Source organism: Salvelinus alpinus, chromosome 23 (genome assembly GCF_045679555.1).
Source record: "Salvelinus alpinus chromosome 23, SLU_Salpinus.1, whole genome shotgun sequence".
Lineage (NCBI taxonomy): Eukaryota > Metazoa > Chordata > Actinopteri > Salmoniformes > Salmonidae > Salvelinus > Salvelinus alpinus.
This window is the reverse complement of record NC_092108.1, coordinates 38,700,827-38,845,005: the sequence shown is the minus strand read 5'-3', so window position 1 is coordinate 38,845,005 and position 144,179 is coordinate 38,700,827. Positions and strand designations below refer to the sequence as shown.

The following is a 144,179-nucleotide window of genomic DNA, read 5'->3' as shown; positions in this document are numbered from 1 at the left end:
ATACAGGCTGGTAAAAACAGCTGAACACTAAAACAGACTACAGGAAGAGAAGGCGACACATAGGCGCCTAGGACAACTGGACACACTAATGATAGAAGAGACACATAGTCTGCTGCTTCTAATAAAGGCAAACATAACAAAGAGTACATTAACACACTAATGATAGAGGGACACATAGTCTGCTGACATTAACACACTAATGATAGAGGGGCACATAGTCTGCTGCTTCTAATAAAGGCAAACATGCCAAAGACGTAGACCTATAGGATAGACAGACATATATTATTTTTAGGACAAGAAAGGGTCCTGCCACCATTATAACCTAACTGAAACCAGACATGGGCGTTATTGGGCGTAAACAAGCAGGAAGCCTAAATTAAAAGATAATGGTGGGAAGTATCTTCGTTTGCATATGTGAGGGACTCATATGCTGTATGTGTATAAATACAAGAGCCAGGGCTCTGGGAAACGGTGTGTGATCCGCGGACCACCCCGGCTTGTGATATTTTATATTAAAGCCTATATTGAATCCACAAGTTCTTGCACGTGTTATGTTTTGAACCGATTTTCCACGACAATGACACCTCACTTTTTTAGAAAAATGTGTCACAAGCTAGATTAGCATTGGATATCGTGAAGCAGTTCTCCAAAATCTCAGGTTTGGCATTAAATCTTTCCAAATGTGAGATGTTTGTTTTGAAAGGAGCTGTCAATCCAGCAGATTGTAACATCTCTGAAAAAGATACTGTAACCTACCTCAGTGTAAAAATCACCAAAAATCTTAAGGCGGTGAATGATCTTAATTTGAACCCTGTAACTGAATCTGTCAAAAACAATTATCCTCATGGTTAGGGAGGGATTTAAGTCTTCAAGGAAGGGTGCTTTTATCCAAAGCTGAGGGGCTATCTCGTGCATCCTATCTTTTTTAATCTATTGACATTCCCAAATCCACTTAGACCTTAGATACCTTAGATAGGCTTTTGTACAACTTCATATGGAAAAACAAGCCACATAAGATAAAAAGAGATGTTATCACCAACAGGGTTTGTGATGGCGGTCTAAATGTCTTAGACTTCACTCTCTTCAATCAGATATCAACGGTCAACTGGATTAAAAGGTACATAAAAAATCCTCATAGTTTCTGGAATATTATACCTCATTTTGTTTTTCAGAAATTCGGAGGTGTCACGTTCCTGACCTGTTTTCTGTTTAGTTTTGTGTGTTAGTTGGTCAGGACGTGAGTTTGGGTGGGCATTCTATGTTATCTGTTTCTATGTTGGTTTAGGGTTGCCTGGTATGGCTCTCAATTGGAGGCAGGTGTTTGGCGTTCCTCTAATTGAGAGTCATATTTAGGTAGGCTGTTCACAGTGTTTGTTTGTGGGTGGTTGTCTCCTGTGTCAGTGTTTGTCGCACCATACGGGACTGTTACGGTTTGTTCATTTCATGTAGGCTATTTTTTCCCTGTTCGTGCGTTCTCGTGTTTATGTATGTTCGTCGTTCAGGTCTGTCTACTTTCGTTTTGTTATTTTGTATCATTATCAAGTATAGTTCGTTTTCGAGTTTGTTTCGTTTTGTCATCGTGTTAAATAAAAGATGGCTTATTTCCCGAATGCTGCGTATTGGTCCACTGATCTTTCTCTCCTCTCCTCATCTGAGGATGAGGAGAACGACAGCCCTTACAGAACCACCCACCAATCCAGAGCCAAGCAGCGTAATTTGGAGCAACGGGCAAGTATACAGGACTTGTGGAGTTGGGAGCAAATATTTAACGGAGAAGGACCATGGGCTAAAGTAAATCACCGTCCATGGGAACGGCTGGAGGCAGCTCGGAGAGCGGAGGAAAATAGAGAGAGGAACCGGCGTTATGAAGGGACGCGTCTTGCACGGAAGCCCGAAAAGCCCGTGAGTAACTCCCAAAAATTTCTTGGGGGGGGGCTAAGGGGTAGTGGGCCTAGGGCAGGTAGGAGACCTGCGCCCACTTCCCAGGCTAACCGTGGAGAGCGGGAGTACGGGCAGACACCGTGTTACGCAGTAGAGCGCACGGTGTCTCCTGTACGTGTGCATAGCCCGGTGCGGGTTATTCCACCTCCCCGCACTGGTAGGGCTAGATTGGGCATTGAGCCAGGTGTCATGAGGCCGGCTCAACGCGTCTGGTCTCCAGTGCGTCTCCTCGGGCCGGCATACATGGCACCTGCCTTACGCATGGTTTCCCCGGTTCGCCTACACAGCCCGGTGCGGGTTATTCCACCTCCCCGCACTGGGCGGGCGACCGGGAGCATTCAACCAGGTAAGGTTGGGCAGGCTCAATGCTCAAGAGAGCCAGTACGCCTGCACGGTCCGGTATTTCCGGCGCCACCTCCCCGCCCCAGCCTAGTACCTACAGTGCCTACACTACGCACTAGGCTACCAGTGCGTTTCCAGAGCCCTGTTCCTCCTCCACGCACTCTCCCTATAGTGCGTGTATCCAGTTCGGTGCCTCCAGTTCCGGCCCCACGCACTAAGCCACCTGTGCGTCTCCTAAGTCCTGTACACACTGTCACTTCTCCCCGTACTAGTCCTGAGGTGCGTGCCCTCAGCCCGGTGCCACCAGTGCCGGTACCACGCACCAGGTATAGAGTACGCTTTGAGAGTTCAGTGTGCCCTGTCCCTGCTCCCCGCACTAGTATGAAGGTGCGTGTCCTTAGCCCGGTGCCTCCAGTTCCGGCACCACGCACCAGGTCTACAGTGCGCCTTATCCGGCCAGAGCCATCCGTCTCCCCAGCGCTATCTGAGCCATCCGTCTCCCGAGCGCCATCTGAGCCATCCGTCTCCCGAGCGCCGTCTGAGCCATCCGTCTACCCAGCGCCATCTGAGCCATCCGTCTCCCCAGCGCCATCTGAGCCATCCGTCTCCCCAGCGCCGTCTGAGCCATCCGTCTGCAATGAGCCTGCAAAGCCGCCCGTCTGCCATGAGCCTGCAAAGCCGCCCGTCTGCCATGAGCCTACAGAGCCGTCCGCCAGACAGGAGCCGCTAGAGCCGTCCGCCAGACAGGAGCCGCTAGAGCCGCCCGTCAGACAGGATCTGCCAGAGCCGCCAACCAGACAGGATCTGCCAGAGCCGCCAACCAGACAGGATCTGCCAGAGCCGCCAATCAGACAGGATCTGCCAGAGCCGCCAACCAGACAGGATCTGCCAGAGCCGCCAACCAGACAGGATCTGCCAGAGCCGCCAGCCAGACAGGATCTGCCAGAGCCGTCAGCGAGCCATGAGCAGCCAGAGCCGTCAGAGAGCCATGAGCAGCCAGAGCCGTCAGAGAGCCATGAGCAGCCAGAGCCGTCAGAGAGCCATGAGCAGCCAGAGCCGTCAGAGAGCCATGAGCAGCCAGAGCCGTCAGAGAGCCATGAGCAGCCAGAGCCGTCAGAGAGCCATGAGCAGCCAGAGCCGTCAGAGAGCCATGAGCGTCCAGAGCCGTCAGAGAGCCATGAGCGTCCAGAGCCGTCAGCCTGCCATGAGCGTCCAGAGCCGTCAGCCTGCCATGAGCGTCCAGAGCCGTCAGCCTGCCATGAGCGTCCAGAGCCGTCAGCCTGCCATGAGCGTCCAGAGCCGTCAGCCTGCCATGAGCGTCCAGAGCCGTCAGTCAGCCATGAGCTGTCCCTCAGCCAGAAGCGGCTAGTAATCCTGAACTGCCCCTCAGTCCAGAGCTGTCTCTCTGTCCGGAGCTGCCCTTCAGTCCGGAGTTGCCCCTCTATCCTGAGCTACCTCTCTCTCCTGAGCTACCTCTCTCTCCTAAGTTCTCCCTCTGTCCTGAGCTATCCCTATGTCCTGAGCTACCTTGTCCCAGAGCTGTCCTTGATTCTGGTGTTGCCCCTAAATTTAGGTGGGGTTATTTGGAGGGTGGTCATTGTGGGGAGGCTAAGGAAGCGGGGATTGATTATGGTGGGGTGGGAACCACGCCCGGAGCCTAAGCCACCACCGTGGTCAGATGCCCACCCAGACCCTCCCCTGGACTTTTTGGTGATGCGTTCGGAGTACGCATCTTGAGGGGGGGGTTATGTCACGTTCCTGACCTGTTTTCTGTTTAGTTTTGTGTGTTAGTTGGTCAGGACGTGAGTTTGGGTGGGCATTCTATGTTATCTGTTTCTATGTTGGTTTAGGGTTGCCTGGTATGGCTCTCAATTGGAGGCAGGTGTTTGGCGTTCCTCTAATTGAGAGTCATATTTAGGTAGGCTGTTCACAGTGTTTGTTTGTGGGTGGTTGTCTCCTGTGTCAGTGTTTGTCGCACCATACGGGACTGTTACGGTTTGTTCATTTCATGTAGGCTATTTTTTTCCTTGTTCGTGCGTTCTCGTGTTTATGTATGTTCGTCGTTCAGGTCTGTCTACTTTCGTTTTGTTATTTTGTATCATTATCAAGTATAGTTCGTTTTTGTCTTGTCTTTAATAAATATTATGTGTTCACAACCCGCTGCGCCTTGGTTCCCTCACTACTCCTCCTTTTCGGTAGAAGAGGAGGAGGACCGACGTTACAGGAGGGCTTAATTTTTTACTACAATGTCCATATATTGTGGGTAAACTTCCTGTGAAACTGGTGGCTTTAATGTGCTGGGCTTTGTTGTATAAACACAACTTTTCACCTCATAAATGTTTTATATGGAACAATGGGTCGATATTACATAGAAACAAGATGTTATTTAACCATAAATGGTTCTCGATAAACATTGTCCTTGTCAGCCAATTAGTTAATATTAGTGGGAATCTATTTACACGGACAGAATTTATGGAAAGATACAACTTTGAGGTTTCAAGCAAGGAATATGACACTGTTATTAAAGCTCTACCTAGTGGGATAAAAACTTTACTTCAGAATAATGCATATTTTGGAATATCTCCGATTGTAAGCGATATCCAGGTGAATGGCATTGGTCTACTAGATACGAAATTCAACAATCGTTTATGAAGGGATATTTTCTACAGGAAGTCTATTCCCTCTGCGATATTTTATTGGGCTTCATCGTTTGATGTAAACTGGCGCCATGCTTGGCTCACTCCACACAAATTTATGGTGAACAATAAAGTAAAGGAGATCTCCTTTAAGATTATCCATAGATTCTATCCGTGTAATAGCTTGATTTCTAATTATATACCTGATGTTACCAGTGAATGCAGTTTTTGTGAACTAGAAACTGAATCTATTGAACACTTATTCTGTCTTAATTTATATAGTGAAGTGTTCTGGACTGATGTAAATCTAAATCTTGGCCTCAAATTGCATACCATTGAAATTTCTAAGTTTGACATATTATTGTACTACACTGATTCCACAATTGAGTCTTTAAAACATATATTTAAAAAAATGTCAATTTTTTTAATTCGCTATATGTCTGTATTTGAATTGATATAATGTGGATTCGTTTTTTTTCTTCTTTTTTTTCTCATTTCTTTGTGGAATCCCTCTGGCTGTTATGTTTATGTTTTGCATGTTACTGTTAATTAAAAAATGTAAATGTAAAAATCTGACCACTTCCGTATTGAGCGAGTCACTGGTACTTCCTGCTTTAGTTTTTGCTTGTAAGCAGGAATCAGGAGGATATAATTATGGTCAGATTTGCCAAATGGAGGGCAGGGGAGAGTTTTATATGCATCTCTGTGTGTGGAGTAAAGGTGGTCTAGAGTTTTTTTTTCCTCTGGTTGCACATGTGACATGCTGGTAAAAATTTGGTAAAACTGATTTAAGTTTGCCTGCATTAAAGTCCCCGGCCACTAGGAGCACCGCTTCTGGATGAGCATTTTCTTGTTTGCTTATGGCCTCATAGAGTTGGTTGAGTACGGTCTTACGAATAATATAGATAGTGTGGTCTACAGCTTATCATAAGGTACTCTACCTCAGGCGAGCAATACCTCGAGACTTCTTTAATATTAGACATCGCGCACCAGCTGTTATTGACAAAAAGACACACACCCCCACCCCTTGTCTTACCAGGCGTAGCATCTCTGTTCTGCCGGTGCATGGAAAATCCAGCCAGCATTAGATATTGTAGTTATTTTCTTTACCCCTTTTTTCTCCCCAATTTCGTGGTATCCAATTGGTAGTAGTTACAGTTTTGTCTCATCGCTGCAACTCCCGTACGGACTCTGGAGAGGTGAAGGTCAAGAGCCATGCGTCCTCCGAAACACAACCCAACCTAGCCGCACTGCTTCTTGACACAATGCACATCCAACCCGGAAGCCAGCCACACCAATGTGTGGGAGGAAACACCGTACACCTGGCGACCTGGTCAGCGTGCACTGCGCCCAGCCCGACACAGGAGTCGCTAGTGCGCGATGAGACAAGGATATCCCTGCCGGCCAAACCCTCCCTAACCCGGACGAATTGTGCGCTGCCCCATGGGCCTTCCGGTTGCGGCCGGCTGCGACAGAGCCTGGGCTCAAACCCAGAATCTCTGGTGGCACACTGCGTTGCAGTGCCTTAGACCACTGTGCTACCCGGGAGGCTAATATTATAGTTCTTACTGTCCTATTGGTAGGATGCGGTGCGACTCGAGTTTCACCATTAGGTGGAAGACGGTGTCCCCTCTCTGGTCAGTCTCACCGGAGAAAAGAAAAGAGAGAGCAGGGATCGTGAGAGGCGAAGATTAATACCACGTTCAAAACACCTGGGAATTCGGAACTGGGAATTCGGAAATCTCCGGCCTCCGACTTCAGGGTGTTCAAAACAACTGGGAACTCTGGGGGGGAAAAAAGATCTGTGACTGGGAAAAATCGATTTCAACAGTCATCCAACTTGGAATTCCAACTCGGGCCTCTTTCTACTGACCTACAATAGTGTAGCCTAGTATGCAGTATAAACTACACATCCTCTCTGCCTAGACCAAAATAGTTGTACCATCACCAGAGGGGCGATAATCACCAAGTGGTCCTCAGATCCTCAAAAGGTTTTACAGCTGCACCATCGAGAGCATCCTGACGGGTTGCATCACTGCCTGGTATGTCAACTGCTCGGCCTCCGACCGCAAGGCACTACAGAGGGTAGTGCATACGGCCCAGTACATCACCGTGGCCAAGCTTCCTGCCATCCAGGATCTCTATACCAGGCGGTGTCAGAGCAAGGCCCTAAAAATTGTCAAAGACTCCAGCACCCTAGTCATAGACTGTTCTCTCTGCTACCGCATGGCAAGTGGTACCGGAGTGCCAAGTCTAGGTCCAAGAGACTCCTAAATAGCTTCTACCCCCAAACCATAAGACTCCTGAACAGCTAATCAAAAGTCTACCCAGACTATTTGCATTGTCCCCCCCTCATCTCTGGAACGCTGCTGCTACTCTCTGTTATTATCTATGCATAGTCACTTTAATAACTCTACCTACATTTACATTTTACCTCAATTACCTTGACACCGGTGCCCCTGCACATTGACATTGACACCGGTACACCCTGTAAATGGCCCCGCTATTGTTATTTACTGCTGCTCTTTAACTATTTGTTATTCTTATCTCTTACTTTTTTAAAGGTATTTTCTTAAAACTGCATTGTTGATTAAGGGCTTGTAAGTAAGCATTTCACTGTAAGGTCTACACTTGTTGTATTCGGTGAATGTGACAAATAAAATTTGATTTGAATAATGGGACCTCTGACAATTTTTATCAAAAGTTAAATCATCATAATCTACTTTTTCCTTTTACAGTCCCTACTACAATTTCGACATTTACATAGGCAGCTCAATTTGGATCTTTTGCCCAATTATTGGCAAAATATCTATTCTGGTTGGCTAAAATGCAAATTAGTGGCAAACGATCAGAATTGGGCTGCCTGTGTGAACGTACCCTATTGATCTAATAACATAGCATTATAAAGTATGGTACTCAGGTTCAAATGGGCAGAGACCGCCAAGTTGGATTGTGTGCAGGGTGGGACTCACCGGTTGCATTTACACAGGCAGACCAATTCTGATATTCTTTCCACCAGTTGGTCTTTTGACCAATCGCATCAGATTTTTTCACATCAGATCTTTTTCAAAGCTGATCTGATTGGTCAAATGACCAATTAGTGAAAAAATATATTTCAGAATTGGGCTGCCTGTGGAAACACATGGCCTTTGTCCTCTACATTGTGTGTTTGTTTGACCATGATTCTTTTGAACTACCATGACTATAATGTTTTTCAACTGTCAATTGTCATTCAAAAAATGTGTTTTGTGATAAATCAATTACTGGTAGTTTACTAATGAATCTGAATATTAACCCCACATCTTATACTTCCAAGTTATTCCATAAAATAAAACTAGGCTACTTTCTAACCTACTCTCAAAATTATAGCCATTATAGTCTGTTCAGTGCGACGTGTTAATTCCCTCCTCATGGATACTAGGCCAGTAATGAATGTATAATTATGCCATTACCCTACCTCGTCACAGAGATAGTGGTTAATCAGGCTTTAATTGATTATTTGCGCTTAATTACCGCAGCCCCTTAATTACTCGGGAAATATGTTTTGCGTCTGATTCACATTGAAATAAGTAAAAAGCAAAGGCCAGATCTTTAATTTTGCATTTATAGGCCGATTCATTTGAAGTGGTAAAATATCTTGCCTATGCTTCCACACGTTGTTCCTCGTTCCACCACCAGATGGCAGTGCTATCCAAGACCTAGGCGCGTTCATTAGGACGCAACGTTTTGGAATGTTCAGAACTTCAGATAGAAATATTCCTCTGACACATACAATAAGGAATCACATCGTCTCTATTGGTGGAATTTCCTGTCTGCAACGTTCGACAACGTGGCCTTGAAATCCTCAACCGGATACATTTGGGTCATTTTAGTCCATTCTTTGGTGCACGTGCTTCACTGTGGCGCAAAGGATATTTGCAGTCCAACAATTCAGGCAGGCCTACAGCTTATGTAATAGCCTAACATTGATAGCCTAACATTGATTATAGGTAAGTATTCATGGTTATTGTGTGATTTTTTTATTACTATTTTTAGGGTTAACTTTGGGCAAGTTCGTATAGAATAATGTAATTGTTGCATACCCCTTAGATCTACAGCACTTGTAATGGACTAATATCCATTGGTCAATTTAGTATTTTATGGGCTCTAGATATAAATCAGAATTATGTCCAGACCCCATCAGATACAACACTGCAATACATGATAACAGAACTGTAATATTAAATATTCTAGGCGGCCTCAACTGAGTGGTTTTCTATGGCCTGTCAGCACGATCCATAATGGTGCTTAGTATCACATGACCTGGGGACAAAACCTGTTGTCGGCGCCAGAAGAGTACCCAGTGATGAAAACCCTGGCTGTGGCCAGGGATAATTGTCTTAACCATTGGGAAGTGTGCAGGTGCTTTTTATAAAATGGCAGTCTAGTCTGGAGCAGGAGGATGAGATGACATGTAACCATACCTTACAGTAGGCCTACTGTAAATGTATCATCTCATGATATCATCTCATGATAAACTAACTATCATCTCATGATAAACTGTTTATCTGATGTAGATAAACAGCTTTGCTCAAGTCCCCATAATTGCACATATAGATCACCCTGGGCAACACACATGAACTATGCAACACTTTAGGGGAAAGCCAGGGAGTTTGGATCATGTAGTCTACTCTTTCCTCACCATCAGATATCCCACCCCCTTATCCTTTGTGCATGATTACTGACCACGACACATCTGGATGAAGGAGACGATCAGGTCAAACCCTCCCCCTAGACACCATTTCTGAAAGGATTGAATGGTTGGAAACAATATGGTGGAAAAACAGTTCACTAAGCCTACAAGAAGGCTATTTGGAGATATAACCACGTTTCTTACACCCATCGGATCCTTTCAGATCCATGTGTCCAGGGGAAGGGCTAAGAGGTTGATTTGGGAGTGATAAGGTACCCCCCTCACAATCACAAATAAAAAAGTAGAGTCCTTTGGAGTAGAGAAAATAGATCCACGTATCTTTTAAATTAAAAGAGAGACGGAAAGGAACTGCCCTAAAAGATTAGTGGAAAATACTCTCTGGAGAATTAAGAGAGAAACAAGTCTTTATGAGGAAAGGAGAGGACGGAAACAAGTATTTGATGCAACGACAGAGGGAAAGACAGACCATTTTTTATGGAGATGAAAAGAGGGCAGTAGGCCTATAGCACGAGAGGGGAGGAGGAGAAAATGAGAAGAAAAAGAAGACACTTTTCCAGCAGAGGAGAGCAACGTCTTCAAAGCGGACCGCATAGATGGGATCGTAACAGTCTGTCCAGTTGCATTCTGTCCCTGTGATATCCCGTCTCCACCCCTTCATTACTCACTGGCTCACTAGCGGGGGGAAGAGGTGGGGGTTGAGAGGGGGGGAAGGGTTGTTGTGTGGGAGGGAGGATCGGGCAGGGGGGCTCTTTTGTGTTATGCAGCGGTGCAGTTAATCTAAAGGCCTGTGATGGACGTCTTTCCTCCATCCCTCCTCCCTTGGAGTCCTGGGTGGTTGGGGGAGGGGATGGATGGCGTGAGGAGGGGGTAGGGTAGGAGAGAGAGTAAGAGGGGGAGGGGGATAGGTTATTAGTCAGCATGGCGAAAAGGAGAGCAGCAGGAGATATTCTACTTGTTTTCCTACTTCTCTCTCTCAATTCAATCCAACTAGCTTTATTGTCATGCGAAACAAGTGGAATAGGTAACAAACAAAAGTGAAATAAACAATCAAAAATTAACAGTAAACATTACACTCACAAAAGTTTCAAAAGAATAGAGACATTTCAAATGTTATATTATGGCTATGTACAGTGTTATAACAATGTGCAAATAGTTTGTATTTCCAATGGTGTTTGTGCTTCGCTGGTTGCCCTTTTCTTGTGGCAACAGGTCACAAATCTTGCTACTGTGACAGCACACTGGTATTTCAACTAAAGGATATGTGAGTTTATCAAAATTGGATTTGTTTTCGAATTCTCTCTCTCGCTCTCTCTCTCACACACAGACAGGTTACTTCTATCCTCGTAGGACCTAAAATTCATTTCCATTCAAAATCCTATTTTCCCTCACCCTTACCATAACCATAACCCTAACCTTACCCCGTAACCCTAACCTAACTCCTAATCCTAACCACTGACCCCTTACCCCAACCCTAATCCTAAACCTAACCCCTAAACTTAAAATAGTCTTTGTCCTCATGGGGACGTGGGAATAGACCCCACAAGGGAGAATTTTTCTTGTTTTACTATCCTTCTGGGGATTTTAGGTCCCCACAAGGATAGAAGAACCAACCCCGCCCCTACACACACAGACACGCACACACACATACTTGTGTGTGCTCTCCAGCCCACTCAACTTTGCTGGCACTCACACATTCACCCTCTCCCCTTTCCTCCTCCTAATGACAGTGTGAGTGTGAGAGGAGTCTCAGTGTGAGGGCCCTAGCTGCTCTCTCCCTCAGGCCCTGGCTCTTTGTAGTATAATGTAGTGGCAGTTCTAAGCAGGGGGCTGGGCTTGTAAATATGTATGCTAAACAATCAGTAGCACCATCTCCTTAGCAACAATCTAAGATGGGGACTGGGAGGGTGGGGGTTGGAGTGATAAACACACATCAATGCCCCAGTGTGTATGTGTTGTGTGTGTGTGTGGGCTATGTGTGTCACTACCAGAATATGTTTGTGCATGTCTGTGCAGGCTTGCATGTTCTGCACATCAGCGTTGTTGATGATATGATGGATGTAATAATTTTTTCCCTTACAGGAATACTGTGCAACAGCACTAGTGGAAAGTTTTTCAGTGCACTACTTTTGTCTGGGTGAACATTTGACGGCAACGGGATAAAAATGTAAGCCAGTCATGTGGATTAATTCCTAGAAATCATCAAATTAGTACTGCATTATGAGTAAGGCACATACTGGATCCATTAGGTCAAACACAGTCCAACTTAACATAATAAAATGCACTAAAACACACTTATCCCATAATACAAGCATGAACTCAAACAGAAAGTACCCAATACGGAAGTGGTCAGATGAAGCGGATGCTAAACTACAGCACTGTTTAGCTAGCACAGACTGGATTATTTTCCTGGATTCATCCGATGGCATTGAGGAGTTTACCAATTCAGTCACCAGCTTCAATTATAAGTGCATCAACGACGTCATCCCACAGTGACCATACGTACATATCCCAACCAGAAGCCATGGAATACAGGCAACATCCGCATTGAGCTAAAGGCTAGAGCTGCTGCTTTCAAAGTGCGGGACACTAATCCGGACGTTTATAAGAAATCCCGCTATGCCCTCCAATGAACCATCAAACAGGCAAAAGCATCAATACAGGACCAAGATCAAGTCCTACTACACCGGCTCTGACGCTCGTCGGATGTGGCAGGGCTTGCAAACTATCGCGGATTACAAAGGGAAACCCAGCCGCGAGCTGTCCAGTGATGCGAGCCTACCAGATGAGCTAAATAACTTCTATGCTCGTTTCGAGGCAAGCAACACTGAACCATGCATGAGAGCACCAGCTGTTCCGGACGACTGTGTGATCACGCTCTCCGTACCCAATGTGAGTAAGACCTTTAAATAGGTTAACATTCACAAGGCCACAGGGCGTCCGCTGATCAGCTGGCAAGTGTCTTCACTGACATTTTCAACCTCTCCCTGACCCAGTCTGTAATACCTACATGTTTCAAGCAAAATCAAATCAAATCAAATCAAATTTTATTAGTCACATACACATGGTTAGCAGATGTTAATGCGAGTGTAGCGAAATGCTTGTGCTTCTAGTTCCGACAATGCAGTAATAACCAACAGTAATCTAACCTAACAATTCCACACTACTACCTTACACACACACACAAGTGTAAAGGGATAAAGAATATGTACATAAAGATATATGGATGAGTGGTGGTACAGAACGGCATGGCAGATGCAGTAGATGGTATAGAGTACGGTATATACATATGAGATGAGTACTGTAGGGTATGTAAACATAAAGTGGCATAGTTTAAAGTGGCTAGTGGTACATGTATTGCATAAAGATGGCAAGATGCAGTAGATGATATAGAGTACAGTATATATACATATGAGATGGGTAATGTAGGGTATGTAAACATTGTATTAAGTGGCATTGCTTAAAGTGGCTAGTGGTACATTTTTACATAATTTCCATCAATTCCCATTTTTAAAGTGGCTGGAGTTGAGTCAGTATGTTGGCAGCGGCCGCTAAATGTTAGTGGTGGCTGTTTAACAGTCTGATGGCCTTGAGATAGAAGCTGTTTTTCAGTCTCTCGGTCCCTGCTTTGATGCACCTGTACTGACCTCGCCTTCTGGATGATAGCGGGGTGAACAGGCAGTGGCTTGGGTGGTTGTTGTCCTTGATGATCTTTATGGCCTTCCTGTGACATCGGGTGGTGTAGGTGTCCTGGAGGGCAGGTAGTTTGCCCCTGGTGATGCGTTCTGCAGACCTCACTACCCTCTGGAGAGCCTTACGGTTGTGGGCGGAGCAGTTGCCGTACCAGGCGGTGATACAGCCCGACAGGATGCTCTCGATTGTGCATCTGTAGAAGTTTGTGAGTGCTTTTGGTGACAAGCCGAATTTCTTCAGCCTCCTGAGGTTGAAGAGGCGCTGCTGCGCCTTCTTCACAACGCTGTCTGTGTGGGTGGACCAGTTCAGTTTGTCCGTGATGTGTACACCGAGGAACTTAAAACTTTCCACCTTCTCCACTACTGACCCGTCGATGTGGATAGGGGGGTGCTCCCTCTGCTGTTTCCTGAAGTCCACAATCATCTCCTTTGTTTTGTTGACGTTGAGTATGAGGTTATTTTCCTGACACCACATTCCGAGGGCCCTCACCTCCTCCCTGTAGGCCGTCTCGTCGTTGTTGGTGATCAAGCCTACCACTGTAGTGTCATCCGCAAACTTGATGATTGAGTTGGAGGCGTGCATGGCCACGCAGTCGTGGCCGCACGCAGACCACCAACGTCTGTGTGCCCAAGAACGCCAAGATATCCTGTCTAAATGACTATCACCCCGTAGCACTCACATCTGTAGCCATGAAATGCTTTGAAAGACTGGTCATGAATCACATCAACACCATCATCCCAGACACCCTGGACCCACTCCAATTCTCATACCACCGCAACAGATCCACAGATGACGCAATCTCTATTGCACTCCACACTGCCCTTTCCCACCTCATCACGAAGCTAAGGACCCTGTGGTTAAACACCTGCCTCTGCAACCGGATTCTTGACTTCCTGACAGGCTGCTCCCAGGTGGTGAGAGTAGGCAACAACACATTGCCACAGTGACCCTCAATACGGGGGGCCCTCAGGGGTGTGTGCTTAGTCCCCTCCTGTACTCCCTGTTCACCCATGACTGCGTGGCTGTGCACGACTCCAACGCCATCAGTAAGTTTGCAGATGACACAACAGTGGTAGACCTGATCAGCGATGACGATGAGCGGTTTAGAGACCTGGCAGTGTTGTGCCAGGACAACAACCTGTCCCTCAACGTCAGCAAGATAAAGAAGCTGATCGTGGAATACAGAAAACGGAAGGCAGAGCACGTGCCCATCCACATCGATGGGGCTGTTTTGGAGCAGGTCGAGAGCTTCAAGTTCTCTGTGTCCACATCACTAAGCAATTATCATAGTCCACTCACACCAACACAGTTGTGAAGAAGGCACGACAACGCCTCTTCTGAAAAGATTCGGCATGGGCCTCAGATCCTCAAAAAGTTCTACAGCTGGACCATTGAAAGCATCTTGACTGGCTGCATCACCGCTTGGTATGGCAACTGCTTGGCATAACTACCCGGACTATCTGCATTGACCCTTTTTGCACTAACTCTTTTGACTAATCACATACGCTGCTGTTACTGTTTATTATTGTCTATCCTGTTGCCTAGTCACTTTATCCCTACCTATATGTACATATCTACCTCAATTACCTCGTAACCCTACACATCAACTCGGCACTGGTACCCGGTGTATATACAGTGCATTCGGAAAGTATTCAGACCCCTTGACTTTAATTTTTTTTTGTAACGTTTCAGCCTTATTCTAAAATGTATTAAATCGTTTTTTCCTTCATCAATCTACACACCATACCCCATAATGACAAAGCAAAAACTGTTTTTTAGGAATTTTTGCACACAACAGAAATATCACATTTACATAGGTATTCAGACTCTTTACTCATCTTTGAATCATCTTTGTCAGTAAGAACAGCCGCGAGTCTTCTTGGGTATGATGCTACAAGCTTAGCACACCTGTATTTGGGGGGTTTCTCCCATTCCTCTCTCCAGATCCTCTCAAGCGCTGTCAGGTTGGATGATGAGTGTTGCTGCACATTTATTTTCAGGTCTCTTCAGAGATGTTCGATCGGATTCAAGTCCGGGCTCTGGCTTGGCCACTCAAGGACATTCAGAGACTTGTCCTGAAGCCACTCCTGCGTTGTCTTGGCTTTGTGCTTAGGGTCACTTCATTGTCCTGTTGGAAGGTGAACCTTCACCCGAGTTGGAGGTCTTGAGCACCCTGGAGCAGATTTTTATCAAGGACCTCTCTGTACTTTGCTCCGTTCATCTTTCCCTCGATCTTGACTAGTCTCCCAGTCCCTGCCGCTGAAAAACAAGTGGAGGAACTCTGGAGCTCTGTCAGAGTGACCATCGGGTTCTTGGTCACCTCCCTGACCAAGGCCCTTCTCCCCCGATTGCTCAGTTTGGTCGGGCGGCCAGCTCTAAGAAGAGTCTTGGTGGCTCCAAACTTCTTCCATTTAAGAATGATGGAGGCCACTGTGTTCTTGGGGACCTTCAATGCTGCATATTTTGTTTTGTACCCTTCCCCAGATCTGTGCCTCGACGAAATCCTGTCTCGGAGCTCTACGGACAATTTCTTCGACCTCATGGCTTGGTTTTTGCTCTGACATGCACTGTGAACTGTGGGACCTTATATAGACAGGTGTATGCCTTTCCAAATCATGTCCAATCAATTTAATTTACCACAGGTGGAGTCCAATCAAGTTGTAGAAACATCTCAAGGATGATCAATGGAAACAGGATGCACCTGAGCTCAATTTCGAGTCTCACAGCAAAGGGTCTGAATACTTATGTAAATAGGGTATTTCTGTTTTTATTTTTAATACATTTGCCAATTATTCTAAAAACCTGTTTTCGCTTTGTCATTATGGGGTATTGTGATGAGGGAAAACATTATTTAATCCTTTTTGGAATAAGGCTGTGACGTAACATAATGTGGAAAAAGTCAAGGGGTCTGAATACTTTCCGAATGCACTGTAGCCAAGTTATAGTTACTCATTGTGTATTTATCTTGTTTTTTTTTTCTTGTTTTTTCTCTGATTGTTGGGAAGGGCCTGTAAGTAAGCATTTCATTGTTAGTCTACACCCGTTGTTTACGAAGCATGTGACAAATACAATTTGTTTTGATTTATTCTATTCCTATTTAACAACACGTTCTTTAGACACGCACATACGCAATCATATATGCATAAACACACACACAAACACAGAGAGAGAGAGAGAGGGAGGAAGGAAGGAAGGAAGGAAGAGGACTCAATTAAGCCACAAAACAGGCAGGGGAGTGGGAACATCGGTCAACTCACAGCGGAGATCCATCTATCCCCATCTCTTCCCAATCGATACTCAGTGTCATGATGAGATAATTTATGGGGCCACAATCATTATAAAATATTATGGGTCAGAGAGGGATGTGATAAAACACTGTAGCAGCTGCCTGAAGACGGATGCCTCTAAAAACCTCCGCTCGTATTTCACCGCTGCCGCTCCTTTAATTTAACACCCGGGTCCCTAAATCCGAGCAATAGATATCGCCAAGGTAAAGTATGTGTAATGAGTGCTTGATTTTACTGTGAAATACAGCATGTCGTCCAGATTAGGCCTTCACAGTGAATTACTGCATATCCCAGTGGACTCTCACAGATGTGGGATGTTGGAATGTTTGAATTTATTGTGTATTAGTAATTTTTGAGAGATTGGAGTGATGCATATTATTCTTGATTTTGTGGGGTGTTTACATTGACTTGAGCCGATTGTGAAATACAACGATTATCTTCAAATCAAATTTTATTTGTCACATGCGCCGAATACAACAGTGAAATGCTTACTAACAAGCCCCGAACCAACAATGCAGTTTTAAGAAAATACAACAACAACAACAAAAAAGTAAGAGATAAGAATAACAAATAATTAAAGAGCAGCAGTAAATAACAATAGTGAGGCTATATACAGGAGGTACCGGTACAGAGTCAATGTGCGGGGGCACCGGTGTCGAGGTAATTGAGGTAATATGTACATGTAGGTAGAGTTATTAAAGTGACTATGCATAGATAATAACAGAGAGTAGCAGTAGCGTAGAAGGGGGGGGGGGGGGCAATGCAAATAGTCTGGGTAGCCACTTGATTAGCTGTTGAGGAGTCTTATGGCTTGGGGGTAGAAGCTGTTTAGAAGCCTCTTAGACCTAGACTTGGCGCTCCGGTACCGCTTGCCGTGTGGTAGCAGAGAGAACAGTCTATGACTAGGGTGCTGGAGTCTTTGACAATTTTTAGGGCCTTCCTCTGACACCGCCTGGTATAGAGATCCTGGATGGCAGGAAGCTTTGCCCCGGTGATGTACTGGGCCGTTCGCACTACCCTCTGTAGTGCCTTGCGGTCGGTGGCCGAGCAGTTGCCATACCAGGCAGTGATGCAACCCGTCAGGATGCTCTCGATGGTGCAGCTATAAAACCTTTTTGAGGATCTGAGGACCCGTGCCAAATCTTTTCAGTCTCCTGAGGGGGAATAGGTTATGTCGTGCCCTCTTCACGACTGTCTTGGTGTGCTTGACCATGTTAGTTTGTTGGTGATGTGTATGCCTTGGAACTTGAAGCTCTCAACCTGCTCCACTACAGCCCCGTAGATGAGATTGGGGGCGTGCTCGGTCCTCCTTTTCCTGTAGTACACAATCATCTCCTTTTTCTTGGTCACGTTGAGGGAGAAGTTATTGTCCTTGCACCACACGGTCAGGTCTCTGACCTCCTCCCTATAGGCTGTCTCATTGTTGTCGGTGATCAGGCCTACCACTGTTGTGTCATCAGCAAACTTGATGATGGTGTTGGAGTCGTGCCTGGCCGTGCAGTCATGAGTGAACAAGGAGTACAGGAGGGGACTGAGCACGCACCCCTGAGGGGCCCACGTGATGAGGATCAGCGTGGCGGATGTGTTGTTGCCTACACTTACCACCTGGGGGCGGCCCGTCAGGAAGTCCAGGATCCAGTTGCAGAGGGAGGTGTTTAGTCCCAGGGTCCTTAGCTTAGTGATAAGCTTTGAGGGCACTATGGTGTTGAACGCTGAGCTGTAGTCAAAGAATAGCATTCTCACATACAGTTGAAGTCGGAAGTTTACATACACTTAGGTTGGAGTCATTAAAACTCATTTTCAACCACTCCACAAATTTCTTGTTAACAAAGTATAGTTTTGGCAAGTCGGCTAGGACATCTACTTTATGCATGACACAAGTCATTTTTCCAACAGATTATTTCACTTATAATTCACTGTATCACAATTCCAGTGGGTCAGAGGTTTACATACACTAAATTGACTGTGCCTTTAAACAGCTTGGAAAATTCCAGAAAATTATGTCATGGCTTTAGAATCGTCTGATAGGCTAATTGACATCATTTGAGTCAATTGGAGGTGTACCTGTGGATGTATTTCAAGGCCTACCTTCAAATAGTGCCTCGTTGCTTGACATAATGGGAAAATCAAAAGAAATCAGCCAAGACCTCAGAAAAAGAATTGTAGACCTCCGCAAGTCTGGTTCATCCTTGGGAGCAATTTCCAAACGCCTGAAGGTACCACGTTCATCTGTACAAACAATAGTACACAAGTATAAACACCATGGGACCACGCAGCCGTCATACCACTCAGGAAGGAGACGCATTCTATCTCCTAGAGATGAACGTACTTTGGTGTGTAAAATGCAAATCAATCCCAGAATAACAGCAAAGGACCTTGTGAAGATGCTGCAGGAAACAGGTACAAAGTATCTATATCCACTGTAAAACAAGTCCTATATCGACATAACCTGAAAGGCCGCTCAGCAAGGAAGAAGCCACTGCTCCAAAACCGCCATAAAAAAGCCAGACTACGGTTTGAAACTGCACATGGGGACAAAGATTGTACTTTTTGGAGAAATGTCCTCTGGTCTGATGAAACAAAAATAGAACTGTTTGGCCATAATGACCATCGTTATGATTGGAGGAAAAAGGGGAGGCTTGCAAGCCGAAGAACACCATCCCAACAGTGAAGCACGGGGGTGGCAGCATCATGTTGTGGGGGTGCTTTGCTGCAGGAGGGACTAGTGCACTTCACAAAATAGATGGCCTCATGAGGTAGGAAAATGATGTGGATATATTGAAGCAACATCTCAAGACATCAGTTAGGAACAGGGAGAGCAAGGAGGCCTACAAACCTGACTCAGTTACACCAGCTCTGTCAGGAGGAATGGGCCAAAATTCACCCAACTTATTGTGGGAAGCTTGTGGAAGGCTACGTGAATTGTTTGACCCAAGTTAAACAATTTAAAGGTAATGCTACCAAATACTAATTGAGTGTATGTAAACTTCTGACCCACTGGGAATGTGATGAAAGAAATAAAAGCTGAAATAAATAATTATCTCTACTATTATTCTGACATTTCACATTCTTAAAATAAAGTGGTGATCCTAACTGACCTAAGACAGGGAATTTTTACTAGGATTAAATGTCAGGAATTGTGAAAAACTGAGTTTAAATGTATTTGGCTAAGGTGTATTTAATCCTCCGACTTCAACTGTAGGTGTTCCTTTTGTCCAGGTGTGAAAGGGCAGTATGGAGTGCAATAGAGATTGCATCATCTGTGGATCTGTTGGTGCGGTATGCAAATTGGAGTGGGTCCAGGGTTTCTGGGATAATGATGTTGATGTGAGCCATGGCCAGCCTTTCAAAGCATTTCATTTAGGCAGGTTACCTTAGTGTTCTTGGACACAGGGACTATGGTGGTCTGCTTGAAACATGTATATATTACAGACTCAGACAGGGAGAGGTTGAAAATGTCAGTGAAGACACTTGCCAGTTGGGCAGCACATGCTCGGAGTACACGTTCTGGTAATCTGTCTGGCCCTGCGGCCTTGTGAATGTTGACCTGTTTAAAGGTCTTACTCACATCGTCTGCGGAGAGCGTGATCACACAGTCGTCCGGAACAGCTGATGCTCTCATGAATGGTTCAGTGTTACTTGCCTCGAAGCGAGAATAGAAGTTATTTAGCTCGTCTGTTAGGCTCGTGTCACTGGGCAGCTCTCGGCTATGCTTCCCTTTGTAGTCTGTAATAGTTTGCAAGCTCTGCCACATCTGACGAGTGTCGTATCTGGTGTAGTAGGACTTGATTTTGGTCCTGTATTGACGCTTTGCCTGTAAGATGGTTCATCGGAGGGCATAAGGGGATTTCTTATAAGCTTCCGGGTTTGAGTCCCGCTCCTTGAAAGCGGCAGCTCTACCCTTTAGCTTAGTGCGAATGTTGCCTGTAATCCATGGCTTCTGGTTTGGGTATGTCCATGCAGTCACTGTGGGGACATAATCCTCAATGCACTTATTGATAAAGCCAGTGACTGATGTTGTGTACTCTTGAATGCCATTGGAAGAATCCCGGAACATATTCCAGTCTGTTTTAGCAAAGCAATCCTGTAGTTTAGCATTTGCTTCATCTGACCACTTTTTTATAGACCGTCACTGGTGCTTCCTGCTTTCATTTTTGGTTGTAAGCAGGAATCAATCAAATTCTGTTGCCAAGTTTCATGGGTGAATCAAAAACATCTAAACGTTGTTATGCTGAGGAAATCATTCTTAAGAATGTGTGCAACTAAATTTAACTAGTGTATTCAAACACTTTCTCACCTCATGGGAAGAATGTAATTTATTGACTTTCTCTATAAATACAGTTTACAGTTTTGATTGATTTGGACCCTGAGTCTCTATTGGTCCTTCAAGCTATAGGGAATCCCTACTTTTAAATACAGTTTATTTCTCTGATTTCACAGCCGTATATCTCCCCAGGGCCCCAAGGCTAATAGGGGTTAATTTATATGAAAAATACTGTTTCTCACTCTGGCCCTCACATTATAGAGATGCTTTAACTGAGAAATACATTACAGCCTCTCTTGGGCCTTGGAGCTACAGGGAAGCTTTGCTGTGAAATACGGTTTCTTTCTGATTTCACAGCTACAGGAGACAGGGACACTTTATCTTAAACATCACATCAATCTAGGGAACCAAGGCTAAAGAAGGGTTAATTTCCCTGAGAGAGGCTGTTTTCTCACTCTGGCCCTAAAACTACAGGCATGCTGAATTTCACTGCTATAAATTCCCTCAGGGACTGTGTAGTGAAAGGCCCCTGGTTGGTTTTTATCTGGGTTTTCACAGTTACAGGGGCTGCTAAACGTCACAGTAAAATCTGGTGTCACTGTGAAGGCTTGAAGCGACAGTACTGGAGAACTACTTACTGTATGTCTCTCTCTCTCTCTCTCTTTCAATTCAAAGGGCTTTATTGGCATGGGAAACATAGGTTTACATTGCCAAAGCAAGTGAAATAGATAAGAAACAAAAGTGAAATGAACAATAAAAAGTGAACAGTAAACATTACACTCACTAAAGTTCCAAAAGGAATAGAGAAATTTCAAATGTCATATTATGGCTATATACAGTGTTGTGCAAAAGTATTAATCCCACTTGGCGTTTTTCATATGTTGTTGCATTACAACCTGTAATTTAAATTGATTTTTATTTGGATTTCATGTAATGGACTTCCCCAAAATAGTCCAAATTGGTGAAGTGAAATGTAAAAATAACTTGATTCAAAAAATTCAAAAGAAAAGAAAAATGGAAAAGTGGTTCGTTTTCACCCCCTTTGCTATGAAGCCCCTTAATAAGATCTGATGCAACCAATTACCTTCAGAAGTCACATAATTAGTTAGATTTCACACAGGTGTATTTTATTTAAGTGTCACATAATCTCAGTATACAGTTGAAGTCAGAAGTTTACATACACCTTAGCCAAATACATTTAAATTCTGTTTTTCACAATTCCTGACATTTAATCCTAGTAACAATTCCCTGTCATAGGTCAGTTAGGTTCAACACTTTATTTTAAGAATGTGAAATGTCAGAATATTAATAGAGAGAATTATTTATTTCAGCTTTTATTTCTTTATTTCCCAGTGGGTCAGAAGTTTACGTACACTCAAATAGTATTTGGTAGCATTGCCTTTAAATTGTTTAACTTGAGTCAAGTGTTTCGGGTAGCCTTCCACAAGCTTCCCACAATAAGTTGGGTGAATGTTGGCCCATTCCTCCTGACAGAGCTGATGTAACTGAGTTTGGTTTGTAGGCCTCCTTGCTCTCACACACTTTTTCAGTTCTGCCTACACATTTTCTAGAGGATTGAGGTCAGGGCTTTGTGATGGCCAGTCCAATACCTTGACTTTGTTGTCCTTAAGCCATTTTGCCACAACTTTGGAAGTATGCTTGGGGTCATTGTCCATTTGGAAGATCCATTTGCTCCAAGCTTTTACTTCCTGACTGATGTCTTGAGATGCTTCAATATATCCACATAATTTTCATTCCTTATGATGCCATCTATTTTGTGAAGTGCACCAGTCCCTCCTGCAGCAAAGCACTCCCACAACATGATGCTGCCACCCCATGCTTCACGGTTGCAGCTGTAATTGCTGCAAAAGGTGGCTCTACAAAGTATTGACTTTGGGGGGTGAATAGTTATGCACGCTCAAGTTTTCTGTTTTTTTGTCTTATTTCTTGTTTGTTTCACAATAAATAATATTTTGAATCTTCAAAGTGGTAGGCATGTTGTGTGAATCAAATGATACAAACTCCCCAAAAATCTATTTTAATTCCAGGTTGTAGGGCAACAAAATAGGAAAAATGCCAAGTGGGGTGAATACTTTCGCAAGCCACTGTACAGTGTTGTAACAATGTGCAAATAATTAAAGTACAACAGGGAAAATAAATAATCATAATTATGGGTTGTATTTACAATGGTGTTTGTTCTTCACTGGTTGCCCTTTTCTTGTAGCAACAGGTCACAAATCTTGCTGCTGTGATGTCACACTGGTATTTCACCCAATACATATGGAAGTCTCTCTCTCTCACTCTCTCTCTGTCTCTCTCTCTCTGTCTCTCTCTCTCTCTCTCTCTCTCTGTCTCTCTGTCTCTCTCTCTCTCTGTCTCTCTCTCTCTCTCTCTCTCTCTGTCTCTCTCTCTCTCTGTCTCTCTCTCTCTAGGACAGATGAGCAAACACCCATCAACGTGACCAGGATGAGTCACCACCTCAGGCCGGATTCTAATGACAGTGTTGTGTCGTGGCATATCTTAAACCATAGCTTCGATTAGACAGCAGTAGTAAATTGTGTTGTTGTCGGGGATTGTATCAAATCCCGAAGTGGGTTTGTACCCCTTGTAGATGATACTTTAGCTAAACCTTCCCATAATGCTAGCTACATGAATGACACAGGAGAAGTCAAAGAGGGGTTTTCTATTGTGGTGTGAATACTGTATAGGAAAATATATACAGCGCATTCGGAAAGTACTCGGACCCCTTCACTTTTTCCACATTTTGTTACGTTACAACCTTATTCATAACGACAAAGCGTTATTTACATAAGTATTCAGACCCTTTGCTATGAGACTCGAAATTGAGCTCAGGTGCATCCTGTTTACATTGATCATCCTTGAGATGTTTCTACAACTTGATTGGAGTCCACATGTTGTATATTCAATTGATTGGACATGATTTGGAAAGGCATACACCTGTCTATATAAGGTCCCACAGTTCACAGTGCATGTCAGAGCAAAAACCAAGCCATGAGGTCGAAGAAATTGTCCGTAGAGCTCTGAGACAGGATTGTTTCGAGGCTCTGGGGAAGGGTACCAAAAAAATGTCTGCAGGATTGAAGGTCCCCAAGAACACAGTGGCCTCCATCATTCTTAAATGGAAGAAGTTTGGAACCACCAAGACACTTCCTAGAGCTGGCCGCCCGGCCAAACTGAGCAATCGGGGGAGAAGGGCCTTGGTCAGGGAGGTGACCAAGAACCCGATGGTCACTCTGACAGAGCTCCAGAGTTCCTCTGTGGAGATGGGAGAACCTTCCAGAAGGAAAACCATCTCTGTAGCACTCCACCAATCAGGCCTTTATGGTAGAGTGGTCAGACAGAAGCCACTCCTCAGTAAAAGGCACATGACAGCATGCTTGGAGTTTGCCAAAAGGCACCGAAAGGACTCAGACGATGAGAAACAAGATTCTCTGGTCTGATGAAACCAAGATTTAACTCTTTGGCCTGAATGCCAAGCGTCACGTTTGGGGGAAACATGGCACTATTCCTACAGTGAAGCATGGGGGTGGCAGCATCATGCTGTGGGAATGTTTTTCAGCAGCAAGGACTGGGAGACCAGTCAAGATCGAGGGAAACATGAATGGAGCAAAGTACAGAGAGATCCTTGATGAAAACCTGCTCCAGAGTGCTCAGGACCTCAGACTGGGGCGAAGGTTCACCTTCCAACAGGACAACGACCCTAAGCACACAACCAAGACAACGCAGGAACGGCTTTGGGACAAGTCTCTGAATGTCCTTGAGTGGCCCAGCCAGAGCCCGGACTTGAACCCGTTCTAACATCTCTGGAGACCTAAAAATAGCTGTACAGCAACACTACCCATCCAACCTGAGAACCTCCCCAAATACAGGTTTTCCAAGCTTGTAGCGTCATACCCAAGAAGACTCAAGGTCGTAATCGCTGCCAAAGGTTCTTCAACCAAGTACTGAGTAAAGGGTCTGAATACTTAAGTAAATGTGATATTTCAATTGTTAATTTTTTCTACATTTGCAAAAGTTTCAAAAAACCTTGTTTCTGCTTTGTGATTAAGGGGTTTGTTTGTAAATTGATGAGGGGGAAAAAACAATGTAATCCATTTTAGAATAAGGCTGTAACGTAACAAAATGTGGAATAAGTCAAGAGGTCTGAATACTTTCCGAATGCACTGTAATGGTGGCTGTTGTGCTGTTGCTCTCTCAGCAGGAGCCATATAGAGCAGCCAGGGCCTGATGGTTGGTTCTCTATGAGTGAGAGACTGTGTGCATTATTGTTAATGTGTAAGTGTAGGGGGGATCTTATGTGTGTGAGTGTGTTTAACTGCACACAAGTGGTGTGTGTGTTTGCACATCAGTGGGTTCATGAATGTATGTGTGTAGTGTGAGTTTAAATTAGTCTATGTGTGTGTATCACTGCGTCTGAGTGTTAGTCCCGGAGTGTGTGTGCGAGTGTGTGTATTAGTGTGTCGCTGTGTGTGTGTGTGTGTGTGTGTGTGCAGTGACAGGAGCAGGGCTCTCTCTGTGACACTCATCATGCAGCCCGCGATTGATGCTCTGCCTCTCGCCCTCAATGTCACGCGCCACACATCCGTCTCCCGGGGAACCGGGTGGTGTGAGAGCATGTGACACTTTTAAATCCCCTCAGGTGGAGAGAAGGACATCTGCCCCCCCTCCATTCCCCTCCTCTTCTCTCTCCTTCCCCATTTCCCTCTCCCCTACCAACCGGTGTCTCCAGCACAGGTTACCGCGATCAATCACGCCGCCGTGACGGTCAGGCTCTGGGTCGTCACGGCGACCGCAGATGGCTCTTTATTTGCAAGGAGCAGAGCCCCCGCCGCCATGGAGACCAAAGCAGGAAGTGACACGTCTAGTGGGCTAAATGAGGGTTCATCCGGCAGGTCTGCACTGTCAACAAACAGCCGTCTGGACTGACTGGGACTGCAGCCTGCAGCAGTGTCTGGTGAGAGGTGGGCCTCTGGGCAGCTCTTGGCCTCGAATAGCTATTTAGCCTGTCAAAAGACTGGACTGAACAGATCAGTGTTGGGTAGTAGTGAACTACATGTATTTTAACTAGTACTTTAACTACATTTTGAAGTAGCTTGGTGGTAGTTGAACTCACTTCAAATCTTGGTAGTGTTTTCAGTAGTTAATTACTTGTTTGCCAAGTAGCGATGTAGCTAACTACTGGAATTAATGGAACAACACACTACTTTTTTGCTAAAATTAAGTATGGGTGAAGTTGGCAATAATTTATTACATTTTTCACCATCCGACCTGCCTAATTCTCACTGCCTTTTTCTCACCCATTCTGACTCCAGAGTGATCTGTACTTGCAATTTTCCACAAAGTAGTTTTGATGTAGTGAACTACTTTTTCAAAGTAACTTTAGTTTAGTAAACTATATTTTTCTTAAGAGTAGCTTTAGAGTAGCTTAACTTCTTCCAGTGTGAAGTAATTGGTAGCTTGGTAAACTATATATTCAGAGTAGCTACCCAACAGTGGCAGATCTAGTCCTGGGGTATCTATTTTATTTTGTCTAGAAGGGCTGGCTGGATCTAGTCCTGGAATGTCTACAGGTCTATCAGGCAGAAAGGTATATACAGTGTCTTCATGAAGTACACTTTGTTGTGTTACAGGTTGAATTTAAAATGGATAAAAGTGACATTGTGTGCCACTGATCTACACACAATTCCCCATAATGTAAAAGTTGAATAATTGTTTTTTAAATGTTTACAAATTAATACAAACCAAAAAGCTGACATTTCTTGAGTCGATAAGTATTCAACCCTTTTGTTATGGCAAGCCTAAATACGTTGAAGAGTACAAATGTGCTTAGCATGTCACATAATAAGTTGTATGGACTCACTCTGTGTGCAATAATAGTGTTTAAAATTATTTTTAAATGACTACCTCATCTCTCTACCCCACACATACAATTAACTGTAAGGTTCCTCAGTCGAGCAAGGAATTTCAAGCTCAGATTCAACCACAAAGACCAGGGAGGTTTTCTGTGTCAAGCTGGCTGGAGGTCCTTTGGGTGGTGGACCATTCTTGATACACACAGGAAATTGTTGAGCATGAAGAAGTTCTTGACACAAACCGGTGTGCCTGGCACCTACTACCATACCCTACCATACCCTCTTGCCCATTCACTCTCTGACTGGCGCACACACACAATCCATGTCTCAATTGTTTCAATGCTTGAAAATCCTACTTTATTTTAACCTCGTTTTCTCCACAATTTTGTGATATCCAATTGGTAGTTACAGTCTTGTCCCATCACTGCAATGATGGGACAACTCCAAAACACAACCCTGCCAAGCCGCACTTCTTCTTGACACACTGCTCGCTTAACCTGGAACCCAGCCGCACAATTGTGTCGGAGGAAACACCATACAGCTTGCAACCAAAGTCAGCTTGCAGGCACCCGCCACAAGGAGTCGCATGATGGGACAAGGAAATCCCGGCCGACCAAACCCTCTCCTAACATGGATGACGCTGGGCCAATTGTGTGCCGCCTCATGGGTCTCCCAGTCCGGCTGTGACACAGCCTGGGATAGAACCCGGGGCTGTAGTGACGCCTCAAGCACTGCGATGCAGTGCCTTAGACCACTCGGGAGGCTAAAAAGCCTACTTTAACCTGTCTCCTCCCCTTCATCTACACTGATTGAAGTGAATTTAACAAGATACATCAATAAGGGATCATAGCTTTCACCTGGAGTCACCTGGGCAGTCTGTCATGGAAAGAGCAAGTATTCTTTGTACACTCAGTATAGTTACTCCACAATACTAACATAAAGGACAGAGTGAAAAGAAGGAAGCCTGCACAGAATACAAATATTCCAAAACATGCATCCTGTTTGCAATAAGGCACTAAAGTAATACTGCATAAAATGTGTCAAAGAAATTTACTTTTTGTCCTGCATAAAAAGCGTTATGTTTGGGGCAAATCCAACACAACACATCACTGAGTACCACTCTTCATATTTTCAAGCATAGTGGTGGCTGCATCATGCTATGGGTATGCTTGTCATCAGCAACAACTAGGGAGTTTATTTCTAAATAGAAATACTTTGAGATAAGCACAGGCAAAATCCTAGAGGAAAAACTTGGTTCAGTGTGCTTTCCAACAGACACTGGAAGACAAATTCACCTCTTAGCAGGGCAATTACCTAAAACACAAGGCCAAATATACGCTGGAGTTGCTTACCAAGATGACATTGAATGTTCCTGAGTTGCTTAGTTACAGTTTTACTTAAATCGGCTTGAAAATCTATGGTAAGTCTTAAAAATGGCTGTCTAGCAATGATCAACCAACTTGACAGAGCTAGACATTTTTTGTTGTTACCCAGAAATACACTACCAAATGTGATTCTAACATGTTGATTCAGGGGTTTGAATACTTATCTAATCAATATATATTAGTGTTTTGTTTTCCATTAGTATTTTAGCAAATTGTTCTTCCACTTTGACAGTACAGAGTATTTTGTGTAGATTGTTTACAAAAAAATTACTATTAAAATCAATTTGAATCCCACCTTGCAGCACAACAAAATGTGAAAAAAGTCAAGGGGTGTAAATACTTTGTGAAGGCACTGTTATACTGGTATCTTACCTAGGCTAGGGACAAGGCTAATGCACTAGTACATTCTCCAGTCATGTGAAATAGTCTGAAAAACACTAAATTCTAACCAGGTTTGCATGCAGACCAATGGAAAGGTGCAGATGTAGGCCCTCATGGTATCCAGACGTGTAGCAGTCAGACCTGTTGAGGCGACTGACGATATCTCCTCTTTAAGGATGAAAGCATACCCAAATTAACTCACTAGGGCCTCACAATTAGGATTAGTCTCAGTCCAGCAGGCCAGCCTTCAAATCAAAGTTGATTTGTCGCATACAGAGATTAGCAATGTTAAACTGACCCTGTATTTAGCTTACTTACTTCTTGTGTTCTTATTTCTCATGTTTTTGTTCTACCTTGTTATTTTTAGTACTACATTGATATTGATGCCATGATATTTTTAGTATTAGATATTGATGCCTTGTTGTGTTTAGAGTTTGCAGGAAAGGCACTGCACTTGCACACGTGACATTAAAACTTAAAATACCTGAAATAAAGCACGTGCAGCGAATTGCTTGAATCTAGCTCCAGCAGTGCAGTAAAAGTCTAACAGTATAGACATTTCAGAACGAGCAATATTGGAAAGTTTGGGGTCACTTAGAAACGTCCTTGTTTTTGAAAGAAAAGCACCTTTTATGTCCATTAAAATAACATCAAATTGATCCGAAATACAGTGTAGACATTGTTAATGTTGTAAATGACTATTGTAGCTGGAAACGGCTGATTTTGAATGAAATATCTATATAGGCGTAAAGAGGCCCATTATCAGCAACCATCACTCCTGTGTTCCAATGGCACGTTGTGTTAGCTAATCCAAGTTTAACATAAAAAATTAAAAGGCTACTTGATCATTAGAAAGCCCTTTTGCAACTGTTGTGCTGATTAAAGAAGCAATAAATCTGGCCTTCTTCAGACTAGTTGAGTATCTGGAGCATCAGCATTTGTGGGTTTGATTACAGGCTCAAAATGGCCAGAAACAAATAACTTTCTTCTGAAACTCATCAGTCTATTCTTGTTCTGAGAAATGAATGCTATTCCATGCGAGAAATTGCCAAGAAACTGAAGATCTCGTACAACGCTGTGTACTACACAGAACAGCACAAATTGGCTCTAACCAGAATAGAAAGAGTGGGAAGCCCCGGTGCACAACTGAGCAAGAGGACAAGTACATTAGTATCTAGTTTGAGAAACAGACACCTCACAAGTCAACTGGCAGCTTCATTAAATAGTACATGCAAAACACCAGTCTCAACATCAACAGTGAAGAGGTGACTCCGGGATGCTGGCCTTCTAGGCAGAGTTCCTCTGTCCAGTGTCTGTGTTCTTTTGCCCATCTTAATCTTTTATTTTTATTGGCCAGTCTGAGATTTGGATTTTTCTTTGCAACTCTGCCTAGAAGGCCAGCATCCCAGAGTCACCTCTTCACTGTTGACGTTGAGACTGAGGTTTGTACCCTGAGCAGTCACGGGCTGCATCTCAGTGTTAATTGGTTTCCTCTTCTAGTCTCCTTTCCCCTTATCTGCACTGATGTTAAAGAGCTGGACAGGACAAGAGATAATCTCTATAGTGGCGCACCTAGTGCTTTAACCTATGCTTTGTTTTCAGTGCAGATGAAAATAGAGATAATTAGGAAAGGAAGCAATTTAGAGTTTTGGGATGTACCTATATTACTGACAAAACCACAGAATAAAAGAATCAGGAAGGTTAGCTTGCTTCTGTCAACCTTGCCTTGCTTTTAGAAGGTTTCACCTTGTTGTACTGAAGTGCTTCGTTACATTGGGGATGAGACAGCCCTGTATGTCAATTAAATTGAATCTACTTATCCTGCTCTTTGAATCTAGCGTACAGTACACCCAGTGTCCACTACACTCAACCTTAAATAAATGCAATACATTTGTGCTGTTCATAAACACATGCATGAATGGGCTCCCGAGTGGCGTAGCGGTCTAAGGCACTGTATCTCAGTGCTAGAGGCGTCACTACAGACCCTGGTTCGATTCCAGTCTGTGTCACAACCGGCTGTGATTGGGAGTCCCATAGGGCGGCGCACAATTGGCCCAGCATCGTCCGGGTTAGGCCGTCACTGTAAATAAGAATTTGTTATTAACTGACTTGCGTAGTTAAATAAAAAAAAATGGAGGGTAATAATGTGAGAAGTACTGTATATACAGCTATTATGATTGTTTTTCTTAATATCAAATCCTTTCCAGGTAACAATTAGGTACCTTACTGTAATAGTTTTCTATAAAACTAATTGCTTTTTAGCAAATAACTATTTCTCTCTGGGAGTGGTCTGAGTGGGTAGGGTAAGGGCACCAAAGCGATGTAGGGGCTAACGGGAAGGATATGTATTCTTAAAACTAGCTGTTATTATTATTGGAACTCTTAGTTATTGGTCTATTAACATATTGCTTGGTGATGTCACCAGGCAAGCCAAAACTCCATACATCCAAAACCTGTTGAGGTCCTGTGTAGTTTGTATTTTCAACCAGCAACTATCAGGAAATAACCCTGATCAGATTTGTTCACCCTTCTACAGTGTTAGTTTCATCAGCTGTAGTACAATATATTAAACAGAGAAAACTTACATTTTGACTGCACTGGGCCTTAAAATGAAATAACATTAGATTGGATTTTACAATGCTACCTGCACTAATTACTCTATCATTATTGCTCAATATCTTTATATAAAAACATCCAAGTACTGAATAATTACAAATTTTTTCCTGGTCAAGTGTCCCTGTCTAACACTGAACGCTTCCCCGACACAATACATGCTGGGAAATCACGGGAGACCTATGGATTTCACGACCCACTTCATCGAGAGCGTACGATTATGAGAGACGTCTGTCAGGGGAAAACCAGTCACCCATCCGCTTGAGTAAACACACAGGGTCTCCAACTCCCCACCATACAGGCTGCTCTCCGCCACACACACACACAGCTAGTCTTCCACAGCCACACACACACACGGGCTGCCTCATCTGCCCCTCCTGTCAGTTTGGGTCACATCAGCAGGTCCATTGGGAGAGCTGCCATTTATGACTGCCCGAGTTAGCAGACCGACAGCCCCCAGTCTCTGGAAGCACTGTAGTATCTCCCACTAGCCCTACCCCTCCTCTCTCCTGTGCCTCCACCCCACTGACCCTAGACCCCACCAGGCAACATATGCTTCCAATGGCCCAGTTGGTTGGGGCAGTGTTTTGTGCACAAATCGTAGGTTTGATTCCTGCATGAGCCACACATACGGAATAAATAGGTTGAAAGCATCTTCGGAACGACCATTTTATATAAGGCATGAGTTAGAACACTCAAGAATCCAAGTTGGTTACCCTTAGGACTCTCAATGACTGGTCAAATTCTCAAAATGGCCTAACCACATTCGTTGGCTTCTTCACAACCAAAGATAAGCCTAATTAGGGTTGTATCAGATTGCTTTCACCTATAAATACCTTTCTGATCACAGTCAGAGGTGAGCTGGCATGCAGCCAAAGTAGACATCTCAGCAGGGGCCCCTCTTCTTCCCTCCTGTAGGGTAGGTGGATGGTGTGATTGCTCTAGTGTTCAGCCAAATTATTATGCTTATTGCGCAATGAAATATTTCTAAAATGTGATTAATTGTAGTGGATTTTATTGAATTGTTAGTAGATATCACATTTGGCAAAAATATGTCCATCTGCACTTAAAAAGCCTTTATTTTCCTATTCTGGGGGTAATAACTTCACCACCATGAATCAACCAAGGTCATTTAACACTCAAAATAGACATGTACATTTAACATCCAATTAAAAATAAAAAAAAACTGGTCAACAAGCACTCCGGGTTTGGTTTCCTAGGCGAATATCATGATTCACTTTTATTAAAAGCATCATAACTACAGTTCATCATACATGATGTAAAAGAAAAAAAAGAAAAAAAAAGAAAAAAAAAGACAAAGAAACATTTACAACTTATGTCTGTAAACTTCAAGGCTAGTTAGAATTGAGGTAATGCATTTCAGCTTGGTGGCTAAAAGTAACAAAAAGCCCATTCAATAGTTCTAATAAAGGTACCTGATTATTTTACTCTTACACCAGTGCATCAACAGGGATAGTGTGAGACAAATTGATTGCAGTACTTTTTCATGTCATCGTTTATATGCGATTTAGTTTCTCTTTTTCACCGACACTTGTGGTTGTGTTTTAATGGGAGAGCGATGTTTGAGACATTCAAAAGCTGCCTTAGGTTATTGCTGTCTCCTTCCGCGTTGTGGAAGAGAGGTCTCTCCCCTGCTTGGCTTTGTCAGTGTGTCAGACTAAAAACAGTCAGGAGAGTCAGGGCCATCAGTGTGTGAGACTGGAAAACAGTTTCTATAACGAGTGTGACTTGGAAGAGTCAGACAATATGGGTGTTAGTAGTAGTAGTAGTAGTAGTAGTAGTAGGTGGCAGAAAACTGGAACTGGGAAGAGTGACTGAGAAAGGTAACGGGGTCGATTCATAGACTGGGAGAGGAACGGTGGATGAGGGTAAGACCGTCCGATTGAGACGGGGAAGAGTCAGAGATTGGATTGTTAGTGTGTAAGACTACAGGAAGAAACAGTCGGGTGTGTGTAGACTTGTGTGGGAGATCAGTGTGAGAGACTGGGAACAGTCAGATTATTAGGCCATCTGATATGTGAGGACTTCATCCTGCTCTTCAAGGCAGAACAGTACAACAGCAAAAAAAAAAAAAAAAATCAACAAGATCCTTTTCATCAGCAGCATATAGACGCTTAATGCCGTTAAATTGTACGCCAATGGAGAGTTACGAGATGCTACTTAATTTCACAATATCAAGAGAGTAAAAAAAAATAAAAAATACAGAAACAGAAAAGCAGCATAGCACTATTGGAACGATTAATTCCTATAATAATATTTCGGAGGAAATGTTCCATCTCATCTAGTATGCACTGTTCAGAGAGCACAAAGACCAAAAATAACATCCTTTTGACATCTGCAAAACTCTAGTTCAGTTTGCTTTTTCCCTGACTACGCTATTAACGCTACAGTGAGAGCCTTTTAGTTACGTATACTCTCCCTGATTTTCATTTTTACCTGTAAAAGAAACAAAGACAAATAAAACAAAAAAACTAATTTGGATATCAAGTTGTTGTGTAAACGTGTCATGAGAGCACTGGGGGGGAGGGGAGGGGGTCAAAGGCCAGTTTAGTTTCAGTCACTCTTCTCAGGGGCATCCTCTCCTTCCTCCTCATCCTCGGCTGCTAGGTCTTGCGGCGAGTCGGCTTCCTCAGCCAATGCGGAGGCCTCGTCTTCTAGGGCAGACGACTCGGCCGTCTTCTCCAGGCTCTCTGCTGAGTCACTGTCGTCGGCTGTCTCTGGGTCTGCGGTAGCGGCGGCAGGGCGGTCCGGGGCAGGGCCAGCCTGGCTGGGCTCCTTCTCCTGGCCCTGAGCTCCAGAAGCAGCCCCCATGGCTCCAGCCATGGCGCTCTGCAGGTCAGCCAGGGTGGTGGGGGGGAAGCCAGGCATAGTGAGACCTCCCAGGCCAGGGGGCAGGAACATGTAGGGGGAAAAGAGCCCAGGGGCCATGGTGGACAGCAGGAAAGGGTTGAAGGCCAGGGAGCTGGCCGACATGCCGGAGGCGGCCATTGCGGCAGCAGCTGCGTTCAGAGCCGCGGCGTCCCTGTTAGCCTCGCTCGACTCCACCCCAGTGTCCTTCTCCTCATCCCCCTCTTCTCCGCCCTCCCCGTCGTCTCTCTTTGACGTCTCGTCCGAATCGCCCTCGTCATTGGTGCCGTTGGAGGCTGCAGCGGGCGTGGCTGCAGCCGAGGCAGCGGCGAGGTTATTTCCGAACAGGCCTCCCAGGCCAAACATGTTTGGCAGGCCGCCCATACCAGCCATACCAGGCAGCATGAGAGGCAGCATGGCTGAGGCGTGTTTAGAGTCAGCCCCCCCCATGCCGGGGAAGCCCATGAGCTGCAGCTGAAGACTCTGGAAGCTCTGTAGGCCCTGCAGGCTGGTGAGGTCCATGCCTCCAAACAGACCATTCATCAGCAGAGGGTTCAGGCCCCCGGACGATGCAGCCTGGGCCTGAGCTGCCGCGGCAGCCGCCGTCGCCTTGGCGATCTCCGATTTGGGGCGTCTCCCCCGACGACGGACGCCCTCCTCGCGCACCACGGGCCCCGTCAGGAGACGGTCAAACATGGCCTCAGGGAGGAAGCCCTGTGGAATGGGGTAAGAAACCATGGTTAGTTAGTCAAACGACAATTTTGCGATTCGGCATTAATTTCTCCTCAAACATCAACAGATAAGGTTAACATCTAAAACAAGTGCTGATTGGAATCAATTGAGGGCTAACCGGGAGAATGACAAGAAACTCACCGATTGCTTGACAATGTCGGTCCAGTCAGGAGCGATGGCAAACTCTGGGTTCTCCAGGAGCCATCGGGGCAGTTCCTTCATGGGCGGCGCCATGGCTCCACCCATCTGGGAAAAAAAGAGGAACAAAATGTTTGACAAGATAGCAATACCTTCAGTTTTGCTATGAAAGGCCAAATTGAAACTGTTGCCAAATGGCGACCAATGCATGTGACAAAGCTAATTTATACTGTACTGAAAAGAAGCAATACCTTTCTGCCGTTTCTCCGGTTGACCACGGGAACCCTCTCTTCTCCGGTGAGAGTGTTGATGTCGATCTTGTTGGGGTTTCGGCAGCGGTGCCGCTTCTGCTTGGGTTTGGGGAACTGGGAGGAGAGGAGCAACTCCTCACTCTTCTACAGAGAGACATACGGGAGTGTGGACAGGGATTAGGAACCACGACAGGACCAGACATGAAATTCTTGAATACTTCATTATATACACTAACCGTTATGAATTAGAATAGCTAAATGTTATATTTGCAACCATATTTTAATCACTGAAAGGGATGGTGTCAGATCTGATTTAGGAAAGGGAACAGGGGGTTGAAGGTAGGGGATATGTTCATATTCCACACTGATGTGTTAGTTCTACTGTATAGGGACATCTGGTAAACAACTAGACTTTATTCCATTTTGTTGAAGTACATACTGGTGTGTATGCAGTAGGCATGTCCATTGTGTACGTGGGGTGCTGTCTGAGCCAGTCCCTCAGGTCCTTGTCAGATGGGGTACCAGCGTCCCCGTCCTCTATAGCGCTGACAGAGGGGACGCGGGCGGATGCGCTGGGACTGGGAATGTTGTGGCAGTAGGAACGCGGGGGCATCTGCACCCCCTCCACCGACGCTTTGGTCCCCTCGGAATCCTCCTATAGAGGGGTGCGGGGGATGAAGACCGGGAAAAGTTAACTTCATTCATTACCATGTAAAGTAGAGCTACTCAAATTGTATCTAAAATTTTTGATTTTGTATGACATTTGATCAATGTCTTGTCAAACTTGTATTTAAATGTACGTTAGTCTAATTGAGATATCCCAGGCATACCCGTGTTCATTTGACATTTTCTAAAACTTAATTCAGACTTTGTCCCATTGAACCTGTTTTCTATCAGGTATTTAACTATTTATTAAAAGGTCCAGTGCTGTCCGAAACATGATTTCCTGTGTTTATATACATTTTCACACTAAGGTTGGAATAATACTGAAATTGTTAAATTATGGTAATGCCCTTTAAGTGTAAGACAGCGTTTCCCAAACGTGGTCCTGGGGATCACAAAGGGTGCACATTTTGGTTATTGCTCTAGAACTACACAGCAGATTCAAAGAATCAAAACTTGATGATTAGTTGAGTCAGCTGGTTAGTGCTAGGAAAAAAAGGGGGATCCCGAGAACAGAGTTTGGGAAGCTCGGTAAGAGCTGCTTGAGTGGAGCTGAAGTGAGGGACTAAAAATAAAATCACTAATGTAAAATATACTGTGTCCGTAAAATGTATATAGGTTCAGAACGTCTCTGAAACACAAGTTGAAAAATATATGTCAAATAGAAATCAAAACTGGATGGTCTTCAGATAGATGGGAGGGGTTGAGGGTAACTGACGGTGGAACTAAAAACAAACAACTGCAATTAACACATATGGAATCATGCATTAACCAAAAACGTGTTAGAAGAATCTCAAATATAACGTTTGATTTGTTTAAGTAGCCACCCTTTGACTTGATGACAGCTTTGCACACTCTTGGCATTCTCTCAACCAGCTTCATGAGGTAGTCACCTGGAATGCATTTCAATTAACAGGTGTGCCTTGTTAAAAGTTAATTTGTGGAATTTCTTTCCTTCTTAATGCGTTTGAGTCAATCAGTTGTGTTGTGACAAGGTAAGGGTGGTATATAGAAGACAGCCCTATTTGGTAAAAGACCAAGTCCAAATTATGGAAAGAACAGCTCAAACAAGGAAAGAGAAACAGTTCATCATTACTTTAAAACATGGTCAGCCAATAAGGAATATTTCAAGAACTATGAAAGTTTCTTCAAGTGCAGTCTCAAAAACCATCAAGTGCTATGATGAAACTGGCTCGCATGAGTACCGCCAAAGGAAAGGAAGACCCAGAGTAAACTCTGAGGATAAGTTCATTAGAGTTACCAGCCTCAAAAATCAGCAGTTAACTGCACCTCAGATAAATGCTTCAGAGTTCAAGTAACAGACATTTCAACATCAACTGTTCAGAGGAGACTGTGTGAATCAGACCTTCATGGTCAAATTGCTGCAAAGAAACCACTAAAGGACACCAATAAGAAGAGACTTGCTTGGGCCAAGAAACATGAGCAATGGACATTAGACAGGTGGAAATCTGTCATTTGGTCTGATGAGTCCAAATTTGAGATTATTGGTTCCAAACTCCGTGTCTTTGAGACACAGTAGTTGAACGGATGATCTCCGCATGTGTGGTTCCGATCGTTAAGCATGGAGGTGGTGGTGTGATGGTGCTTTGCTGGTGACACTTATTTAGAATTCAAGGCACACTTAACCAGCATGGCTACTACAGCATTCTGCAGCAATATGCCATCTTATCTAGTTTGCACTTAGTGTGACTATCATTTGTTTTTCAACAGGACAATGAACCAACACAACTCCAGGCTGTGTAAGGGCTATTTGACCAAGAAGGAGCGTGATGGAGTGCTGCATCAGATGACCTGGCATCCACAATCACCCGACCTCAACCCAATTGAGATGGTTTGGGATGATTGTGCAGAAAGTTAAGGAAAAGCAGCCAACAAGTGCTCAGCATATGTGGGAACTCCTTTAACTTCTTGACGCTAGGAGGTAGAATTTTTATGTTTGGAAAAATAACGATCCCAATGTAAACGGCCTATTTCTCAGGCCCAGATGCTAGAATATGCATATAATTGACAGATTCGGATAGAAAACAGTCTAAAGTTTCCAAAACTGTCAAAATATTGTCTGTATGACAGAACTGATTTTGCAGGAGAAAACCTGAGGAAATCCAACCAGGAAGTGCCTCTTATTTTGAAAAATCCCTGTTCCATTGCCTGCCTTTCCTTCATTTAAAGGGGTATCAACCAGATTCCCTTTCCTATGGCTTCCTCAGGGTGTGAACAGTCTTCAGACATAGTTTAAAGCTTTTATTCTGAAAAATGAGTGAGATTTATCAAATCGCGTCAGTGCTTGATTAGTTCTTGCGCGCGAAAGTGGTAGCTCGACATTTTATTTCTGTCTGTATTGAATAGTTTACCCTCCGGTTGAAATATTATCGATTATTTATGTTAAAAACCTGAGGATTGATTATAAAAAACGTTTGACATGTTTCTACGAACTTTACGGATACAATTTGGAATTTTCGTCTGCCCTTCATGACCGGCACGAGCCTGTGGATTACTGAATATAACGCTCAAACCAAATGGAGGTTTTTGGATATAAAAATCATCTTTATCGAACAAAAGGAACATTTGTGTAACTGGGAGTCTCGTGAGTGCAAACATCCGAAGATCAAAGGTAAGCGATTCATTTTATTGCTTTTCTGACCAATCTACATTGCTGCTAGCTATTTGTAATGTTTTGTCTAGTGATCGATAAACTCACACAAACGCTTGGATTGCTTTCGCTGTAAAGCATATTTTCAAAATCTGACACGACAGGTGGATTAACAACAAGCTACGCTGTGTTTTGCTATATTGCACTTGTGATTTCATGAATATAAATATTTTTAGCAAATTTTTTAATTTGGCACTCTGCAAATCAGCGGTTGTTGATGAAAATTATACCGCTAAAGGGATCCGTGCGCCAAGAGGTTAAGAAAATCATTCCTCATGAAGCTGGTTGAGAGCATGCCAAGAGTGTGAAAAGCTGTCAAGGCAAAAGGTGACTACTTTGAAGAAACTCAAATATAAACTATATTTTGATTTGTTTAACACTTTTTGGTTACTACATGATTCCATATGTGTTATTTCATAGTTTTGACATCTTCACTATTATTCTTAGTCAAAATAAAGTAAAACCCTTGAATGAGTAGGTGTGTCCAAACTTTTGACTGGTACTGCATATATACATACACACCATTTTTTTTTAAAGAGCTGTTTTGATAGGATGGAGTTTTGGCCGGAAAATTAGTTAGACCAATGCTCTTTGCTAAGAAGCTGTTTGTTTCTTTTTGACCATTTTAATTTAACACAAGCACAGTACAGTACTTATTTGTTACCCAGAACCCATTTGTTATTGCAATAAAAAAAATGCTGCATTGGACCTTTAATAAAATGTGACTGTTAGTGACCATGCTCTGTACCGTGGCTCCTCTCTTGTTGTTGATAAACAGCAGCTCTAGCCCCTCCACATTTTTCCTGCGGCCTCGTCTCCTCCGGGTGGGCAGGTCAGCATCGGCCAATGAGCCATTGGCCCTATGTCTGGAAGGCGTGGCCGCCTGTAGCAGCTCCATCTGAGCCTTGAGGGTAGCAGAAGGCACCATGCTGCTGCTGGAGTAGCCCGCCAGGGACGACGCTGCCTTGTGGTGATGCATGCCCTGGAGCAGAATAAGTCCCAATGATAAATATGGAAACTTAGAGTCAATGTATAGACTAAAATGCAATGCCTGTAACAAAGAGGTTAATTTACATGGCAACTAATATGAGTGCTTTACATACTTGACTCCTTTATATAAAAGATATGATAAATATTAAAATGCTTTATTTCAGTGGGGTCATCTTTACTCATACATCAGGGAGACCAGAGGGGTATCCTACAAAGCAAGCAGGATCTACTCAGGGTTTTCTAAAGCGAACCAGCATCAGTTCCCTTCGGATTCCAGCTCAGGCTTCACCCGTACTACGATGGTGGGTATTGCTTGTCCGCCTGCCGCTAATTCTAAAATCTCTGAAACTGGAAACACTTATCTCCCTCACTAGCTTTAAGCACCAGCTGTCAGAGCAGCTCACAGATTACTGCACCTGTACATAGTCCATCTATAATTTAGCCCAAACAACTACCTCTTCCCCTACTGTATTTATTTTGCTCCTTTGCAACCCATTATTTCTACTTTACACATTCTTCCACTGCAAATTTACCATTCCAGTGTTTTACTTGCTATATTGTATTTACTTCGCCACCATGGCCTTTTTTTTGCATTTCCCTCCCTTCTCACATTGTATATAGACTTATTGTTCTACTGTATTATTGACTGTATGTTTGTTTTACTCCATGTGTAACTCTGTGTTGTTGTATGTGTCGAACTGCTTTGCTTCATCTTGGCCAGGTCGCAATTGTAAATGAGAACTTGTTCTCAACTTGCCTACCTGGTTAAATAAAGGTGAAATATAAAAATAAAAAAAATAATTCTAGCAGTCTTGTAACTGACACATTTAGATTTGGTCGAAATCAAAATAAAGGAAAAGTTCTCTTGCAAATTCAGTATGGTATGATGAGAAATATGCTTTTAGAAGTGACGTCTTTATTTTATTACGTATCATTAACAGTCTTTGGTGCGCTTATCAATGAATGAGCAACCCACTCCTATTAATAAAATAATTTTACCGAAATAACACTTGTCATATAAAAGTTACTGTCCCTGTAAAATACCAAATGCATTTTGTCATTACTAAATAATGTGATAAATTCTTTTACATTTAATACTAACAAAACATTTGATCATTTTTAAAAATCAGTCTTCTTCCTCAAATGAAGAGGATGATGGCACAATCTTTGTGAGCGAGAGGGAAGGAATCCTTATTTAATTGGTCCTCAACTCGCTGCTCAGACACTTCATTCAGGATAAATTAGTTAGTCATGAGTTACCCAGCCCTGGAATAGGTTAGTTCTGTAGGATTCATTGCCATAGAAATTTACCTGACTGAAAGGTGAGCCACATTGGTACGACTGGTTATCCTGAGTTGAACTCAAGAGTTGACCAAGGTTACCTCGCTAACTCTTCAAACCTGATTCGTAGGACACCACTGACCCAAAAGTGTAATTCAAAAAAAATACAATGCAGTTGTAAAAAGTGATACATAATTCTAAATTTAGAATTAATTCATAACATTTTAAAGACCCTACCTTGGTGAGGTCCATGGCCTGGCTCTGGGACTCAGGTTGGTGAGACTCTCTGAGCTGAGCCACCATATCCATCAGGTTCCTTCGCTTGGCGGCGCGCTCCGCCTCAATCTCCACCTTTCTCCGCCTGCGACGACGCTGCTTTGGCAACGACATGCTCAGAGCATCCTCCTTTACAGAGAGCGAGAGGGGAAATATAGGGTTGAGAATTCAAGGTTTTACTGCTTACCTACAAAGCATCACATGGGTTTGCGCCTACACCCATCTCTCCGATTTGGTCCTGCCATACATACCTACACGTACGGTCACAGAACACAGGCCTCCTTATTGTCCCTAGAATTTTTAAGCAAACAGGAGGCAGGGCTTTCTCCTATAGCGCTCCATTTTTATGGAATGGTCTGCCTATCAAAGTGAGAGACGCAGACTCGGTCTCAACCTTTAAGTCTTTATTGAAGACTCATCTCTTCAGTAGGTCCTATGATTGAGTGTAGTCTGGCCCAGGGGCGACAAGGTGAACGAAGAGGCACTGGAGCGACGAACTGCCCTTGATGTCTCTACCTGACCGGCTTCCCCTCCACTGGGATTCTCTGCTTCTGACCCTATTACAGGGGCTGAGTCACTGGCTTACTAGTGCTCTTCCATGCAGTCCCTAGGAGGGGTGCGACACTTGAGTGGGTTGAGTCACAGACGTGATCTTCCTGTCCGGTTTTGCACCCCCCTTGGGCTTGTGTGGTGGAGGAGATCTTTGTGGGTTATACTCAGCCTTGTCTCAGTGTAGTAAATTGGTAGTCTATTGATATCCCTCTAGTGGTGTGGGTGCTGTGCTTTGGCAGTGGGTGGGGTTATATCTTGCCTGGTTGGCCCCGCCCCAGTATCTATGCTGCATTAGTCTATGTGCCCGGGGGGGGCTAGGGTCAGTGTTAAATCTGATGTAATTCTCCTTTCTTATCTGGTGTCCTGTGTTAATTTAAGTTGGGTCCCTCTAATTCTCTCTACCCCCTCCCGGAGAACCTGAGCCCTAGGATCATGCCTCCAGACTACCTTGTCTGATGACTCCTTGCTGTCCCCAGTCCACTTGGTCGTGCTGCTGCTCCAGTTTCAAATGTTCTGACCTGTTCACCGGCTATGAAAAGCCAACTGACATTTACTCCAGAGGTACTGACCTGTTGCACCCTCTACAACCACTGATTATTATTTGACCCTGCAGGTCATCTATGAACATCCTGAAGAACAACCTGGCCTTAATGGCCATGTACTCTTATAAATCTCCACCTGGCACAGCCAGAAGAGGACAGGCCACCCGTTGGAACCTGGTTCCTCTAGGTTCCTTCCTAGGGAGTTTTTCCTAGCCACTGTGCTTCTACATCCGCATTGCTTGCTGTTTGGGGTTTTAGGCTGGGTTTCTGTTTAGCACTTTGTGACATCTTCTGATGTAAAAAGGGCTTTATAAATACATTAGATTGAAAATCAATGTAGAAAAATGGGACACCGGTTTGAAAGTAAAATTAAGTGATTTAAGTTAATTATATAGTAATAAGGGAATATTCATTTTCAGACCTCACCCTATATATCAGTATGAATACACTTTATCTTCCAAGACCAATCATCTGAGATGCATGTTTTTTTAACCGATAGTTACAAACTAAATCTGTTGAGTGGGCATTTTTTGCAAAATATTTTTTTACTACTTACGTTAACCTGTGGCGAGAGGGTGAGGTCCTCGCTGCCGCTGAAGCTCGTCTGAGCAGCCGCCACCATCGACAGCTCGGCCAGGCCGCGCCTCTGCTGGGGGCTTTCTGACGCCATGGGGCCAGGGTATCCAGGCAACAGGCCCGGGATGTCGAAGAACTGACGGCGGTTGGCGGGCCACTTGCCCTTGATGACCGCCTCGCAGATGTTGTCCATGCGATTGATCATCACGCGATCCTGGAAAGTCAAAATGGCGCACAGAGGAATGGGTTAATACAACTAGAGAAGTACTTTGATGATGGAGTTGGGTCCGACTTGAAAACAGGGCTTTTCTCCATTTTATTTCTTTACGTAAACTGATATCCGTGTTATTTCTTTAATACCGAACTGCTCAAGTACCTTAGGTTTATAGTGTGTGCCTATAGTGTGTGCCTAGCAAAAGTGTTCATCCCCCTCTGCGTTGTTCCTATTTTGTTGCATTACAACCTGTAATTTAAATGTATTGTTATTTGGATTTTATGTAATGGACACACAAAATAGTCCAATATGGTGAAATGTAAAAAAATCACTTGTTTAAAAAATAATAATATGAAGCCCCTAAATACGATATGGTGCAACCAATCACCTTCAGAAGTCCCATAATTAGTTAAATAAAGTCCACCTGTGTGCAATCTAAGTTTCACATGATCTGAGTATATATGTATATATACACACACACACACACGTTCTGAAAGGCCCCAGAGTCTGCAACACCACTAATTGAGGGGCACCACCAAGCAAGTGGCACCATGAAGACCAAGGAGCACTCCAAACAGGTCAGGGACAAAGTTGTGGAGAAGTACAGATCAGGGTTGGGTCATAAAAAAATATCTGAAACTGAACATACCACAGAGCACTATTAAATTCATTATTAAAAAATGGAAAGAATATGGCACCACAACAAACCTCCCAAGGAGGGCATTAATCAGGGAGGCACCAAAGATAGCCAACCCTGAAAAAGTTGCAAAGCTCCACAGCGGAGATAGGAGTATCTGTCCATAGAACCACTAAGCCGTACACTCCACAGAGCTGGGCTTTACGGAAGAGTGGTCAGAAAAAAGCCATCTGGCGCAAACCCAACACCTCTCATCACCCCAAGAACACCATCCATACAGTGAAGCATGGTGGTGGCAGCATCATGCTGTGGGGATGATTTTCATCAGCAGGAACAGGGAAACTGGTCAGAATTGCAGGAATGATGGATAGTGCTAAATACAGGGAAATTCTTGAGGGGAAAACGGTTTTAGTCTTCGGGAGATTTGAGACTGGGACGGAGGTTCACCTTCCAGCAGGGCAATGACCCTAAGCATACTGTTAAAGCAACATTTGAGTGGTTTAAGGGGAAACATTTAAATGTCTTGGAATGGCCTAGTCAAAGCCCAGCCCTCAATCCAATTGAGAATCTGTGGTATGACTTAAAGATTGCTGTACACCAGCAGAACTCATCCAACTTGAAGGAGCTGGAGCAGTTTTGCCTTGAAGAATGGGCAACAATACCAGTGGCTAGATGTGCTAAGCTTATAGCGACATACCCCAAGAGACTTGCAGCTGTAATTGCTGCATTTCTTGTTTGTTTCACAATAAAAATATTTTGCATCTTCAAAGCATGTGTGCAATGTTGTGTTCCAGGGTGCAAGGCAATAAAATAGGAAAAATGCCAAGGGGGGGTGAATACTTTCACAAGCCACTGTATAGTGTGTGCCTATTATGGGGTATTGTGTGTAGATTGCTGAGAATTTTTATTTATTTTAATCAATTTTAGAATAAGGCTGTAACGTAACAAAATGTGGAAAAAGTAAATGGGTCAGAATTAATACTTTCCAAATGCACTGTACCTTTCATAATATTTCCCTACCTTTACATTTGCCTACCTTTACATCTATTGTTGCTTCATTCTTTCCTCACTTTCAACATTTGAATGAAATAAGTTTCGTTGTCCCCATCTTCATAATTCCAATGACATCCTTGAATAATATAGGACTAGATTCAGAAGGCTTTCACTTCTCTTCGCGAAGATTGTATGTTACAGATCTGAATAAATGCAACAAAATAAAGTCGAGCAAGCTATTCTAGATGAGCTTTTCCTGGGACTCCAAGAGCTAAGGAGCGTTTTTTAAGTAGAGGCCAGTGGCGCACAGGTGCTTGCGTGTTGCGCAAGAGACAGAAGCTTATTATGCATAACCCAACATTAATTAGCTAAGGCTAATACTGGATTGAATTTATTACCTAAAAGAGGTTGGCTAGGACATCTAGATTGATATATAGCCCTACATATATAACACAATTTGAATGGAGTCAAAGCAACAATATTCGAGTGATAAGGTGATTTAAAACTCTTAAAATAAAAATTGTAATCTACAACTGAAAAACAAGCCAGATGGAGATGGGTAAATTTGACGCACATTCAGCCTTTATATTACTGTAGCATAGGTCACAAGAAAAAAAAGTTACCATGAGACGATAGGTCTACATGCATTGTGAGCTGCCGCTCCATACTGAGATGAGTCATCATGCAGAGGCTGTAGAGATGCCAGATTTGGACCACACAATTTAACAGTTCCAATTAATGCCATGCTGTTCATATAAATAATTTATTACAATTGACCAGTTTCACAGTTATTTATACCAGTGAAAGGGAGTGGTAACCGGGTTCTTGGTAACCGGGTTTTTGTCATTCAACCCTAATCAGGTGTGACCACCATTTGCCTGATGCAGAGCGACATCTCCTTCGCATAGAGTTGACCACTCCTCTTCAATGGCTGTGCGAAGTTGCTGAATATTGGCGGGAAATGGAACAAGCTGTCGTACATGTTGATCCAGAGCATCCCAAACATGCTCAATGGGAGACATGTCTGGTGCGTATATGCAGGCCGTGACAGAAGTGGGACATTTTCAGCCTCCAGGAATTGTGTACAGATCCTTGCGTCATGGGGTCATACTGAAACATGAGGTGATGTGGCGGATGAATGGCACGACAACGGGCCTCAAGATCTCATTAAGGTACAGTGGGGAGAACAAGTATTTGATACACTGCCGATTTTACAGGTTTTCCTACTTACAAAGCATGTAGAGGTCTGTCATTTTTATCATAGGTACACTTCAACTGTGAGAGACGGAATCTAAAACAAAAATCCAGAAAATCACATTGTATGATTTTTAAGTAAATAATTTGCATTTTATTGCATGACATAAGTATTTGATCACCTACCAATCAGTAAGAATTCCGGCTCTCACAGACCTGTTAGTTTTTCTTTAAGAAGCCCTCCTGTTCTTCACTCATTACCTGTATTAACTGCACCTGTTTGAACTCGTTACCTGTATGAAAGACACCTGTCCACACACTCAATCAAACAGACTCCAACATCTCCACAATGGCCAAGACCAGAGAGCTGTGTAAGGACATCAGGGATACAATTGTAGACCTGCACAAAGCTGGGATGGGCTACAGGACAATAGGCAAGCAGCTTGGTGAGAAGGCAACAACTGTTGGCGCAATTATTAGAAAATGGAAGAAGTTCAAGATGACGGTCAATCACCCTCGGTCTGGGGCTCCATGCAAGATCTCACCTCGTGGGGCATCAATGATCATGAGGAAGGTGAGGGATCAGCCCAGAACTACACGGCAGGACCTGGTCAATGACCTGAAGAGAGCTGGGACCACAGTCTCAAAGAAAACCATTAGTTACACACTACGCCGTCATGGATTAAAATCCTGCAGCGCACGCAAGGTCCCCCTGCTTAAGCCAGTGCATGTCCAGGCCTGTCTGAAGTTTGCCAAAGACCATCTGGATGATCCAGAGGAGGAATGGGAGAAGGTCATGTGGTCTGATGAGACAAAAATAGAGCTTTTTGGTCTAACTCCACTCGCCGTGTTTGGAGGAAGAAGAAGTATGAGTACAACCCCAAGAACACCATCCCAACCGTGAAGCATGGAGGTGGAAACATCATTCTTTGGGGATGCTTTTCTGCAAAGGGGACAGGACGACTGCACCGTATTGAGGGGAGGATGGATGGGGCCATGTATCGCGAGATCTTGGCCAACAACCTCCTTCCCTCAGTAAGAGCATTGAAGATGGGTCGTGGCTGGGTCTTCCAGCATGACAACGACACGAAGCACACAGCCATGGCAACTAAGGAGTGGCTCCGTAAGAAGCATCTCAAGGTCCTGGAGTGGCCTAGCCAGTCTCCAGACCTGAACCCAATAGAAAATCTTTGGAGGGAGCTGAAAGTCCGTATTGCCCAGCGACAGCCCCGAAACCTGAAGGATCTGGAGAAGATCTGTAGGGAGGAGTGGGCCAAAATCCATGCTGCAGTGTGTGCAAACCTAGTCAAGAACTACAGGAAACGTATGATCTCTGTAATTGCAAACAAAGGTTTCTGTACCAAATATTAAGTTCTGCTTTTCTGATGTATCAAATACTTATGTCATGCAATAAAATGCAAATTAATTACTTAAAAATCATACAATGTGATTTTCTGGATTTTTGTTTTAGATTCCGTCTCTCATAGTTGAAGTGTACCTATGATAAAAATTACAGACCTCTACATGCTTTGTAAGTAGGAAAACCTGCAAAATCGGCAGTGTATCAAATACTTGTTCTCCCCACTGTATATCTGTGCATTCAAATTGCCATCGATAATATATATTGTGTTTGTTGTCCGTAGCTTATGCCTGCCCATACCATTACCCCACCACCACCATTTGTAATTTATCCCTTTTTTATTTGTATTTATTTAACTAGGCAAGTCAGTTAACACATTCTTATTTACAATGACAGCCTAATTGTGCGCCGCCCTATGGGACTCCCAATCACGGCTGGTTGTGAAACAGCCTGGAATTGAACCAGGGTCTGTAGTGATGTCTCTAGCACAGAGATGCAGTGCCTTAGACTGCTGCGCCACCCGGGAGCCCTGAGGTAAGTTGACTGAGAACGCATACTCATTTACAGGAACGACCTGAGGAATAGTTACAGGGGAGAGTACGGGGGATGAATGAGACAATTGGAAGCTGGGGATGATTAGGAGGCCATGATGGTATGAGGATCAGATTGGGAATTTAGCCAGGAAATCGGGGTTAACACACCTACTCTTACGATAAGTGCCATGGGCACTTTAGTGACACCAGTTTAACATCCCATCTGAAAGATGGCCCCATACACAGGACAATGTCCCCAATCACTGCCCTGGGGCATGCCAGATCTTATTCTTTCAACCAGAAGAAAAAGTGCCTCCTACTGGCCCTCCAACACCACTTACAGCAGCATCTGGTCTCCCATCCAGGGACCAACCCTGCTTAACTTCAGTGGTAACCCAGCAGTGGGATGCTGGATGGTATGCTGCAGGCTTCATGAGAGACTGTTCACAAAGTTGACATCATCAAACCGCTTGCCCATACAACACCATACTCAATGTCTGGCATCTGCCTGGCACAGTTACGAGGGTTGATACGTGAAGAGCACACTTCTCCAGTGTACTAGCGTCCATCGAAGGTGAGAATTTGCCCACTGAATTAAGTTACGCCGCCGAATGGAGTCAAGTCAAGACCCTGGTGAGGATGACGAGCACACAGATGAGATTCCCTGAGACGGTTTTTTACAGTTTGTGCAGAAATTCTTTGGTTGACCAAACCCAGTTTCATCAGCTGTCCGGGAGACTTGTCTCAGAGGATCCCGCAGATGAAGAAGCCGGATGTGGAAGTCCTGGGCTGGCATGGTTACACATGGTCTGGGGTTGAGAGGCCAGTTGTACGTACTGCCAAATTCTCTAAAACAACGTTGGAGGCAGTTTATGGTAGAGAAATTAACATTAAATTCACTGGCAACAGCTTTGGTGGAGATTCCTGCAGTCAGCAGGCCAATTACACACTCCCTTAAAACTTATTGTCAATAGGGGGGCGCTGTTTTCACTTTGTAAAAAATCGTGCCCAATTTAAACGGCCTCCTACTCCGTTCTAGATCATACAATATGCATATTATTATTACTATTGGATAGAAAACACTCTGAAGTTTCTAAAACGGTTTGAATTATATCTGTGAGTAAAACAGAACTCATTTGGCAGCAAACTTCCATATAGGAAGTGAAAAATCTGAAAACGAGGCTCTGTTTCAGGGCCTGCCTATTCAACTGGCTTTTATTTATCGATATGTATGCACTTCATACGCCTTCCACTAGATGTCAACGGGCAGTGGAAGGTGGAATGGGGTGTCTAGCTTGATCTGAGGCCGAACAAGAGCTTTTGGAGTGACAGGTCCGGTATTTTCTTTGTCTTCGACGGCGCGCGAGGGACCTCGGCATTGTCTTCTGAAAAGCGGTATACACGGCGAATATCTCCGGCTCTGATTTTATTTGATACATATGATAATAACATCATAAATTAGTTTTTTTCAACCGAGTTTTATCAGTTTATTCAACGTTTATTGGGACTGAGTTTTCCGTTCTTTGCGCCAAGAGAGGATGGGAATGTTAGCAACCTTGGCTAGCATTGTGGCGCGAATTCGACAGAAGAAATTGACATTCTAAAACCAAACAACGATTTATTCTGGAAATAGGACTCCTTGTACAACATTCTGATGGAAGCTCAGCAAAAGTAAGACAACATTTATGATGTTATTTCGTATTTCTGTGTAATATGTTGATGCCTATTCTCCGCCGTGTTGGTGAGCGCTGTCTCACAATAACCCAAGCTGTATGTTGTGGTAAAGTTATTTTTAAAAATCTAACAGCGGTTGCATTATGAACCAGTGTATCTTTCATTTGCCATACAACAAGTATTTTTATGTAAAGTTTATGATGAGTTCTTTGGTCAGATTAGGTGAGTGTACAAAATATCTCCGGACATTCTGGGGAAATGTTGCTACGTATTCACAATGTATAACCACGATTTGCAGCTCTAAATATGCACATTTTCCAACAAAACATAAATGTATTGTATAACATGATGTTATAAGACTGTCATCTGATGAAGTTGTCCAAAGGTTAGTGATTAATTTTATATCTATTGCTGGTTTTTGCGAAAGCTACCTTTGCGGTGAATAAATGCGTTTGTGTGTTTGGCTATTGTGGTAAGCTAATATAATTCTATATTGTGTTTTCGCTGTAAAACACTTTTAAAAAAAATCGGAAATATTTGCTGGATTCACAAGATGTTTATCTTTCATTTGCTGTACACCATGTATTTTTCATAAATGTTTTATGATGAGTATTTAGGTATTTCACGTTGCTCTCTAATTATTCTGGCTGCTTTGGTGCTATTTTTGATGGTGGCTGCAATGTAAAACTATGATTTATACCTCAAATATGCAAATTTTCAAACAAAACATAAATGTATTGTATAACATGTTATAAGACTGTCATCTGATGAAGTTGTTTCTTGGTTAGTGACTAATTTTATCTCTATTTTGTAGGTTTTGTGAAAGCTACCTATGCGGTGGAAACATGGTGAAAATATGCGGTTGTGTGTTTGGCTATTGTGGTTAGCTAATAGAAATACATAGTGTTTTCGCTGTAAAACATGTTTTTTTTAAATCGGAAATGATGGCTGGATTCACAAGATGTTTATCTTTCATTTGCTGTATTGGACTTGTGATTTCATGAAAATTATATTATATGATATCCCTGTCCCGTTAGGCTAGGCTATGCTAGTCAGCTTTTTTGATGAGGAGGATCCCGGATCCGGGAGGGTGATGAAGTATAGGTTAAAACTTGCGATAGTGTGTTTTGTCCCCAGCACAAGGTGCACCTGTGTATTAATCATGCTGTTTAATCAGATTTTTGATATGCTACACCTGTCAGGTGGATGGATTATCTTAGCAAAGGAGAAAATGCTCACTAACAGGAATGTAATCAAATTTGTACAACATTTTTGAGAAATAAGCTTTTTGTGCGTATGGAAAATTTCTGGGATATTTTATTTCAGCTCATGAAACATGGGACCAACACTTTACATTATATAATTATTTGTTCAGTATATATTTCACCACTAAATGAATATGAGCATGTATCTGTGAATTAATGTACATCTTTGTTCTACAAACCTTTGGCCAGAAAGAGAAGGAGAAGGTTCTCTGGATGGCTGAGGGTTCTCCATCCTCGGGGCAGAACCCATCGCGGGTCTCGTCTCTGGCCGTGGTGCTCAGTGAGGCATTGCTCTCCTCGTCAAAGTTCTTCTGCTCAGAGGTGGCACCAACTGAAAAATGACGACAACAACGCTTGGTCAACAGCAGCCACAAGAGAATCTACAAATGATTAATCTAGTGCTTTCTCAAAATTAGCAACAGCAGTATACTAGAAGGGTCATACAGTGAGTCTTCATTTCAACACTAAGCAGCAAGCTTAAATAGACGACATATAGTAGTTTCTAAATGCCAGCTAAAGCAGACCAACTACACACAGCCACTTACTGTGTTGGGGCTGGCTTCAACAGAGTAGTTATGATTCATGCACTTGCATGGCCCAACGGTCTATTGTATAGACTTCTACACAGACCCACGGTTGATAGTTTACATGAATTCACACCCTAAAATTGAAATTTTCCTTGAGAAAAGCTCTATTTTTAGCAATGGAGTTGGGAGTAAGACATACCTTCAGCTTGAGACGACTTCTCAGACTTGTCGTCTTCCTCCATCTTCTCCTCATCCTCCTCTTCGGGGCCTTTCTCAGCCACTGGATTGGGAGATTTGGGAGACTTGGCTGGACTCGCATCTTTCTCCTTCTTGGTTTCCTGGTCTTCCGATGCTTTGGAAGACTCCGGTTTCTCCTGGAATTCCGGATTCTTGTCCTGGTCCCCGACGTCCTCATTGGGAGGGTCTTCTTTCTCAGGTTCAGCCTCCTTGGAAGTCTCTCCGTCAGCATCCCCATTGACCTCCATTTTCTCCTCCTTCAGTTCTTGGTCTTCCTCGTCTTTTAGGTCCTCTCCCTCCTCCTTCGCTTTTTCTTCCTTCAACTCCTTCTTGGGAGACGCAGCCTTCTCTTCTTTCTCTCCCTCCATCTCTTCGTCCTTGCCTTCCTGCTCGTCTTGTTTCTCGGCTTTAGTACATGGAAGGTCGTTGTCACCTTCCTCTTTCACCACCTTGTCTTCCTCCTCCTCTTTGACATGGGAGGGTTTCTCAGCAGCGGCCTGCTCAGAGGCAGTAGAGGGAGCACCATCGCGGGGCGGCTGAGGCGCCCCAGCCGATCCCCCCTTGGTGAACTTCCTGTGGGCCTCAAGGAAGCCCAAGGCTGGGTCGTTGAGGATGTGGTAGTCGGTGCGGCTCACGCCGTGCTTGGAGGCGCCCAGGAGGAGGTCGCGGTCGTGCCTGCCACAGTCCCACCACTCCGGCAGGTCAGAGCTGGGCTGGCAGAGGCGCAGGCGCTCGCCCAGCAGAGGGTGGGGCAACACCTGCTCGCGGATGCGGCGCAGCAGCTCGATGCGGTAAAGGGTGCGTGATGCGCGCTCCTCCGTGATGGGGTCAATGATCAGGGTGGGGTCTGGGAGCTCTGCCAGAGAGAGAGAGGAAGGGGGGTTGAGGAGAGGAAAATAGTTGTTAATCTAGTCAGTCTTTCCAGGGAATGATCCTTTGCTTTAGCTTAAGTAAATGTAGGTATGGCTGAAGTTGTGTTCAACAGATTTCTGTTATTAAATGTGTGAGGGCATTTACCTGTGTCGGTCTTGACCTGCATGCGACACACCCGTTTGCACATGGCCACGAAGGAGAAGTAGTACTTCTCCAGGCTCTCGTCAGTCTTCTTGTCCAGACGGGCGAAGGCCCTGAACTGGGTCCAGTCAAAGCGCTGACGGGCCGTGTCATAGATCACGCCAAACGTGGACACCACGCGGTAAAAGTCAGCTTCCTCACGCCTGGTCCACCTGACGACGAGACACGGAAGGGTTAATCCAACAACCAATGGGACAGAAAGCAATGTATGAGTAGTGTATTGATTAGGAGACTGGAGCATTATGGGTACTGTAGTACACACATTATGTTACAAGTAGCGCTTCTCAAACAAGCCCCAAACAATAATACAGGAAGTTGATAGAACTTCAAGAAACTCTTGACTGTACTGCCTTCTATACAGCCGGGTAACAAATTGAAATGTTTATAATATACATATTGTTTATGGTGTATAACATATCCTAAGTAATCTGGATGGAAGTGTGCCTCAAAAACATCTAATTAACTCAACCAATCAAACTATTCATGTTTCTATACCTTTGACGCCTCTCTTTGAAGAAGGCCCCTCCTTCCGCCAGGAGAGCCGTCGCCTCAGGAATGAACGCTCCGCCCTTGGCCATATAAGGACTGCCCTCTGCCATGAAGGCTCCGCCCTCATGCACGTAGGCCCCTCCACCATCTGTGACCATGGAGAGTAGCTGTTCTCGGGGCCGCCGGCGACGGCGGCCGTCGGGCCGGGCCATGGCCTCCTGGCGGAGCTGCTCTCGTTTGTGCGTGCGCTGGTAGGCAGTGATGAGGCGGCGGAGTCTAGCGGTGAGGGCTGAGGCTGCCGGCCAGTACAGACGACCCGCCCCTCTGCTGCCTGCTCCATTCTCACCTGGTTTAGCTGTGATGGGGAGGAGAAAAGGGTGGAATATTAGGACAAATAAATGTGACTGCATACTGTTGAGATGGTTCTGAAAATGGTTGGTTTGATATAAAAATAAATATATACATATTTTGAACTAAGGATTGATGGATGGTGAATCATCTTCAGACAGATTGCTAGTAAATAATACATTGTCAAGCTTTTTATTGAATTTATCCCAAAATGGTGGTCAACATAGTGCTACATCATGTGAAAGCAGAGATGGCCACTCCACTTACATTCACCACTCTCAACGTCCATAGCTTCCTCTTTGTCATCAAGGGGAGAGTTAGTGAAGTCATCCATCTCATCTTTAAAGGGCATGCGGAGAGGCTTGTACTCTGGGTCCTCATCCTCTCTGTACACACAAAGAACCAGGGATGGAGGGATGAAGAGAGAGAAAAGAGAGAAATTAGTAAACTTAAACAGAATCAAACAAAGGAGCAAGGGGAAAAAGTGGTAGACAGCCAGGAAGAGAAGATTGAGGGAAATTGGAGATGGGAGGTCAGGGAGGGAAAGGAATATCGAGTGGAGAGAAGGAGACCGAGACAGGTCGAAAAAACAAACAAATAGGAGGGAGAGACAGGAAGGGAAGATGAGAGTTGGAGGGTGACGGGGACAGGAGGTTGATAAGAAAAAGAGGAGGAAGAGGGAAAAAGAGGTGGTGGTGAATTTTGGCTGAGTGTCTTACCCCTCCGGACCATCTGCCATCATGTCCGCCCCCCTCTGCTCTGCAGCGATGGCCTTGGCATCAGGCATGCCCACCCGCTCCAAGAAACACAGCGCAGGGTCGGCGCGCACCGAGTTATACTTCTCATAGCCTGGGATGGAGAGAGCGCGATTGAGAAAGGAGAGAGTGGGTGAGAATGGTTGAATTACAGAGTTCTACTTTCCACATCCGGTGAAGAGAGAGGGAGTGGGTGAGAGATGAGTGCATTGTGACTGGGAAACGACACGCACCAGGCCTAGAACAAAGCAGACGTTGACTGACAATTTACAGTGGAAATGCATAGGCTACATATACACCTAGGCATTAATCATGATACACAGTAGCATCAATCCTGAAAGATGCAACAGAAAGCAAGAGAAGCCAAATTGAGTTTAAAACAAAACCCATCATGAAGTTCAGAATCACATCCTAAAAACCAACTGCCATCCGTATAAAGAGATGAGAAAAACAGAAGCATAGGGTCCAGATGCAGACAGAGGGCAGTGCCTGTTGGAGCGTGTGTGAGCGCGCGTCTGACTGGGTGTGTGTGTGTGTGTGTGTGTCAATGTGTGTAAGAAAATCTGTGTGTCTAAGTGTGTGTGCCTATGGTCTGTATGTGTGTGTATTTGCCCAAGTGTGTAGCAGAGAGAGAAAAGTGCCCGTTGGAGCTTTCCAAGCAGAACAGATTAGAGCCTGCAGATCCCACTGAGCACGGCGGGTGGGAGGAGGGGGAGACAGAGGCACAGGCTGGAGCCCCCTCAACCGTGCCAGTTTGCAGACCAGACTATCTCCCCCTTCTCCTCCACCCCTCACGGCCTGTCCCCCCCTCCATTCCCCAAAGCCCCCACCAGAACATCACATTTCAATTAGGATTTATGCGGTGACACATTGTTCCTAACCGCTGCTGCGCCCCGAGCCAAGCGCTAATCATGAGGGGGTTTATAGGCCATCACTCTTCCCTCTCGCAGCCCTGGAAAGTGTGTGTGCCTGTACAGTGTGTGTACAGTGTGAGTACCAGACATGTGTGAGGGTTCGGTGTATGTGCGTGTGTGACAGAGGCAGAGAGTAGCTTCCTCCCCCGGCCTCCCAAGTGAATGAGGATTATGATTAACTATAGGCTAGCTCTATTGTTTCCATGTGTGTTTGAGAGAGCACCCGTGTGTGTGTGTGTGTGTGTGTGTGTGTGTGTGTGTGTGTGTGTGTTAGGGCTGAGGCACAGCTCGCATCCATAATTGAATCAGAGAGGGTCGCAATTACGGAGAATAATGACAATTATCCCAAATTAATATGAATATTTAGCACCATCAATACAATTGACACTTAAAATCGTTACAATTCTAGCTTATCTTGTTTTGCACTGTAACACAATACAAAAAAGTGGTTAAATCTAAACCAGCTAGCCCATAGCTAAAAGAGAACAAACCTCATGATAAAGTGCATCAACCAACTGTGGTTGATAGAACACTGGATAACCAGGGACTAGATGGAAGCTGCAACAAGTCTGTCTGTGCACGCACACACACACACACACACCTACCTACACGGTCTGCTGGACATAGCCATCAATCAATCTCCTGACGTCTCACTGAGCCAGCTGTGCTCCGCGGTCGCTATGGGAACACCAATCAAGCCGAAGCAGCCAGAACTCGGGCGGCGTGCGTATGTGTGTGCGAGTACCGGACGGGTGGGGCTTACCGTGTTTGAAGACGCCGATGAGGAGCGATTTGTCCGACTCGCTGTCCCACCAATCGGCAGGGACCTCGGCGTGGAAAGGCTGAGGGATCCAGATATCCATTTCACTGTCGGCCCAGACCAAGGGGAGAGGAAGAGAGAAAGAGGGGAAAACGAATTAACAGGGTCTAAAAATCGGCGCGTGTCCGTATTAGGCCCCATCTCCAGGCATCTGGGAGGAAATATGGTCATTAGCCACGCTGCTGGAACATCTCCACTGTGTCCCAAAAGGAACCCTATTTCCTACACCGTGCCTTGACCAGAGGCAAAAGTAGTGTACTATATAGGAAATAGGGTGCCTTTTAGAAAGCAGCTCTCATCACTAAGGAGACCTAGGCAGAGCAGGCCTAACCTTATCACCACTAGCAGCCTTCCCTGATGCCTGCAACGCTATCACCACTAGCAGCCTGCCTGGCCTAATCCAATACAGACACACACACAAGCTGGCACTTATACACAGGCACACACACATACGAGTGAACACACACACACTAACGAGTGAACACACACACACTAACTGGCACATATATGCGCGCACACACACACACACACACACACACACACACACACAATAACAGCATTGTAGCTATTCAGCGAAGAGCCTCAGACGCCATCGACATGGCGTGCACGTTTTCTGCATTATATATGCATGCACATCTGGGTGATGGGGTGAAACGAGGGGAGAGAGAGGGAAGAGAGGGAGTATGAAGATAAAGCAGGCAGGGGCTTGGGAGTGTTGGAGTGAGAGATAAAGGGATGGAGGGAGGAGACGGAAGGGAGTGGATGCCAACCTTGAGTCTGTTCCCTCTAGGATCCGGTCGGCTTGGTCACCGATGACTTCCTGTCGCAGATAGTAGAGCATACGGACCCTCAGGAGAACTCTGTGTGGGGGGGGGGGGGTAAGAGCGAGAGACAGAAATAGGAAAGAAAGAAAAGGGAAAAGGGTAAAAAAAAAAGTGAAACTCTGGTCCCGTGCGCCAGCAGCAGTAGCTGGCTAGAGCGGCTAGCTGCGGCGGCGGATCTTTGGCACTGGCCGTTGCCCATCCATCACGCTGCCAGGCCTGATTAGCCACGCCGCGCGCCAGCCCCTGCGCCTGACAGATGGCACCACATAATCGCCCCTGTGTGTGCCGCCTTTCACCCGCTTCCAACAGGTCTGCCTGGCACCTGGCCTGGCGCAGCGCCAGCCTCAGCCCCAAAAAACCTGGCCGCCACAAAATCTCCCCGACAACAACAGAGTAGAAAGAAGAGTTGTGGCCAAGGAAGGAGGGGGGAAAGTAAATAGGACACTGGCTAGAAGTAAACAAAAGGATTGTGAAGTATGTTGTGTGTGGGGCTAGCTGGAGTGGAGCTATGGAACTCATGTGAAATAGGATTACCGGGGACTTAATGCGTGTTCGATTTTTGGGAATTATAAAGAAACCACCAACTATCAACGGTGTGTTGGCCTGCTTATCTATGACAATATGGTGGTGTATGAGTAGGGGCTGTGTTTCCTAGGGGTTAAAGGTCAGAGGTTAGGGTTGACCCGTGTGTTCGAGACCATCTAAAGCGAGACCGATTCAAGACTGGAGCGAATCGAGTCCAAGTCAAGACCAAGACCGGAGGGTGGCAAGAGAGTCAAAACCAGCAAAATATGAGTCCAATTTCAGACCATGACAAAAAAATATCAAAATTTCAAGTATTTCTGTGCTCATATTTCAGAAGAACTAGGCAAGTCAGTTAACAAATTCTTATTTACAATGACTGCCTACCCCAGCCAAACCGGACGACGCTGGGCCAATTGTGCGCCGCCCTATGGAACTCCCAATCACAGCCAGATGTGATACAGCCTGGAATCGAACCAGGGACTGTAGCAACGCCTCTTGCACTGAGATGTGTCTTAGACCGCTGCGCCACTCAGGAGCCTTCAGAAATTGAGAATGGTGAAAAATGCATGCCGAGAGAAAATAGACCCACTCTACAAGTTATTACTAACCCAAACACAGTAGGGAACAATGACGGCCTTCAGAGAATTTGTAAAATAATAATGTTCTGATTTAATCTCTTCAGTTTTTGTTGGAAAGGAAAGCATTAACACAGAAGATGAAAAAAAAGATCCAATAAGGATTTTTCGTTGGTGGTTTTTGGGGAGATAAATCTAGGTGGCTAAACTCTATTAGGGAAGCATTTGAGTGACAGTGGACATTCAACCAATCACATGTGGATTTTTAATGGGTTGGACCGTTAACCAAAACTTACAGAAACTACTTCCTTCGAAGGCCAACAGGTCACTGCGCAATAGCGAGCAGTATTTCTCCCACGATCTAGCTAGCTTTTGTTGTAGGCTAGTTTGCAGCAGGTGCTATGGAAGAGGATGTTAATGCTAATTTGTTGGTGAGTGGAACTGTGCTTTCATTGCAGCTCGCAGCCATTTCTTTGAAAAGAACTTCAGTGTGAAACGTTGTTGCATTTAAACTTTAGTTCACTGGCTACTTTGTGTGCTGAACATGACATGTTTTTTGCAACGGAAAGTAATAGTTAACGCTTAATTGTTTTGTTTTTGTATTCTTATGATTGGGACCTACTGGCTTATTATGTCTGAGTGAATGTGCTGCTTGTCCTTCAACATCATGCTGTGTGTGACTGCTGTCTTTCCATCGGACCTATGCAGGGGTGGTGGTTCTTCAACATCATGCTGTGTGTGACTGCTGTCTTTCCATCGGACCTATGCAGGGGTGTAGTGGTTCTTCAACATCATGCTGTGTGTGACTGCTGTCTTTCCATCGGACCTATGCAGGGGTGTAGTGGTTCTTCAACATCATGCTGTGTGTGACTGCTGTCTTTCCATCGGACCTATGCAGGGGTGTAGTGGTTCTTCAACATCATGCTGTGTGTGACTGCTGTCTTTCCATCGGACCTATGCAGGGGTGTAGTGGTTCTTCAACATCATGCTGTGTGTGACTGCTGTCTTTCCATCGGACCTATGCAGGGGTGTAGTGGTTCTTCAACATCATGCTGTGTGTGACTGCTGTCTAACGGCCCTACGTGTTTAACATAAACTGCACTCTGCTACATAGTGCGCCCTGGTATTACGGTCACTGTCCTTCCAGCATCACGAGCTTGTCTCGCACATCCTTTGACGTGTCACTGTTCGTGCTTTTGGTGATAAGTGTGATCGTGGCGTAAGGCTACCCTAGGTTGTTTAAGCAGTGTAGTTGTGGGTAGCATTATCTGTGTGGGTGCTATCTGTGTGAGTGGGAGCCAGAAGCTCGGCTCTGTTCTGTTTTATTCAGTTGAGCACATTAAGTGATGATTTTTGAGTTTGGTACATGTTGGAAGTTGCCACATTTCACCACTGAGCAAACATGTCTATAATAGGTATTAAGACTGTTACAACCCCCCCCCCCCCCCCCCTCTCCCATCACTAATAGTGAGCGCGCAACTTGCAAATAATTCCCCTAACTCTTCCCTACTAGTGAATCAAGGAAATTCTGACGAGCACGACAAAGATTGAGTATATATTTCAATGAAAGTAAAGTACAGTAATGTTACGAGTCAAGGAGGCCCAGGTTTCAATATGTGATAAATATTGTTTAATGAAAGGTGGGTATATATATATATATATTTCACCTGGCGAAGCAGTTTTACACACTGACTGAATTGAATCTGATAATTACTGTTTGAGTTTCTTACGCCACTAGTCTCGGGAAAAAATGACGAGTCCTCACTGTCCGACACAGTTAAAATGTATCAGACAAACATGGGGTCTCGAGACCGGACCCGAGCACAACGACACTGAGCTTGATATATGGCTAATTTGTTCCTTTGGTGTTTGAAAAACGACAGTGTTGAGGTTAGGATTTGGGGGTGACTTACTTATTACAGTGGTGTTTGAGGTGTCTCTTGTAGCTGTCCTCCTGCAGTAGCAGGTCAGGGTTACAGCTGGCCAGCCACTCTGCCCTGGGGAGCTGGGGAGGGGCAGGCGGGGCTGGTTTCCCCTTCTTCCCCTTACGACCCCGTGGTACTGGAGTAGACAGACCTGCAGGAGAGACATTACAATTTAGAGTAATAGATCCATTATTTCTCATTGAGATCCCTTTATAAGAGAGACCTGGGTTGGACAAGTCTAGTACCAGCAAGGATTTGATCAATTACTACAATTATTTATTTGAAATGGCCATCTGCAAACTAATTGATAACATTGAAAACATTGAAATAGCAAGGCATTGGGCTAACTCCATGGTTCTTGTAACCAAATCAGATTCCAGTTTGCTTAGGCGGGAAACCAATGAGGATCAAGGTCAAATAAGTAATGTAAAGTCAGACTGAACCAGTTTGAGCCGGTTCTAGTCCAGCACTAAACCAGACAGAGCATAAGGTTAAAGCAAGGTCATGTCAGGAGTTGTTGTGGCGGGAATAAGTGGGGGAGGGGTTGAGTGAGCGAGTGAGGGACGTTCGTGGTGGTACTGTGAAAAATCCTATGGAATTCAACGTATGTTTATTCACTACTCCTACCGGGGGCTATTGGGCAGGTCTTAAAGAGCAGTTGTTAAGGTTGCTACTGTGAGACAGTGGAAAGGTGGTGGTGTGTTCGTTACGTTTTTGGTTAAGCTACGGTAATGCTGCAGTAAGGGTGCGTAGGAATACGTACCGGAATGGTTGGTGAGCGTGCGGCTCTGGCCGTCCTCGGTGGGCGTGATGAGGTCCCAGATGAAGCTCTTGATGTTCTCGTCGCCACGGTAGTGCAGCAGGCAGTAGGCCAGCAGGGCGCGGCAGATGGTCTCCACGTCTTGCTCCCGCAGGGGCCGCTTGAAACGCCCGTGGGACAGGATGTCTCCCCAGCGACCCCACCTAGCAGGGAGGGAACGGGGGGATCGTCAGAGAGAGGGGAAGAAAAAGGGAGGGGAGATGATAAGAAAAGAAGAATAGACGAACGAAGGAACGAAGCGAGGAGAGAGAGGGGGAGGAGATAGAGAGATGAGAATTATTTAGTCAGTGTCTCAAGTATTATCATTTATCCCGATGACTCACATTTACAGTCTGGAGCTGGAAGGTTTTATTTTTCCATACTCATCCCCCCACCCACCCAAACTACTACAGTAAGGTTGAGGGGCGGGTATGAATGGGGCGGTGTTATGTCTGGCTCTCTGCCTTTCAACCAGGGTCCAATGTCACACCACGATCTGATTCCGTGACCCCGTTCGCTCATGACCGCACACGCAACCGACAGCACATCTCACTACCGTGGGTGACCCAGAGTAGATTTCTACTTGTGACAACCAAGCGAAGACTCTCGTCCTAAAACGTTTCTACACGGCGGTGAGATAACCCCACTGACACCCAGACGATAGGAGTGCGTTTGTGGGTCGAGGGAGGCTGGGGCTGGTCTATGGAGGGAGATACAGCGAGGGAGGGAGTCAATGGCAGCAGCGTCAGTTGAAATGTGTCCTCTCAGACATGATGGCTCTAATTTGCCCTACAGCCCCGGGGTCTAGACAGTACAGTTGACTCGGTCGCATGTGAAAAACAAACCCCACTGCTGGTCAGACGTTGTGAGTGCATGCAGCCAGCCGTGATCTCTCCCTGCGGAGGGCAGCCGGGCACAGCGACTAATGAGTGTGTGTGATGTAGGTGCTGGTTGGTTGGTTCACTGTGTGGTTGTGTGTTGGGTCATTATAGGAGTGCACGCAAGATCGATCTGGGCTCGTGTGTGTGTAAGTATACAGGCATGTTTAATGGCCCCTTGCGTGTGGGAGCCTCAGATGGCTAAGTGTTAAATTACTCTACATGGGAGTGTGCAAGCATTAGCGCTCCGTGGGCGTCATTTCCCCCCAGACCACCGCAGCATGACCAGACCAGTCGCTTGTGACTGGTGTTTAGGCAAGCACACATCCTCAACCTCCTGAGCCTACAAAGGAGGGAAAGGAAAGATGAGATAGGTGCCCTGGGAGCCAGACAAGATATGACATCTCAGGAATCAGGTGGACTTCCTGACCGAGAAGACGTAGAGGTGAAAGGATTGGATGAGTGATAATCAAGGGCTGTGGTAATATCCCTCTGGTGTGTTTGATTCATTTCTGACATCCATCTAACAGTCTGTAGTATCTAGCTGTAGATATTGACCCCTATGGTGAAAATCTTTCACCGAATCCCCCCCAAAAACAACAAACTATTACATTTTTCCCGATCTATCAGGGTTAGCCTTCCAAAGGGACTTGAAGAACAGTCATCCCTTCCCTAACAAATGTCTAAGTCTTTCAGATGTCCACTCACCCATAAACCAGAAGGTTCTTCTCCACCCTAAAGCACTCGCTGCGGGGGTACCCTTGGGCTCGGTCCTGTGGCCGCCTGGGTTTGATCAAGGGCTTCTCGTTCTCGCCGTCGCTCTCCAGCTCGGAGAACTCCGCCAACTCGTCCTCCTTCATTGAGCTGTAGTGGCGTGTCTGCTTCCGTACCCTCGGAGTGTCAATTACCAGGGTGTTCTAAGAAAATTGTTAGTTAAATCCCACAATCAAATTGTGTCAAAACCACCCAACCACATTTCCCTCCCTGTTAAAATGATCAAAACAGGTAGCATGTTGTTATTATTGTCCTTATTACCAGTTTCCCTGCTGATAGAGATCGATATATTAGGTACAGTACAAGTCAAAAGTTTGGACACCTATTCAAGGATTTTTCTTTATTCTTACTATAATAATAGAAGACATCAAAACTATGAAACACACATGGAATAATGTATTAACCTCCAAAAAATGTTAAATCAAAATATATTTGAGATTCTTCAAAGTAGCCACTCTGTCTTGACAGCATTGCACACTTGGCATTCTCTCAACCAGCTTCACCTGGAATACTTTCCAACAGTCTTGAAGGAGTTTCCACATATGCTGAGCACTTGTTAGCTAAACTCCAAGCGGGCTGTCGTGCCATTTACTGAGGAGTGGCTTCCGTCTGGCCACACTACCATAAAGGCCTGATTGGTGGAGTGCTGCAGAGATGGTTGTCCTTCTGGAAGGTTCTCCCATCTCCACAGAGGAACTCAGTCAGAGTGACCATCGGGTTCTTGGTTACCTTCTTGACCAAGGCCCTTCTTCCCCGATTACCCAGTTTGGCCGAGGGGCCAGCTCTCGACAGCCTTGGTGGTTCCAAACTTCTTTATTTCAGAATAATGGAGGCCACTGTCTTGTGGAGCTTTTTTAGTTTCCCTTCTGCAGATCTGTGTCTCGACACAGTCCTGTCTCTGAGCTCTACAGACGATTACTTCAACCCCATGGCTTGGATTTTGCTCTGACATGCCCTGTCAACTGTGGGACATTATAGACAGGTGTGCCTTCACAAATCATGTCCAATTAATTTAATTTACCACAGATGGACTCCAATCAATCATTTCACAGATGATACATGGAAATGGGATGCACCTCAGCTCAATTTTGAGTCTCATAAGCAACACATCTGAATACTTAAGTAAATAAGGTATGTTCGAATTTTTTTATAAATTTGCAACAATTTCTAAAAACCGGTTTTCGCTTTGTCATTATGGGGTATTGTGTGTAGATTGATGAGGATTTTTATTTATTTAATCCATTCAAGAACAAGGCTGTAATGTAACAACATTTGGAAAAAGTCAAGGGGTCTGAATAGTTTCCGAAAGCATTGTATATACACACACACACACACACATATATATATATAAAACTCATCCAGGGTGACTTGCAGAGATGACACGTCTGTTTATGCGGCTGGATTAAGTGCTATACTCTAGGGCCCTTGAGGAGAGGGAGGAGGAGAGAGCAAGAACGGTGTGGGGTAGAGGCAGAGAGGAGAGAAAAGGACTTGCTCTCTAGACTGACTAAGTGATGTCTCTGTTCCCCTCCGGCAGCAGCATAAGCTGCTTACTGCCTCTGGGTCCACCGAAGAGGGGAATGCGGGGTAATTAAGGAATAGAAAGAGATTCCCACAGCCACCGTTTTAAATGAGCTTGACTTAGCCCAGTTATGACTGGGGTGCCACGCATGGCTAGCCTGGGGGTAATAAGCCATATTAATTAATGCTTTAGATTAGTGTATGTATGAGGGAGATAATACTATTGAGCTCCGATACTTTTGCATGTGGTGTCTAAAGGGAGGGGAAACGCTGGTGTGACCACCCCGGGCTGTGTTTCTCCCATTCCCATAGTAAATACTGCAACTGAGAATTCAGCCCCAAAAGCCAAACTGTCAACGAAATCGGTAGGCTCACTGTCCTCAAGTAGCCAGTTACTGTACAGTCCTTGAGACTGAATTACTGACCAAGCCAAGTCCCTGCCCCCTAGGTCACACCAGTCACACTACATTTCCCACAATTCAATTTCCTGAGGCTCACCCGTCCATTGATGGCATCCATGTCGAGCTCCGCCTTCTTGGCCCACTTCTGCCAGAAGTCCGGGTCCTCCAGGGAAATGTCCGTCCTGTTCCCAGCGGCCACGAAGCTCGCCTGGGGAGAAAGGGAGAAGGAGAAACAGTCCCAACGGCGAATCTCCTGAATGCGTTTTCTCCACATTCTTTTAATCAAATGACACTTTTGATCTCAGAGAAGTGCTGCTGGGTTAGCTCCCACTGACACTGCACAGCTTGGTTCTGAACGAGCTTGGCTCTCTAGTGTTAATGACCATAGAAATAGAATTACTAGAATGGGGCGTCGGTCCACGCAGGCCCATAGACTTGAAAGGGTAAATCTGTTCTAGTAATTCAATTCCTATGGTAATGACTACTGAATTGAACGAGGGAGCTAAGAATACATAGGAAACAGCGTATTGAAGCTACCTTGGCGAAGGTGGACCCCTTGCCCTCGGACTCAATGGTGATGGTCTGGGTTCGTCTCTGGAGGATCTGGTCAATGTCTTCCTCGCAAAACTTCGAGCCCTCGTCCTCCTCGTCCATCAGAGCTCCGTAAGCTCCTTTGCGGAGGAGGTCCTCCACTTCCTTCTTCGACAGCTGCTGCACCTGAGGTGGTCGAGTACATTTGAGGGCTTAGATCACGGAGCTCGGCACATCAACAGAAGTTTACCTTTATTAAGACAATGAAGTACAGTTGAGAAGACCCTCTTTCCAAAAAGACAGGTGAGCAACCTTCACTGTTCTATTGCTGCACATAGAACTTAGACTATAACAAGATGTCCTCAAGCCTGGTCTTGCTATTTGACTGTGTGAGAACTGTGTGTGTGTCATACCCCATTGGCTGCGTTCTCTCGGCCACTCATGGATTGCAGCACAGCCTTGTCAAGGCCCAGCTTGAGGCTGGCCTTGTCAAACATCTCTCTCTCATAGGAGTTCCTGGTGATCAGTCTATAGATCTTCACTGCCTTACTCTGGCCAATCCTATGGCATCTGGCTTGGGCCTGAGAGAGGGGAAAAGAGAAAGAGGTATGGAGAGAGAAAAAACATGCTTAGATTCCAAAAAGCATAGATCAACTGATAATAAACGAAGTCATGGAGCGGTGTACCAGTGTGATAACATCTTGTCTGCCCTGTTTTGGAATGTTCACTCGTCTGTGCCCTGTTTTTTGTTTAATTTACAAACCAGTGTACTGCATTTTGACTAGTGTCTGTCTACTGTATTTTAACAGGACTGTATTGACCTGTGCAGTTATTTGAGTTGTGACCACAGCATTTTCAAAGATTCAAAAAAATTGCATCTTCAACTATCAAACTAAGTAGTGAGACTATTTCTAAGTCCAGCCCAGTCTTCATACCTGTAAGTCATTCTGGGGGTTCCAGTCCGAGTCAAAGATGATGCAGGTGTCTGCAGCAGTCAGGTTGATGCCCAGTCCTCCGGCCCGGGTACACAGCAGGAAGACAAAGCGGTCAGAGTCCGGTCGAGAGAAGCGGTCGATCGCAGCCTGCCGGAGGTTACCCCTCACGCGGCCGTCGATACGCTCGTACGGGTACCTAGTCGGATGGAGACGTCATGGTCAGCTTCAACAACAGTCATACTAAAACAACCCACGTTTCTGACTGTCATCGATGTGCTCCTACAGACTACTAGTAATGTGTGTGTGTGATATATATACCATGAAATATGTTCAAAAGCATCAACTACTCAAAGACAAACAAGGCCAACATTTAAATAAAAGCGGGCTGCATCTGGCACACGGGCCACCAGTTTCAGAGCCCTGGGTTAGGCGATTGAAGAGAACATCTAAAACGGTCAAATTCGCACCGTTTCTGGATGAGGTAGTCCTCCAGGATGTCCAGGCAGCGCACCATCTGGGAGAAGACGAGGACCCTGTGTCCCCCGGCCTTCAGCTTGGGCAGCAGCTTGTCGATCAGCACCAGCTTGCCCGCCGCCTGGATCATGGCCTGCAGGTGGAACTGGGCCATCTCGGCGTGGTGGTTCTCGCGGAAGTCCTCCAGGATCTTCTCCTCTGCACCTAGAACATAAGAGGCCACCATCAGAATCATTCAAAGCAGCATGACTAAACCCAGTCAGTTCACAAACAAACCCAAGCAGGTGGGGCACAGAGACACCAAATCAACATCCAGAGGGTCCAAAATAAACACATTCTAAGCCGAACGATTTTAGAATGAGTGTGATCTGCGTTAGTGTGTGTTCAGTACCGTTGATGAGGTAGGGGTGGTTGCAGCACTTCCTCAGCTCCATCATGGTGTTGAGCAGGTTGGGGACCTGAGCCCCTCCGCCTCCCCATGCACCACCACCTCCTCCCGGTCCTCCTTTAGACAGAAAGGAGAAGTTCTTCTCCAGGATGGCCCGGTAGTACTTCTTCTGGATGTTGGTCAGCTCCACCTGAGAACGGGATAGGAACGAAATCAGTCAGCAAGACTCCTCATAATACGGCAGTAGTAATCTAACAGAGAAGGTAAGATGGCTTGCACGTTGAAAGAATTGACGTTAACATAACACACTCAAACACACACACACACACACACACCTCGATGATGGTCTCCTCCTTGGGGGCCAGGTTCTTCTCCACATCCTCCTTGAGACGACGCAGCATCATGGGCTTCAGGATGGCCTGCAGCTTCTGGACCTGCTCCTCAGTCTTGAGGTCGCCAAACTCCTGCATGAAGGTGTTCTCTGAGGGGAAGCGTTCAGGCTCCAGGAAGTTGAGCAGACTGAAGAGCTCCTCCACAGTGTTCTGCAAGGGCGTTCCGGTCAGCAGCACCTTGTGCTCCTTCCCAGGGGGAGAGGGGGGGGGGGAGTATTTAGTCAGTAGTGTACTTAGTTCCTTCCAGTAGGTCTTTAAATATATGTTTTTTTTTATTACTCCTGTGATAGTAGAGGAGGAAGGCGGAAACATAGTCCCATTAATGTCCATGAAATATAAGCATTTCATCAATAAGTTGCTTATTTTCCAACAGGTCCAATGGCAAGTAGTCTTCGTATTCACATGTGGTTGTATTGTGCATTTATTTATTTTTGTCAAATAAATCATACATCTCAACTAGACATTTCTCTCCGTTTCAACTCACCATGTCCATCATCTTGAGTCCCTCGAGCAGTTTGCAGTTCCTGTTTTTGAGGCGGTGAGCCTCGTCGATGACCACACAGCGCCACGGGACGCTGCGCAGCTCCGGGCAGTCCGTCAGGATCATCTCAAACGTGGTGATGACCGCATGGAATTTGTACGCTCCCTTTATCACACGACTCTGAGGATGGAGGGAGAAGAGAGCGAGGGAAAGAAAAGAGTGTTATGGTGAACAGTCGATTTTCCTGCCCACACGACTCAATCAGGGAAAACTCAGGACCCTGGTTATAGGATTACATGGTCTGCCGAGGTACTGCAGATGGTCTGCAAATTTTATTATGAATTGGTCTTTTTTGTTGCCAAAAATAACAGTTGGGAGTATTAATGGTATTATAATTAATTTTACATTACTTTTCACAATGCTATTCGTAACAATAAATAATAATAGGCCTTTAATCTGTTACATTTACCGATAAAATTGACTCAATTTGGCCTGCAAGATATTTTGGTACAAATCGACAGTGATTTGGTGTTCACCGGATCAGAAAAGATTGGGAACCGCTGGGTTAACACATTTAAAATAGTGATTGGAGTAGGTTACAGTCACATTTCGGTCACTAGTCTTTATTTGGTCTGGTAAGGTCAGTGTGGCTCTCTGGTTAATGAGGTTAAGTACCTGACCGTCTATCTAAAAGTGCTTACTGTGGGATTATTCTTAGATTAGGGTGAAGAACCTACTGTACCGTACTATAGTCTCACTTAGGCCTAAGCGTCTTGTGAGGTCATGTTTGTTATGCAATGCTAAAGTTATGATAGAATAAGGTCATGGTGTGCTTGGGATTATAGTTACATTAAGGTCACGTTACCTGTGCGTCTGGCCTTGATGGTCAGGTTAAATTACGGTATGGAGTTCATCTCGTAGGCCTGGGTGGTCTTATAGTTGTGCTGTGGTTAGGTCATGGTTACAGTACGGCCAAGACGTACCTGCGCGTCACGGTAGTTCATTTCGTAGGCCTGGATGGTCTTGCGGCTGGCCTGGCTGCCATGGTAGACGATCACGTTGAGTTCGGTCCAGGTGCGGAACTCCCTCTCCCAGTTTGGAATGGTGGAGAGGGGGGCGATGACCAGGAAGGGCCCGTGGATCCCCTTCAGGTAGATCTCATAGAGGAATGTGATTGACTGGATGGTCTTGCCCAGGCCCATTTCATCTGCTAGGATGCAGTTCCGTCTGGGAGGGGGAGAAACATAATATGGACATGATGAAAGGGAGTCCTCGGTGACGGTGACTATTAGCGCTAGTGGGGCCCTCGGTGACTATTAGCGCTAGTGGGGCCCCCCGTGACTATTAGCGCTAGTGGGGCCCCCCGTGACTATTAGCGCTAGTGGGGCCCCCCGTGACTATTAGCGCTAGTGGGGCCCCCCGTGACTATTAGCGCTAGTGGGGCCCCCCGTGACTATTAGCGCTAGTGGGGCCCCCCGTGACTATTAGCGCTAGTGGGGCCCCCCGTGACTATTAGCGCTAGTGGGGCCCCCCGTGACTATTAGCGCTAGTGGGGCCCCCCGTGACTATTAGCGCTAGTGGGGCCCCCCGTGACTATTAGCGCTAGTGGGGCCCCCCGTGACTATTAGCGCTAGTGGGGCCCCCCGTGACTATTAGCGCTAGTGGGGCCCCCCGTGACTATTAGCGCTAGTGGGGCCCCCCGTGACTATTAGCGCTAGTGGGGCTCCCCGTGACTATTAGCGCTAGTGGGGCCCCCCGTGACTATTAGCGCTAGTGGGGCCCCCCGTGACTATTAGCGCTAGTGGGTTCTCAGTGACTATTAGAGGTAGTGAGTTATCTAAATGTGCAGTTAGGAGGAAAGAAAGGAGAGAAAACAATGCAATGAATGAGATGTAACCGGGATAGCGTCTCAAATGACACGCTATTGACTATATAGTGCCCTACCTTTGGCCAAGCAGTCCACTATATGGGCAATAGTGTGTCCTTAACTCTGTTCACTCCATTAGTGAGTGAGTAATCTAATGAACAGTTAAGCTAACCCGGTTAGGGCAGATCAATGACATTCAAATTAAGAAGTGTGTGTGTGGAAGCTTTTCTATAGAGTGTTATACTGATATATTGGGGTAGGCAGGCTACACTGGTGACGGGTTTGTGTGTGTGTGTGTGTGTGTGTGTGTGTGTGTGTGTGTGTGTGTGTGTGTGTGTGTGTGTGTGTGTGTGTGTGTGGTGAAGGGGTGTCGGTGTGTGCATGCAGTAGTGTGTCGTGTGCAGCAGCGGTAGATCACACATTAATGATTAGTGTGAGAAAAGCACAGCTTGGGTACACACATGTCCCTATAACACATGGGTTGGAGGACACCCTATGGGGAATGGATGTGTTGATTGTATTCACGCATGTTCGGTGACATGTTTAAGTATTATCCATGCGAATGTGTTGGATAAACATAGCATCTACACTACATGACCAAAAGTATCTGGACACCTGTTCGTCAAAAATCTCATTCCAAAAATGTTTGCCATTAATATGGAGTTGGTCCCCCCCCTTTGCTGCTATATGCCTCCACTCTTCTGGGAAGGCTTTCCACTAGATGTTGGAACATTGCTGCGGGGACTTGCTTCCATTCAGCCACAAGAGCATTAGTGAGGTCGGGCACTGATTTTGGGCGATAAGGCCCGGCACGCAGTCAGCATTTTAATTCATCCCAAAGGTGTTTGATGGGGTTGAGGTCAGGGGTCTGTGCAGGCCAGTCAAGTTCTTCCACACCGATCTTGACAAACTATTTCTATATGGACCATGCTTTGTGCACGGGGGCATTGTCATGCTGAAACAGGAAAGGGCCTTCCCCAAACTGTTGCCACAAAGTTGGAAGCACAGAATTGTCTATAAAGTCATTAAATGCTGTAGTGTAAAAAATGTCCCTTCACTGGAACTAAGGGGCCTAGCCTGAACCATGAAAAACAGCCCCAGACCATTTTCCTCCTCCACCAAACTTTACAGCTGGCACTATGCATTGCGGCAGGTAGTGTTCACCTGGCATCCGCCAAACCCAGATTCATCCGTCGGACTGCCAGATGGGGAAGCGTGATTCATCATTCCAGAGAACGCGTGTCTGGTGCTTCAGAATCCAATGGCGGCGAGCTTTACACCACTCCAGCTGACGTTTGGCATTGCGCATGGTGATCTTAGGCTTGTGTGCGGCTGCACAGCTATGGAAACTCTGTAGCGAGTGTTGCAACCAAGGACAGACAATTTTTACGTTCTACGCGCTTGCTCCTAGATGTTCCCACTTCACAATAACAGCACTTACAGTTGACTGGGGCAGTTCTAGCAGGGCAGAAATTTGACGAACTGCCTTGTTGTAAGTGGCATCCTATGACGATGCCACATTGAAAGTCACTGAGCTCTTCAGTAAGGATATTATTTTGCCAATGTGTGTCTATGGAGATTGCATGGCTGTGTCCTCGATTTTATACACCTGTGAGCAACGGGTGTGGGTGAAATAGCAAAATCAACTAATTTGAAGGGATGTCCACATACTCAATTACATGCACTATATATACAAAGTATTTGTTATTGAGTACCTGTGGGGTTTTTTGTCACATTTTAGACTCTATATCATGCATATTATACTACTGTTAAATAATAAACGTTGTATAATAGTGGGTCACACAGATACATCATACAGCTTAGCACACACAGAGAGCGTTATAGTACTTCTCCTTACGTATTGTACCAGTTGAAGAGCAGCCAGTTCACTCCCTCCAGCTGGTATTCCCTGAGTGCGTTGTCGTTTTTATAATCCCTGGAACTCTCGGATTTCTGCCAGCCGTCGGTGGGAGGTCGCTCCTGTTTCAAATAAAAGCCTGCCGTTAGTGGTTTCCGTGCGACTGCAGGAGCGTGGCCTTGCTGGCTCCGAGTTAAAGGGCCGGGGTCATAAAAACATGTAAGAAAAGGGTAGCAGGAGAGTCTGTAGAGTGGAAGTGTGTGTGTGTGAGTGGTTTTTAATACTCACCACGCGCTTGGTCTCGGGCTGGCGGGCCGCCACGGCCTCGTACTCCTCGATCTTGGCCAGGTCGATGTCGGCCTTCAGCTCCCACGTGCTGTCCTCATAGGGCAGGGAGCACCACTTCACCAGGTACAGGTTGACAGGCTGGGGAAAGAGGGGAGGTAGAGAGAGGGTTCGTGTGTCTTTGTGACTCCAACATGAAAGGAAAGGCCAACCAACGTTTGGTCTGAACTTAAAAGGAGCGTTCAGCCAATGAACTTCAAAACAAGGATAAGTCAAGGACATAACCAAACCTATCCAACTTTGGAGGCCATTTAAAGGCCATAGAGAACAGGTAGAAAAGAAAGATAAGGAACAAACCTCGCCGTTCTCATCTGTGCTCTCCGACTCGTCCAGGACCCGGTCCACCTCAACATAGTCCGGGTTGAAAGGCTCGTCATCCATCTGCAGGAGGGAGGGAAGGAGAGAAGATTAGCTTCTGACCATTGCAATGGCAGATGAAGATACCAGGAAAAGTGAAGAGCAGAGAAAGTCTAACATTCACCCAACCAAATAACCTTATGTTATTGAATCCTCTGAAGATGAGTGGGAGGAAAGAAACCGATTGTACCACACGTGTCAAAACTGACACAAAATGGCAGCCAAACAGTGGGGAAGATAAAGGTGCGGGACTGACCTCTGTCACGAAGGTGGCGAGGGCCTGCTTGGCCCTGAACCGCTTGACCTTCTGGTGGATCCTTTTGTCCTTCTCCAGCTCCTCCAGATCTGCCCAGCGACAGTGCAGGTAGGAGCTACACAGAGAGAGAAATACAGTTACACACACACGCGCCATAAAACATGACAAACAGCATAACAGACATGCCATGATACACACACCACCAAAAATGCACTAATCTAGAGAATTATAGCATTATATTATAATCTTAATCCAAACAGTAGTCCTGTGGTTTACAGAGCGTGTATTAGATTACACGTTTTATTACGATGCCATTTATCCACCATTTCCCCCCAAACGCTTGAGGTAATCAAATGACACGGTGAACTAAGGCCCCTGTATCGTAGTGTGTCGGTACTTTGGTCACTCACAAACTCTTGAACTTCACATAGAATTCTTCCACTTCCATTTCCTCTCCCGATTCCATCTGTGAAAAAACAACCAAGACGTAAATATCTGTGTCAGCTGTTGTCGATTACAGTTGGGCGATAGGAGTGTGAGTTTTGGGTTAAGATGCAAAGTTTGTCCTTGAGTGTGATTCACCGATTAAAAAGAAAACTAAATCCAGGCCACCTTTTTTTTTAACAAAAAAGTAAAGTCTAACAATTGTATCTCGGTACAGAGTTCTCGCTGTACTGTAGTGGAGAAGAGAACTGACAACCTCCCCCCCATTAAAGACCAACCATCTCTACTGTGCGGTGCTGAGGATGACTCATGAATCACTTCTATGCACACACAGCCACACTACACGCACACGGTTCCATTCAGAGAGCTGACCCGAGGCCTGGCTTCCTGCCAAAACCACAGCGCTACGACAGAGGCCAAACTAGCATTTCCTCAGGCAGAGTGTGTGCGTGCAAGGTGGGGGGGGGGGTAACCCATTCGCAGCTGCCTTACTTCGAGTCCCAGCCGCCAGCCAGCCTGCACGAGTGTTCGTATTGTTTTTGGCAGAGGTGAACTAAGCTTTGTTTTGGAGAAGCTTTTGAAATGGAATGAAGAAACACACACCCTGAAGACAGACAGAACACACACAACTCCCTCACACACACACACCCTGTCTGGAGTGTAATGTACCATATAAAACCAGCCGGTCTTGGGGGAACACAAAGCGCTTCTCGTTTTCTCATCCCTTATACTTCAACTCCCTACACCGCCGCTACTGGAGGAGTACAGCGGCGCCCCTTCACTGCCAAGAAGGGATACAGTCACAATGAAGTATCTAGACTTTAATGTAAAAGAGACTCAAGGCTCATGTCAACTCCACGGCTGCGAATGTCTGGCCTAATCAAATTACTAGTCCAACCCAAAAGTCAAGAGACCCAAGTCCACACAACTCTAACCGGCTTCATTCCAGACCACTGCTAGACTGGTCTACGAAGCGGCTTTCTAGGAGGGAGGATGAGCGTGTGTATAATCTGGCGCGCGAGCCTCACCTCTTTCTTCCCCATGCGCATGGCCATGATCTTCTCCACCACAGGCCCCTCCGTCTCCACCACCTCCTACAGTCACACAGATGGAACAACGTTAGCAGGCCTATGTAATGGAGGGCAGGGAGCACAAATCTATCCACAGACAATACAGAAAGATGATCTGACACACTTTGGCTCTGTCTGACAAGCTCTTTCTGACATGCACACGCCAGAGCACCTCGCTCTGCCTCTGTTAGTGCTGACCTGCTGTTCAGAGTTGTTGGAGGGGGACTTGGGAGCCGGGGAGTCTCCATCATGGTCCTCATCCGAGATCCTGAATTCCAGTTCCTCGGTGTAGCGCTTTCTCTTCACCTGACGACTGGAGCGACGCTTCTATAGAGAGAGAGACGGGTGAGGACAGAGAGAAGGACGAGGGAGAGGTGATAAGTGAACAGTTGTACTTTACAGTACGCGCTAGACCGACAATCCCGAAAACAGAATAACCATAACAGAAACGTTCATCCCAGCAGGATTTAGAATAGAAATGAGATTAGAAACGGGATTGACAAATAAAACCAGGGTGGAAACAGAGGTGAATTCTATGATAGGATACAAATGTTTTAAAAAACACAATGTAAGATCAATCAGGTAAAAAAATATGATAATATTTTTTAAATATCTAACTTCCACAGCCACACTCTAGCGCAGGGCAGGCCCTCTCTGCTGCTCTCCTAACGGGCAAAATAGTGCCAGCTGCAATCATGGTATTACATCTGTCAGGTCGTGCCTACTGTTTAAGAGGGGTGGAAATTGGACAATGCCTCAGTGTCAGACGGCTGGGTCACCTGGATGTTTGGGTTGGTGAAGTCATTTGCAGCTAACAGCTCCCATATGCCTGGCTCAGAGCAGGCTAGTGTGCTTGTATGTTTGAGTGAGCATCTCGCATTAAGATATTTTTTTTATTGAATTCACTCCTGAAAAACACCGGGACCAGATTAAGTTAATAATTGAACACCAGGGCCTGTGGCTGAATGCCCGGTAGACCCGGGCCCATCTAGGAAATAGGGTCCCATTTGGGATGCATACTTAAGACTTCATCTGGCCCCTTTAGTTCAGCCATCATCCATACGGCTGTATTATTAAATCCATATTAAAACCAGAATGAAGTCAATAAATTAGCATGGGGGTTATTTGGTGGCTTCTAACAGGATTGACATTGTTGGAAAGTGTGTGTGTCTGTACTGTACCACTGAAGTTACTCTGTATGAACAACTGACATTACTGTGTGTATGTGTGTGTACAACTGACGTTACTGTGTGTATGTGTGTGTACAACTGACGTTACTGTGTGTGCCACTAACGTTACTGTGTGTGTGTGTGTGTGTGTGTACCTGGACACCGTCGTCGTCCTCCTCATCAGAGGGAGGTGGGGGTGACTTCTCCACATCGGAGTTGACCGACACTGACGGTTCTCTCTTCCTCTTGGTCTCCTTCACACTGCTGCCACCGCCCTCCGCTGCCTCCACCTTCTTAGTGCTGCTGGAGGACGAGGAGGACGAAGGGACAAGGAGAAGAATGAAAGAGAGCGTCAGGAGAGGAAGGAGGGATAAGGAGAATAATGAAGAGATGAGTGTGAGAGGAGATGGATAATAAAGAGAAGGATGAGTGTGTCTGAACCCCATCTCCTATCACCACCACTGTATTGCACATAAAAATATATATTGTCGTCAGTTTTCGGTCGTCTGTGTCTCTGATAGTCTAAAGTCAACAATGCCAAAAGTATAATTACCTTCACACCATGAGGGACAATCTCTTATCATAATCTGCTCCCAATATCAAGGCTTTTACCATAGCATAAGAAGCTTAGGAGACCATTTTCATGACCGTTGGAACAATCAACAAATCACCCTGTACACAACAAGGAGAACTCAGCAGATGAACCTGTGGTTTCAAAGTTGATGTTCGATACACAAGAAGATGGATGTCATCTGGGATTTCTAGTAAGTAACCATCTTGGAGGCGCCATGTTTTGAATTAACAGTTTGAGGTCCTTTCCTTGAGGCTGGAGGACAGAGGGTTAAAACATGAAAGAGAAGAGGGGGAGAGAAGGGGTGTTGTCTCCTCTCTGTGTACTACACACACACACACACACCACACACACACACACACACACACACACACACACACACACACACACACACACACACACACACACACACACACACACACAGCTCCACGGCTGCCACAGATTACACAAAGCCCAGGGGGTGGGCAGTCAACCCCCCTCTTGCCTTTCTCTCTCTCCCTCCCTCTCTCCCCTCTAGGGCCCCCCTCTCCTTTCATTTGCACGCCAAGAGCAATCACATCGCCCTGGTAACCGGCGGTCACATGACCCGCACCTGTTCCTTTGGCTGGACGCCACCGGCTGGAGCCATCTGCTCTACTCAGTCAGTCTCCCTCTCTCTTCTCCTTTTCTTCTTTCCCTCGATCACGCCTCTCCTCTATGGCTCCTCTTTCTCCTCTAAAGCTTCTCCTTGCTTTCTCTCCCCCCCCGGCCTCTCCTCCATGGCCTCTCCCCCTTTTTCTCATCTTGGTTAGATAAGGGTAATTATACTGACTCCAATTTTTCTATGTAAAATGTGTGCCAAACAAAACCATTTGATTTCAAAGTTGAACAAACCATCCAACTCTATGCCGAAAGACAACTTAAGAATTTAAACAGAAAACGCATCAAAAACACATTTACTTGACCGGCGCAGATGCAAAATTTGTTAACAGAATGCCGTCATTCTGTCACCGAACTTTATTCTGTTACCATATTTTGCATCTGCACTGTTCAAGTAAATGTGTTCCTGTGTAAATTGTTTAAGTAGTCCTTGTGCATAGAGTTGTATGGTTTGTTAAACTACATTTTAAAAGTGAAAATTCTGAGTGTCATACTTCCGTAACTGTTGAATTGCCCGTAAGCTTCCCCATCTTTCCCCCACCCAATCAACCACAGATTTACTATATTTTTCCTCTCTCCATTCTCCTCTACTCATTCTTCTTGGCCAGCTCCTCCAATGATCCATCATTTACCCTCAGACTCCATCGCCATCTTCCTTTCTCATTCTACCGGGCCATCTTATTGACCAGTTTCATCATCCCTTCTTTTAATCTCTCTTTTCCCCTTCCCTCTCTTCCCTTTGGTCGGCCTTTCAATCTCTTCTCCTGCCTCAGTCTTTCTACCCCTCTATCAAGTCTCCATTCCTTCCCTCACCACTCATCGTTTCCTTCACTCAATTTTCTCTACCATCTCCCCATCTTCTTCACTCCCATCCACCCCCCCATCAGTCTCCTACTCCATCTCATCCTCCAGTCACAAGGTATTGTGGGCAGGGTTCAAGGAAAGACTCTGGGGGCTGTGTGTGTATGCACCCAGGGGAGGAGGGAGGTAGTGAGGCAGCAACACTGAGGACTAACGCCGCTAACCAACGCTGTTATAGATACAGCACAAGGGCAACAAAACATGACGTTTCATAAGACGGCGTATGTAGTACCAAAATACCAGTCGGCCATGATGGTGTTGTAACTGCATTAACAAGCAGGATTTGTTCCAACTGCACCACTGAAATGAATCTGGTCTCTTGGGCGTACTGAATGGCATTTAGGCATGTGGTCCTCCAGCAGTGGTGTGTGTGTGTGACTTTGCTCAGTGTGTGTGCGTGATGGTCCATGCTGACAGCGAGGAGACGGGAGGAGGAGAGGGAATAGAGTGAGGAGAAGGTCGGAGGGAGGGAGTTATAGGACACCTGCCGTCCGCTGGTGAGATGAGTCATACACAGCTGGACCCCCTGACACTCTCTCCCCGGGCCCACACACACACACACACACACACACACAGCTTTAGCATACTTGCAAAGGCCAATGAATGCACACAGGAGTACCCACACACACCGCTTCAGCAGAGTGCCGGCAATAACTCTATGGAGACATTAATAAGGGAACGTTCTCAGTCATGTGACTGGCTTGGAAGGGGAGGTGCCTCGATGCAGAGCGAGTAAGTAGCAGATTAAGATAAATGGTCCGGTGTGTGGAGAGTGAGGAAGGCCCTTCTGTCCTTTCAGTATGAAGGAGACGTTGTGGTATCACACATTTCGAGGGTTAACAGTCTGTTTGTATTAAGGGAGAGCCACAAACACGCTCAATGTGAGGTGCTGCATGTGTGCTTCCCTCTTCCTGACGGCTGTGTGTACAGCAAACAAATCTGCCAGCACACACAGACACCCCATGTTGCACACACACGGGTGTGGCAGCGAGAGGAGCAACGATGCAGGAGAGGGTGTAGCTATTAATAGCGCCGCTTTCTCCCAGGATGACCGAGCACAGAAACACAAGGTCAAAAGACAGCCTTCTGCCTGCCAGCCACTGGCTCGCTCTCTCCTGAAGCCCCTCACTCCATCCATGTCAGTGATGCTGGCTAGGGAAGCAGGGGACAGAAAATGAGCACATGGACTTGAGCCAAACTGAGTTTCTCTCTACACAGTGCAAAAGGAGAGGTCTGCTCCGTTTCAGCTGTACTCATGACTTATTCAGATATGGCTTCCACCATATTGCTTTCACCTATCCTATCATGAAAGGTACTTTTACCTAACCAGTTATATCAAAACACATAGGATTTTTAGGGGTGTTTATCTAAAATCAAAAAGTGTAACGAAAGGAGACCGGGCGGAGAAAGCCACTTTAGACCAGAGAAATTCAGACACGGAGGTTCCCTCTGTGTGCTCAGGGAGCAACCCTCTGTGGACAGATGAAATGGCCATTGGCCAAGACCAAGTTAGACAGGGTAGGTGTGGGCAGGCAGATCTAGGATCAGTTCCATTGCTCCCACCTCATGGTTGAGGCCAGGGTTGGGGTGGAGGACGTCTGCCTCCGATCTGGACAGAGTAGAAAACTTCTGCCTGAAGACTGGGAGAATGTTTAGTCCACCATTACAGGGTGGAGGTTGAGTGAATGAGCTGCCACCATTATCATGCTAAATTAACCCATTGGCCTAGCCATCACAAAATGGAGGAAGGTTATGAAGAATGGTGCTCTCACAATACCAGACTGACTGATACAAGGTTTAGTATCAAGAAAGTCAATAATAAAATGATACTCAACACCAAAACCATACCACAGCAAAAAAAACAAATGAGTATTAGCTAAAGTCACTGAATAACCACCGGGCTCTATTTTTTTTAGACACATGTTGATAACTAGTATAACAAATAGAACATTTCTATTCTATTTTCAATTTATTAAAAAAATTAAACACCATATTAAATAAGAAGAATCTTACATTTTCCTGATGCAAAACCATACCATATGAGAATAATTGTACAATTACATCTAAAGTGTTTTAAAATGTAATTTGATACATCTCGGGGTTAATTTGCTCATCTATGACCATAATATCAGGTCAAATGACATTCATTACACTTAAGATAACATTATTCGTTACAACTAAATCATTTAATGTATTAAATGAACAGTTTAATTCCAAAACGACACACTTAAGTTCATTTCTGAAGCTTCTATATTGCAGTAGTCTAGACGTCATACAAATACAATGGACTTTACACGGCACACTACGATTCCCAGAGTGCATTTCAACTCCCAGGGTGCAATGCCCCACCCAGTGCAGTTGGCTGGCTAATGGTAGAAAGCCCAGACAAACAGGAAGTAGGCCTAACGTTAACTATGACAGCAATATATTTAAGTTAAGAGTGCATTTCACATGACTTTTGGGATGTAATCATATATTTTTTTGTTTGTTGTCGTTTTGCAACTGAACCTCCCTTGCACTGAACTGCTTTTAACACCTTTCACAGTTGTTTCGGTAGGCTTGCCCTCATCGGTTGTGTAAGCAAAGTATTCCCATAGTTCACTTTTGGAGCCAGTTTTGTCAACAAGCTGCGGGTGTGGAGGTATGTTCGTTAGAAGAAGCCAATGCTGTCAGCATTTGCCCTCTCCTCTCGCTTGCTTCTCAAAAGTGGCTTGCACTGTGTCGGCTGCATGCGCAAGTAGCCTGGCTAGCTTGCTACTAGCCCCGTGAGAAGATCGACAAATTACTAGACATACGGCTTGACAGGATTGAGTCTATGACGTGAAAGAAGTACCAAAAGTAACAAATTCTAGTACCAACCTGTTTTTCATGTTCTAGTATCGAAAACATCTGTACATTTAGGTATACCGTGCAACACTAGTGGAAAGGGAGCTGGCCCCAATTAAATTGGAGCTCATTTAGCGCCCAGAGACAAGAGCCTTTTTGCAGGGCTTCCACCCGGTGCTGGAGTCAGGCTTGGTGGCTAAATGAGGCAGCATGGCCTTGATTACCATTAGCGGCCATTTTACGCCACAAGATTACCTCCTCCCCCTCTAGGCACACACACACAGAAACACACTCACTTCCCTCTACCACACAGCCACACATGAATCTTTTTTTCCTTCAACCCCACCGCTCGCTTCCTCTCACACACACCTCCCCCTCAGCTGACCCCTGCTCCGGTGCTGGGCCGCAGATGCGGGGCTGACTGGCGGCTCTGGCCCCTCCCTCTTCCTCTGGATGAAAGGGGCCAAGCGGCAGGAGGAGTGACAGCACTGCGGAGTAGGGGAAGAGAGGGGGATGAGGGCAGCGGGATAGAGAAAGGCGGGGGTGGGGGGGCTCTGCTGACACATTCCTCAGGCAGCTCATGTTACTAACTCCACAATGAAAAGGCCAGATCGCTCACTGGCTCTGCCCACCTGCTTTGCATTTCCACCCAAGGAGGCAGAGAGCGAGGGGGAGAGAGAGAGAGAGACCGAGACGCAGGGTCTTTAGCATGCTAAGGGCTCCTGAAGCCCTGTGATAGACAGAGAGAAGAGAGCGGGAGAGAGAAGCCAACATCTGAGACATGGTGTTGAGATGGACAGACCAGGTAACATGAAGGCGCTTCTCCATCCATCTCCAGCCCTAGATGAATCACTCTGGTTCACGCAACTTCTACCTCACAGGTTAAGTTGACTGGCGATTTTCAGTGGTTTCATATTAGGTCATGACTGAATGCTGAAGGCCAACCAACATGTTCCCACTAAAGCATGAGGATGGAAGGTTCCCATCGCTGTGTAAGCCAACGCGCCAAAGCTCTCAGCTTGGTTTGGCAGCAACTTGGTGTGCTACTACTGCTGCTGTTAACGTCAATAGATGGCTGCTTCACAATTCACAATGTACACTCACAAACCCATGGACACTCCACCAAACCAGCGGCATAGCTAGCTCACCGAGTCGAATGATCACATTACCAACCAGTGTCCCTGCCTACATGTGCCAAGACCCCGGATGTCACTCCTCGTCCACCTGTGTGTTCGCGAACTCGGGGTCGTGACCGGTGTTTCCCACTGACTGGTCACGTGATTGAAGAGCAAGGTTTATCCAACTAAGTACTAAAAGCATAAATACTGACCTGAACACAGACTGAAATCAGCAAGGCGTTCAATAACAGTAGTTAGAGAGCAGCTTATGTGGAAGTATGTGCCTTGCCTAGATGTAGCCTATCATCTAAATGTAGTGCTGCTATTAATAGTTGAGCCTCTACTAGAGTGATGTAACCTACATTTAGTTTATATAATGCAGATGTAACCTACCTGTGCTTCTTGGGAATCTTGGCCTTAGGGGTGGTGCTCCTGGCCTTCTTCTCCTTGGGATCTTTGGGGGTCTTGGGCATTTTCGGAGTCTTGGGTGGCTTGGGTTCTTTAGGCTCCTTCTCCTTTGGTTTCTTCTTGGTCTTCTTATCCGCCGCTGGCGATTCCTCCAGGGCGCCTGTCAGAGGGTCAACCTCAGCCCCGCAGCTGTCCCCGACGCCCGGCTTCCTCTCCTCGTCACCTTCCTCCATAACTCCTTTCTTCTTCTTCTTCTTCTTCTGCTTCTTCCCCTCTTCTCCCTTCTCCCCCTCTTCTCCCTTCTCCCCCTCAATCACGTTGGCTTTCTTCTTCTTCTTCTTCTTTTTTGGCTTCTGCTCTGTGTCCGTGGGCTGCTGGTCACGGTATGCTGGCTGGAGGTTTGCCCCCGAGGCGGATGTCCTGTCGGAAGCTGTCGTCGCGGATGATGGATCTGAAGGGGAATGCTGCCAGGAGAAGAGAAGGAATAAGATATTAGTAAATGTTTTCAGCAGCAGGGGAAACAAAAATGCTGATCACATAACGACTCTTTAGGGTTAAACCGTTTTTGTAAAAGATGTCTTCCACAAGTTGCCCCAAACATCACACCTGCTGTTCCCCACCGTAGTCGTTACCTCTATCCCAGTACTGCTATTGCTAGCTTTATACTTTTCTCAAAGCTTCTACCCCCAAGCCATAAGACTGCTAAATAGTTAGCCCAACAGCTAGCTACCTCTGTGTATACTAACTCAAACATATGCTGCTGCTACTATTTATTATCTATCCTCTTGTTTAGTCACTTGATCCCCACTAGTGCTGAGCGATTAGAGCTTTTTGAGGTTGGTTCAGTTGGATTATTTGGGTTGAATGCATTAACAGAATAAAACAATTAATAAAAGTCCCATGATGCTAGTGACTGCTTACCAATTATTAATTCACATTCATAAAATATTCCAGTTGTGTATATTACATTTATTATTATTGTAGTTAATTACCACATTCAATGCACTAAACTAGGTAGAATATTGGCTTGTTGGAAACTACGTCGCACAGTTCAGGGTGGATGTGATGCATCTCTAAAGAAACTGTGCAATGTGGACATTGAGATCACAAAAGAAAAGAAATATACTGAAGAAAAATATAAATGCAACAATTTCAAGGATTTGATTGAGTTAGTTCATTTAAACTCTACGGACCCCCCATCCCGGATCCGGGATCATCCTCATCAAAAAAGCTGACTAGCATAGCCTAGCCTAGCCTAGCGCCACAGGGATATCATATAATATAATTTCATGAAATCACAAGTCCAATACAGCAAATGAAAGATAAACATCTTGTGAATCCAGCCAACATTTCCAATTTTTTAAATGTTTTACAGCGAAAACACAATATATATTTATGTTAGCTCACCACAATAGCCAAACACACAACGCCATGTTTCCACCGCAAAGGTAGCTTTCACAAAACCCACACATAGAGATAAAATTAATCACTAACCTTTGAACAACTTCATCAGATGACAGTCTTATAACATCATGTTATACAATACATTTATGTTTTGTTCGAAAATGTGCATATTTATAGCTACAAATCCTGGTTTTACATTGTGAATACGGCGCCATAATGCACCAAATTGTCCGGAGAAATTTTGGACAGTCACGTAATCTAACCAAAAAACCTCATCATAAACTTTACTAAAAAAAATACATGTTGTACAGCAAATAAAAGATACACTGGTTCTTAATGCAACCGCTGTGTTAGATTTAATAAAATAACTTTAGTACAAAGTACAACATGCAATATTCTGAGATAGCGCCCAGCAATTCTCCGCCTTGTAGCCAACATATACCACAAAAATACGAAATATCATAAATATTCTCTTACCTTTGATGATCTTCCATCAGAATGTAGTGCAAGGAGTCCTATTTCCACAATAAATCGTTGTTTTGTTTTAGAATGTCCATTTCTTCTGTCGAATTAGCAACTTTGGCTAGCATTGTGGCGCACACGTGTCCATCAACTCTTGGCGCATGGAACAAAATTCCAAAAGTCACAATAAACTGGTCAAACTCGGTTGAAAATCCATCTTTATGTTTTTCTCATATGTATCCAATAAAGTCCGAGACGGAGCATTTCGTCGTGTATACCTAACGCATTTCAGAAGACAATGTCGTGTTCCCTGGTGCGCAGCTGAATACTGCCAATAGGGCGGACCTGTCACTCAAAAAGCTCTCATTCGGTCTCACATCAAGCTAGACACCCCATTCAACATTCTACTGCCTGTTGACATCTAGTGGAAGGCGTATGAAGTGCATACAGATCCATAAATATAAGGCAATTGAATAGGCAAGCCCTGACACAGAGCCCCATTTTCACTTCCTGTTTGGCAGTCTGCTGCCAAATGAGTTCGGTTTTACTCAGATATAATTCAAACAGTTTTAGCAACTTCAGATTGTTTTCTATCCAATAGTGATAATAATATGCATATTGTATGATCTAGAACAGAGTACGAGGCCGTTTAATTTGGGCACGATTTTTTCCTAAAGTGAAAACAGCGCCACCTATTTCCAAGAGGTTGTAAGGAATCAGTCATTTGAAATAAATTCATTAGGCCCTAATCGATGGATTTCATGACTGGGTACACAGATATACATCTGTTGGTCATAGATACTTAAAGGTAGCACGACATCTCCATATAGAGTTGATAAGGCTGTTGATTGTGGACTGTTGAATGTTGTCCCACTCCTCTTCAATGGCGGTGCGAAGTCGTTGGATATTGGCAAGAACTGGAACACGCTGTCGTACATTTTGATCCCGAGCATACCAAACATGCACAATGGGTGACATTTCTGGTGAGTATGCAGGCTATGAAAAAAATTGGGATAATTTCAGATTCCTGGAACTGTACAGATCCATGCGACATGGGGCTGTGCATTATGCTGCAACATGAGGTGATGGCGACGGATGATTGGCACGACAATGGGCCTCAGGATCACGTCACGGTATCTCTGTGCATTCAAATTGCCATTGATAAAACGCAATTGCGTTTGTTGTCCATAGTTTATGCCGGCCCACGGTCAAATTCTCTAAAATGACATTGAAGGCGGTTTATGGTAGAGAAATGAACTTTCAATTCTCTGGCAACAGCTCTGGTGGACATTCCTGTAGTCAGCATGTCAATTGCACACTCCCTCAAAACTTGAGACATCTGTGACATTGTGTTGTATGACAAAACTGCACATGTTAGAGTGGCCTTTTACTGTCCACAGCACAAAGTGCACAAGGTGTATGATGATCATGCTGTTTAATCAGCTTCTTGATATGACACCTGTCAGGTGGATGGATTATCTTGGCAAAGGATAAATGCTCATTAACAGGGATGTGAACAAATTTGTCCAGAACATTTGAAAGAAACAAGCTATTTGTGCTTATAGAACATTTCTGGGAATTTATATTTCAGCAACACTTTACATGTTGCGTTTATACCTTTGTTCAGTGTAATTGAACCGACGTTAATCAATTAGTTTAATTTCAGCTTAATCGCTCAGCACTAACCCCTAACTATATGTACACGTCTACTTCAATTACCTCATACCCCAGCACTTCGACTCCGTACTGGTACCCTGTGTATATAGCCTAGTTATCGTTACTCATTGTGTAATTATTCCTTGTCTTATTTTTCAATTTCAATTTTTACCCCTCTGCATTTTGGGAAAGGCCCGTAATAAAGCGTCCCACTTAGTTTACACCCGTTGCTTACGAACCATGCAACAAATACAATTGTATTTTTTCTTTAGTTCAGCATGGAGACAAATGACTAAATCTAAACCTATAGGTCTATAGAGAAAGAGCACATTTCCAACTTAGCCTTAGAGACAATATATGCAATTTATCCAGACTGTTGGCTCTAATCTGAATTCTATTGCTAAAGAGTCTGGGGCTAGGTCTAATCTAGCCTCTATTCCTAAAGAGAGGGACTTGGTAATTCTAGTCTCTATTCCTGTAGAGACAGAAGTAGCTCTCCTCTCCCCTGCTCTCTATCCCCAGTAGAGCTGGGCTGACAGGAAACACGTTGGCAGCTGTTTGGGGCTTCCAGCTGCCCGGAGTCCCAGTAGCAGATGGGGCGAAGGCATTATGACACGAATAAATTATATCCATACTTGAAGAAAAAAAGGGGGGGGGGGAAAGGGGGGGGTGCATTTATGGACATAAGCAAATTTACTGCAATATGCCACAGCTCTTGCCGAAGGAGTCTTCGAAAACATCCCCCTTGTCTGAGCTGGTTGGAGTGTGCGCAAGTATTTTCACTAAAGAGAGTAGAGAAAGAAAGGAAGGAAATTCAGAAGAATGAAAGATGAGGTCTCGTTTGTAGCGTGCTCGTTTTATCTGGGAGGCCTGCTTCTCGCTCAGAGACCAATTTTTTTTTTGTTGTTGAAGAAACCACAACTGCTGCAGTCAAATGCAAATTTCCTGTAAACAAGCGAAGAGACAGATTGGGTGCATGGTGCATGCCAAACATCACCAAGGTCACATAGAATGTGTTTATGCACATCCCCAAACAGAGGTGTGCAGAAGACAGGCTGGCCATAGAAATAGAGAGAGGCGAGAGGGGGCTTGGACTGCTGCTTTAATGGATAAACGTCTCCTCTTGCCCAGCTTCCCCGATAATCAATCACATGAATGACAATGGGCCCGGTGCACGCACACACTCACTGCATCGCTAATGTGACAGCAGCAGTGCAGAATACGATACGGACGGTATTGGGTTTCATCTCTCGGAGGGGAAGAGTGATGTGCCGGTTATTCTGGCAGCCAAAGTGCTCGCTCTCTGAGCTAAATACTCCCTGAAGGAGCAGAGCAGAGGGCGGCCACTGCTGCTGAGTGGCTGTGGTCCTTCACCACAACACCTCCAGGGTGAACAACGCCATCGCGATGCTACAAATATGGTCCTCCATTTTTCATATTCAGTATTCCTTGAAGGAAGCATAAAATATGGACAACGATGGCATTAAAAACAGTCAACTGTATAGTCTCCGGTGATGGAGAACCATTGGCTTGACCGTCTGGGGTTTGTCAATTCCTTGCAACTAGCAGACCCCTGCTCACAGGCTACGGTTATAAACCCCTGGGACCACCTGTCTTTCATCCCTGTGCAAATCAGGGTTAGGGTCAGTTTCATTTCAAACCAGAATATTTCTTTACAATGTCGGTTGTTCAATTCATTTTGATGAATTGAAATTGTTCCCAACTGATGCCAATTCAACACTGTAAAAACAAAATGGCAGGCCTGTGGCCTAAGGGTGTAAAAGACCGTAGATGCCAATCAACCAATGTCTTGTTGTGGTTTTGAGAGAGGGTGGGGGGGGTACCACGAGTCTTTTGGAGTTCGAGCACTTGAGGGACAGGGCTGAAAATCCTAAAATGGGCCTTACCATCACTGGAGGATAAGTTGGTGATCCAACAGCCCCAAAGAATAAGGCCATTGACAAACATTAACTTCATTTTCTTTTTTACTGTTTGTTGATGCCACTGTGTTAGCCAGAGGTAATCAGGTGCAGAATTCCTACAACAGCTGAATTTGAAAAGGCAGAAAGACTCCAAGGACACCTTTTCTTATTCAAAAGTACTCTTGAATTCATCTTTCAGTCTATCCCCTTGAAAACAAAACGGACTAGAGGGAGCTGAAGTGATAAACGTGCCAGCACGAGCAGTCATGGAGAAGCCCACATTTGGAAACATTAACTCCGTCAAACGGGTCCAGTTAGCTAGCATCTGCTGATTAAATCTATGGGCTTTTTAAACTCGTCCATTCTCCGAATGGGATCATAATGGACGAAATGCTACTGAAGAATGGAATCAATACTTGTAGCCTTCAACATGTGCAGGTGCAGTTTATGGCCTTCCTAAAGCTCTTTTATAACAAAATAAATATATCCGGCACCGCCAAAATGCAAAGCAATATTTTCGAACTTTGTAGGCATAAGGCAGGCAGATACATTCATAATATTCCAGGTAGCTTGGTAATCCAATGTTTCCCACATCATTGCTTTGGCAGATGGGGATATGATGAATCAGAGTAGTCTCCACAGACATACTCTGCTGCCTCCTTGACTGATGAAAAAAAAAAAAAAGGCATTGTGTCGTTCGGTTGGAAAAGTTGATTCCGCTAGGAGCGGCGAGACACAGAACACCGATATCGTCAGACCAAGCAGCAATAGTTTTTGCTCAGGCCTATAGTGATATTTACATGCGTGACATACTCTTTCTTTAGAGCATGATTGGTTCTGGTTGCTATACAGAAGAAAGTTCATGGAGCCAGTATCCATCAGCTCAGCAACCGTGACCGACTTAAAGAATAGGTAACCCTGTGCAGCGTGGACTAGACAAGGATGGTGCCGATATTCGATTAAATCAAATATTGTGATATTTGACAGTGACAATATATTGTGCATGACTATATCAATTTGAACTTTACAAATCCAAACTGCAGTTTTAGCAGTTAGGCTGTATCAAATATGTTGAAAATGACTCCTAAATTAATCAACTAATACCCTGACTACACCGCTCAAAAATAAATGTAGGAATATATGTTATTCAATTATTGCACCCACTGCGCGCGCCAAGGGCTAAAATAGAAGTTGTTCCTATTTCTGATGCAGATCTCGCTGAAAGTCCTGCCTCTCCCATCTCCTCATTGTGTTATAGAAGCAAGTACCCATGTGCCATCTCCTCATCCTCACCCACCCACGTGGGTGATTGAAAGCCTAACCGTTTTGCCGGTTGTCGTGATAATACTATGAAAGTTTAGATGCGATCACCATATAAGTTCAACGATGAAAAAGCCTGGAAGGAGGAGAGATGACTAGAAACGAGTCGGTTGACCGTTTTATGTGTGGATTAATTGTCGTAGTAGAGGACCTTGTGCATTTCAGGTAAAATAACAACTCAATGTTTATATCCCAGGACAAATTAGCTAGCAACAGCAAGCTAGCTAAATAGGACAAATTAGCTAGCAAGTGCAAGCTAACTAGCTAAATTGCCATACATGTTTAATGCTTTCGACCTGTCCCCAAATTAATGTCATTGGTTCAGAGTTTGTTTTGATATTTTAACCTGCGTGTCGTGATCACGTTTGGTGTAGGGGGACAAAATAAATTTATTCCCGATATTTAACACCATGTACTTTATAGGTTTTCAGATGTGAGAACAGGAAGAACAGCACAACAATCCCAACCCCTTATTCCTCCACCCACCAAGGCATCATACAAAGATATCACAGAAAAGTAAAGACAAAAAAATTGATAATGAAGAAAAAAAATCTATATCACAATATGGCCACTAGATCAGACATGACTTTTGTCGAGACCCAAGCACAGTGCACCTAACCTTTTCTAGAGGCAGAGATGACATCACCTCCTTAACCCACTGCATAAAGGAAGTTGGCTTTGCAGACTTCCAGAAAAAGAGGACAAGGCAGAGAGCTAGCAGTGAGGCAAATGCTGTTGCATTCACCTGATGCGTGGTAACATTCTGATCTAGGGGAATTACTCCAAAGTTAGCTGAACAGGTTGGGGTTAATAGTTACACATACAGTAGCAGTCAAATGTTTGGACACACCTACACAAGGGTTTCTTTATTTTTACTATATTGTAGAATAGTTAAGACATCAAAACCATCTAATAACCCATGGAATCATGTAGTAACCGAAAAAGTGTTAAACAAATCAAAATATGTTTTATTTTTGAGATTCTCGAAGTAGCCACCCTTTGCCTTGATGGAAGCTTTGCACATTCTTGGCATTTTCTCAACCAGCTTCATGAGGAATACTTTCCCAACAGTCTTGAAGAAGTTCCCACATATGCTGAGCACTGGTTGGCTGCTTTTTTCTTCACTCTGCAGTCCAAATCATCCCAAACCATCTCAATTTGGTGTTGGAGGGCCAGTAGGAGGCACTCTTTCCTCTGGTCTAAACAAAGATCCCAATGCCCCAGGGCAGTGATTGGGGACACTGCTCTGTGTAGGGTGCCGTCTTTCGGATGGGACGTTAAACGGGTGTCCTGACTCTCTGAGGTCATTAAAGATCCCATGGCACTTATCGTAAGAGTAGGGGTGTTAACCCCGGTGTCCTGGCTAAATTCCCAATCTGGCCCTCAACCATCACGGTCACCTAATAATCCCCAGTTTACAATTGGCTCATTCATCCCCCTCCTCTCCCCTGTAACTATTCCCCAGGTCGTTGCTGCAAATGAGAACGTGTTCTCAGTCAACTTACCTGGTAAAATAACGGTAAAATAAAAAAAAAATAAAAAAAATTGGTGTGGAGACCAGGTCATCTGATGCAGCACTCACTCTCCTTGGTCAAATAGCCCTTACACAGCATGAAGGTGTATTTTGGGACATTGTCCTGTTGAAAAACAAAATTATTGTCCCACTAAGCCCAAACCAGATGGGATGGCGTATCACTGCAGAATGCTATGGTAGCTATGCTGGTTAAGTGTGGCTTGAATTCTAAATCAATCACAGACAGCGTCACCAGCAAAGCACCCCCACACAACCAAAAATCTCAAATTTGGACTCAGACCAAAGGACAGATTTCTACCAGTCTAATGTCCATTGCTCGTGTTTCTTGGACCAAGCATGTCTCTTCTTATTGGTGTCCTTTAGTAGTGGTTTCTTTGCAGCAATTCGCCCATGAAGGCCTGATTCATGCCATCTCCTCTGACAGTTGATGTTGAGATGTGTCTGTTACTTGAACTCTGAAGCATTTATTTGGGCTGCAATTTCCGAGGCAGGTAACGCTAATGAACTTAACCTCTGCAGCAGAGGTAACTCTGGGTCTTCAATTCCTGTGGCAGTCCTCATGAGAGCCAGTTTCATCATAGCGCTTGATGGTTTTTGCGACTGCACTTGAAGTTCTTGACATTTTCCGTATTGACTGACCTTCATGTCTTAAAGTAATGATGGACTGTCGTTTCTCTTTGCTTATTTGAGCTGTTCTTGCCATAATATGGACATGGTCATTTACCAAATAGGGCTACCTTCGGTAAACCACCCCTACAGTGTCACAACTGATTGCCTCAAACACTTTAAGGAAAGAAATTACACAAATGAACAAGGCACACCTGTTAATTGAAATGCATTCCAGGTGACTACCTCATGAAGCTGGTTGAGAGAATGCCAAGAGTGTGCAAACCTGTCATCATGGCAAAGGGCGGCAATTTGAAGAATCTAATATAAAATATATTTTTTTAATTGTTTAACACTTTTTTGGTTACTACATGATTCCATGTGTTATTTCATAGTTTTGATGTCTTCACTACTATTCTACAATGTAGAAAAAAGTAAAAATAAAGATAAACCCTGGAATGAGTAGGTGTCCAAACTTTTGACTGGTACTGTAAGTGAGATTTTAAAAAAGCATTAAAAAAAGGGGGGTCCCAGAAACAAATCAAAGATTGGCATGACCGAAACGTTTCCCACAGTCATTCGACTCTGGTGGCATCTCAAACACTTGGATGTATTTTTGCCAATCTGTCATTTGAGTAATTGAGACGGTGCAAAGGCTTGAACTTACATGCCTTATGCAAAATGATGTGTGGATGTGCCACATACTATGTTGCCATGTGTCATCGTGTAGCTTGCCACCCATGGTCTTGCTCCCATGGTGATTTTGTATTTGCCCAGGAAGGCAGATTAATGTTCTGTATTATGTCCTATAATCTGAAAATTGTGCCCTTCAGATAGATGTTAAGATCTGCGCACCTCTCAACTGGACAATTAGGAGGGCTCGAGTGGAAATGCATTTTAGCAAAGCAGAGTTTGGAGGTACATTAATAAAAAAAAGTTGTGGGAACGTTATGGTCAACCCTCAGAATATCAAATGAGACAAATGTGTTATCAACAAATAGGTCACTAATAAACACCAGACCGTTCCTATGCCAGAATTGAAATGCTGTGTCAATCTGCGATGATGAAAAGACAATTAGAACATTAAATGGGGAGAAGCAGATTGCATGTTTTAGGCTAAAGTGATTTCGGAAATTGGGACGAGATTTTAAAGTAGTTCTTGACGAAAGGATTTAAAACATGGGGTGCCGAGGTTCATTGGCAGTGGGGAGCACAGCAACAAGACAGAAGAAGTTGGAAGCCTTGACTATCTCCGTGGAAGCCCAAGTTGGACCATCCTTGTTTTCAAATGTAGAAACGCAATAAACACATTTAGATAGTGTATTCAGAAAATATTCAGACCCCTTGACTTATTCCATATTTTGTAAAGTTACAGCCTCATTCTAAAATTGATTAAATTGCTTTTCCACACATCAATCTACATTCAACTCCACATAATGACAAAGCAAAAAGATGTTTAGAAATATTTGCTAATGTATTAATAATATAAAACTGAAATCTCACATTTACATAAGTATTTCAGACCCTTTACTCAATACTTTGTTGAAGCAACTTTGGCAGCGATAACATCCTCGAGTCTTCTTGGGTATGATGCTACAAGCTTGGCATACCTGTATTTGAAGAGTTTCTCCCATTCTTCTCTGCAGATCCTCTCAAGCTCTGTCAGGTTGGATGGGGAGCGTCGCTGCACAGCTATTTTCAGGTCTCACCAGAGATGTTCGATCGGGTTCAAGTCCGGGCTCTGGCTTGGCCACTCAAGGACATTGAGACCTGTCCCGAAGCCACTCCTACGTTGTCTTGGCTTTGTGCTTAGGGTCGTTGTCCTGCTGGAAGGTGAACCTTCACCCCATCCTGAGGTCCTGAGCGCTCTGGAGCAGGTTTTTTAAAAATCAAGGATCTCTGTACTTTGCACCAGTCATCTATCCCTTGATCCTGACTAGTCTCTCAGTCCCTGCCGCTGAAAAACATTCCCACAGCATTATGCTGCCACCACACTTCGCCGTAGGGATGGTGCCAGGTTCCCTCCAGACATGATGCTTGGCATTCAGGCCAAAGAGTTCAATCTTGGTTTCATCAGACCAGAGAATCTTGATTATCGCCGCTACCATAAAGGCCTGATTGGTGGAGTGCTGCAGAGATGTTTGTCCTTCTAGAAGGTTCTCCAATCTCCACAGAGGAACGCTGGAGCTCTGACAGAGTGCCCATCAGGTTCTTGGTCACCTCCCCGACCAAGGCCCTTCTCCCCCGATTGCTCAGTTTGGCCAGGCAGCCAGGTCTAGGAAGAGTCTTGGTGGTTCCAAACTTCTCCCATTTAAGAATGATGGAGACCACTGTTCTTGGGGACCTTCAATGCCGCAGAATTTTTTGTACCCCTTCCACAGATCTGTGCCTCGACACAATCATGTCTCGGAGCTCTACGGACAATTCCATCGACCTCATGGCTTGGTTTTTGCTCTGACATGCACTGTCAATTGTGGGACCTTAGACAGGCGTGTGCCTTTCCAAATCACATCCAATCAATTGAATTTACCACAGGTGGACTCCAATCAAGTCGTAGAAACATCTCAAGGATGATTCAATGGAAACAGGATGCACCTGAGCTCAATTTCAAGTCTCACAGCAAAGGGTCGGAATACTTAAGGTATGTTTATATGAATAAATTAGCCAAAATGACAAAAAAAAACAGTTATCGTTTTGTCATAATGGGGTAGTGTGTAGATTGAAGATTTTATAATTTTATTTATCCATTTTATAATAAGACTAACGTAAGGAAAGGGTCTGAATACTTTCCGAATGAACTGTATACGAGTAGGCTAATCAGGCTATATCATTTTGACAATTTAATTACATTTACTTTAGGGGAACCGTAGCTTATGACGCGCCACCTTTGTCTGTAGCGCACTTGTGATTGAGTTTTCAAAACGGTCACTGGATTGCTTCTTTAAAAAAAGTTTTGTTTTAAATCGCATTGCAGCTCAAATTGCATTTCCATCTACACAAAGACTGTCAGCAAAGCTAACGAAAGCCTAACGGCTACACAAAGTGGTAGACCTACAGGACCATATGCGCACTTCAGAAAGCTGGTTTATGTTTGGTCAATTGCACATTACTGTTAGAATAAATCATAATAAAAAAACGCCATCAAGGTACAAACATATGAAAAAAAAACACCCTTTATGACCAATTAAAAATGTGTGTCGCACTGCCAAGTCAAACGCCCGCAAACGTGACTGTTTTGGTCGCGATATCGAACCCTGCATAACCATATTACAGCAGCCAGGGCAGACACGGCTGGGAGCTAAAGGAGCTGCTGACTGTCAGGAACCCTATTACCATATTAGAGAGTAGTGATGCAGAGTTGAGAGCTGAAGAGCCAGACACTGCTACCGCGACCGGGGGGGAAATCAGATCCACCACAGGAACAATAACGCCATCATGGTCTTGACGTCCTCGGGCGCATTTCCCTCAGCCAGCCTAACATATAACGGGGTTACGTTCTTGTAGCCAGGAACCGAAGCACACCGAAGCGATGCTATGAGGCTTAACTGTGTGCCTAACATCTAGGTCATTCGCGTTGGGCAAATTAACTCTGACATCTTAAATGTCAACCACAAAACTCCCTAATAGGAGTCCCCGGTACCAGGGGGATGGGGCGAGGGGGCCACTACTGGTAAAGGGGAAGAGGAGTGGAGAGTGGTGATGGTGTGAATGAGGAAGAGGACTAATAGAGATGCTAAGTGTTGGATGCGTGTGCTGCCACAGGGCAGCCATTGTATGTGAATGGGTTTGCAGGGAAAGGGGCTTTGAGCACAAAACAAGCTAATGGAAGCCAGGACACACACACACAGCAAACTATTGAGAGCTGGTAACCTCCACTCCCCACTGGCTCCCCCCTATCCTCCCCTGCCCCCCTTTCCCCTCTTTCCCCTCTTCTCTCTCCCTCCCGACAGGGCACATCCTGCTGTACACCATTAACTCACGCATGAGTCCTTCGAGACAGACAAGGCAAACACACAGAGAGCAGAACGAGAGAGAGAGAGCAGAGAGAAAAGAGCGAGACATGGAAAACAACAGGATAGGGTGCATGGATAGAGGGGGGAAGAGTAAAAGATAGAGGGGCAGACAACGAGAGAGAGAGAGAATTAAACAAACAAGAGAGGGAAGTGAGGATGGAATAGAGAGAGCAGAGCGGGCGGAAAGAGAGCAGACGGGGGAGGAGAGAGATGCTTAGAGAGCAGGAAGGGAGTATTCCCCCTCAGAGAGAGGGGGTGGGGATGGGAGGGGGATAGGAGATTAGTACTGTGGCGCCTGGGTCTTGGGGAGGGCCAGGATATGCAGTGGAGAGGAAACAAACCGCTGTAAAAATCCATTTCCCACACACACCTCAAAACTCCCATTCAACCTCCACCCAGAAACCACTGAGTTTTTAAATGTCACAGACCCCCCCCCCCCCCCCACACACACAAATACCCCACGCACATGAAAACAAACCCACAAAAACACCGACACACAAACCTCAACATCAAAGGAAACTCACCTGAATGTGAGGCACTTTCTGGGGGGTTGGAGGCGACTGGTGTGGCGGTGGCGCCCAGGGTGGCTGGTTGGGTGGAGAGTTCTGGTGGTGGGGGCCGGCCAGGTGCGTCTGGGCCTGCGACGGGGGCAAAGCAGCCTGGGCGGGGTGCACCTGCTGCAGCTGCTGGAAGGCCATGGGAGGAGGCTGCAGCTGCTGCCCAGGTCTGGGAGCCTGTTGCTGGAGAGGGAGCAGCCGCTGGTCCTGGGGTCCTGGAGGCTCACCGTGGGCCATGGGACCTGGAGGTCTCACCTGGCCGAGTGGGACTCGCTGGTTAGGGGGCATGCCGGGGTAGAGCTGCTGGCCCGGGGGCATGTGGGGGTGCTGCTGCGGGTGGGAAGTGTGCTGAGTGTGGTGTTGCAGGTGGGGGTGTGGCTGCTGAGCACCCATGGGAGTGGGGTTTCTCTGGGGGGGGGCCATGGGGTTAGGGGGCTGGAGTGGGACTCCTGGGTAGCCCCCTACCTCTGGAGCCAGGCCGGCACTAGGGGGGCGGCCCTGTTGAGGCGGAGGTGTGCCCCCAGGGGTTCCCATGCCCCTCATTGGGGACATGGAGGGGGGAGAGCCGTAAGATCCCTGAGGCGGTGTGGGGAGGTGGGGCTGCTGTTGGGGGGTGGCCTGTGCCTGGGAGGGGTGCATGGGCTGGGAAGGGTGCATAGGCTGTCCGGTGATTTGGTTGGGGTGGACAGGCTGCTGGTGTACCTGGGGGCCCGTGTAGCGCTGTGGGGGTCCACCTACATTGGGGTAGCGCTGGACCTGGGCTGGCCCCATGGCGTTACTGTTGTTGCTGGTGCTGCTGAGGCTCATGACGGGACTCATCCCTGCACTGCCGGCTAATCCCTGATTAAGGTTGCCGTACTGGGGGTAGGGGGGGTATTGCCCTGAGCTGGTTACAGCACCAGGGGGGGCTGCCTGGCCGTGCATGTTGAACCCCATGTTCTGGTGGGGCCTCCCGGCCAGGACCTGCTGCTGGCGAGAGGGGCTGTGGGGGAAGCGAGGGGTGTGGGAGGCCATGGGTTCCTGGCTGGGCCGGTGGAGGAACTGCTGGGCAGGCGGTTGCTGCTGTGGAGGCTGCTGTTGCTGGGCTGGGTGGCGCATGGGGGGACCTGTCATGCTGGGGTTCTGCTGGAGCCCCACGTGGCCCATGTAGTGGCTGGGCTCCTGGCCCATACCTTGGGGGAAGTGGTTGATCCTAGGAGGCGTCTGAGTCTGGCCAGAGTGGCCCTGCATGGTCGCATAGTCGGCCCGGCCCATGTAGGGGCCCATCTGGTGGCCGTGGCCCTGGGGCCCTGAGGGTCCGTGTTGTTGGTGGGAGGGGGCCTGGGTTGCAGCCTGTTGCTGCTGGAATGGAGGCCTTCCCTGCCCGGGGCCAGCCTGGGGGCCCCACACGGCTCCTCCGTCAGGGAATGGCTGGCCGCGCCCATCACCCTGCGCTCCAGAATAGACGTGGTGCCCCCCTCTAGGTTGTTGGGGATTGTTGTGGTAGCGCGAATGTGGGGACGCCATGCCGTTGACGACGGGCCCGTTGCCCAACATCCGGCCCTGCTGCTGCTCGTAGCCCGCGAAGGGGTCGTAGGGGTGGCCCATCTTGGGCTGTCCGGGAACGGCCTGCGAGGGGTGGTGGAGGGAGTTGGAGGAGAGCGAACCGTAGCCCTGGTGCTCGTGGGGCATCTGCTGCCCCATGGGGTTGGGCTGGCCCTGGGGGAAGCCACAGTCCCCCAGGCCCTCCAGCCCGTCCGAGAACAGGTTGGCGTCGTCCCCGAACAGGCTCAACATCCCTGGGTCGGCCATGGCTGCTGGGGACCTGGCGGCTGGGGGGAGCGGAGCTCCAGGGAATCTGCGCTCACACAGAGGTGGATGTCCTCAAAGCCACTAATCCGCTAACTAATCTGCAGCATGTCACTCCATATTTCCCTAATTCTCTCAGAGAATGAGAACGCAGTGTCAGGCAAAGCCAGGTTATGGGACCTGGAGGGAGGGAGAGAGGTAGGAAGAGGACAGAGAAAGGGAAGAGAGAGATAGGAACATTAGAATCGGCTATATCAGGTCAATTGTGCAACGCTACTCCTGTTCTTTAACCTCCTAACTGAAATAGATTTCTTAAAAAGTGGCACATGTTTAGCAGTTTAATCAGTTGTAAACGCCCCCCCCCCCATAGCCCTTTCATCCCCATCCCCCACCACCCCATCCCACCTCTGTTTCCATTTACTTTCAAACAAAAGATTTTCTTCCAACACACACACACACCAAGCCTAAACTCATTCATTCTTTAGAATGGGTTGTTGGTTGGAAAAGAACAAAGGCCTGGGCAGAAGCAGGGGTGTTTAAACAGCAGCAGCTGCCAGATCAGCCCAGCAGATGTGAGAATACAAGGAGGGGAGCCACCTGCTCAAGCGTGTGTGTGTTTTGTTGGGCAGAGGAGAGAGAGAGAGGCAGAGCTCAAGTGTGAGTGTGTAAGAGTGAGTGCATACATGTATGTTGTGTGTGTGTGTGTTTCTGGGTGCATCACGAGTGAGTGAGGCTACACAAATAAATAAAATGTTTAATAGAAATCGCAATATTGTGCAACATCCATACCGCCAGACATTTTGAAACGCCACAGCCGTCTAATGCCTTATTTAAAACTTTAGATTTATTGCTCAAGTTGACGGAGCTCTCGCTCAGTCTCTTTTGAGCGCTGCCCAATCCCATACATACAAGACCCGCCCCCTGTCACTCAAGCAGGCAGTTCCTGGTGCTCGAGCTGCACTCTGCATGCACTGACTAAACAATGAGCAGTCAACTGATTTTGAAACAATAACGCAGTTTTCCACATTGCTTCTTTATAGAAATCCACGTTTCTATTTTATACTATTTGTTTGTGTAACTTTCTCTGCAAAACTCTAGTTAGTTGGTCTTAGCAAGCTGCAAATGTGCCTAGAAAACATGTTGGCCCCTTATGCTAATCACTAGCTAGCTGGCTAGCTAAATCCACTTATCTTGCTGACAAACCTTTGCTCTTATAAAAAAATTATTTAAAAAATCTGTCTATGTATCCATCTATTTAAACCCAATTAGGGTCCCCTGGGAAACACTGACCAGCAATTTGGTTCCTACTCCAACACAACCATCTCCCTTACTTCCATTGTCATGCCAAACAAAACTGCATTCCCACTGTATTCTAACCATAAAACTAGAATGATCATTCTAATTTTATGGTTCCCAAAGTTTAGCCAAGTGTAAAATATAATATATTTTTTTACAAAATATTGCTAAAACGCTATTAGATTCTACGCCTATATCGTGCATCCCCTAATCATGCGTGTCCTCAACCTGCACGTCCCCTGAGCTCTGTAATCAGATGAGCTGGCGGTATTATGGCGGTGTGAGATAAACCAGGCTGAAAGGAGAGCTAGCACAGGGATTGGGTGTACAACTCAACACGTGACGTGTGTTTATGTGTGGGCATGTGCGGGTTAGGGCCCTACTCCGCCTCAAGCCTATGAAAGCAGCGTTACGGAGTCCAGACATTAAAACGGAATTCAACAATATTACATTTATTGCTCTTAGTAGGAAATAAACTTAATCTATTGGATTTATTAGAAAAAGCATTAATTTACCCAAGTGAATCACAAGACAAAATGTGTCAGTGATTCGTATTTTCATGCAACTTTCTGAAAAGTTAGCAATGATGCTAATGATAACCTTCTGGTAGAGATGGAAAAGGCTTTCCCAAAAACCTCACTTAAATGTTAACGCCAAAGTAGCCTATGCCTACCTGGCAGAATGCTAACATGATTATTTGCGTCAATCCAGTGGCCATTTGTCTTGCAAACTCTGCAATCACATGAGCGTTACAGCAACACCGCTTAACCAAACAATGGCTCTTCCTGGTGTGCACTTGCATTACATTTCCCAGACCTCTAAAATAGTCTCCTGATGTGGTTTAAACATTGTTGTGGACTTAAAAACATTAACCTTGAATGTTCTATTTTTTTTTTTATAAAGAAGGTGTTTGGGGGTTTCCAAAAAAGTGGAAAACAGACACCTGGAAAAAATAAACCAGAATTATATCAGGCTAAAATTGGGTCCTAGTGTAAGCTTGAGTATGTGAAGAGGATAGTGTAGGCGTGTGTGTGTCACAGTACTTATTATGTAGCTTGGGTGCACGAGTGGGGAGGAGGAATGTGTCCCCGAAACTTCAACACTTCACTTCCCCCACTAGAGAATCCCCTCCTCTCTTCATTCCCCTCACTCTGCCCCACCCCCAACTTTCCTCTTTCTTTCAAGCCTCTCCACATGGTTGCTAGCATCAGCCCCACGCACTACTACCACTGACCTTTCTAGTCAATGAGCAGAGGGGAAGCAATTTCCTGCTAAACAGCAACTCTTCAAAAAGGCTACATTAGCATACTGGTAAGCGACGCAAAACACAATTCAGACACTGAATTTCACCTTCACAAACTCAAAAAGGAAAGACATCACAAAGGAAAGGAAGAGAATGATGCTCGCAAGTTGCAACACAACAAACTTGCTTTAGCAACAACCTCAGACAAAGGGAATTCAAATAAAAACTTGCTGGGCGACTCACTAGATGAAGAAAGAACAAACTGTAACAGATCTCTAAAGACAAACCACAACACAGCGGGGAGTGTTGACACACAGAGAGAGAAAGAGCGAGAGAGTGACGAAACATGATTGAGTAGGAAGCGTGCGTAATGTCACATCCGTAGTTAGCCACCAATGTGGCGGAGAGTGGAGTGGCGTGACATGCCTGGAGCTGTCAGACTTCCTGTTTATTGTGGTGAATAGACTCACACTCCACGGCCGCCATGTAGGCCTATGCAGTAACAAAGATATAGTAACAGATATTAGGGCTGTGACAGTCATGGAATTTTGGATAACGATAATTGAGCAGACAAAATTACAGCGGTCACCATAACAGTCAGAATAGCAAAACAAATGTATATTATTATTATGCATCGTTTCTCGTCTCCTGACTGCAAGTGCTGCCATAGAAGTAGAATGAATCAAACGGGAGTCCCATTTCAAGTCAATGATGGCATATTGCGAGTATACCATAGGAGCAAAGCAGGAAGTAACATTTTCTAAAACTTGCTGTGATATACTAATTCAACTCAACTGATGTTACAAAAAACACATTAGTGAATGAGCTATATCAGTTAACATAACCTGAATGACAAGTCTATATTACCATAGTCATTGCTTCACAATACCAGGCAGCCATTGCGAGCGTCCTAAGGATGTGACAAAAGAACAATTTCTTTAAACCGCCATTTTGTTATTGGTTCTCTGTTAAAACGATAAAAATGCACAAAATTACCACAATTCAGCTGCCAGCAACTGTTAGGTTGTCACAGTGCGTCCCTTTCAGATGGTCAAGCATTGCACCAGTACTACCATTGCTGTACCTCAATTCCACCTTGCAAAGTTTGCTTTTCCTTCTCATAGTAATGCCATAAAGGACTTCGCTGCTGTTGCTTGTCTTTCTCTGCCATTTTTCCAACTGGTGGAGAGACGACTCCAAAATAACTGATTACTCGACTCACAAAAAAAAGGACAAGCCATCCAGGAATTTTTGTTGTTGAGGTGACCATGTTTTCAATTGGTTTCTATGGAAATCTAGATTTGAGGCATCTGGTTGCAGTTCCTAGGGCTTCCACTAGATGACAAGTCATTAGAAATTGGTTGATGTTTTTCTTTTGACTAATTAAGAAGTATGGCTATTCAGAACGAGGGTCGAGTCTAGTGTACTGTTGTGTTTGTGGCGCGCGACCTAGCGCTCGCTCCACTTTCATTTTTATCCGCTATTGAAGACGGTTTATTCCGTCTTCAATAGCGGAATAAAGCCTTTTTGAAATCTGACACGGTGGCTGGATTAACAAGAAGTTAAGCTTTTATTTGGTGTATTGCACTTGTGATTGTATGAAAGTTAAATATTTGTAATTTAAAAAATGAATTTCGCACTCTGCAATTTCACTGGATGTTGTCGAAACGTTCCGCTAGCGGGACACCCAGCCGTAACAGGCTAACAACGATCAAGAGATGTATAGCACAATGGAATGCTGTATCTTGCAATGGTTCACAACATCAGTAAAGCAGGGCCTATCATCAATGACTTGGCTACGATATTCTACACACAACAGACTGAACACACACCCGCATCATTAGCCACTAGCCAAAAGAAAGAGCAGGCGAGCCAGTGTGAAGGACAGAAAGGAGGGGGCAAGTAGGAAGAAACGTGCACATAGGTCTGGGTAATCCATATCTCGCAAGGTCTTGTACACCTCGCAGATTCACCAAAGTAGCCTAAAGTTAGGATTTTTTTTAAATGTAAATCATACCAGAGAGGAATAGGGTATCTAGTTAGGCTACAACACAGAAAATAATCTGTTTTGTGATAACTGCACTGTGATCTAAGCTGATATATATTTACGGTCTTCATCCATAACCGTCGGTGATAAAGTACTTTTCTATCAGCTAAATTACAACATAGACTAGTAGTCTTACATCATTTGAATTATAGGCTACCCATAGTTTTTTCTTAAATCTACGCAAGTGATTGAACATTGCTTCTAAACCGTCATTTAGGCCTACAGTAGACTACGACATATTACACTACCATTACACCACTTACTCTTCATCTACAGAGTCAACCACAATTATACACCCACCATCATGCTCTTTAACTTGCCCTGTGTTGTTTATTTCAGCCACACAGTAGAAGTACAGCGAAAATGAAGCAGTAGGTAAATGGCCATAGCAATCAACAACTACACTCACAAAGTCACTTGGGCCCGCGAAGGAAACACTCAAGAAGAACGAGAGAGAAAGAGGACGATCTTCAAAATAAAATGATTGGGAAACTATTCCGTGCTTTGGCCTACATTTCACCAGATTGAGCCTTGTTATGATTTAAACGTGCCAGAATGAGAGCTGAGGGCTCCAGTGTGGCGGGCCTGTGGGCCCTGTGTTGCCGTGACAGCACTAGCCGCTTTTATCACCTCACAGCTACTGCTAAGAGCAGGAACAGGAGTTGCCCTGCTTCCTCTCTTCCTGGCCCATAAATCACCTCTCCTCCCATTAAGCAGCTCAGCTCCTCCAGCACAGTGAGAGCTCCCACAGCCTCCCTATGACATTGCACCGTGGGGGAGGAGATGAGACGGTGTATGTGCGTGGGGAGGAGTGTGTGTATCCATGTGCGTGTGTGCAGGGTGGTGAGAAGGGGTGGTGTGTGTGTGTAGGGAAGTAGGATAGTGGGGGGGGTGAGCGAGGTGCGCAGCAGGGCCATGCCAAAAGCTGCAAATTTGAATCCCTGTGATCAGATTTGGCGTCTAAGCCAGAGGGCTGACCGTTCACCTAATTCCCTCTAGAGTGACAGATGTGGCTCAGTGCCAGGGCCTTCTCTACATCTCTCCCTTCCTCTGGCTCTCTCTGGTAGGAGGGCTACGCCCGGGTGTGTGTGTGTGTGTCTGAGAGGGAGGGGCTTAGGTGTGTTAGTGAGAGGGAGTGGAGTGGGAGAGAGAACAAGCTATAGGAAGAGTAGAAGACAGAGCAAGCGAGAGGTGGAGTGGGAGAGAGTTCAATCCGCAGGCTGGGTGCCGACCAATGTGTGTTTGGTGACGTGCGAGTGTGCGGTTAGGCATGCCCTGATGCAGGAGAGACAACGAGTTACCTGCCCGTACAAACAGAGCCAGACCACCACAGCCATCCTTCAATATCAGACCTGCACATTCCCACCACCACTTGCTCTTTCTTGGGGTTAGACTACGTGTTGTCGACTCATCACTAGAGATGTGATTTTTTTTAAATAAATTCTTAACGTTTAAACACCTTTTTTTGCGGTTTTCTGTTAAAACGATAAGAAAAATGCATAGAATTCCACGTGAATTCACAATGCAGCTGCACTAATGCCAGCGACAGTTTGGGCCTCACGGTGTGTCCCTTTCAGATGGTTAACATGCAGACTAGACCGGGCACGCGCCTGCATGTTGATTTTGTCCATCCATACCAGACGCGATGAGCACACATTGGTTGAAATATCAAAACAAACTATTCAATTTGGGGACAGGTAAAGAAGAAAAAAAAAAAAATTCATAGACATTAAACTAGCTAGCTTTTGCTAGCTTATTTGTCCTGGGATATAAACTTGTTGTTTTACCTGAACTGCAAAAGGTTCTTTTTTCTGAATCTTTGTAGAATGTTTACCCATTTTGAGTCACAAAATCAGGTGTACTCTAATCCAACAATTAATACACAGATAGAAGGGGAAACCTAGTTAGTTTCTAGTAATCTTTCCTCAATAGAAAAATAGTAAAAATAAGAGCCCTGGAATGAGTAGGCGTCCAAACTTTTGATTGGTACTCTGTCATTTTTGGTTTGGACATTTACAAGCAAATCTGAAAGAGAGACATTGTGCAAATGAACAAAGTTAAGACGCATGCTTGTCTGAAGGCAGAACAGTACAGGCTTTGGAGCAGCATGTGTACATGCTGTGTCTGTGTGGAGTCGAGTCAGTAGGGCAACGGTCCGCATGCACTGCGCAGAGAAGATGGGGAAGGAGCAGACGGGTCAAGAACTGAGAGGAGAAAAAACGCAATGAAATCAAAAGATCGCAGTGGCAGCTGTACAGAAAACTCATCCAAAAGGGCTATGACTTTTCAAACAAATGTAACATAATGGTGCCCCGTCACCTCATTAATTCAGCCACTTCGATAACAAGCAAGTTAAACTTAGGGGTTGCTATAACGCAGAATGCCATGCAAGAAAAATAAAAACCGCAACAGACCTAAAATGCTTCTTATTGTAATTTCTGCTCAGTTTGACGATTTCTGTGCTTCAGTTGCACTTCACTTGGAGGACAATTGACAAACGGGCATTCTATCAGCAGTCAACACTCGGACTGGTGTGTACCTACTTTTTTCAGGTACTTTTCCTCGGTGTAGCCAGTCCGCTTTTCTCCAGTATAATGCAAGATTAACTTCAAGCAAAACATAAGGAAATGTAGCTGGTTACATTCTTTCTATGATAAACATTACAAATGATATCCATGCATCGTTTTGCAAAAATACCTTACTTTTTCACTTGTGGCTGCCAGACAAATAGCGTTGCACTTCTGTTGTCATCTGATGAAAATGAATCAATTTTCTGCACTAATGTATTTTCTGTGACGGGAAACTATAGTTGCATGTCCCTGATCACTACTGTTTTTTTTTTGTTTTTTTTAAATAAACACTTGACTTTCAATACAAACTGCACACCCCTTCTCAATACACAACTGGAATCACCTGCTCCCGCTTTGTCCTATTGTTCTAATTACAAACACGACTGGCTCAACTTTTCTGGGGAACTACAGTAAGCTTCCTAATGTAAAATAATGTGACAGGTGAAATGAAGAATGCAATCTGCTTTATCTTCTAACGTATTTTTCAAGTTGACTGCTGGTTTTTACTTAAGTAGCTGCAAATACTTTTTTTTAAACTAGTTAACCTGTTTGGGATAGGGGGCAGCATTTTCACTTTTGCATGAAATGCGTGCCCAGAGTAAACTGCCTGCTACTCTGTCCCAGATGCTAATATATGCATATTATTAGTAGTATTGGATAAAAAACATCTGAGGTTTGTAGTTTTTCAAAGCTTGGCCTACCGAATACAGTGTCTATGGGTTAAGTTGCACTTCCTAAGGCTTCCACTAGATGTAAACCGTCTTTAGAAACTTGTTTCAGGCTTCTGCTATAAAGGAGGGGGGCATGGGAGCTAAATGAGTCTGGTTCTGGCAGAGTCTCTCAGGCTCTGACGCGCGCTCCCGACAGAGTTAGCTCTCGTTCCAGTGCTTTGCTACAGACAATGGAATTATCCGGTTGGAACATTATTGATGATTTGATTTGATTTGATTTATGTTAAAAACATCCTGAAGATTGATTCCATACATCGTTTGATATGTTTCTACGACCTGTAACGGAACTGAGTTTTTGTTTGGACGTAGTGCTCATGAAGATGGATTACTGGGCTGAATACGCTAACAACTAGTGGCTATTTGGACATAAATGGACTTTTTGAAACAAATCAGTCATTTATTGTCGAACTGGGATTCCTGGGAGTGTATTCTGATGAAGATTTTTAGGTTTGATCAAAGGTAAGTGAATATTTATCATGTTATTTCTAACTTCTGTTGACTCCAACATGGCAGATATTTCTTTGGCTGGATTGGGCTCTGGGCACCGTACTCAGATTCTGCTTTTTCCGTATTTTTTTTAAAAATCTGACACAGCGGTTGCATTAAGGAGAAGTCCATCTTTAATTCTGTGAATAACACTTGTATCTTTCATCAATGTTTATTATGAGTATTTCTGGGGCTATCTGCAAAATCACCGGATGTTTTGGAATCAAAACATTACTGCACGTAACGCGCCAATGTAAACTGAGATTTTTGGGTATAAATATGCACATTATCGAACAAAACATATATGTATTGTGTAACATGATGTCCTATGAGAGTCATCTGATGAAGCTCAAAGGTTAGTGATTCATTTTATCTATATTTCTGCTTTTTGTGACTCCCATCTCTGGCTGGGAAAATGGCTGTGTGTTTTTTTGACTTGGCTCTGAACTAACATAATCATATGTTGTGCTTTCGCTGTAAAGCCTTTTTGAAATCGAACATGATGGGTAGATTAACAAGATGTTTATCTTTCATTTGCTGTATTGGACTTGTTAATGTTTCAGCGCAATGCTGTCGAGGGGTTCCGCTAGCGGAACGCCTGCGCTAGAAAGGTTAACGGTATTGAAAAACCAACCTGTGGCTATTTCCAAATACCCCCGTATACGGTATACCACCCAAGCCTTCAACAAAACACTTGCATCTTTCACAGCGAGCTAGTGAGGAACGAAAGGGATGGGCACAGTATAGGCGGTTGGCCACAAAGACAGAGCCGTGCACTAGGCTTATCTATTGGCAATCAAAAGCATTCTCTCGCAAAGGAATGATGTATCTTGCAATTTTTTGGGCTTGCAAGGTGTCGCAAATTCAGTAATCATCAATGAATAGGCTAAGACAGAGATGAGCAAGATTCAACACTTTGCTCTGACAGTACATGCGCAAGTGCAGAAGTTCACAGCGTGGTAGCCAGGGCACCAAAACAGTGGAGAATTTTTGCCTCGAGCTTCACTCTTAGGGTCTTTACAGGTAAACTTTTTGCAAAAATAGCCTCGGCTACACATATACGTTAATGCAAACATTTCGACCACGCACACATGCCCGACAGTTGCTAGCCTCTAAGCAGGGCAGTGTAAACAGAATGGTCTCGTTTAACCACACACAGAAAAGTGTATGAAAAAGATAGAATTGAGTACCTTGAAATAGTAACATCCTGTTACATACTTTTAAATCTCAAGTCAAGGTGTTTGCTTGACTGCACTGAGCCACCAATTTTCTTTTACCTCATAATGACTGTTGATATAGATCAAACTAAGCCTGTTTTTTTCTAATGTAACTCTAATGCGGTAGCTAGTGTAAGCCTTAGAGCGCTTATCTAGCTATGATTCAACTAAAGATTAGAATTCGGCTATAGCCAGCACATACTTGATGCAGAAATTACATTTCGTTGAGCTAGCATGCTAACGTTAAATAGCTGTGTAGCCTATATAATAAGGACACTGATAATGTTACTGTACTTTTACATTTGTATATCATTATTGATATGCTAACATTACTTGATCATGAAGCATGTTAGCTAGCTGGAGTTAGCTGTGTATTGTCAGCTAATTTAATGTGTACAGACGAGAAAATAAACTAATTGACTGCACATGGTTGTGGATTGTTGCATTACTGATGAGTAATATGGTTTGGTTGCATTACTCCACATTGTAATATGTTTAGGAAGAAAGGTTGCTCGGATTGTTAAATAATTTGTGCTTACTTGCTAGTGTCAACTGTGAAATTTATGGTTAATTTGAGCTGCGGACAAAGAATTTAGTGTTACCCGCCACAACGAAAGTTAAGGCAATGATGTAATGTGAATTGAAAAGTAGAAATCTCTTTGGCCACTCTGCTCCTCAGACGCCATCTCTCGTAGTGGGAATAGGGAGGAAATTGACCCACTATGCCGTTTACCTTGCACCTACTTCCTATGGCTGAGTCAATATTTAAATTACACTATTTTCCCAGGCCTTTATATCCTATCGTCTAGTTAGGCTATAACAGAAAATGGTTTGTGATAACCGCACATTGATTAATTTTGTGGGAAAATAATAAAATTTATTTTTGATTAAGGATTTTCCCTTGTGGTTAAGATCCCAATTTCGTTTAAATGCTCACACCCATACTCAGGACTAATTTTATTTTTTTACACTAGAACATCCAAACCATAACTGCTAGTCGACAGCTCTGTGTCAGTAACTACCATTGCACGCGAAACTCGAGTTACAAAATGGACTGTAGCAAGCTGAATAGCAACAGAATAGAGGGACTAATTATTTCCCCCCCTACTCTCTTGATGGTTGAAAATGACACTTTTTTCCAGGAAATCCCCAAAACGTAAACAGGAGGCATTTCCTGTGGGCCACATACTAGGCCTGGTTGGGAGGCCATGTCACATACAACAACAATACCATTTTTACTTTATCACCAACAGTCAATGGATCATAATAATTGCCTTTCATTAGAAATACTATCAGAACATAGCCTGGCACATGGATGGTAGGCAGACCGTGTGGGGGAGGGAAGTTGTAAAGTTGATTGTGTCAGATTGCGTGACCATAGGTCTTTCATAAGAGGTACTCTGCTGTTCTGGTTTGAAGGCTGGCTCTCCCAACTGCTCTGCTGCTATTGACAAGAGCACCAGAGTGAAACACACAGACAAGCTTATAGGGGGAGGACTTAAATTCAAATCAGAAAAAACAGACACAAGTATCAATCTGCACCGTATCATGGTTGGAAACTTCCGGAATTATTGTTTGTTTCATATGCAAAAGGTTTGATTCAAGTCAGAACAGATTAGTGAAGACAGAAGTTTCCAAAATGATCTTGTCCACACCTTTCAACCAAGCCAAAATAAACTATCGGAGCACTCCCAAGAAATTCTCTTTCGACACGGGAGCAAATGGGAGCAAATTTCTGCCACTTAATTTCACAAGACTACAGAAGCAGCAAGCCTACATCACAAACATCCTAAGTTAATAACGGCTTATGGTCTTTATCTTTAATGATAACACAAATTAGGTCAAATGTGAGAGTAGTAAGCAAGCTTAACTAAGAGAATAGTTTCACTTCAGGGTGTCTGAACTAGTTGTTAGAGGGGCTGTGTCCTCAAGGAATCATCATGCTACAAGAAGAACGCCTGGTCCAAGTTCGTTGGCTACTGCCTGAACCTCTGCGTGGCTAGACTTATGCTTATCGAATATGACACTAAGTCATTTTCACTTGACACGTTGAAAAGATAACCTGCAAAAACAATTTGAAGACAAGTGTAACCTCACGGATCAGTTAGAAGACAAATTACTTCTGAAGTGTCCTAACCAAACTGTATACATTTCAAGACGAATTGTCGTAATCAACCGTCTGCGCTTTTCTTTGTAGATTCAAAGCAGAGTGAAGTTCAATTGAATAAACACTGCCAGTCTAACTTCCAAAAGCTAACACTTACTCCAAAACCAAAAGTTATGGCCACAGGTCTTATTTTGGACATATGAAATTACTCATAATATGAATAAAAGGACCTACAGAGCTCTTAATTTCTGGGTCCCACTAATCCAGGGCTATGTGATTCAGCAGTGGCCTTAAGAGCCTTGTGGACTGCCATCATATGGTAGAACCACCTGTGGTGTCTCCCTCCCTGAGCCCTAGCCCCAGAGTACAGGCAGTGCATCAGGTCCCAGCAAGGGGCTAGCTCTCCAGAGGCACACCACCAGCATTCCTTTTATCTGCCCTACCCCCTCCATACCTAACCCACTGAAAACTCCCTCCCTCCACCTACCCCACAAGAGGCATGCGCCTGAGCATAATTTATACCTCTGCTCCACTGGGGGGGGGGGGGAGTGTGAGCATGCTGATGGGCATGTGCAGACGGGGAAGAGGGTATGGATGTGTGTTGTGAGTAGCTAACTGCACAAAGACACTGTTTGAATGTGACTGATGTGAGCAGTGGGGCGATTGAGTAGGGAGGCGGGGGGGGGGGGGGGGGGGCCTGAGGGGCAAGCAATATGCTTGGGCTGGGATTTGAGTGAGGGGGCAGGGGGGGCTATAGGAATCTGGTTGTTTTACGCACGGCTGCCTTGTTAATGGACTTTTTTCTTTACAGCAGGGAGGGGGAAAACAGGAAGGAGTTCTGTTTATGCACTCTGCTCTCTGCGTTAAACACGTGGGCTTAATATCTCCCCCCTCCAAAAAAACGCTGTCCAAATCAGAGGCCTTTTGTGGTCAAATGTGGGGCAAAGGAGGAGTAAGAGCGGTTGTATGTGTGTACATGTGAAAGGTAGAAACAGTCGCATGGGGAATAGAAGAGGTTGTCAGTGATATATTCAGCAGAACTTTGACCTTGACCCCAAGGAAACAGCACCACAACGCCTTCCTCTGTGGCACTCATCTGACTGGCTGCCCAACAGCCGAGGTACCTGCTGCAGGGTCAGCCGGGGTAAAAGCCCCCTTTGTGTCAGCCCGTTGCAGGCCTGGGGCAAGAGGGGGAGAAAGAGGAGTTTTAACTTCCTGTCAAGGATGTCTGGCCCAGGAGAAGAAAAACATAGAAAGTTGGGGAAGAAGAAAGAGAAAAGTAGGGTTGGGCAGAATGCAGGTTCAAATACAGTCATACCATTTCTGTCCCTTACAAAAATGAATTTGTTGCAGCAATCTCCCTGCAAATTTGTGGCAAATTTGCTTCCAACTAAATAGTGTGCCACAAAATGTTGCCAGAAGTTTGCAAATGTTTGCCACTAGTGGTGAATCTGTGGCAACAATATTTATTGCCACTAGAGGCAAACCGTTTACCAGAAGTCGTTTCTGGTGAACACGTGACTTCCAAGACCAATCAGGGGAATTAGAAAAATCTGTTGGGAAATGGAAACCAAGCCATCTAGTTAGCTACCTACCAAAGTTGTCCAGTGAGTGTCTAACTTATTAAATCTTCCTAATAAAAACTGTATAATTGTGTTTGCTAACTAGGCATCAATTAACTAACTCATGTTATAGAGTGAACAATTTGGTTGATATCAGTTTCAATCTGTCAGCGCCACTGACTGACTAGCGCCTAGCTAGCTAGTGCATAGCTATCTGGCGTTAGCCATCATATAATTGCACAACTGTGATGGCAGTTGGAAGAGGCTGTACTAGGAAGAGGATGGATCAACACACTGGAAAGATGGTGGTGCACTCCCTCATAACACTTTGAGTGATAAATAGCTGTACTACAGCGGAGTTTTGTTTGCAAACCTAGGATCATGTGCAATTACAGGTTATTCGTATCTAACAAAATAGGCTAGATCATACTAAGTTTGTTCCAATAAAATGTTATAGTTGTGTTGAGATGAGATTTGAGCAACTAACTGGTGCCACAAATAACATGTGCAATGCTAGTCTTAATATGGTACATTTGACAGTTTACAAGACAAACAGTTCAAACACCCAAAACCTCCATTTATCCCTCAGTTTTCCAAGAATCAATTGCAGGAAACTCGGGGCCTCCCAGAGGAGCTAAATAATTTCCCAGAGAGACGACTGACCCGACCATGCTGAAAGGTATTCAGACAGTCAGCGGCTGGGTGGGAGGTGGTTGGCTAGACTTACCCATGCGCAGGAGAAGGCTGGAAGGCCGGAGCCTCCAGCCAGGGTTACTGGTTTTAAGGCACTCCCTCAGGGCAGATGATTTCTGTCAGTGTCTGTCCTGATGCACTTCTGACAGAATGAAGGCCTACACATTGTTCCCAACACCCTGATCAACAGTCAGGTATTTTCATCATGTAAAATGGTTAAGGTTGGGATCAGGGTTCGGGGTAAACTGACCCCAGATCTGTGGTTAAGGGTGTGAGGGACAGGAAGAGGATTACCCTGGGCCAGGAAGGGGGGGGGGGGGGTGCCTCACTTCCTCTTCCACTGCTAGTCTGTGTACACTGTAGAAGGCTGCATTCACTTCCCACTCCAGTGGTGGGACTCAATTGTCATGAACTGTGCATCCTTTTCTGCTGCTGCACTGATAGCACTGGACAGGTGAAAGCGATCCCTTGTTGGTCTTCTGCCGTATTGCTTTCACCCATCATTTCAAATTGATGAAGGAAGGACCTACTTAGACTAAGTCTATAAAAGGTCTGTAAATCTCCTCTAGGCTATATTGAGATTCATTATCTCTCAGATCTTAACACTTAACCACTATACTGAATCTCGGCTGTGACTGTGCCGTTGTTTGAATGAGGGGATAGTATTGTTGCCTGGCTACCCAAACGCCTTGCTCCGGCCAAACGCTATGCTACGTCACGCACTTTAGTTTTTTCTCCACAATGGGTCTGGATCCGAGTCCCTCCGACAATTTCAAGAACGCAAGCGCATTCTAACCATTCTGATTGGTCCCAGAGCCAGAACACAGGTGGGTAAAGCTGCGTTTGGAAAATGGGTCATTGGCTTTGATACTCTGGTTAGAGATGATCCAATCACTTATGACTTTGTTTTGTACAACACCCCTAATTTTAACATCGCCACACAGATGACAAGGATGGCAGTCTCTGAAGTATGCTGTGAACAGAGCAGCCGAATAATTCCGGTTGATTGGTCAGGCAAATGGCAATTCAATGAATGAATGGATAGACAGAGCGGGAAAAGCCTCTTCTTCAGCCATAATAACTAGTTGGAGCGACTGCTGTATGAAAATGAGCCATCTAGAAATACATAGTCGACAAAGCTTCCTCGCATGAGCCATACAATGATGATTAGAGTGAATAACAATGCATCTTATCAGCTGTGGCCAATCTATAATATGTTCTGTTTAGAAGAAAGGAACTGTGACACACAAACAAGGCTTAGGGGCTGGCTAGTCTACACTTCAGATAGAAGCAGCATCTCAAATATTCCCGTCAAGAAGAGTGGTTCATAAGGCCAGGACTACGGGAGGTAGAAAGGTGGTGTAAGAGAGGGATGGAGGGAGGGACAGCGGGGGCTGCTTTTACAGGCACAACAGGCCACCACAACACTTCTGCGAACCCCGGACCTGGAGAGGAGCGGCAGAGAGGAGCAGAGCGGCGGGGCGCGAGGGACATGACAGAACTATGCTCAACTTCTTCCACTGAGAGGAGCAACAACTGCCACATAACTTAACAAAATGGCAGCCATAACAATAAGTGGTCAGATCAGATCCACACAGACAGTGCCCATTGTATTCATACAAGGGCTCAGTTGGGATTGAGAGTACCTCTGACACTGGGGATCAGATGAGAATGCCGAGACAGGATTAGGACTGCAGTTCCAGGTCAAGGTGTTAGCCAATAGGAGCAAGGCAGGAAAGAAAGATGGGCCTACACAGGTGTGTTTCTGACACACATTAAACTCAATAAATCTTGGTTTGAATCTGAATGAAACTACATTAGGTCTACATTTTGAGATTTGTGTGCCACTCAAACTGCTGTGGCAACAATCAGACTGATTTAGTGGATATGGAGGAGAATGAAGAACCTTTCCTTTTACACGTTGGCTTATATATGAAATGATACCCATTTATTTCCCCACAAATCTGCCAAAATACCGTTATTGACTCCTTTCAAGTGAGAACTTTTCTAAGGATAGCGTGCCAGCTAACTGCCTCTTCAAACAGTGCCTCTGAGCAACTTAAATTGTCATAACAGTACTTTACCAATTAAGTCCCAGTAGTAGTTTGAATAATATATAATAACATATGGCAGGGATCATCAACTAGATTTAGCAGTGGGCCCTTTTTTTCTTGAGCGGATGGTCGGAACATAATTACAAATAATTTGCTGACAGCAAATTTACCGCAAGAAGCACAAACAGATATATTTGACGAAAACATTTTCTAACCTTGCTTACATGTGTACAAGATCACATGTGAATATATTATGCACTGGAAAACTTGGGAACAGATTCCCTAAATTAAATTCACTTGGAGCTGATGTTATGGTGTTGTTACAGTCCAACAATGAAATTTAAAAACAAACGTGTTTTTTTGGGCTCCGAAAACTTTGGCCCACAGGCCACCAGTTGGGGAACCCCGATATATGCATTTAACATTCTCTCATACAAACTGAATTACAGTGCATACGTTTTACATATGGTGGTCCTGGGAATCGAACCTACTAAACTGGCGTTACCAGCACCATGCTCTACCAACTGAGCAACAAAGGACCACTGTGCAACTGAAACCAGAAGTTAATGTAACAGTATTGCTTCCGTCCCTCTCCTTGTCCCCACCTGGGCTCGAACCAGTTACCCTCTGAACACAACTGCATCCCATTAAGCATTGTTACCCATCCCTCCACAACTGCCACAGCCCTAGATTGAAAACGCAACTAGTGCGCAGCGCTAATTAGCTAGCCTTTTCACACCGGTTACATAAAGACGCATTGGACGGGCCACAGCTTCCCAGCATGCATTGCTCTACTCATCAAATTGGGGTGACGGAAACAATGCTAATTTTTACAACAGAAAAAAATATGTCACTGTACACAAGGCCCCGGAGTGTTCATTGTCAATGGGGCAACTGTCTTAAATGGTCAAAATGGCTACATCGAATTTGTCTTTCTCTCAACTATCTCCCACCTTGCATTTTAAGTTTAGTTTCTCGAGGCTGGCCTTTAGGGATCCACGGTGTATGCTGGTTAGGGTCCTGTAGTTACATATGCGGCTAAGATCTGTGACTGGGCTTTGCATCTTAAAATAACAAAAACATGATTGGGATTTAAGAGCATTGTTTATACACATGCATGGGACTTCTAGGCTTCAAATCTGATTTTGAATACTTCTTGTCAAACCACAGGTTCCAGACAAAAGAGAGACGAACCTGCATAATATCACTCAAATGTTCTCATTTGAAATGTTTTCGGTATACATTTAAAATAAAAAGCTAATAAACTGCTTTATGACAAAGTATTTGCAAAAACAGTTGACTAGTAGTGGGGTATAAAGAAAACTTTACTCCATAGCCAAAAACTTTTGTTCAACAGAACCCCACCCCTTCATAAAGTCAACGCAGCTATATAAGTCAGTCGGAAAGCAGTACCTCAACAACCACAAGAAAATGCAGACTATGGTAGAAGCCACAATACTGGATAACATCTGTCCCGCCCGCCATACCCGGGGCCTCTTATCTGTTGGCGGACATACATTAGAAGCTGCCATCTTAGGTTAGAGACTCCGCAAAAGGTGGGGGTAGTACTTCGGTGATCTTTCAAGGGATTCTCGATTATCAATTAACGTAGCTTGTTCGTTCAACAAAACAACGTTATTTGCTATGCGAATAGTTTTCGTTAAATATGTATTCGTTCTTGTTCTATTATAAAGGGTTGAAAGTAGTCACTGGCAACACGCATTATGCGAACTATAGTTGACTGATTACAACATAATGGAGCAACACGGTCTGGAAATTTTTGGAAAAGAATGTCAGCTTGTATTTAGAAATTCAGCCACCCACAATACAGCAGCAGGTGTTTTAAAATCGAAAAACGCTGGATGAACAGAGGGTAACAAGTTAAGAAAGTTCCCCATAATACTGTAGCTACACATCTCTTGATAAACAAGCCTTCTTATCAAACTTTAAAACGCGGAAACGCATGCAACAAACTGCAACCGGTTTGCTTGCTGTTGAACAAAGTGGCATTCGCCATCAAAGTAGCCCATTAGCACATTATTAGCCTTTGGGCTAGCAGCAAGACAATGAGGGCTTTGATACAGTGGTCAAATGTCGGCTACAAGCGCAACTTCACTATAAGCAATGGGCCACCAACTAGCTAGCAGCAGGCTAATTAAGCTACATTATTAAGCACGTTTTGGACGGAAACGCAACGCTAACCTCGGGTTATTCCCTTCAAAATACGAAATTCTCTCGAACCATCGAAGCTCTAACTCAGTGTTTTGATTAAAGCCCATGTACTTTAACAATTATATGGATATATCAGGGCGAAAAGATAGAAGGCTAACTAAACAGGGATGACCGTCTGGCCTCAAGCAACCCCCTGTCCATCGTCCTATAAAACACTACGGACAGGCTACTTTTCACCCCGTCGTTATCAAGTTAAATCACATGTGAATAGACTTAATTTATGAAATACAAGTTGAACTTTAGTCACAAAATCCGATTGTGTGTTTGCAATAAGAAATTGCATATTTGTCACAGTGCATCCAGGGGATCCCTCGCGCTAGCAATCTATACTAAGGTTACTCACTCATTCATCTCGGCCACTGACTCACCTCTACGTTCGAGCCACCTCGTGTCTCACTAGCTAGCTCAACACACAATTAGCTAACCCAAGCTAACGAACACTCACTCTTGCCTATTGTATTACAAAGAAAAAAGTCACAATTCAACATTTCTAAAGTCAAGTTGTTCACATTTGTCTGTGCTTACTGAGAGAGCTCACCGTGTTGGCTAATATTCTTCACTTGATGAAAAAACTCAGGACTCACTCCGCTCAGTGCAGCGGGTTACGAGCTAAACTTGCTAACTGTAGTTAGCATTTTAACATGGTAATTTACGGACGTTCAATGACTTGTAAATGAGAGAGGGGGAACACAATTCCCTTTTCAGAATAAGTTTTCCACGAAGTTGTTTGCTAAATAGACGTCCCAGCTACCATACCAACTTCCATGGTAGATTAAAAGTCGATTGTAAGTGAGATCTAGCTTTCAAACATTACTATAAATTGGTTATTTACAGGTAAGAGTAACACACAACTAGCTCATTTACCATGTGAACAAACTGAACTGAGGGAGTACGGAATCCAACCATTTAAAAAGAGCATTGCTCGCTTACCCAACAAGCTTGGTCAGTTCAGGGTTTCGCAAATTAACTCCCGTAGTAGCTATCTCCAGTAAATTCCTTTCTGGTCCGTTTATAAATAAATTCAAGTTATTTTATAATGTTCGGCGTGTCGTTATCCCTTCCTCACCGACTCTGCCTCTCTCCTTTGTGTTAATTTCACTCAAATCGAGTTTAATCCGATCGATCCCGGCGGTCGCGTTCTCGAGTCCTCTCCTCCAGACATTCGCTCACCTTCTACGGGTAGGGGGCGCGTTCATGGCTCCAATGGATAAACATGCGTGCGCGTGATGACCCTACTGGGCTGTGACGAATGTGCGCTTTATTATTCATTTATTGTAGACGCTATTAAATATATATCTTTTCATTTCTTATTTCGGCGTATGGTTGTAGGAGTTATTCATACATTTAGTGGTAATTTTGTAAATCAGTTTCCCTGTGTACAGATGCTAATAAAAGCGTGGCATAGCAGAGTTGTGTAACAGAGTAAGAAAACCTGTGTCGTGGATTCAAGTTGCTTCTCAAATGATAAACCCTATCACTTTTCAGGGGATAATAAAATCTATATATAGAGAAATATATATATTTTTTCATATGTTTCAACCTGAAATGATGGACCTGTAAAAGCTCAACACGAGTTTAAGACAAGCGTTCTCAAATTAAATGGATCTGTACCACCTGCAATGAGTGGATGTTTTTTTATTTGTGTATGGTGCATCAATTCGACCCCGAGAATTGAGTTTCCTAATTCCATGTCAACTGCAGATTAATAATTATGATAATTAGAGATGGACACCATACACATTTACGATTCATATTTACATATTTGCTCTTCTACGGAGGGAGCATATTATTCTACTTGGTCCCTTGGGCACGTGCAAGGCCAACCCGAGGCCCTGTGGTTTTCAGAGTAGTTTCAGACCTTTTTTTACCACAGTAAAAAGCTAAACATGTGCAACCAATTGCGATAGAAATATATCAAGATTAAGAAATACGCCTTTCACACAATCACACTTTTGTGAGGGTCTCTTCCTTGATGCATTGCACACTACCTTACATACGAATCATCAGGCAAGTAACCCGGATGTCCCTTGCGCGGCCATTCATTTGCTTATCATAACAATCTGCCCCACAAGACTTGTGTATTTGAAGGCGCACGCACTCCCTTTCTGTATGCCCAATGTCCTCTCAAATCCACTGTTTATTTTACTTATGCTTGTAAATATTCCAATGGATCAGTTATACATTTCGAAGTTTTTTGCACAGCATTTAATAGAGTTTGTCTTTAAAAATACATGTAGTTTGTGCTTGTGGGTATAATTTGCCTGTGAGAAGGCCATCTTGATTTCACATCTACTGTGAAGGTCACTACTCTAATTGCATTCACTAAAATCAAACTTTCATTTTCGAAATGGTTCATAAAATTAATGCAGGCATACTACCTCTACCTTTTCAGACGGTTCACTAATCTGTTCAACACAAGCTTTTCACATTTCATTCCTTTACTGCTTTGAAAAGTAGGTCATGAGATGTGTTCACCTTTAACATCAAACTGTCGCTGTGCATGACCACCAACAAAAGCCCATTTCAAATTACACCCAAATGTTGGCCGATATAATGGGGACGAATAAAACAAATATCTCATGAACTGTCTCTATTGCTGACTGCAATCCATTCCCACCTGAAACTAATTTGCTGTACTGTAAGCCTATTTGAGAAACACCCGGTGCAATGTTACTTTCAGATTGGTGGTGAAATAAGATGTATTTTCAGTAAGTAATGTTTAAATATTCATTAATAACCACATAGGAGGCCAAGAAATGAAATCACACATTTGATATGAAAATTTTAGAATTTTACCCGATTGGTTGCCTATACCTGAGAAATATGCAATGTAGAGCAGAGAAGTGTGTTGTAAAACCAGTTGAATTGGTACTGGCTGCATGTGGCCCCCCTTTAGTTCATGTTGATATTAGGGAGAGGGTGTGGTGATCATTTGGGAACGAAGCCTGCAATTCCAAAACTACACACAGCTCTGAGGACATGCATTCTTTGTGTTTCACTTTATATATTGAGAAATCAAAGCTGCAATACAGTATGGATCCATATATAATTGTTTCATTCATATACCAACACAGACACTCAGAAAAGAACTATAGGGGACCAGAGGCAAAATATCAATTCTATAAAGTAAATTACAAAATGTACATTTTAAACATAGCAATTTTTTCCCCCACATGACAATCAAATGATATTTCAGTTTAGAATGTTTTATTATAGTTTATTGTGATAGCATTTTTTCGTTTTTAAGAAGAACCAACACAGCAAATAAATGTCGAGGGGGTCACATAGATACTCCAGGTTTGGCTTTTCCCGCGCCCCTCTGACGACAGACGAGATGTTCACCATAATATCTACTAACAGCATGCACAGCCAAAGAAAGCAAGGCTGTACACAGCCACTCACACACACCTACAGGAAAACGCTGCTCTGCACCGACGCTCCACAGCGGACTGCATGAAAAACAAATTCCTGAAGAGAAAAATATATATGCAGGCTTGTATGTATAAATAGACATACGCAGGTTGTTTGTGTGTAAGGACACATGTATGCATTTAAGCATGCATGTACTGTTTAAATCTGTGTATGTATACATTTAGAGTATGCAATGTGTGTTTAATGTAAGAATGTGTCTATGGGCATGTATAAGAATACGCAAAATGAAGTTACTGGAATGATTCCGCCGCAACCTGGTTATGTTTTTCTCATATTTTCTTCTGCTTTCCCAATCTTTCCGTTAAGGCAAACAGCTGAGATCTCTTATCCGAGCAGAGGTGATCAAATTCTGGTATTTGTGGTTATTGAACACAGGTAAACACAAAATGTTGGCATTAAAATAGATGCAGAATATTGAGCCAAAGTTTCTATACACAGTCATAGCAGATCTAGGGCACAGAGAGAGAGGGGAGGGGGAAGGAAGGCAGGTGGCAGGACAAAAAGTAAATTAAGTAAAATATTATCTTAAAATGGTGTCAAAGCAGTTTTTTTTTAGTTTTTTTTTTGCAATACTGTTGCAGTTTCAAGCTCTATTCGTACAGTATAGATGTTCCCAGCAAATTCATCAAAGAATTCTAGCTTGGTCAACATACACTAAAGCAAGAAAGGATAACTGTAACTATATATACACAGAATGTGACTGATAAATACAGATTTAAAAGAGTCCTGCTTTTTTTTCCTTTTCTTCTTTTAACTTCACTTTAGACATGGCTGCTACTTCCGACACAGCTGTTTCTTTTATTTCAAACTTCGAGTTCACCCCACTTCCCCAAAGCTTTCTTTCTCCCACATGAAACCGATTAAAATACTATTGATGACCAACATTGTAGTGTTAAATACAATTAAGCTTTTAAGTCAAAAGGGCACAAAACAAAAAAACGAAATCCTTACTTGGGAGTGAAAAAAAAAGAGACATGATCCACAACTGTCTGACAGATAGATGTACAGATAGATATGATGAGTCCCAATCCTAAAGCACCCTGCCTGTTTTAACACAACAGTAACAACCTATCAATCTACAACCAAGACAGGCTCCAATGCTCTTATACAGGGGCATGTTTTGCACCAGGACCAGGGTACTTTAATGTGTTTTGCTTGGTATTTTTGACTGACAGACACCTAGTACACGATTAGACTCTCCGTTGGCAAGGCTGTGGGGAGGGGTTAAGAAAATGTTAGTGAGCCCAACCAGTCCAGTAGAAACACAAGGGGCGAGGCAAGGTGGGGTGGTATGGGACAGAGGGGCGAGGGGTGTTCAGCAGCATCCCCCTCCGGCCTGTTGACCCCCCTGGCTACCGGAGAGAGTGGAGTTGGTGGTAGCGTGCTGGGGCCCGATCTTAATGCCGTTAGCCTGCCGAGACAAAACCACAACACAATGCAACCGGTTAGTGGATTCAGGCAGTCAGGAAAATGGATCGTGATGGTCAGGTGTGATTTGATGATTCAAGTTTGAGTGTTGTTTGTGTTTTTATGGGGTGGATGAATTGGACATCATAACAAGCAATATCAATGGTGACAAATTCTCTTTGGCTCACAGTCACAGTCCTTTGTGTGGGAGAGATGATATGCACACACACACACGCGCACACTCAGCAGCAGCCAGCGGCACTTTCATCCATCGCACTGCTTTCATCTCCCCAGCCCTTCAGTGGCTGAAGAGAGCGCAGAGCGGCGGAAAGGCAGCACTCCACTGTGAGCCTGGGCTGCTGTGGTTTTCAGCAGTAGTAGTAGCTCTTAAGGAAACTCTGCATCGCTCTAAATCAGATTTATAGTGTTAAGGGAGGAGGTGGAGGGGGTTTCTCACTACGTTTGCCAGTGAGCGTCAGGGATTCTAGCCAGGGCTTCCCCCTTCGTCAGTCAGCTGATGCGGTTTGGACCGTGTGCCTGGCATCGTTTTTTCTCTCTCCCCCTCTTTCTTTTTTTACTCTTTCCTACTACTCTAATAAAAAGCATACCCAATGGCTGCTTAGGGGCTCGCCTCCTTCAGGCTGGCTGTAACCTTGTGGGATGTGAGGAATTTATGCGCTGGCCAGTAGCCAGGGCTAGCGGAGTGAGGGAAGGAGGGAGAGGGAGGGGAGAAGGGAGAAACGGAAGAACACACGGTGGAAGTTTTGCTTGGCAGACTGGAACTTGCTCTGCTTCTTCTCTCCCTCCTTTAGAGAAAGATGGAGTGTGGGCTGCTGCAAATAAGCCTCTGCCTCGAAAATATGAAGTGCAGAGAAGGACGCATCGTCTCGCAGAACTATATGGCTACGTAATAGGTTTAACTAGCTAACACAATGGCTTTCTGGCCTTCAAAATTACCTTTGTTAGATAGGACTATATCCAACAGCTGTTCTGTAAAGGTGTTATCCTTATTTACGGCCTCTTCACTCAGTTTATGACGTGGGCTTAGGGCACTACAAAATGAGCAAGGGCGTTTGACCACTTGCCCATACCTCAGTTGATGACTTATAACGAAAAAGTTAAGCTATGTCAAGAAGATGGTATTTGTCAAAGTTGCAGTGTACAAAATGAACACCAAACGCGTTTTTCTCTATCATGTCAAATTACCTCATTGTTGATGTCGAAGACACCCTCCTGAATCTTCTCGTATATCTCCTTCGCTGTGTTGATGAATGCCTGAAAAGGAGACATAGCCAAATTAGTACAGGACCAGAGCTTACATCCACACAACAAACTAGAAGTGACACTTAGATTAAAGAAACCAAGCCTCAGACCAATCAAACCATATAAGCAAAAAACACCGTCTTTGAAAGATTAGTAAGGGTTTAAACACCGTTTCCCATGCTTATTCAATGAACCATAAACAATTAATGAACATGCACCTTTGGAATGGTCGTTAAGACACTAACAGCTTACAGACGGTAGGCAATTAAGGTCAGAGTTATGAAAACTTAGGACACTAAAGAGGCCTTTCTACTGACTCTGAAAAACACCAAAAGAAAGATGCCCAGGGTCCCTGCTCATCTGCGTGAACGTGCCTTTGGCATGCTGCAAGGAGGCATGAGGACTACATATGTGGCCAGGGCAATAAATTGCAATGTCCATACTGTGAGACGCCTAAGACAGCGCTACAGGACGGACAGCTGAGCGTCCTCACAGTGGCAGACCACGTGTAACAACACCTGCACAGGATCAGTACATCCGAACATCACACCTGCGGGACAGGTACAGGATGGCAACAACTGCCCGAGTTACACCAGGAATGCATAATCCCTCCATCAGTGCTCAGAATGTCCGCAATAGGCTGAGAGAGGCTGGACTGAGGGCTTGTAGGCCTGTTGTAAGGCAGGTCCTCACCAGACATCACCGGCAACAACGTCGCCTACGGGCACAAACCCACCGTTGCTGGACCAGATAGGACTGCCAAAAAGTGCGCTTCACTGACGAGTTGCGGTTTTGTCTCACCAGGAGTGATGGTCGAAATCGCGTTTATCGTCGAAGGAATGAGCGTTACGCCGAGGCCTGTACTCTGGAGCGGGATCGATTTGTAGGTAGAGGGTCCATCATGGTCTGTGGCGGTTTGTCACAGCATCATCGGACTGAGCTTGTTGTAATTGCAGGCAATCTCAACGCTGTGCATTACAGGGACGACATTCTCCTCCCTCATGTGGTACCCTTCCTACAGGCTCATCCTGACATGACCCTCCAGCATGACAATGCCACCAGCCATACTGCTCGTTCTGTGCGTGATTTCCTGCAAGACAGGAATGTCAGTGTTCTGCCATGGCCAGCGAAGAGCCCGGATCTCAATCCCATTGAGCACGTCTGGGACCTGTTGGATCGGAGGGTGAGGGCTAGGGCCATTCTCCACAGAAATGTCCAGAAACTTGCAGGTGCCTTGGTGGAAGAGTGGGGTAACATCTCTGGCAAATCTGGTGCAGTCCATGAGGAGGAGATGCACTGCAGTACTTAATACAGCTGGTGGCCACACCAGATACTGACTGTTACTTTTGACCCCCCCCCCCCCCCTTTGTTCAGGGACACATTATTCAATTTCTGTTGGTCACATGTCTGTGGAACTTGTTCAATTTATGTCTCAGTTGTTGAATTTTATGTTCATATAAAACGCAGTTGACAGTGAGAGGACCTTTCTTTTTTTGCTGATATATATATATATATATGTCTCGTTGACTGAATAAGCTCTAAAGAGTGGGATATACAGGAGTTTAGGATGAGAGGCATTAGCACATGCATCTCTGGCTTGTTGCCACAGAAAACCAATCTACAGCACTCCGCTGTAAGAACAATGCGAGCAGACGTATAAACAGAGAAAAATCATCAACTGTAATGATGAATTGGGCCTGTACGATCGGTTTCTTTCGGTTGTACAGTACAAACATTCAAAGACCATTGAATTGGGAGTTCTAGCCTGAATTTACACCCTAGTTTAGGCCGTATAATCATAACCTTATGTACACCTCAAAAACGAGCATAGGGCAGGGCCCCCCTCTACAGTAAATACTGACTGAAATTCATATTTTTAGCACGGAGTGAGTGAGGCCTGCTGCGGAATCTGAAAACAAAAGCTCCACCTCAGCTCAGGAGGCACGGCCTGGTCCTGTCTCTACCCTCCCTGCCTCTTCATGCATTAACATATTAAACAGCAACAGATGTTTCCCTCCGCCTGAGGCAGAGCGCCCCCACCTGGCCATAGAGACCCAGGGCATAACCCAGGGACCCAGCATTAGCCTCAGCACAGGCAGAGAGCACATCTCTCTTCATATAGTGCTTATCGTAGGGTCAATGGAATATAAAGAACGTCCACCCACCCACCATGCCTTCTAAAAGATGAGGCATGATTGGCTTTCAGCTGTCGCGGAGGACAGGGGAGCGGAGGAGAGGGAGGGGAGGTTATGAATATGGATGAGCTATAAGTGGGTGATGTACACGTCACGTCGCGGAGAGGGAGATGGAGGAGGAGAGATACCGGGAGGATTCAGGGGACACTAATGAGACAAATTAATCATACCAGGGGTTTCTGCAGCGGGGAAGGGGGAAAGGCAGAGGGGGGTTCTATAAACCAGTCTCTCCATGCCTTAAATCCTCAGAGAGTCTGGCTACCCAGCACACTGGAGAACAGACGTGCATGTGTGCGTTGGTGTGTGTGTATTTTTCTGAGCAAGAAAGGGGGGGTATATTAATGGGCAGACGTGTGAGTGAGAGAAAATGATGTTGACAACACACACACAATAAATAGCACAGTGTGAGCAGGAGGTACCTCTTCTACGTTGGATGCAGTCTTGGCGGAGGTCTCCATGAAGATGAGGCCGTGCTCTCTGGCAAAGGCCTCCCCCTCCTCCTTCTTCACCTCTCTCCTGGACTCCAGGTCACTATGGGGACAAAAAAAACACTTGATATATACAGTACCATAGACCTGCGTTACGCTAGTACGGTCTTGTGTTTTGCACCAAATGATCTGCTAATTCATTCTGTCACTTTTGCCAGTTAGGAGATATGTCATCTAACTAGAGGAGACAAGAGCACACACAGGGAGCAGGGGCTGTGAAACTGGGTGGGCGCATTTCAATTGCCAAAAATGACTACTTCTCCCTTTTTCCTTTCCTTTATCAGCAATTGTATCATAAAATTGACCCGGTGAAAGCAAATTACACAGTCAAACATCCACCATTTTGATTTGACATAGTCAATAGATCTGAAAGTGTAGGTTAAGAAGAGGAAATTAGGAAAGGGTGCCATTTCAGACTTTTGAGGCGCACCCAGTTTAGCCATGACAACCATGACAGGGTTGTTCGGTAACCATGAGTGACAGAGAGATGAATCTGACCTCTTGTTCCCAATGAGCATGATGACCATGTTGGAGTTGGAATGTTGGCGAGCATCCTCTAACCAGGTTGTCAAGTGGTTGAAGGTGTCCCTTCTGTAATAAAATGAACATTGGAGCAACACTGAGCATAAGAACACAATACACTGTCCTTTCCAAGTAAACTAATGCATACAAATGTAATTCATTAGGTGAACGTAGGTCCCTTTTGGAACAACAAAAGTGGATCTACATGAGCAAAATAAGGACATTGGGCGGGAGACATTGCATTCAATTAATTCCCCAATGTATTATACAAACATCAATCTCAGTCGCTCTAACTACGGTTAAACTGAATTAGCTGGATAAGAGATTACTTTTCCTTTCCTCCTAAACAAATGCATTAAAAATACATAATTCTTATTATTATTTTTATCTGTCATGAGCAAAAGTCATGACCTGAATCCTAAGGGAGGACCTTGGGTGAGGAAAGTTGACTTAGTTAACCATAGTGGTCCTAGTGTTTATTTAGAATGATAAGGCCTGGGGAGAAAATGGCCGCAAGACTGACCTTGTGATGTCGTACACTAGCAGGGCGCCGGCTGCCCCTCTGTAGTAGGACCGGGTGATTGAGCGGAAGGATTCTTGGCCAGCCTGAGAAAAAAATAAAAAATTAAAAAACAAACAGATATAGTACACACACAGAGACGCTCAGTTAAAGTAAAGACAGAGCTCAGCACTGAAGCATAGTAACCTATAGTTAAAGGGTACAAAGAAGAGCCAGCAGTAGCACAAAACAGTAGAAGCAGTAGTAGCAGGGTTAGGCTATTTTACGTTTGCATCGTCTAGCGACGATTGTTTGACAGCCATTGTCGATGGCGATAACATCGTGATGTCACAAACGATGGTTTAGCATATTTGAATTTGACTGCATCTCCGGAGTCCGCCAGCGCACAACAGCACAGCGAACACACAGCAGGGCAAAACAGCAGTAGTAAGTATCAATATGAATATAGTATCAACTCTTAAAAGGAGTCTTACTCCAAGTGCTCAAGGGTGTGTCAGGACAGACAAAATGCTACGGTGTCTGGTACACTGTATTACTAGGGTCAGGGGTTCTTCTGAGCCAAGGTTCTGAAAAACTCCTAGCTCTAGCAATGTTTTACTCATTCATGACCTGCCTAGTCCCTACCCGACTCCTCCGAGTCCAGGCTTCCTAGTCCCTACCCGACTCCTCCGAGTCCAGGCTTCCTAGTCCCTACCCGACTCCTCCGAGTCCAGGCTTCCTAGTCCCTACCCGACTCCTCCGAGTCCAGGCTTCCTAGTCCCTACCCGACTCCTCCGAGTCCAGGCTTCCTAGTCCCTACCCGACTCCTCCAGGCCAGGCTTCCTAGTCCCTACCCGACTCCAGGCTTCCTAGTCCCTACCCGACTCCAGGCTTCCTAGTCCCTACCCGACTCCAGGCTTCCTAGTCCCTACCCGACTCCAGGCTTCCTAGTCCCTACCCGACTCCAGGCTTCCTATTCCCTACTCGACTCCAGGCTTCCTAGTCCCTACCCGACTCCAGGCTTCCTAGTCCCTACCCGACTCCAGGCTTCCTAGTCCCTACCCGACTCCAGGCTTCCTAGTCCCTACCCGACTCCAGGCTTCCTAGTCCCTACCCGAGTCCAGGCTTCCTAGTCCCTACCCGAGTCCAGGCTTCCTAGTCCCTACCCGAGTCCAGGCTTCCTAGTCCCTACCCGAGTCCAGGCTTCCTAGTCCCTACCCGACTCCTCCGAGTCCAGGCTTCCTAGTCCCTACCCGACTCCTCCGAGTCCAGGCTTCCTAGTCCCTACCCGACTCCTCCGAGTCCAGGCTTCCTAGTCCCTACCCGACTCCTCCGAGTCCAGGCTTCCTAGTCCCTACCCGACTCCTCCAGGCCAGGCTTCCTAGTCCCTACCCGACTCCTCGAGGCCAGGCTTCCTAGTCCCTACCCGACTCCAGGCTTCCTAGTCCCTACCCGACTCCAGGCTTCCTAGTCCCTACCCGACTCCAGGCTTCCTAGTCCCTACCCGACTCCAGGCTTCCTAGTCCCTACCCGACTCCAGGCTTCCTAGTCCCTACCCGACTCCAGGCTTCCTAGTCCCTACCCGAGTCCAGGCTTCCTAGTCCCTACCCGAGTCCAGGCTTCCTAGTCCCTACCCGAGTCCAGGCTTCCTAGTCCCTACCCGAGTCCAGGCTTCCTAGTCCCTACCCGACTCCTCGAGTCCAGGCTTCCTAGTCCCTACCCGACTCCTCGAGTCCAGGCTTCCTAGTCCCTACCCGACTCCTCGAGTCCAGGCTTCCTAGTCCCTACCCGACTCCTCGAGTCCAGGCTTCCTAGTCCCTACCCGACTCCTCGAGTCCAGGCTTCCTAGTCCCTACCCGACTCCTCGAGTCCAGGCTTCCTAGTCCCTACCCGACTCCTCGAGTCCAGGCTTCCCAGTGTCTTTCCCTAATCCATACACATTCCTAACACAACAGAAATTCTCAACTAGAGCGCCATTATTCCAAAACCAAGCTTCCTGGTTTTCCCTCTGCAGCTAGGCAGAGCACAGGCAAGCCCCTGTCACAGTGTACAAAAGGTTCCTGTCTTTCTCTACGTCCCATCCCTGACTGACTGACTCCTCACAAACAAGGGGCCCACTGTGTTCCACACAGCCCATAACATAACGTGCTACCATTTTGGCCAATCACAACTCCCCGTTCTCTCGCTCGCCAGTCAGTAGTTGGTTTGTACAGCAGGCAGGCAGGCAGACAAGACCTGTCTGTAGATACCATTGTCAGTGTTTGATAAGATGGCTTCCCTCTTCCCTGGATAGCTGCTGAAGACTATTGAGCCTGGATCTTCTCTACCTCTTCTGTTCTGTTCTCTTCTGGCCTGGCAGCAGGTGAGTGCGAGCCAGGCAGCCAATGCCCCAGCACATTTGAATTCAATAAGGCCCAGTCAGTCCCTCCGTAAGTCCGTGGCAACAGTCCCCCGAGGCAGCTGCGAACATTGGAGCTAATGGAGGCCATTGTGAATAAATGATGAATGACACTTTTATGCCTGCCATCTGCCAGAGCTCAAAGGTTACAGGAAGGCCAGAAATGCAGATTTTGTCTATTACATCACCCCCAGGGCAGGCAGTGCCTCCCGGCTCCTCCTCCTGTGCGCACACACACAGGGACACCCACACACTGATAAGGCTACACGGTCAGTACACACACCCTGTGTTTGATTGTGACTGTCTTGGCAGGGTGGACAAGTGGTGGTCTGGGATTTAGGCTAAACCACAGAGAATTCTAATGGAAGGGATAGTCATAGTGGTGTGTTGAAAATACCCATAAGCTTTTGTTAGGTTAATAACCAAAGTTCGAACCCGGGTCTCCAGATATTACATTTACGTCATTTAGCAGACGCTCTTATCCTGTGCGACTTACAAGAGCAATTAGGGTTACGTGCCTTGCTCAAGGGCACATCGGCATATTTGTCCCCTGGTCAGCTTGGGGATTCGAACCAGCAACCTTTTGGTTAGTGACCGGTCCAACGCTCTTGAATTTCTGCTGAATTACAGCCTTACCCTTTTCATCAACCAAAATGCACCCAAGTTACCATGTGGCCTAGAAAGTACACAGCAGCAGCAGGCACTACATCGGTGGCACAGAAGGCCTAGGACTCTACCACCACCACCATCCATCAGCATTACTGCTGTGGGATTCTATTCTTAATAGTAGAGCTGTGTCTCCCCCTACAGGACATACATACATACTACACCAGAGCATCTCCTGCAGCGTTCATATTTTCTCAGCACTGCACAGGGAATCACCAGAAGGGCACAATGAGAAACCTTAATCATCACGTCACACATCAACCTTCACGGCTAAAACACCATTCAAAAACTCAAAATAGAAAACGTCACAAGGACATAGCTGAGCGAGACTATTTGAAAAGAGGGTGAAACGTGTCAACAGCCAACTGACATAACGCTGTTGTGTAGGCGCAGTCATTCTTTCCTTTGCAACATGTCCATGCTGACACATGCATGTCAGAGGGGGGGGGAGAGCTAGTCCTCCTGTACAAGAGTCCATTAGGTAGATAGTCTTAAATATTAGCTCCAATATGGGCTATTTTAATGCTGTATGTGTTGAAGAGTTCAGAGAAAAAACAACATATTAGACTTGTCTTGTTAGACTTGGTGGGTTATATTGGGTGAATTACACACTGAGTGGGTGCCACTCATCATACGACATGGATGTGATCGTCACTAGGTGGAAAACCTTTATCACTTTGATGATAAGATACATTAGTACAAAAACAGTATTCATACATTAATGATTACAGTTTACTCCTCATAAGTGCAATTCAGATAAGTTCAAATTCCATTTAACTGAATCGGGACAGTATAATACCAGCTACATTTAGGGTGTCCAATAAATAAATAAAAAACACTGACCAATTTGTAAAATAATAACAATCCTTTAAACATTTTTATCCTTGTAGGATGACCAAGATCAGGGTGACAACAAAAAAAAAAAAGTGGTAAAAAATAGGAAAATAGCATTGCGTCATCTAGGCAGGACGCTTTGCGAGAATTTAGGCTAACTGACAGGCTCACCGTTGAACTCGTCATCGTTCTTCTCGAACACGGAGGACATAAAACAACAGGAGGTAAGACTGATATCGATTGAGACATTACATATTTTCCTATACGCTTTTCATTAATGCAAAATTCCTGTTATTTTTTGAAAATGTCTCACAAAAACAAGCGTATATCTGAAATGTCAACAGCACACTGAGCGTACCGCAAGTTTTTCTATTTTCAAAGCCTTTTACAATTAATTCCACTCACGTCATGTTATTTTGCGACACGCGGAAACAACTTTGCAGACGACCACCACATGTAAAAATCCTCAAAAGTTGCTGCGAGAAAGCGGCACCGCTCTGTCAACAGATCTTGTACTTATTATCGGACGTATTAGGTTACAAAATCCGACTTTTTGGATATAATGTTAATGAATCATATTTGTCTTGGTAAATGTGTTTATAACATAAGTGAAATGACCAAAGCGTTTGTTAAGCCACTCTGGGCAGAGTGGGTGGACATTAATACATTTATCTTAATCGTTCCTGACAACTGGATGCTATCACAAACAGTCCCAAGGCATTACATAACATCAATTTCAGTTGCAGAACATTTTGAAATATAGTGCTACACTGTGCCCTAATGAATACCACCAAGGAGTCAACTGTATTCAGGTAAAATCACATCTGTTAATGTGGTACGGGGCAGGTATCTTACCGTGTCCCAGATCTGCAGCTTGATCTGTTTACCATCTATAGTGATCATCCGCGCCCCAAACTCCACACCTGGGAAAGACAACCACCAGGTTACACAATCAGTCTACAACTCTGTTGGTCCAAGAGTTTTTCCATGACCACGTGATCGGAGCAGAAAAAATAAATGAACAGGACCCTATTTCTAGGCTAGTATTTCATGGTCAGGAAAAAGTCCTGGTCTTAACCATAAACTAGATACCAGCTTCCACCACAAATATGCCCTGGCTAAAAGCCTATGGTGTATTGAGGTTACAGCAGAGATTGTCTAATCTACTACACTATCAGACACTGGCCAAACCAGTACACATTAAATCATATTAAAATGCTAATACATCTAGCTCTCTCCCAATGTCAACACATCTCCCTCATCTTTACAGGTTAGACCAGAGGCGAGGGATGAAAATCCTTAAGAAATGAATTAATACAGTGAGGGGATCTGAGCGAAATGCTGAGATGATTTAATTGAGGTCCCTCCAGTGCATCTAGGCAGTGCAGAAGCAGGATACATTTTAAATCACAGTCGGTCATTAAATGTTATAATGAATCGTGACATGTGTGATATAAAGTAGTCTTACCGATAGTGAGGTCATGCACCGGCTGAAACCGCTTGTCTGTGAACTGTAATAATAGGCATGATTTCCCAACACCTGCAAAACAAACATGCACGGTTAAACAGAGGCACACACACATGAACAAATAGGGGCTCTGTCTGCATAGGGGAAATTCTACAGTAAGGAAATTAGAGACTCACATTTTTCACTTAAACTTTGACATTTTTAACAAACCATACAACTATGCACAATTTTTCGTTTTTGTACTTAACCCCTTTTTCTCCTTAATATCCAACTGGTAGTTACAGTCTTGTCCCATCGCTGCAACTCCCCTACCGACTCGGCAGAGGCGAAGGTCGAGAGCCTTGCGTCCTCAGAAACACGACCCAGCCATGCCCCACTGCTTCCTGACACACTGCTTGCTCAATCCGGAAGCCAGCCGCACCAATGTGTCGGAGGAAACACCGTACAACTGGAGACCGGAATCAGCATGCATGCTCCCGGCCCGCCACAAGGAGTCGCTAGCGCGCGATGGGACAAGGACATCCTGGCCGGCCAAACCCCCTCACCCCCAACGACGCTTGGCCAATTGTGTCTTATGGGTCTCCCGGTTGCGGCCGGCTGCGACAGCCCGGGCTCGAACCTGGGTCTGTAGTGATGCAATGCCTTAGACCGCTGCGCCACTCGGGAGGCTGCACAAGGACGACTTTTAACAATTAAGACAGAAAATTTGACAAAAACACATTCCCTGGAAGAACAGTGAATATGCTAAGTTTGGTAACAAAATGAGTTTATTCTGTTAACAAAACTTTGTATCTGCACTGTTCTTCCAAGTAAATGTGTCCTTGTCAAATGTGTAAATTGTTAGAAGTAGTCCTTGTGCATAAAGTTTTATGGTTTGTTAACCTTAGAAAAATCAATGGATTTTGTTTGGCATACATTTTAAAGTGAAAAATCTGAGTCTCACATGCAGACCAGACCGGACACGTCGCGTGCGCGAGCGTCGCAAAATAAATGTAGAAATAGATGTTATTAAATTATTGCACCCACACTGCTCGCGGGCGCCAATGAGCGTCTGCGTTACCAAGGGCTAAAATTGGTCATTCCTATTTCTGACGCAGATCGCGCTGAAAGTCCTGCCTCTCCCATCTCCTCATTGGTTTATAGAAGCAGGTACCCACGTGCCATCTCCTCATTGGTTATTTTCACGTGGGTGATTGAAAGACTAACTGTTTTGCCGGTTGTCGTGGTAATACTATGAAAGTTTAGATGTGATCACCATATAAGTTCAACGATGAAAAAGCCTGGAAGGAGGAGAGATGACTAGAAACGATTCGGTTGGCCATTTTATGTGTGGATTAATTTGTCGGAGTAGAGGACCTTGTGCAGTTCAGGTAAAATAACAACTCAATGTTTATATCCCAGGACAAATTAGCTAGCAACAGCAAGCTAGCTAAATAGGACAAATTAGCTAGCAAGTGCAAGCTAACTAGCTAAATTGCCATACATGTTTAATGCTTTTCGACCTGTCCCCAAATTAATGTCATTGGTTCAGAGTTTGTTTTGATATTTTAACCTGCGTGTCATGATCGCGTTTGGTGTAGGGGGACAAAATTAATTTATGCACGATGGCGCACGCGCGCAGCAGGTTTGGGTTCCGTGTCAGGGTAATTCCTTTACTGTGGAATTGCCCACGACTAACATTAGCTAGTCACACACACACTATAAAACCAACCACTCTAGTCGGCTGTACCTGTGCCAAAAAAGCGTATCCTTTTTAAATAGTTAACCAACATTCTTTCAGCACTTTTATTTCCACGAATGATCAAAACTCATTTTCTCATGCTCTCTCGTCCCTCTGCAGCAGACACAGTGAGCAATATCTTTGGAACATCAAATTGCAAAACATATAGCATTGTGAGAATTTTTATTTTACCTTTATTTAACCAGGTAGGCCAGTGAAAGAGGTGTTGGCTTTGGGGATGACCAGTGAAATATACTTGCTGGAGCACGTGCTACTGGTGGGTGTTGCTATGGTGACCAGAGAGCTGAGATTGGAGCTGAGATTGGCGCGGCAGGGTAGCCTAGAGCATTGGGCTAGTAACCGAAAGGTTGCAAGTTCGAATCCCCGAGCTGACAAGGTACAAATCTGTCCTTCTGCCCCTGAAAAAGGCAGTTAACCCACTGTTCCTAGGACGTCATTGAAAATAAGAATTTGTTCTTAACTGACTTGCCTAGTTAAATAAAGGTAAAATAAAATAAAAAAATATAGGTAGTATATGGGGCTTTGGTGACAAAACAGATGGCACTGTGGTAGACTGCATCCAATTTGCTGAGTAGAGTGTTGAAGGCTAATATGTAAATGACGTCGCCGTAGGATAGTCAGTTTTACGAGGGTGTGTGTGGCAGTATGAGTGAAGGAGGCTTTGTTGCGAAATAGGAAGCCGATTCTAGATTTAACGTTGGATTGGAGATGCTTAATATGAGTCTGGAAGGAGAGTTTACAGTCTAGCCAGAGACCTAGGTATTTATAGTTGTCCACATATTCTAAGTCAGAACCGTCCGGAGTAGTGATACTCGGGCGGGCGGGTGCGGGCAGCGATCGGTTAGAGCATGCATTTATTTTACTAGCACTTAAGAGCAGTTGGAGGCCACAGGAGTGTTGTATGGTGTTTAAGCTCTTTTGGAGGTTTGTTAGCAGTGTCCAAAGGGCCAGATGTATACAGAATGGTGTTGTCTGCGTAGAGGTGGATCAAAGAATCACCCGCAGCAAGAGCAACATCGTTGATATATACAGAGAAAAGAGTCGGCCTGAGAATTGAATCCTGTGGCACCCCCATGGAGACTGCCAGAGGTCCGGACTACAGGCCCTCCGATTTGACACATTGAACTCTGTCTGAGCAGTAGTTAGTGAACCAGGCGAGGCAGTCATTAGAAAAACCAAGGCTGTTGAGTCTGCCGATAAGGATACGGTGATTGACAGAGTCGAAAGCCGGTAGAGAAGCTCAGTCAGTCAGGCTGGAGGCTCGCTCTAGTTAGCACATCAAGAGGCTTCTGGCACATGGCTGCTCAAACAAGTAGAGTTCTGATTGTCATGCGTTTCTGGAGTTGATAGAGGATGCTTTAAACCACCGATTCAAGATCAAAAATAATATAATATCATGCCCTCAATTGTTCAGGTTGGGAGTGCGATAGTGTTATCTGATCTTAGATCTGGGGTTAAGAAGAGCGATCTATTTCTTCAGAAGGATCTATATCAGAGGCCATGTCAACATGAGGACGCTCCTGATATAGATAAAATGGCCGGCCCTAATGTCATCCCACAAAATGTCAAATGCCAAGACTCATGAGGTTGTTTGGTGTGACGAAACCAAGTTATTCATAGGTAGCACTGACCTTGATGAATGCAAGAATGTGGCTAAATCAACTTATCACAAAGTATACTCAAGACAAAAAAAATAATAATGATCAAACGTCACCGTGAAACACACCGCCACACAGTGGAAGGGGGACCTGTGAAAACCTGTGTGCTGCACCACATGGTTACAACGCAAACAGGTAGGGCCGGGACGATACCAGTATCGTGATACTCATTAGTATTGTGGATTTAACTTCTTTAGGAAAACAGACCTAATGTTGGAAACAAACATCATTATGTTGTCATCCAGAGTCACATTAATTTATTTTCCAAGCTATAGCACACAATATTTTACATACAGCAGGGTTTTGAGACCAAAGAGTTGTCTGGTACGTATTTTCTTTTTTTGCAATGGAAAACATATTGCGATGATACTGGTATCGTCAAAGCCCTACAAAACAGGTGAAACCTTCTGGACACCAGAGAAGGCTTTCATTAGTGTTTCTATGGGTTACCACTGCCGTTGCTAAGCAGGGGAGCCAGGGTGATGGAAGACACCATGAGAAGGATGTACAGAAACAACAAAGCAAAGTCACCATTACACAACATAACCATGCACCTGCTAGCCAATCAGCCTCTAGCTCTGAATAGATGTGTGCATGTGGTTCTTTAGTGGTCAGGTCATTATTGTTAAAAACAAACAGTGGTACTGCTAGTTCAATTAGACCGTCCTGCCATATCAAAGATGTGCAAGCTGTAGGCTAATTGCTATGTTGAAAATAATGAGATGAGCGTATCATACCTTGAGGTGTGATTCTATCTAGTGTTCTGTGGTGCATATGGTTCTTTGAAAACAGCTGTTGCTTTTTCATGATAGACCTATATTTTATTTAACCTTTAACTAGTCATTGTAAACTAATTATTATTTACAATGACGGCCTACCCTGGCCAAACCCTAACCCGGACGACGCTGGGCCAATTGTGCACCGCCCTATGGAACTCCCAATCACTGGTTGTGATACAGCCTGGAATCGAACCAGGGTGTGTAGTGACACCTCTAGCACTGAGATGCAGTGCCTTATACCGCTGCGCCACTTTGGAGACCCCTATATGCTAAGAAGCATTTAATTGTACTGTGTACCATGTGTATTCTGTGCATATGACAAATAAAATGTCACTCATTGAAATACTGCATTTGATTTGGCACTGATGTGAAAATAAACAGTTGCCATTTCATCCAGGTGAAAATACTAGGTTATGCAGGCTGAGAAAAACATTCATCTTTTTGGACAGAAGTGGGTTCTCCACCATCACCTCATCTAGCCTAGTAAACAACAACAGGATATATCTAACAGCTCCAACAGCTGGGATAGCCATACCTAAACTGCAGTCATGTAGAATGGGAATGAGCAATATGATAGCTTGGGTTGCAGGTGCTCACATGATGGTCCACAGTGAAGCTAGGGGATGACAGGTCTGTGGTGTTGCAACTGGACTGTTTACTGCTAGGACTAGTATCAAAGGCAGAGAGGACAGCAGGAGCGATATCTGCTCCCAGCATGCTCTGTCTTTCAGAGAGGGAAAACTCCCATTTATAGATGCTTAATGATTGAGTGGTGTAATTTGGAGTTTCTGACTGGGATTTTTTTTTTTGCTAGATGCTGAGGTCTAGGGGTAAAATTATTTTTGCACAGAAAGGGACATGGGCCTAGGCTACTTAAAAAGTGGACAGAACATAGAGCTGGGATGATAAACCTTTACACAACATGCCCAAAAGTATGTGGAGACCTGCTCGTCAAACATCTCATTCCAAAATCATGGGCATAAATATGGAGTTGGTCCCCCCTTTGCTGGTATAACAGCCTCCACTCTTCTGGGAAGGCTTTCCACTAGATGTTGGGACATTGCTGTGCGCGACTTGCTTCCATTCAGCCACAAGAGCATTAGTGAGGTCGGGCACTGATGTTGGCCGATTAGGCCTGGCTTGCAGTCGACGTTCCAATTAATCTCAAAGGTGTTTGATGGGGTTTATGGTCAGGGCTCAGTGCAGGCAAGTTCTTCCACACCGATCTCAACAAGCCCTTGCTTTGTTCACAGGAGCATTGTTGGAAGCACAGAATCATCCAGAATGTCATTGTAGGCTGTAGCGTTTAAGATTTCCCTTTACTGGAACTAAGCGGCCTAGCCCGTACCATGAAAAACAGCCCCAGACCATTATTCCTCCTCCACCAAACTTTACAGCTGCACTATGCAGTCGGGCAGGTAGCGTTCTCCTGGCATCCACCAAGCCCAGATTCATCCGTTGTACTGCCAGATGGTGAAGCATGATTCATCAATCCAGATAACACGTTTCCACTGCTCCAGAGGACATACGATTTGTACGTGCTACGGGCTTCAGCACTCGGCGTGCCAATTCTGTGAGCTTGTGAGGCCTACCACTTTGCGGCTGAACTGTTGTTGCTCCAAGATATTTCCACTTCACAATAACAGCACTTACAGTTGACCGGGCAGCTCTAGCAGGGTAGACATTTGACAACGCGACTTGTTGGAAAGGTGGCATCCTATGACGTTACCACGTTGAAAGTCACTGCGCTCTTCAGTAAGGCCATTCTACTGCCAATGTTTGTCTACGGAGATTGCATGGCTGTGTGCTATATTTTATACACCTGTCAGCATAAGGTGTGGCTGAAATAGCCGAATCCATGAATTTGAAGGTGTGTCCACATACTTTTGTATATATTGCATATCGCAATATGGATTTTTGTCCATATCGCCCAGCTCTTACAGAACATTCTTATATAGTCTTCCCCAATAGTAACACACGTGCCTAAATTATAACTATACCATCCCAACTAATCTCACGTTACATGACAGGCATTACTGATCAACTTCTTCATTACACAAATGGGGTATGTGAATTCTTAGTCCATGACAGCAATAGTATTTCGAAGTAGGGCTTGGAGTTTTTTTCTGTGAACTAAAAACTCATGGCCCTAGTTTCTGGTCAGGAAACTCTAGTAATGAGTAATTACACTAATAAACGTAAGGAGTAGGCCTAACTCTCCTGGATGCAGGCAAGTACGGCAAATAATGCACTGACAGATTTGTACTACTCCTAAATGCTAACCGCTGAGTTTTGGGTTGGTAATGACATCTCATGTTTTGAAACAAGCATCATATGATATGCTGTCAGCAAATACTTCAAGTCAAATTCTGCCCTTTCATCTTAGAGAAATGCAGGGGCTCAAGCTGGTAAACCTGTTATTGGCTTTCCTGGGTGCAGGATACACTTCCCTTCCCTGATACTTTTAAACCGAGTAAAACAGTAGGTTGTTACTTTTAAAGACCTCATACACCCTTGAATGTACAGGCCTTAGTGATCAATCAGTAAAGTCATAGCATCACTCCCTGTGGACTTGAGATACCAAAATGGTTACAGGTACACTTAACGTCAGGTGGACCAGCTACATGTGTTTATTTCTCAGCATCATCATAGACTGACATTCTCTCTAGCCAGAGACAGGTTACCGTTAACTATCTCAGTATATATATTTTGCCCTGGGCAAAATGCTGAGCTATTAGGCTATTTCAACAAGGATCAGGGTTGAGCTGTTAAGCAACATATTCAAAATAACACTGATCTAACCAAATAAGACGAAGAAGCACATAGTTAACGTTAGTTGCACTGTTATTGATAAACAAGTACCTACGTTGCATTGCTAAGTCAACCTACGGGAAGATTATATATGCTTGCTTTGGCAGCATCCACGATATTTCTTCGGTTACCGTTCTAGACCTCGTCTAACAACAACAAATGACAACAAACTGCGTAGCATTATTGACACAATATCCGTGTATGAGTACATTATGTCAGTTAAACACGACCATGAAAGCCTAGACCGCTACTGTAAAACCCGAGCCATGGAGGCGGCCGTAGGAAACCGTACCAAAACTCTGTAAAACGCCATTTCGAGGGAGAGAGGACTTGTGGCCTTGTTTTGTGGCTCAGAGATATACGTTACAAGCTCGCAAAAAAAAACAGAAAGCCCAAAACATTGATGTGGATGAGTCCAAAGGGGCTGACATGGTCTGTGCAAGCACCCATGTCGTTTAAGTGCTGTCAAATTAGATAACTGTTGTTGTTGATGTCGCTGCAAACAGCTAACGTTAGATACAGCTAGCTAACCAACGACATTAGCCTAGGCTAGTTAGCATTGCTAGCTTAGCACCCCACTCTCACAATGCACAACGGAAAGACAATAGGCCGTCAGCTTGTTGGTGTTTTCAACAGTTGCTAAATTAGCACACTAGCTGACCACAAATTGTGCGATATGATGAAAAATGATGTTTTCTATTTTACGTTAAAGACAAGTTAATGACATAATATTAACGCTGTTAGCAAGCGAGAAATAGATATGTCATCCCACTCCTTGCGTCTCCGCTTTTACCACGTCACTGTACTCTCCACCACTGCGGAAATAAAAGATAGCGGTTAACGTTAGCTTGTCGTTAGCAATCTTTGCTACCAGTGAATACTTACCCGTGTCTCCGATAATGATGTATTTGAAGAGGTACGCATATGCCATGGCCACTGGGTCCTGTGTCAACCTGCCTCGGCCGTTTACTGTGGCTTCGCTACTTGAAACTGTATGAAAATGGTCTATGTAATCGTTATTGCTTTGCCTTGCTAGCCTTCTTTCTCTCTTCAAAGGGAAGGAACAATAAACATTTCCAAGCTTCTGCTGACGACGTCATATGTTCCGCCCTCGCCACGCACGCAATAAAAAAATAAGATTATTTTGCCCCCGGAAGTCCGTCAACTTGCCCTCACCACCCAGTTCTTCTTTTTCTTCTTTGGTATAATGGCGTTACCATAACCATTTGCCACTAACAGTTTTTTATTAAATATTATGTCACTTAGAAGACTCCTCTTTTTATCTCAATATCAAATCAAATGTTATTGGTCACATACACATGGTTATCCGATGTTATTGCGAGTGTAGAGAAATGCTTGTCAAAATTATTAAAGTAACTAGTGTTCCATTTATTAAAGTGGTCAATGATTTCAAGTCTGTATGTGGGCAGCAGCCTCTCTGTGTTAATGATGGCTGTTTAACAGTCTGATGGCTTTTGAGATAGAAGCTGTTTTTCAGTCTCTCGGTCCCAGCTTTGATGCACCTGTACTGACCTCGCCTTCTGGATGGTAGCTGGGTGAACAGGCAGTGGCTCGGGTGGTTGTTGTTGATGATCTTTTTGGCCTTCCTGTGACATCGGGTGCTGTACGTGTCCTGGAGGGCAGGTAGTTTGCCCCCCGTGATGCGTTGTGCAGACCAAACCACCCTCTGGAGAGCCCTGTGGTTGTGGGCGGTGCAGTTGCCGTACCAGGCGGTGATACAGCCCGACAGGATGCTCAATCTACTGAATTTAACAATTTGTAAGACATATCATTATTTGCATACGTTATAGGCTAGTTATTTAGACCTACACACAATGATGTAAGATTACCCAGCTAACAATTATAATCAAATTGAAATCAAAAGGGAGAGAGTACGTTTTTGTAATGTCCCCCTAATGTTTGGGTCCAGTTTTCTGTTAGTTATGGGAACATTCTATCTATGTTAGCAAAATCCTTCTGAGAACCATTTTAGCATATTTTGGAATATTCCATCAACGTCACATCATACATACCCTGCCAGAACATGGTTGCCATGTTCTCAGAATATAAGATATTAGTGTTCTAGACACATTTCATGAGAACGTTGAAAAAACATTCCTGTGTCCAGTTTTCTGAGGGTTAGGAGAATATTCCATTAACGTCTCACCAAACATACACAGAACATGGTTGCCATCTCAGAATGTAAGATATTAATATTATAGCCACGTTTCGTGGGAACATTCCAAAAACATTTCTGTGTATCAGTTGTCAGGATGTCTCCTGATGGTCTCAAAGTAACGGTCTCCCCAAAAAAATGCATTACCCATCATGCCTTGTTACTATTGCCAAGCTCATCAAGACCCTGATTGGTGAAGCACTGATCAATTTACAGCTCTTTTGGACTGTTGGCAAGGTTAGGTATACACACAATGCTTTGAACATACAGCGTTTTCAACTTACATATTTGACACACTTTGTCATACATTATTATGGTGTGCTTGTTCGTTTATACAGTAATTCACACCTTAATTGGGGAGGACGGGCTTGTGGTAATGGCTGGAGTGGAATCAGTGGAATGGCATCAAATACATCAATACATGGTTTCCATGTGTTTGATCCCATTCCATTTAGGCAATTCCAGACATTATTATGAGCCATCCTCCCCTCAGCAGCCTCCACTGCAGTAATTATTATTCAACATGTCCTCACCTGGGATTTGAACTCACAACCTCTAGGTTCACAGCATTCAGAGCTTTCTATTACACCACCATGTCTGTGTCAGTTACCAGTTAATTAGAATTTTCTCTCGTCATTGATTTGATTTAATTATTTCAACAATTTAATTCTATAATGTTGGTGGGGCATATTAACCTGTTTTAATGATACTCCTGAATCACTATGATCAATAAAATATTTTCTTGAGTCTACTTTTAACAGAGCTGAGATTTACTTCAAAGTACATTCACCCTATTGCTTAATAGGGAGGAGGTCAAAGACCTGGCAGGTTGGTGCCAGGATAACAACCTTTCCCTCAACGTGATCAAGACAAAGGAGATGATCGTGGACTACAGGAAAAGGAGGGCGAAGCAGTGGTGTAAAGTACTTAAGTAATAATACTTTAAAGTACTACTTAAGTAGTTTTTTGGGGTGTCTGTACTTTACTATTTATATTTTTGACAACTTTTACTTTAACTTAACTACATTCCTAAAGAAAATAATGTACTTTTTACTCCATACAGTTTCCTTGACACCCGAAAGTACTCGTTTCTGTATGCTGAGCAGGACAGGACAATGGTCCAATTCACACAAGAGAACATCCCTGGTCATCCCTACTACCTGATCTGACGGATTCACTAAACACAAATGCTTCGTTTGTAAATTATGTCTGAGTGTTGGAGCGTGTCCCTAGCTATCAGTAAATTTAAAAAAACAAGAAGATGGTGCCGTCTGGCTTGCTTAATATAAGGAATTTGAAATTATTTATACTTTTACTTATGATACTTAAGTACATTTTAGCAATTACATTTACTTTTGATACTTATTAAGTATATTTAAAACCAAATACTTTTAGACTTTTACTCAAGTAGTATTTTACTGGGTGACTTTCACTTTTACTTTTTTCTATAAAGGTATCTTTACTTTTACTCAAGTATGACAATTGGATACTTTTTCAACCACTGGGGCCGAGCACACCCCCATTCTCATTGACTGGGCTGTAGTGCAGCAGGTTGAGAGCTTCAAGTTTCTTGGTGTCTACATCACCAACGAACTGTCATGGTCCAAACACACCAAGACAGTCGTGAAGAGGGCATGACAATGCCTATTTCCCCTCAGGAGACTGAAAAGATTTGGCATGGGTCCTCAGATCCACAAAAAAGTTCTACAGCTTCACGATCGAGAGCATCTTGACTGGTTGCATCACCGCCTGGTATGGCAACTGCTCGACCTCTGTCCGCAAGGCACTACAGAGGGTAGTGCGTACGGCCCAGTACATCACTGGGGCCAAGCTTCCTGCCATCCAGGACCTCTATACCAGGCGGTGTCAGAGGAAGGCCTTAAAAATTGCCAAAGACTCCAGCCACCCTAGTCATAAACTGTTCTCTCTGCTACCGCACAGCAAGCGGTACCGGAGCGCCAAGTCTACGTCCAAAAGGCTTCTTAACAGCTTCTACCCCCAAACCATAAGACTCCTGAACAGCTAACCAAAGGGCCACCTGAACTATTTGCATTGACCCCTCCCCATTTTTACGCTGCTTCTACTCTCTGTTTATTATCTATGCATAGTCACTTTACCTCTACCTACATGTACACTACTGTTCAAAAGTTTGGGGTCACATGTTTTGCGGGTACTATTTAATGAAGCTGCCAGTTGAGGACTTGTGAGGTGTCTGTTTCTCAAACTAGACACTCTAATGTACTTGTCCTCTTGCTCAGTTGTGCACGGGGGCCTCCCACTCCTCTTTCTATTCTGACATTTCTAAGTGACCACAAATGTTTGAACAGTAATGTACATACAGTGCCTTGCAAAAGTATTCATCCCCCTCTGCATTTTTCCTATTTTGTTGCATTACAACCTGAACCCATCCAACTTGAAGGAGCTGGAGCAGTTTTGCCTTGAAGAATGGGCAAAAATCCCAGTGGCTAGAGCCAAGCTTATAGAGACATACTCCAAGAGACTTGCAGCTGTAATTGCTGCAAAAGGTGGCTCTACAAAGTATTGACTTTGGGGGGTGAATAGTTATGCACGCTCAAGTTTTCTGTTTTAGTCTTATTTCTTGTTTGTTTCACAAGAAAAAATATTTTGTATCTTCAAAGTGGTAGGCATGTTGTGTAAATCAAATGATACAAACCCCCCAAAAATCTATTTTAATTCCAGGTTGTAAGGCAATAAAATAGGAAAAATGCCAAGTGGGGTGAATACTTTCGCAAGCCACTGTATTACCTCAATTACCTAGATTAACGTGTGCCCCCGCACATTGACTCTGTACCGGTTACCCCTTGTATAAAGTTGCTCTTAAGTTATTAGCTATTTTCTTTCTTTTTTCATGTTTATTTATTATATATATCAGTAGAAATCGTCTGTTTGAAATCCACACCACATATACCATGTAGAACAAACACATGTCTCTGATAAGGAAACACATCAGCTCTCATCATTCCATTTCTATGTGTAACATTCCTAATTTGTTGATGAAACATGGCCCAGGTGGTAGTGTTGCTTCTGATAGAACCATACCCAGAACATGGTTGCCATATTCTCAGAATATCAGAAATATGTATATCTACAGTAGCATGTCTGTACTTTCTCACATTTGCCATTTAAGCAATGATGATGCCAGTTATACCAAACAATACACAACACAGAGTTCCATCTAAAATTTTAAAGCGGAAAAAATACAAATTGGGGAGATTGGCGGAGTGAGGTTTTAGACCTGAGCCAACTCCCAGTGCTTACCGTGGGGAGAGTGTGACTGGTCAGGCACCGTGTCTCCAGTGCGCATTCACAGCCCGGTGCGCTCTGTGCCAGCTCCTCGCAGTTGCCGTGCTAGAGTTGGCATCCAGCCAGGACGGATTGTGCCGGCTCAGCGGTCCTGGTCTCCAGTGCGTCTCCTCGGTCCAGGATATCCTGCGCCAGCTCTACGCACGGTATCCCCAGTTCGCCAGTGCGGCCTGTGCCAACTCCCCGCACTTGCCGTGCTACAGGGGGTATTCAGCCAGGACGCGTTGTGCCAGCTCTGCGCTCCAGACCTCCGGTGCGCCTCCACGGTCCAGTGTGTCTTGCGTCGGCTCTACGCACTATGCCTCCAGTGTGCCTTCATAGCCCAGTGCGTCCTGTGCCAGCTCTCCACACTCACCGAGCTAAAGTGGGTATCCAGCCAGGATGTGTTGTGGCAGCTCCACTAACTAGTGCCAGCTCCACTAACTAGGCTGATGATCCATGGCACGAAGCCTCCAGTGATGATCCATGGCCCGAAGCCTCCAGTGATGATTCATGGCACGAAGCCTCCAGTGATGATCCATGGCACGAAGCCTCCAGTGATGATCCATGGCCCGGAGCCTGCAGTGATGAGCCATGGCACGAAGCCTCCAGTGATGATCCATGGCACGAAGCCTCCAGTGATGATCCATGGCACGAAGCCTCCAGTGATGATCCATGGCCCGGAGCCTGCAGTGACGATCCAGGGAAAGGAGCCTCCAGCGACGATCCAGGGAAAGGAGCCTCTGGCGACGGTCCCCGGTCCGGAGCCTCCGGCGACGATCTCTGCACCAGAGGTGTCACCGAAGTGGGGGGAGCCTCAAGCGGGGTCGGGGTCCCGCACCGGAGCCTCCATCGAGAGTAGATGCCCACCCGGACCCTCCCCTATAGGTTCAGGTTTGTGGCCGGAGTCCGCACCTTTGGGGGGGGGGGGGGGGGGGTACTGTCACGCCCTGACCTTAGAGATCCTTATTATTCCCTATGTTTGGTTAGGTCTGGGTGTGACTCGGGTGGGAAAATCTATGTGTTCTATTTCTTTGTGTTTTTGGCTGAGTATGGTTCCCAATCAGAGGCAGCTGTCTATCGTTGTCTCTGATTGGGGATCATATATAAGTTGTCATTTTCCTTTTGGGTTTTGTGGGATCTTGTTTTCTGTTTTGATCTGTACCTGACAGAACTGTGCCCTTTCGTTTTCACTTTGGTTATTTTGTTTGAGTGTTTTTTGCTAATAACAATCCTGAACACTTTCCACGCTGCGCTTTGGTCCACTCCTTTCGACGAGAGCCATAACAGTAACAGAGTAATATAACGAGTTACTGTCTTCAAATATTGTAATATTATTAGTTACTTTTTCAATGAACCCGTATATTACTTTCAGAAGCATGTCTCTACCAGCGTGTTATATATATACACTGAACATGAGGAACACCTTCCTAATATTGAGTTGCACCCTCTTCTGCCCTCAGAACAGCCTGAATTCGTTGGGGCATGGACTCTACAAGTTGTCAAAAGCGTTCCACAGAGATGCTGCCCCATGTTGACTCCAATGCTTCCCACAAGTTGGCTGAATGTCCTTTGGGTGGTGGACCATTCTTGATACACACAAACTGTTGAGTGTGAAAAACCCAGCCACATTGCAGTTCTTGACACACTTAAACTGTGGCGCCTGGCACCTACTACTATACCCGGTTCAAAGGCACTTAAATATTTTGTGATGCCCATTCACCCTCTGAATGGCACACATACACAATCTGAAACCTTTCTCCTCTCCTTCATCTACTCCGATTGAAGTGGATTTAAGGATCGACCCCTTTTTCCAGTTTTTGCCTAAAATGACATACCCAAATCTAACTGCCTATAGCTCAGGCCCTGAAGCAAGGATATGCATTTTCTTGGTATCATTTGAAAGGAAACACTTTGAAGTTTGTGGAAATGTGAAAGGAATGTAGGAGAAAATAATACATTAGATCTGGTAAAAGATAATACAAAGAAAAGAAATAAACTGTTTTTTGTATTTCTTTTTCCACCATCTTTGAAATGCAAGAGAAAGGCCATAATGTGATATTCCAGCCCAGGTGCAATTTAGATATTGGCCACTAGATGGCAGCAGTGTATATGCAAAGATTTAGTCTGATCCAATGAACCATTGCA

At 44.8% G+C, this 144,179-nt stretch overlaps 2 protein-coding genes and 1 long non-coding RNA gene across 4 annotated transcripts in view; 1 reads left to right on the top strand and 2 right to left on the bottom strand.

Moving 5' to 3' along the window:
- The window catches only part of LOC139550934 (uncharacterized), a 10,579-nt gene extending 3,016 nt beyond the window's left edge, over nt 1-7,563 (top strand). The window contains exons 2-3 of the long non-coding RNA XR_011670154.1: nt 1-1,182; nt 4,511-7,563. The exon at nt 1-1,182 is cut by the window's left edge and continues 2,803 nt beyond it. This is a non-coding gene — a long non-coding RNA (uncharacterized lncRNA). The remainder of the gene's footprint in view (nt 1,183-4,510) is intronic.
- Nucleotides 7,564-32,098: 24,535 nt separating this feature from the next.
- Nucleotides 32,099-115,578, bottom strand: chd7 (chromodomain helicase DNA binding protein 7). 2 transcript variants are annotated; one of them, XM_071362218.1, is made up of 38 exons: nt 115,322-115,578; nt 94,333-96,333; nt 80,877-81,355; nt 74,624-74,768; nt 73,498-73,626; nt 73,258-73,323; nt 72,196-72,251; nt 71,786-71,900; nt 71,470-71,553; nt 71,116-71,253; nt 70,828-70,949; nt 68,086-68,329; nt 67,106-67,282; nt 66,565-66,807; nt 66,233-66,419; nt 65,835-66,045; nt 65,368-65,563; nt 64,846-65,013; nt 64,439-64,618; nt 63,999-64,109; nt 61,914-62,122; nt 60,292-60,491; nt 59,517-59,679; nt 56,450-56,539; nt 55,623-55,726; nt 53,910-54,039; nt 53,458-53,576; nt 52,849-53,197; nt 52,297-52,505; nt 51,242-52,135; nt 50,695-50,846; nt 42,626-42,859; nt 40,937-41,104; nt 39,177-39,410; nt 35,534-35,749; nt 35,095-35,238; nt 34,847-34,951; nt 32,099-34,687 (listed from the first exon to the last, which is right to left on the bottom strand). In XM_071362218.1, the coding sequence occupies exons 2-38, from the start codon at nt 96,154-96,156 to the stop codon at nt 33,680-33,682; spliced, it is 9,603 nt and encodes a 3,200-aa protein (XP_071218319.1). In that variant the 5' UTR covers nt 96,157-96,333; nt 115,322-115,578; the 3' UTR covers nt 32,099-33,679. The 2 variants fall into 2 exon arrangements, with proteins under 2 accessions (XP_071218319.1, XP_071218318.1); XM_071362217.1 differs by having other exon boundaries at nt 74,624-74,771; nt 115,322-115,577.
- A 2,003-nt stretch (nt 115,579-117,581) lies between these two features.
- On the bottom strand, nt 117,582-137,724 carry LOC139550932 (ras-related protein Rab-2A-like). The gene is made up of 8 exons (XM_071362216.1): nt 137,438-137,724; nt 129,564-129,635; nt 128,951-129,018; nt 124,222-124,304; nt 123,675-123,767; nt 123,108-123,219; nt 120,437-120,505; nt 117,582-119,234 (listed from the first exon to the last, which is right to left on the bottom strand). Exons 1-8 carry the CDS (start codon nt 137,481-137,483, stop codon nt 119,139-119,141), a joined length of 639 nt encoding a protein of 212 aa, XP_071218317.1. The 5' UTR covers nt 137,484-137,724; the 3' UTR covers nt 117,582-119,138.
- Nucleotides 137,725-144,179: the final 6,455 nt, after the last annotated feature.

Bases quoted from the DNA above. Each gene is read 5' to 3' on its own strand.
- chd7 (XM_071362217.1), bottom strand. From the start codon at position 96,156: ATGGCCGACCCAGGGATGTTGAGCCTGTTCGGGGACGACGCCAACCTG. The intron at 70,950-71,115 runs GTGAGTATTAAA...TATTTGAAACAG, and splicing joins AGCCCGAGACCAAGCGCGTG to GAGCGACCTCCCACCGACGG. The intron at 64,619-64,845 runs GTATGACACACA...CGACCACCTCAG, and splicing joins GAGAGAACGCAGCCAATGGG to GTGCAGCAGCTGTCGAAGAA.
- LOC139550932 (XM_071362216.1), bottom strand. From the start codon at position 137,483: ATGGCATATGCGTACCTCTTCAAATACATCATTATCGGAGACACGG. The intron at 129,019-129,563 runs GTAAGACTACTT...TGTCTTTCCCAG, and splicing joins GGTGCATGACCTCACTATCG to GTGTGGAGTTTGGGGCGCGG. The intron at 124,305-128,950 runs GTAAGATACCTG...TTTTTTTCTCAG, and splicing joins AGCTGCAGATCTGGGACACG to GCTGGCCAAGAATCCTTCCG.